The sequence below is a fragment of the Cryptomeria japonica genome, chromosome 7, assembly GCF_030272615.1.
Source record: "Cryptomeria japonica chromosome 7, Sugi_1.0, whole genome shotgun sequence".
NCBI lineage: Eukaryota > Viridiplantae > Streptophyta > Pinopsida > Cupressales > Cupressaceae > Cryptomeria > Cryptomeria japonica.
The window spans coordinates 637,193,788-637,337,966 of NC_081411.1; positions in this window are offsets into that span (position 1 = coordinate 637,193,788).

Consider the following 144,179-nt stretch of genomic DNA (forward strand, 5'->3'; position numbering starts at 1 on the left):
GTTCTCTGAGCTCGGGGGTGGCTACCAGTTAGCCTAGGCTGGGAGGTGAGCTCTCCATGGTCATAGCTTTTGATCTAATATAGGTTGTTGGAAGAAAGGAATAGGACATGTGGATATGGCTGGAGTTATTTGTTGCAGAAACCTGATTTGAAATATTTTTATTATCTTGTTTTTAAAAGTCCTCATTTTTAATAATGAGAGACCTATTTGTAAAATGATGATAGTGTCTTTTAAATGTTATTTAAAGAGATGTAATCTGTTATTTGCTATAATGCAGGGAAAAAAGGAAATGAATAAATCTGGATTTAGTTCCTTAAAAGTTCTTCTGATTTTAATAGTTGTTTAGTAAATAATATTTTTTGGAAAAGCTATAAAATTTATTTTACCCTTTTTATGCATATAAAATAATTCAAGGGAATAAAGAAATGAATTAATGTTTGCATGCATGCTATTTTGGAAAATAAATGTTTCAGTTCATATTCTATTGCAAAAAGATGATTAAATAATTGCATGCATGTTGTTTTGAATGTAATTATTTCATTTATTCCCTATGAGCATATCTCTAAAGATAAGTTGAATTGATTTTAGATAAATAAAGTTGCAGAAAATAAAATCACATATTTAATTGCAGAAAAATTCGAAATTAGAAACTAGATGGCCTATCTAAATTAAATAATCGCATTTGTATATAGTTGTTGTTAAATTCTTTTCTTTAAAAAAAATTGTTATTTACTTATGGCAGAATATAAAATCCATATTTAGTTAGCCTAATTATTTCCTTTAGCAATTAGGAGATTAATGAAAGGAATTAAATAGTTATAGAGTTACTGTTTTAAGTATATTAAATTTTGTGATTTACCTTGTTTGTACAGTAAGTAAATCAAAAGAAAACAATATAATACTTTAGTATTCTGTACAGTAAGATCCTGTGTTCGAATACATACCTGAAATCAAAATACTTTTGTCTAATTATTATATAAATTCTGTTATATAATAAATATATATATATATATATACATGTAATTTGCATGTATATATATATATAAATACCTATGAAAATATATATATATATATATATATATATATAAGTATATTTTATTTTATTTTTAAATAAAAAAAAAGAAACAAAAAAAAAAATAGCAAAAAAAAAAAGATTTGTGCATAGTAGCGGGGTCATAGAACCTCCGCGGAGCTTCGGTTGTGCAAGGGGCGCAGCCCCTATGCGGGCCACAACTCTCACAGAGGCCATAGCCTCTGTGCAGGCCGCGACCCTCACAGGAGGCCGCGACTCCCTATGCGGGTCGTGCTCCGCGCAGTGGGCCGTGCCACTGTGCGGGCCGCAACTCACACAGCGGCCAAGGCCACTGTGTGGGCCACAACCCCCACAGTGGGGCGACCCACTGGTGGAGCTTTGTGTACCACCACGCCCGGCCCTCCCAAACAACCATCGCCCATCTGCCATGGTTGTCGTCGTGGTCTCCATTCGGCCCCGCATAATTCCTTAAACAAAACAAACAAACAAAATTAAAACCCTAGTCTGGTAGGGCTAGGGTAGTAATAAGAAATGGTAAATTATAAAATAGGGGGTATTTTATAATGCAAATTCCTAGTTAGAGTTTGCATGGTTTTGCTTTTATAAAATTGGGAAAATTGTTATAATATATATATATATATATATATATATATATATATATATATATATATATATATATATAGAAAGTTGTGGATATTAAAGAAGAAAGCAAATCTTTAGATTTTAATGTTTTTTTTAGTGTTTGTAGAATTCTTATGAGTATATAAAATCAAGTGGACAAACATTGATTTTTTTAATCAACCTAAGGGTATTTCTTTTTTTTTTTTTTTTAAATGAAGTTGAGATTTAATTAACATACTTGGATATAGGTTTTTGGAATTAAACCTTATAGGACGCTTTTCGTCATGGACTTAATTGTACCTTAATTAATTTAATTTAAGCACATTTTAATAATGAATTAAAATGAATGCTAGAAGAATAATTATAACTATATGCCAGGACTATTTTAATTAGTTTCTAAAATCAATTAATGGCTATCAAAGATTAATTTTGCCTGTGCCATTTAATTATCTAAATTAGTTGATTGATTAAATTCAAGTAGACAATAAAACTATTCACTTAGAATTCCGCATTTCATTTTAATTATTTTTGAATACTTGAGCTAGTAGATAAAGTTAACTCTAAACATAGTTAAGACAAAACATGTTATAGCAATTCTTATTTGTCAATTTAAGGTTTAAGTTGTGATTTAAAAAAAAAAAATTATCCTGTTCTTGCCCTAAATTTTGGGCATGACGTTTTGGTATCAGAGCAAGGTTTCCAACACTAAGAACCTTTCTCCATTACGTTTCGCTTTAGATTATTTAATTAATTTTATTAAATTGATTTTCTAGGATATTTAAATTTAATTAATTAAATATTTTTCCAAAAGAAATTAGTTATTTAATTTATTGTATTTTATTTTTCTCTTAGGATGCCTCCAACTACGTGACAAGATTGCAAGCGTGGAAGGGGTCCTAGGCATGTACGCATAGCATGCAAGGAGGTAGATAAGGAGGAATCGGTTTCGGAAGAGAACCCCGAGGCTCCTCTCGAATAGCCAAATGATCCTAACCGAAACCTCTTAGAAGCAATCCAAAACCTAATTGGTATAGTTCAGGAAAGGATTCCAGCAGAGGACCATCATGTTAGAAATCAGAACTCTGGGAGTCATATATCAGCTGATAGGGAACAGAGCAGGAGTCCACCTCCTATTCCTGTAGAGAGTCAGGGTGGGAATGAGCCAGAGTCTATGCACCTACTAGGACCACCTCCAGTGGCAAAGCCAGTTTATTTTGAGAGAGCTTGTCGGGATCCAAGGGATCTTATCAGGGAGGTTATGCGCCTCTAGCCACCGTCTTTTAGGGGTTCTACCAATGGGGTAGAGGCTGAGGCATGGCTTTTGAGCCTTGAGAGGTGCTTTGCATTGCACTCTTACGAGAGCAATCTAAAAGCACATGTCGCATTCCATCTGTTGAGAGGAACGGCCTCCACATGGTGGAGACAAGAGGAGTACAAGTGCGGATTAGTTCCTGTAAAGCCGAAAAATCAAACCTTAGTCGTTCTCCCCTCCCCAACTCCAAGGAGAGAGAAGGGAGAGGTCACTAGGGTTGATGGTTTTCACTTAGGAAAGACTTTACATTCAAAAAAGGGGTTGAAACCCACAAGATCCAATCCCACGCAATGCAAGATTGGATTCTATATGAGTTTCAAGGGTTAAGACATCAAGAATACCCTCTTTTGTAAAGAATGTAGATAGAAAGATTGAACTAGGAATGTATGTAAAGTAGGAAAGATTCACTTATAAACAGAGATAGGCATATGGGATGAAGCTGCAGACCTGGAATTAGCAGTAAAATGCCGAGACAGTGATGTTCTGCAAATTTGAGCGAAAGTTGACAGGACGATGGCGCTCGACGTGCACACAATCCTCCGAAAAATCCGCGAAACGAAGGTGGATCTGTTCGTCTCTCCACAAGGATTCCAGATCTTCAATTACAGCCGCGTACCTGCAACCTACACAGTTCAGATATAAGTGCAGGTTTCGAGACTCAGACGATGCCGCAGGTTGCAGATCCGGAAGAAGCAGGTCGAGACAGCACCCCACACCAAATTGCAGAGCAGGATACCAGGACAGGGGCATGGGGCGCCCTGGTCCTGTCAAGATAGGGGCGCTGGGCGCCCTGGTCCCTGGGACAGAGGCGCTGGGCGCCCTAGTCCTCCTGACAGACAGCATTTTAGACAACTTTCCAGAGTGCAAAACAGTGGTTTCAGGTGCAGTTTCAAGTGCAGAATCAGGACAGTGGTGCCCGCGCCCCCGTCTCGAACATTTCCACTCAGATTTTGACTCCAGGTACACATTTGCATTCTTGTCTTATCTTTGTACTTACAGCTTTCCATTGTCTTATTCTTGTCTTCAATGGTTGAATCCTTGTCTTGAATGCAACACTTGGCCTTGAATGGAGACTTAGAATGATCAATTGCTTGAAGGAATGCTTGAATGCTTGAATGTTTGAATGCTTGAATATCGTTTCCACCTTTTTTTTTTCATCTACCAAAAATGGGAGAGGAAATGTAGTTTATATACTTGTCAATTAGGGCTGATAGACTGATTTTCCCAACCTTAGGCCGACCAGGAAATGTTATTTTCCAATTTGCAATCATAAAGACCCGAAGCCCCATAAGAGACCGGGCCCAAAATAGGGCTAGGGACCAGGGCGCTGGGCGCCATGGTCCTGGGGGACCAGGGTGCTCGACGCCCTAGTCCTAAAGGACCAGGGTGCTGGGTGCCATGGTCCCACCTCCAGGGACAGCAGGGTGCAAGGAGGATCAGGCCAGGGTGCTGAAAAATGCAGTTTTTGGTGTCATGAAGAGTTTCGGGGTCTCCATTCAGGTTCTGTGTTGCATCGCCATCGTGAAGACCCAAATGCAGTCAAAATTGCAAGTGTCACAATTTTAGGACACTACATTTAGCCCCCACTTTAGCAGGAGTATAAGCGTACGCTCATACTTCTGGTAAAGTACAAGGAAACAACATTGAAAAACTTTCACCACGTCAAGGAGGCAAGATACACCAAGCCCCCAGTGGACTAAGGATCTTACGACTTCAATTGACAAAGTAAAAGGGAAGATCACGAGGGAGAACCATGACTGTCAGTAGTAAGGTTCCCTCACTATGAGTCATGCAAGAAAGATATCAAAAATTTTCAAGGCAAAGCTAAATTTGTCAAGAAATTTTCAAGTATCTTGAAAAGATATAGACGGGATGTATGCCCCCCTACGTTAAAGCGATCGCACATGCCTCACCAGGGGTGATTGCTTTAAGGTAGTGATACATATAAGAACTGAGAAAGGAAAGGAGCACGTTATCACAAGGATTTAGCCCCCAAGTGTGAGATAAGCCCAAGGATAATAGACACAAAACACAAAGCACAAGGTGACTTCGCTTTCCTCGGGGTCAGTATGCTGTATGATAATTCATGTATATCATATGTATGTATGCATAATTGTTCTTCATTCCCCAATCAGGGAAGGTCACCTAGAAGAAGGGAACACATGTGTCTTTTGAGTCAACATGAGAGAGACCAAAAGAGATCTCAATGCTTTGCATCATCCTCAAGTAGACAACACTAAGGACAACAAATAGAAGAATGAGAATAACACATAGAAGAAGTAACGAAAGAGAGGAGGGGAGAATCTTCTATGCTAATGAAACTAGTCTAGCACGTCATCTACCCCCCGATCTTGCTGATCAATATTTCGGGAAGGTAGGAAACACGCTAGAGGAGGAACATTCAACACAACAGATGGAGCTATCACAAGATCCAAACAAGGGCTATGTTCATGTTCCGAGCCACGTTGTTCTTGTCTAGGAGCTAGGATAAGTGCTTTAGAAAATGCGTTAGATAAATGGTTATCAACATCAACATATTCATATTCACTATCAGAATGAATAGGAGTAACATTTTCGTCATGAATAACATTTTCATCTATATAATCATCAAGATTTATAAAAATAGGATCTTTAACTCGCACAGGATCAAGACCGTCATGCATCTTATGTTCAAGAGATTTCGGCTCAATCGTCAGCTGAGGAGAAAATGTAATAATATTAGTTGAAGGTGTTTTTGGGGATTGCAAAGTTTGAGAAGCAGCTGCCTGAGCTCTAAGACGACGCTTTCGTCGGCGTTCACGTGCAGAACGATTTCGTCTAGTCTTAGTAGGAAGTTGCGAAGATTGAGGAGGAGGAATGTTCTCATCCTTATCACTTGAGTGTTTAGGTTGTGGTCTCTTAGGTTGAACAATAGGAGAAGAGGAAGGTCTCTTCTCTCCATAAGAGGAAGGAGGAGGAACTGCTTTATATAAGGGAGGAATATTTGGTTTAGGAAGGAGACCAAGTCCATCATGACGAGGAGGGATAGGTCTACCTTTAGGAAGTTTATTAGATATAGGCATAGTCACATCCATAGGGATGGGTTGGGAATCTTCTTGAGGAAAGACATTAGTTTTATCTTTCAAAGGAAGAACTTCCTTCTCAAGAATGATAGGAATGTCAAGTTTGGGTGTTCTAGGTTCACTTAGAGATAGGATCATATCTTTTTTCCACTTTTGATAAGATTTGAAAAGATGATCACTTCGCGGAGGAAGAGACTGAAATTGTTTAGGCCAAAAGTAATCAATAGGAACGATAGAAGTTCTTTCAGCTGGTTTAAAGAGACTATGATTGACAGTAACAACTTCACCATTATAGGGAAATCTCAAACACTTATGAATAGGAGAAGCAATAGCTTTCATGGAAGACAGCCAAGGATAGCCTAGCTTCACATGAAATTGTTCGAATGATGAAATAATAGCGAAGTCCACATCAAGGGATTTGTTATGGACCTCGATAGGTAATGTAATAGAACCAATTGCAGGAGAAGAAAATGCATCAAATAGTTTCACAACCACATTTGTTTCATCATAAATCACTTGATTCAATTGCAAAGTAAAAAGAAATTCTTCAGTGATGATATTAACCATACAAGAAGGATCAATAAGCACTCCACGGCAAGGTGTATTCTTGACTTTTGCAACTATATATAAAGGACCATTAGGTGCCCTGATAGTTTCACTGGAATCAAATGTGATGGAAGGTTCTTTAGGGATTTTCTGCTGCTCCAAAAAGTTAATCACATTAGGAGTCATAGACACAAGATCATCAGGTGAGACAGAGGAATCAGTAGTATCAATCGCATTAGAGGTATGAGAAGGCAATGTATCGGTAAAAATCTGAAGATTTTGGTTAGGAGGAGCTACAAATGTGTTGCCTTTATCATTCACACCATAAATAGAGATAGTATTCTTATCAATCAAATCTTGAATTTTACCCTTTAAAGCAAAACATTTTTCAGTATCATGCCCACGATGACGATGAAATTGACAAAAAGATTTGTTATCAAAATAGGGTGAATTAATCTTTGCAGGATCTATTTGCCTTATAGGAGGAAGAGTAAGCACATTTTGTTCCAATAACTTATTCATAATACTATGCAATGATTCATTCAAAGGAGTAAACTTTCTTCCTTTCTTGAAAAATTTAGAAATAGGAGGCACACCTGATGCTGCATTCACATTGTTGTTGATGATGTTTTCATTGAATTTAATGGACTCTCTGTTCGGTTTAAACTTCCCAAATGGTTGTTGACTACTATCACCCTTATCACTCGGAGCCATAGGATTTGCTTGTTCCATTTGACTCACAGTCAGTTGATAATGGTGAAGAGTTGCGCACAACTGTTGGAAAGAAGTAAACTCAGAAAACAGGAGTTTTTCTCTAATATCTTTTTGTAAATTAGAAATAAAGATTCTTTGAATATCATTGTCAGGCACTAGAAAAGAAATTTGAGCATACAAATGCTTATATCTACCAATGAAATTAGTCACTTTTTCTTTAACACCTTGTTTGCAATGTGTTAAATCAATCAAAGTAACTTTAGGACTTATATTGTTTTGAAATTGTTGAATGAAAGCATTTGCCAGTTGTTCGAAAGAAGAAATAGAATAGGAAGGAAACGAGCAATACCATTGTAGGGCTTTGTCTCTTAATGTTCTAGTGAACAGTTTTGCAAGCAACCTTTGGTCATAAGCAAAATCAGTACATATTGTTTGAAAAGTCTTAACATGTGTTAGAGGATCACCCTTACCATTATAAAGTTCCAAATGCGGAATTTCAACATGTTTAGGGGGGATAGCTCGAACAATGTCAAGAGAAAGTGGGCTCGCAACATCAAATGTGGGCACACTAAACTTAGATTGATTCATAGAAGCAATTTGTTGTTGTAAAGAAGAGACAGTTTGTGCAAGATTGTTAATGGTCGCTTCAGTCGAAGAGTTCATATTAGACGTGTTAGATTGTGATGGAGGTGTTATGTTATTGAAAGAAGGTAGAGAGTAAGGTGGTGGGACACTATGATAGTTAGTCATAGGAGATGATTGGACAGGGGGAACACTACAAGGAGGAATGGAAAATGAATTGCCCCCTTGCGTCATGTTCATTTGTGGTGATATAATAGGAACACTTATTGAAGGAATGAATGAAGAAGTTGGATTGAATGAAGGAAGAGGGTTGATTGAAGAAGAGGGATTGCCCCCATGACTAGTGATCATAGGAGGAATGTCTTGTGTTGAAGTAGTCATTATGTTTGATGTAAAAGTAGGTATACTAGCAATAGGAGTCGTCAAAGGAATAGAATGATTGACTTGAGTAGGAGGTTGTGTATAACCTAAAGTTTTGGCACAACTTTTCATAGGCATCACATTCAAATCCACAATGTGTGCAATACCACGCAAAATATCAATTCCATTCTTATCACTTTGAACCATACGTTTTAGACCCTCAATTAATGAAAGAGCTTCGCTATCGGGGTATTCTTGAGACATCCATTGTCGAAAATCATCAAATTGGTTATCCAATTTCAAAAGTTGTTCCTCAGAAACCTCATGGAGAGCTTCTTCATCATTAAGAGGATTAGAGGAATTACCCATGTCCTCGTTAAAAAGGCCATTCAAATTAGGTTCCATCTCCTCGGTAATTACACCTTGGAAGGACTTAATTCTAAGGCTTCGTCTAACAGGAATAGTGTAAGTAGGGCTTATTGTTGTAAAACTCATGCACTAAAGAAAGAGAGAAGATTTTGAATTTTAGAGGTAGCAAATTTCAATAAAATCAGCCAATCTCCTAGATTTAAGCTGTTAAATGCAATCAGGACAATCTCCCGAAATTTCGGAAAAAATGTTCGGGACCGTGGCGAACGGAGTGCACACGGTCCTCGCAACTTTTTTCAAAATTTTCAGGGATGAAAGTTATGATGATTTTAAAGATAATCTGAAAAAATTGAGTGATTTTACGATCTGTAGATAGGCCAAATTAAAGTTGCAATCTCAAAATTGAACCCTACCAAGATTGTTGAAAAATGTAAAATTTGAATTTTGAAAAAGAGGGGGAAACTGAAATTTTGAATTTTATGATTTTAGAGGGAATACTAAAAGCAATGCAGGCTTTGAAATTTAAAATTTGACTTAATTTCATGCAAAATTCGAATTTGAAAGTGGAAATCAAGGTTGTTGCAATTAAACACTTAATTTCAAAAGTCACAAATTGCAAAAATTTGAATAAAACACTGAAATTTCGAATGAATGCTAACACACTTTTCAGATTTAGGACTGTAAGAAACACAATTTCGACAGGAATTTTAATTTCAATGATTTTTGAATGATTAGAAGCCTCAATCCAAGCAATCACTAGACCAACTTTGACTTTAATTTTGAAGGTGTTAAAATTGATAAAATCAGCCAAAATTCTGGATTTTAGCAGAAAAATACAGTAAGATCTAGCTCCCGAAATTTCAGAAAAAATGTCAGGGACGATGGCGCTCGGGGTGCACACGGTCCTCGCAACTTTTTTCCAAATTTTTAGGGATGAAAGATATTGTGATTTTATTGCAGAATCCAAAGTTACAGCCGATTTGGAGGTGTTTTGATTAGTGAAATTATCAGTCAAAGGTTGAATCAAGGAGGTTTTAAAAATTAGGGTTTTGACATTTAACCACTTAATTTTTAGAATTAAAGCACAAATATGAATTGACACTTTGCAATAGAAGGGTAGATCTGAAACAAGCATTAACAATTAAACATTTCACAAGTTTAATTACCTAAAAAGAAAATTTTAGGGTTTTTATGCAATCAACCTCTAAAATTTGCAAAAGATCAAACATGGAAATGTAATTAAGGAAACAAAATTTTCAGATCTAACCATGAATAATCAGAATGAGGATGTTCACGTTAGGTTCACCAAAATGTAAAGTGGAAAAATTGAACCCTAGTCATTCTCCCCTCCCCAACTCGAAGGAGAGAGAAGGGAGAGGTCACTAGGGTTGATGGTTTTCACTTAGGAGAGACTTTACATTCAAAAGAGGGGTTGAAACCCACAAGATCCAATCCCATGCAATGCAAGATTGGATTCTATATGAGTTTCAAGGGTTAAGACATCAAGAATACCCTCTTTTGTAAAGAATGTAGATAGAAAGATTGAACTAGGAATGTATGTAAAGTAGGAAAGATTCACTTATAAACAGAGATAGGCATATGGGATGAAGCTGCGGACCTAGAATTAGCAGTAAAATGCCGAGATGGTGTTGTTCTGCAAATTTGAGTGAAAGTTGACAGGACGATGGCGCCCGGCATGCACACGGTCCTCCGAAAAATCCGCGAAACGAAGGTGGATCTGTTCGTCTCTGCACAAGGATTCCAAATCTTCAATTACAGCCGCGTACCTGCAACCTACACATAGAAAAGAGAGGACGATTCGGGGGTTAGGGATGAGGGGTTTGCCTTTAGGTCAAACCCCGGTTTTGGAATTAACCAAGAAATGAGAATGTTGTAAATGTAAATGTTTGTAATGTAAACAAGTACTGATACCTTGTTGTAAGAATGTTTGTATTCTTACATGCGAAGGTGTAATGTATGTAGTATGTAATGTGTTGTAAGTGATCTCCTCTTTAATGGTTGAATCCTTGGCCTTGAATGCAACACTTGGCCTTGAATGGAGACTTAGAATGATCAATTGCTTGAAGGAATGCTTGAATGTTTGAATGCTTGAATATCGTTTCCGCCTTTTTTTTTTCATCTACCAAAAATGGGAGAGGAAATGTAGTTTATATACTTGTCAATTAGGGCTGATAGACTGATTTTCCCGACCTTAGGCTGACCAGGAAATGTTATTTTCCAATTTGCAATCATAAAGACCCGAAGCCCCATAAGAGACCGGGCCCAAAATAGGGCCAGGGACCAAGGCGCTGGGTGCCATGGTCCTGGGGGACCAGGGCACTGGGTGCCCTAGTCCTGAAGGACCAGGGCGCTAGGCGCCATGGTCCCACCTCCTGGGACAGCAGGGTGCAAGGAGGATCAGGCCAGGGTGCTGAAAAATGCAATTTTTGGTGTCATGAACAAGTTTCGAGGTCTCCATTCAGGTTCCGTGTTGCATCACCATCATGAAGACCCAAATGCAGTCGAAATTGCAAGTGTCACAATTTTAGGATGCTACAATTCCTAATACCCTCACTTGGGACATATTTATAGAGAGGTTCAGGGAGAGGTACCTATCAGAACATTTCAGGCAGTGTTGGATAAATGAGTTTCATGACCTCCAACAAAAGGGCTTATCAGTGACCCAATACGAGAGAAAATTCTTTGATCTCTTGCCTTACGTGGATTATCTAAAGGACGAGAAACTTCTCGTCAACCACTTCATCAGAGGGCTGAATGTCGGTATAGTAGGGCCAGTGAGGATGTCCGCTCTAGAGAGCCTTCGGGTTGTCATGGAGAAGGCACTAATAGCATAGGAGATTCAGGTCAGACCACAGGACACTAGGGTTGGGTTTCAGAACTAAAACCCTACACCCTAGACTTATGGATTTCAGAAACCACATTGGAAGGGAAATAACTGAAACTCATAGGGGTTCTGCAAACCCACTCCTTCGCAACAGTCACAACAGAACTAGAGGCAAAAGCCTCCATAGTATCAGCAGGGCACAAATCCCAAGCAGTGGCAGTCTCAGGGTTAGAGGCAAGATTAGAGAGCTCAGGTGCCTTACACACATCTGGTGAGGACTCAGTAGTCCTCCAGGGGTGGGTACAACAGATCTAGCAGGACAGGAGGACAGGCTTTCTCTAGGCCTCAGGGCGCCCAGTTTCAGGCATGGGGTGCTTGCTTTACATGTGGAGCCATGGGGCATATGGTGAGGGATTTCCCTCAGGGTTAGATGGCAAGGAATCAATGGATGGCTGCTTCAGAGCCGACAGTTGGTGATATGGGCAGGTCCCATAGAGTATTCACAGCGGTTGACAACTGCCAAGCTGAGCACCAAGCCACAGTCATCGAGGCTGCAGGTATGATCAAAGGTAACAATGTATCTATTTTATTTGATTCAGGAGCTACTGACTCCTTTATATCTCCATTGGTTGTGGAGCATTGCGGACTAGTGGCAACTAGATAGGGTGTCAGTTAGGAAGTGGAGTTAGCTTCAGGGGCTAGAGTGTCAGTGGAATCAGAGTTTAGGGCATGTCAGCTGCAGATTGGCAAGACCACCACTTTAGTAGACCTTAGAGTGACACCACTTGGATCTTATGGTATTGTACTTGGCATGGATTAGCTTTATGCCCATAGAGCCAAGATGGATTGCCGCCTAAAAAAGATCGAGTGTGAGGATGATCATGGTTCACCCATAGTTATCACCGGGATTCAGAGACCCGTGTCTCTGCGTATGATCTCCGCAATACAGCTTAAGCGGAGCATGCGAAAGGGATGCCAGCTTTTTTCTATCACTATCAGTGATAGAGGAGAAGAGGAAGAAAAGGAAACATCACTTGATGACCATCCTATCCTTAAGGGATATTCAGATGTGTTTCCTTCAGAGCTACCTGGAATGCCACCCCGTAGAGAGATCGACTTTCATATAGACCTTGTACCAGGAGTCGAGCCAGCTTCCAGAGCACCTTATAGGATGACCACAAATGATCTTAATGGGCTCAAAATACAACTTGAGGAACTCCTTGAGAAGGGTCATATTCATCCTAGCGTATCCCCTTGGGGTGCACGAGTCATCTTTGTTAAGAAGAAGGATGGATCTCCCCGATTATGTATGGATTATCTACAGTTAAATAAAGTAACCATCAAGAACCGATATCCTTTGCCCAGAATTTATGATTCATTCGACCAACTTCAGGGTGCCAAAGTCTTTTCCAAAATTGATCTGAAGTTAGGATACCATCAGCAAAGAATAGTGGAAAGTGATATCCACAAGACCGCATTTCGCACTAGATATGGCCACTATGAGTTCATTGTGGTTCCGTTCGGTCTTATGAATGCTCCGGCTGTTTTTATGAGCCTCATGAATGGGGTATTCTCTGTCAAGTAGTAAAGCATGTTGAACCAGTAAGTCTTTACATTTTTGTTGAAGTATTACTAAGTGTATGCATATGGGTGAAGTGGAAATAAGATGTTAGGTTGTGTGGAAAGCTAAGTTACCAATTTATGTCTTTCACTGTGTTTAACTAGTAGTAATCTGGTTTAGACCGGTGTTATTGCTTTCTAGTCAAGTGTAGTGTTCTCAGTCAAATCGGTTCAAGGAAAAGTGTTTTTCTCAATATTGATTCACCCCCCTCTCAGTACCGGTTTGGTACTAACTGTTCATAATTGATTCATCAATTGGTATCAGAGCATCCTCTAGGTCCTCTATGTTGTAAGCTTAACCACTTGAGGTAAAGATCCTACTCTAATGATGAAGAGGGAAGGTCCAAAGTTCAACAGAGACAACTTTAAAATATGGAAGGACAGAATGAAGATATGCATCAGAAGCATGGGTGCTCAACACTGGAGCTATGTTGAGAATGCTTATGTTATCCCTACCGGTACTCTCACCGATGATCAAAAGAGAGAGATTCAAGAGAATGGGCAAGTAATGGAAGTCCTAATCAGCAGTTTATCTGACATTAAGTTTATTGATGTTCAGGATAAAGAGAATCCCAAAGAAGTATGGGATGCCCTTGATAATATCTATGGTGGTGATGAGCATGTGAAACAAGCTAAGGAATAAAGCCTTAGGGGAAAGTTTGAAGACATGCGGATGGTTGAAGGAGAGACCATTCAATAATATGGAATAAGAATCAAAACTGTGGTTGGAGATATCAAGAGTGCAGGTGGAAAAATGGAAGATTCTACTATTGTTAGCAAAGTTTTGAGATCCTTATTACCGGTCTATGCAATAAGGGTTGCTGCTATTCAGGAGTTGAGGTCTGTAGACAAGACAAAGGTATCCCTGGACTCCATCATTGCAAATTTAATAGCTTATGAGCTAAATAATTATGATGACAGTATTCAAAAGACTGAATCAGCCTTTAGAGCATCTGCTGCACCATCTAGAAAAGGCAAAGAAGCTAGTACCAGTGGTGAACCAAGACAAAGTAGAGAAATCGATGATGAGGAGATCCCGATGGAATTTGAAGCTCTTCTTGCCAAGAGACTTCCCAAGGGAGCCCGTAAATATAGATGTAAGCTTCCTTTGAAATGCTTTTCTTGTAACCGGATAGGACACATTGTTGTAAACTGCCCTAATGGTGACAACAAGGACAAACCAGAGAGGCTCAAGAAGTTCAAAGGAGGAAAATGGAGAAACTATTTTATAGCAGTTGATGAAGGTCTCACTAATGAGGAATCAAAAGATGAAGAAAATGAAGATATTGTGTTTGTAGCATTCAAGGAAGATGTGTCAGACAAGAAGGCTCTTGTCTCCCACTTTGATAATTCTAATGAGTGAATTATTGACAGTGGTTGTTCTCACCATATGACTGGTGACCGGAGTAAGTTTCTATCTCTAGAAGAGTATGATGGCGGTGTGGTTCGTTTTGGTAATGATGCACCATGTATGGTAAAAGGCAGAGGGTCCATCTCTCTAAATGGAAGAAGTAGTGCTAACAATGTGTATTGGGTAGAAGGTCTCAGACACATTATTTTGAGTGTTTCTCAACTAAATGATAATGGACTCACTCTGGAATTCAAAAATGGAGTGTGCAAAATCAAAGGAAAGAATGGTGAACTGATGGCTACCAGTATGCAGACCAAAGGTAACCTATTTCAGCTAATTGCTAATGTCAGTACATGTCTAATGTCTAAGTTTGAGGATAGCTGGATATGGTATAGGAGACTATGCCATGTAAACTTTGATAGTATTGTGAAGGCCAGTAAGATCAAGTAGTTAGAGGATTGCCTATGCTGAGCAAACTGAATAATCCTTTGTACAGAGAGTGTCAACTAGGGAAAATGTCTTCCTCAACCTTCAAAGGTAAACCTTTCACTGCAGACAATTTGCTTGATCGTGTGCATACTGATTTGTGTGGTCTTATGAAAACTAGGAGTGTGCAGGGAGATAGGTATTTTATGATTCTTACTGATGATTTCTCAAGAATGATGTGGGTCACATTCTTGAAGGACAAAACTAAAGCTTTTGGAAAGTTCAAAGCTTTCAGAGCACTGGTTGAAAAAGAAAGCAGTAAGAGGATTAAGTGCTTAAGAACTGATCAAGGAGGAGAATTCACTTCCGATGAATTCAACAAATATTGTGAAAAGAATGGCATCAAGAGGCAACTGTCTACCCCCTAGACTCCACAGCAAAATGGCCTAGCAAAAAGGAACAACCAGACTGTGGTTGAAGTAGCTAGAACTATGTTGATCCAAGGGAAGGTTGCTCACACCGTTTGGAGAGAAGCAGTGAACACTGTAGTCTACACAATGAACCAGCTACTCATCAAAAAGGGTAAGGATAAAACACCTTATGAGTATTGGACCAGTAAGACACCAGTGGTAAGCTACTTCAGAGTGTTTGGTAGTAAATGTTATATCAAGAGGAGTGAAAATCAGAGCAAGTTTGATGCTAAATGTGATGAGGGAATATTCCTAGGGTATTCCACAAAGAGAAAAGCTCTCAAATGTTTCAACAATAGGACTTAGAGAATTGTTGAAAGCATCAATGTTAGAATTGATGAAACCTCTGAGAAGTCTGAGGAAACTGGCAATGAGAAAGTAGGAGATGAACTGGTAGTAACCTTCTAAGAATTAGTTACAAAGTAGCCTAGCACTAGTAACAGTGCTCCTACACCGGTAGATGTTGATGCTGATGAAGATGAGGATGAATAAGAAAAGCAAGAAGAAACAACCAAGATCATTCCTAGGTATGTAAAGTTGAATCATGATCCAAAGCAGATCATAGGAGACAAGGATGCAGGAATCCCTACAAGAAGAAAGGTCAGAGAAAACTCTTGCATGATATCTGAATTTGAGCCTAAAACATTCAAAGAGGCACATAAACATGAAGACCGGATCAAGGAAATGGAAGAGGAACTTGACTAGATAGAAAAGAATGGTACATGGTCTTTGGTACCCAGACCGGAGCATAAAAATGTCATTGGAACCAAATGGGTTTTCAGAAATAAGATGAATGAAGATGGCTTAGTGGTTAGAAACAAAGTCAGATTGGTGTGAAAAGGATATGCCAAAGAAGAAGGAGAAGACTATGGAGAAACCTTTGCTCCAATAGCTAGATTGGAAGGAGTTTGTATGCTTCTTGCATATGCAGCATTCAAGGGATTCAAAGTATATCAAATGGATGTAAAGTCTACATTCCTGAATGGAATAATAGAAGAGGAGGTGTATATAGAGCAACTAGATGGGTTTTCCTATCAGAAGACAGTGACATGGTGTGTAGGCTACATAAGGCCTTGTATGGACTAAAGTAGGCACCTAGAGCATAGTATGAATGCTTGCACTCCCATCTTGTGAATATTGGATTTGAGAGAACAAGTGAGGATAGTAATATCTACCTGAAGTCAGAAGGAGATCAAATTCTGATCAGTGAGGTATTTGTTGATGACATAATCTTTGGAGGAGATGACAAGATGAGTCATGATTTTGCAGATGAGATGAAAAAGGAGTTTGAGATGTCACTTATAGGGGAGATTAAGTTCTTCATTGGACTACAGATTCAACAAATGAAAGATTGAATCTTTATCACTTAGTCCAAATATGTCAAAGAGGTGTTGAAGACCTTTGGCATGGAAGATAGCAAACCGGTTGGTACACTGATGGTGACCTATTGTAAATTATCAAAAGAGGATGACTCAGGGTTGGTAAATGAGAAGGAATACTGATTAATGATTGTTAAATTGCACTATGTAGTACATAGCAGACCGGACATTGCACATGTAGTGGGAATTACTGCATGGTTCCAAAAAAGCCCAAGAGAATCCCACTTGGTAGCAGTCAAGTAGATTCTGAGATATCTGAAGGGAACTATTGACTATGGATTATGGTATCCATATAGTAATGATTTCAACCTAAAAGTGTTTACAGATGCTGACTAGGCTGGTAATGTGGACGATCAGAAGAGCACAATCGGTGGTGCATTCTTTCTTGGTGGTAGACTAGTCTCATGGATGAGTAAGAAACAGAGTTGTATCTCTCAGTCTACAACAGAAGAAGGGTATGTTGCAGCATTTATAAACTGCACTCAAACAATTTAGATGAAGCATGTATTAAATAGCTTCAAAGTTCCTGTATCTGAACTAGTAAGTATATTTTGTGACAACACAAGTGTGATTAACATCTCCAAGAATCCGGTTTTACATTCTAGAACCAAGCACTTTTAGCTTAAGTATCATTTCTTAAGGGAAAAGGTTCAGAACAAAGAAGTTGTACTGGAACATGTTTCCAGTAAGGAGCAGTTAGCAGACATATTCACCAAGCCTCTATCGAAGGCTACCTTTAACTATTTGAGAGGTGAATTAGGGGTGCTGCCCCTTCAAGAGGTGAACTAAAGGTATGTGCTCTACATCAGTCTAGACTTACATTGATATATCTTTTTCAGGATTGGTGTGATGAAGGATGCTACTCCTTAGGGGGAGCAACATAGTAGAACATAGATGTGTCTGCCTTCACTTTGGCATTGTTGTCAAAAGGGGAGAAGATGTGAAGCGGAAAAGGTATCTGCAGCATTGGGGGAGAAGACATAAAGTGGAGAGATATCTTTATATATTGCCATCAATGCCAAAGGGGGAGATTGTTGGCATATGTGCAGAGTACGATGACATGATGATATTGTATGTTGTCATTGAAGTCAATATGCTGAAGAGTGAACCGGTATATTGAAGTAAGCACTTGCAAGAGAACTAGTATAATGTTGTGAACCGGTATATGTGAAAAAGTGAAGTGGTATGTTTGTCCAAGTGAACCGATATGTTGGAATGTGAACTGGCATATGGAATGTTTTGTATCAAGGTTTCATATGGTATGACTACTGGTTGATAGTCTTAGCTTCAGGGTTTCTAGTTGAAGTGTTTTATGCCTATGTGATTCAACCAATGACATTGTGTGATGAGTTAGCATTGTAATGAAGAACAGATTGTGTTGCCACGTTAACTTTGTGCGCGTGAAGGATTTTGGATGAACGAGATTGATCCTATCTACCTTGGGAATGTGCGAAGTCTCTGTAAATGGTAGAGAATGTGTGATGGGTTATCAACCTCCTGGAAGCAGCAAATAACAAACGATGGAGAATGTCTTGAGATCTATTCAAGACTATTGTTATTAATGCAATATGTTCAACAATTAGGATTGAACCGACTAAATTGCTTAACCTAAATGTTTAGGGGTTAGGGTTTATGCTACTGACCTATCTGTTTCCTATAAGGTCGATGTTGTTTTTCATGTTGAAATTGTTGGAAAATGTTGTGAGTGTATCTAAGTGCAGAGATATGTGATTCTTGCTAGACCAGATAAGAGAATAGATACCTACAGAGTGTGATTGCAGAAGAAAGGAACTAAAGCGGATCTGTATTAGCATTGAAGTGTTGTTACCAGATCATTGTAATACCTGTTAACCTCTAACCACTTCAACAGTTGGAAAATCCCATAACACGGTAGCTTTAACTGGCTTGTTGTAATCCTTTAACAGGGTGACTCAAAATCATTGAGTTCTTAAAATCCTCTAACAGGGTAACCTTTAATAGGGTTTAACCCTTAACCGGGTGATCCCTAGAAGGATTGGTTCCTAACAGAACCTATTGTAAAGTCTTTAACCAAACTAGGCTCCTAACACAGTGGACTTCAAAATGGTTCAAAGAACAGCTTGTGGGTATTCATCCCCACCGTGGTTTTTCCCAGTTGGGTTTCCACGTGAAAAATATATGTGTTATGTGTGATGCTTTTCATGTGATGCCTTGTTATTCTCTGTCAAGTGGTAAAGCATGTTGAACTAGTAAGTCTTTACATTTCTATTGAAGTATTACTAAGTGTATTCATATGGGTGAAGTGGAAATAAGATGTTAGATTGTGTGGAAAGCTAAGTTACCAGTTTATGTCTTTCACTATGTTTAACCAGTAGTAATCTGGTTTCGATCGGTGTTATTGCTTGCCAGTCAAGTGCAGTGTTCTCAGTCAAACTGGTTTAAGGAAAAGTGTTTTTATCAGTACTGATTCACCCCCCCCCCTCTCAGTACCGGTTTGGTACTAACTATTCATCATTGATTCATCAGATACATCATGTGATGCTTATGATGCTTATGATACGTATATATTTATTGTTTATCAACTTACAAATGTAATGCTTATGATGCTCAATTGATGGTGTTGATTTCATGTATAGTCCATGTGTGATGTTGTCACTCTTGGTGCGAACATGTCATTGACTACAGACATCATCAACCATTTAGTTGAGGATCATGCATAGTATACATAAAGTAAAGGTAAGGAATTAAAAAATTTACAATGATTATGATGACAACATCTTTTTTTTATTTAATACACTTTTTGTCTACAAAGTTCATGTTGTTCATGTTGTGTACTATGTAATTTTTAGCTAACATAAGATAATTGAATTACATGTGCAGGAACCTGAACCCCTTTAACGAGGATTCTGCACAATCTCATGGATCGACAGGTATGACTAGTCAATACACCCTATAGAAGCAGTTTATTTTTTAAAAATTACTTGGAAAACAAACTTCCTTAGTTTTTGAAACCTCAACATTAGCAGCAAATCTAATACAATTATCAACACTTGAGGCCCCAGTTGGACTTATTCAAATTTTAATCTCAATGTCAACTTTAGGGCTGACTTCTTCATCAACATTACCCTCATTTGCAAAATGTCTCTCTCACTACCAACTAACTCTCTCATTTGATGGAGTGTAGGTACCACCAAATAGGTATTTGTCAGATGTGTCTTCCTCAAGTGAGAGAAATGCAGGAATTGAAAATGAAAGTGAGACATGTAGTAGGTCTACAATAGGGAGATCAACTAGAGATCAAAAGATTAGAAGAAAACTCAATAAACGCCTGAAATTTTTCCTTGCTCAAGGGGGGTCATGTTCTTATGATGATGAGACCAAAGGCGACATTGAGGTACCCTTGAGGTACAAACATCTACAGAAACAATGGGTACCAAAGGAACTTCCTCCAATAAACACCAATTTTTGTGTTAACGATAGGATATATCACATAGCACCTTCGTCGTTACCTGGTTTGGGCCTATTTTCCATGGACGGCATAAAGGTCTGTTACAACAAAGTTGTTGAATTGATGGAGTTTGTCAGACCTTGTTACAATTACAATAATTGGATGCAGATTGTTTGATATAAAAAAAGTATGTGTAGGTATGCACTATCAGCAAATTATATACAACAGAAAGATAATGATCAAAGTAAATGAGTGGCTATATACATTGATGGAAGGCCAAAAGCAACAAGGAATATTGCAGGTATTATAAATAGTGTACAACCTGGGTCAACTAATAAACAACCCAATTGCATATTTGAGGCACGCAAGGGAAATCATGTATTCGTATGTGTGATAAAATCAATAAGTGCAGGGGAAGAGCTTCTAATCGATTATAATTTGAATCATATAGATACAAACAAAGTTACTATCATGGGGGTGGTACGTACTATATACCATTTAAATTAACCAACCTCCAATTAATGACTCCAATATACCATTTTATTATGAAGTTTTTTTGCTAAGTCTATTGGTTTAATTTCGCTAACGTTTTTATATTTTTTCTTTGTCACAAGGCGACATGGATCCATCACATAGCGCAGACAGAGATGTAGGTTGCAACACTTCTACCAAGCAGGTAAACCTCATTGTAATTGTACAAATAAGATAGAAGCAAACTGTTACATTATTATGTTCTTTTTTTTAGTGTTTTAGACTAATTTTGTAATTGTTAATGGTATTCTTGTCACAAATGGATGTTCGGGGAAAGGGAAAGAGAGTTGCAGTACCTGAGCACCTCTCTAGGAATGTGGACTCAACAGGATTAAGCAATGATGACCCTGTAAATTCCACAAACCCTATGGAATTGATAAAAAAGTCTCTTGGAAAAATTATTAGAGAGATTGTTGCTTTGGCATCTGTGGAGCCTCAAACTGATGAGATATGAGAGAGAGTGCAAGTATTGATGCGGACAGCACAAAACTTGCAAGTAAGCAGTAATGAAATCTTTAATTATAACAAAAGTTCAATAATGATTTATATTTTATTCTCTTTTATGTCATTAACTAAAATATGTACGTGTTGTTTTTACAGCAATTTATGTGTCCTCATGAAATTGGTGGCCATGATCAGGGTGTTGCAGGTAGTTCAGGTGATGACGATTTTCTTGGCTTAGTACTTGCTTGGCTTATCACTTTGAGTACCCAAAATACATCATACTTGATACTGTCAATGTTCATAATAAAGGTTCATCCTTGTTTACAATTCTTGCACTTTTCATATATTTAATGTTTTATATATTTAACGTATTATTCTTCAAGTGTTGTCAATGTTCCTGTGCAAATGTCGTCGGTGCCTCATCAGATATTAGACCCACCTGTATTTCCGACTACAATGTTGGCAACACGTAGCATGCAGACATCCTCTATTTCACATCATATTGGCCCACCCACTGTTGGTAGATCCCTCTTTTGCTCTATCTTTAGTTATGTGGTTATTTCCCTTCAAGCGTTCTTTCTTGGGGGCATTTCATAGTGGATTCATTTTATGCAGTAGGAGATGCACATGAGGATGTGCCAGAGGCGACTACTACTGATAACATACCATCATTTCCTAGATCTTCTCGTATTGCTAGTACGGGAACGTTGCAAGCCACATTGGTGGTGAGCGACAAAGAAATAATTCCCTTAAAGATATAAAAGTTTCCAGGTACTTTAAAATTATTATTATTATATATAGTCTAATTGTAATTTACTTTATGATCACTCATTTTGGACTAATGATCCCATGAATTTTTTGCAAGAAATGATATTTTTTATAAAAATCTTAGTAACATTGCATTGCAGATATTTGGGCCCATCATACGTAAAAGGTGGTACATCATATGTGAACTAACCCTAATCCACTATTTTGATTTCATATCATTGCTAGAATAGCTTTCCTTTGATCCATTTCTTGAACTATAATAAATTTAGATTCAATTAATTTCTGAATCTAACAAGTTTGTTTTTTCTTTAAAAGGTGGAATGACCAAGAAAAAAGGTTACAAGATGCATTGACAAACCATATGGTTCAGTGGTTTGGAAATGACACCTTTGACAAAACCAAGCTCCTTGAAAAATTTGGCACATATCTAAAGTATGTGAGGGATCAATACAGGACCCATTTAGAGAAGAACCTAAAGTACGAGCACCCCCCCATGATTCCAGAGAGGGAGTGTGTAAGGTTTACCTAGCTTGCTCACACTTCACCTAGTTGGTGTTGCTCAATTCCACCAACCTCACTAGGTCTAGCTATGCTCCAAGACCTCTAAGTCCTTTCCAATCTCTGCTAGGAATTTCTCCTTACCAATCTCAAGGTGTTTGCAACAAGTGTTCGACTAAGAACCCTACCATTTCAATGTGTTTCCCATATGCTCAATCTTGCTATCTTGACAACAACTTGTCAATTTCACCCCCATACTATTGTGAGTCATTGTAGAGGTGTGGAGGTGAAATTTACCATGAAATTAATTCAATTTGGCCCATTTGTGGTTTTTATTTCACTATCTTCCTTACCAATTTCACCAATTTGCCTAGAAATAGGGCTACAAGGATGAGCCCCTATTAGGCCTCCAAAATCCAGTTTTCAAGGGTTTTGAGGGAATCGGTCCAAAATACCCTACAACAAGGTTTATTTTTCTTCAAAAACTCACCCAACCCTAAGATTTTTTTTTTTTTTTGGTCTTCCAACTCGCCATACAATGCCCTAACCCAAAAATGAGGGTTTGGTAGGGCTTCTAGGCCTTTAATCAGCAGTGACTGTTCAATTTTGTGGAAGGGGCATCTAAAGGTCTTCTCAAGGATTCTCCTTGTTGTTGAAACTTTGTATGAACCTCATGAATCTCTCCAAATTATTTTTCTAAGGTTTTGTGTTCACCTTTGCACTATACATTCAATTTTCACCTTGTCTTCACTAGCCAGGTTGTTCCTAGACTCGCCTAGAACAAGGTGGTAACAATGTTAATCTCCACTTCCACAACTCTTCCCTACATATTTACATTTTACATAGGGTTGCCTTCCATTTCCAAATAGGTCATGATGGTAGCACAAAGGTATTTTATGGGGCAACCATTTTACATGAATTTTCTATTTACAAGCCAAAACTGGCTGATTGGAAACAAAACAATGAAAGTACTAGTACACCCTATTTAAAAAGCATGAAATGAAGAAAATAGTATTTTAAAACCCCAAGGAACTACAATCCAAAACTAGACCAATGGATTCAATCCATTAGTGTCCACATTTCATACAAAAGAAGACCAAAACAATGATAACAGTCCGAAAATGAGTAGTTTCATGTTGCCAATCATACAAAATCAAACTTCCAACATTGGTAACCATGCAAGAGGAGGTTTAAATATTCATCCCAATGTGTGGAGGCATCCTATGGAATTTTTCTATCCCTAACACTACCACTAAGCTCTTTAGGACCAAAGTTGTCATGACAAATTTTAAAAGTTGTCATGAACACTTTAACAACTTTTCACATTTTGTATTTCCAACCTAAGAAACCTATTTCAAAGCATTACTCATGACTTTTTAAAAATTCCTAATACTATTCTAAACCTCTTCAATTCTCATACCAATTCATGCCTCTTTTGACCATCAAGAAGGCCATTTACCTACTCAAACTACCACCTACTCACAAAGATGCAAGCCTACAAAGAAAACTAACTTACACTTGACTCAAAACAAACTTTACTCACACACCTTGGACCCTCCTGGAGTCCTTATTAGAAATTTGGCTTGGCTAAGGTCAATACAAGCCAAAATTGTGGAAGGACTATGAGCCTAAGTCCTAGGTGCTCCTGCACCATTCTCCCAAACAAAAGAAAACTAAGTCACCTGTTTGGGAATTAGATTCTGATCAATGCCTAACTTCTTAAACTTTTTCTCAAGCACCCATGTAGCCTCAGCATCATCCATACCCTGCCACTTGATTAGGTGCTCCCAATAAATTTGATGCCTTGTCTTCTTAACGATCCTTGAACTCAATGCCTTTTTTGCCTTTGAACTTGGTTTTGCTGGTATTTGAAGGTTACTTACATCATTTGATACCTCTGAGTGACTACAATCTAAACTGTGAATTGGCCCTTTGTAAGTAACTAAGTCTGTTGTGTTGAAAACCAGTGACAATCCTATTTCACTAGGTAGGTCCACCTTGTATGCATTTTCTCCATACTTGGCTAGGATGGCACATGGACCCAACCTTCTCATCTAAAACTTATTAGGTACTCCTTGTTGTAGTCTTGCTTTGTTTAGATGCACCATGACTAGATCACCTACTTGGAATTGTAGGTTCTTCCTTCTCGCATCTACCTTTTGCTTGATCTTACTTGTGTTCTCCATCAATGCTTGCTTTACTGATTCATGTGTTGGCATTTTGGTATGGTTTTGTCATTGATGTCAACACCTACTAAAACATTAGCACTTTGGAGATCCAGAAGCATTCACTGGCAAGCAAGTAACTATTGCACAGTTACTGCTATATAGTTCACTAGTAGGATATAATGATCACTGAAACTCAGAATTATGTGGAAGACACTTGGTAATGTCGAAGACATCTTTTGGACATCTTGTCCTAGAGTTTTGTTCATCAGTATATTCATATTTGCATATTTGCTTTTATCAGCAAATAGGTCTAGGGTTACACCGGCAGGTTTATCTTTTCTAGCTCAGCATGGCACGCTAAGGAAATGATTAATTATAGTTGTAAATGCATTAAGCTGACATGTTCAATCGGTTATTGCATCGGACATTATATTGTTTGTAAAATGTTTTTATTGTAATATCTTGTAGAGACGACCTACTAAAATTGGTCTTAGGTTATGGTATAAATGTAAGATCTTAATTGTAAGATCGAATGTGGATGCGAAACAGAATTGCGTGAAGGTATATGCGAGATTAAGCAGAGCTATACACGAAGACATCATTTGAAGGTGAAGTTAGGTTTTTGTGAAAGCATATCAGCATTACACCGATACTTAATCTAGCATATGAAGATGCTATTTTGTGCAGTACATTCTTATTGGATTTAACCATCCAACTGTAGTCAGTGTGACTCCCATTTTGTGATTGAGCAGTGAGCTCTAGGTTGTTGGCCTTTCTACATGTGCAGACCCCATTTATGTACACTTACTATCTGTAGTAGTATCATCTGATTGTGGATAAGGTTTCCCACCATGGTTTTTCCCCTTACAGGGTTTCCACGTACAAATATTGGTGTCATGTGTTGTGGATGACTTTGTGTTTATGTTTCATGCATTAATCTTTACCGATATAGCTATTAACTATTAAAACTATCTACAGGCATACTTAACTAGTTTACCGGTATTAAGCATTAAGTTGGTTAAGTTGTTTTTTCTTAAAATTTATTTGACAACTGATTCACCCCCCCCCCCTCTCAGTTGTCTCTGGGACCTAACATCATGCACTTCCTTCATTGACTGAGAAAAATATTCAACATATCCACTCCTTGTAGCTGCATTTCCTAAATCCCTCAACTCCAATATACCCCATGGGTCAAGACCATAGACCACCTCAAAAGGACTCTTATCAGTGGTTCTATTTATTGTGTCATTGTAAGCATATTTATCTTGTAATAACACCTGATCCCATGTCTGACCATACTCCTTGGTAAGGCACCTTAATAAGTTTCCTAAGATCCTATTAACCACTTTGATATGCCCATCTATTTGTGGATGGTGGGATGATCCAAAAGATAGGTTGGTGCCAAGATTTTGCCAAAGTGTCTTCCAAAAATGACTCATGAACTTTGAGTCTCTATCTGAAATCATGGGTAAACCATGTATCCTTATCACTTCCTTCAAGAACAAATGAGCTATATGACATGCATCATGAGTAGCCTTGCATGGTACAAAGTGGGCCATCTTACTAAACCTGTCCACTACGACATAAATGTTTTCAAATACCTACTTTGTCCTTGGTAATCCTACTACAAAGTCCATACTAATGCACTTCCAAGGTCTATTTGGTATTGGAAGAGGTTTATCTTTTCCAGCTCAACATGGCACACTAAGGAAATGATTAATTATTTTTGTAAATGCATTAAGCTAACATGTTCAATCAGTTATTGCATCGGACATTATATTGTTTGTAAAATGTTTTTATTATAATATCTTGTAGAGTCGACCTACTAAAATTGGTCTTAGGTTATGGTATAAATGTTAGATCTTTATTGTAAGATCGAATGTGGAATGCGAAAAAGAATTGTGTGAAGGTATATGTGAGATTAAGCAGAGATATACATGAAAACATCATTTGAAGGTGAAGTTAGGTTTTTGTGAAAGCATATCAGCATTACACCGGTACTGAATCCAGCATATGAAGATGCTATTTTATGCTGTAAATTCTTATTGGATTTAACCATCCAACTGTAGTCAGTGTGACTCCCATTTTATGATTGAGCAGTGAGATATAGGTTGTTGGCTTTTCTGCATGTGCAGACCCCATTTATGTACACTTACTATCTATAGTAGTATCATCTGATTGTGGGTAAGGTTTCCCACCGTGGTTTTTCCCCTTATAGGGTTTCTATGTACAAATATTGGTGCCATGTGTTGTGGATGACTTTGTGTTTATGTTTCATGCATTAATCTTTACCAGTATAGCTATTAACTGTTAAAACTGTCTACGGCATACTTAACTGGTTTACCGGTATTAAGCATTAATTTGGTTAAGTTGTTTTTGCTTAAAATTTATTCGACAGCTAATTCACCCCCCCCCCCCTCTCAGTTGTCTTTGGGACCTAACAATTGGTATCAGAGCCTTGTCCTCTTTTGTAGAAGTTTAAACAACTTGAGGAGATCCAATGTCTACTAATAATTTCAGGAAGGACAGTCCTAAACTTGATGGAACCAACTATGGCATATGGAAGATTAGAATGGAGACACATCTAAATTGCATTGGCAAAGATGTCTGGGAAGTTACAAAGAAAGGTTACAGTGTTGTTGTAGCTGGTCAGCCCAGTCCAACTACCTTGGCTAAAGATGAGGAGAATTATTGCAAAGCAAGAGAAGCACTTTTGAGCGCATTATCAGATCAACAAATCATGGGATTATTAGATAGGTCTACTGCTAAATCTATTTGGGATCATTTGGAAACACTGAATGAAGGAGATTCCAAAGTCAAAATTGCAAAACTTGAAAGCTTTCGGGTCAGGTATGAACATCTAAAAATGGAAGAAGATGAAAGGATTTCTGCTTTTATGGAAAGAGTAAATGAAATTGTTTTGCGTATTAAATGTTGTGGAGGAACCTTAAGTGAGGACGAAATTTTTTCAAAAATCTTAAGAGGATTGCCACTGGCATATAAAATGAAGGTTACTGCTATAAATGAGTTAAGAACAATGCCTAATACATCAGTAACTAGGGATACATTGATTGGAAAACTTTCAGCCTTTGAAATTGAAGAATTTGGTCATGTTGCTACTATAAAGATAGATTTAGCCTTTAAAGCATCAACATCATCTGCTCCATCATTTGACAAATCTGATTGGAAAGCCTTTTATGCAAGAGAACTTGAAGAAAGCAGGAAAGAAAATGAAGAACTTGAAGCACTATTTGCAAGGAAAATGCCTAAAGGTCCAATTGGAAGTAAGTATGAAGGTAAGGCACCCTTTAAATGTTTTAACTACAATAAGATTGGTCATATGGCTTCAAGATGCCATGATAGACATGCTAGACTAAGGGAAGAAGCTAGAAGGACATACAAGCCTAATCCTGAATATCAGAGATATAGATTCAAGAAGAACAAAGACAAATCTTGTTACATTGCTGATGAAGGTGTGACTGATGATTCTGATGAAGATCTGACGGACAATGGATGGGTTTTTGTTGCTATAACAAAAGATCAACCAGCACCTACTATTCAACTAGTAGAACAAGCCCTAGCAGCTAAAGTTGAAATAAAGGATGAGTGGATCATTGACTCAGGATGCTCACATCATATGACAGGAGACAAAGGTAAATTCTTGAACTTTCAAGAATACAATGGAGGTTTAGTAAGATTTGGAGATGACAAAGCCTGTTCAATCAAAGGTAAGGGTACAATATCTCTTGATGGTAAGCATAACACTGACAATGTCTACTATGTTGAAGGATTAAAGCATAATCTTTTAAGTGTTGGTCAATTAGTTGAGAAAGGATTTCAGTTACAATTTAAAAATTGAAAATGCAAAATCATAAATAGAACTGGTTTGCAAATTGCAACCGGTAATTAGACTAGAGGTAATATCTTTCATTTGAATAACATTGAAAAGACATGCTTGATTGCACATATAGATGAAATTTGGTTATGGCATAAGAGACTTTGTCATGTAAACTTTGATTGCATGGTAAAGATTAGTACTTCTAAGGCAGTTAGAGATCTACCTAAAATTGTCAAACCTCAAAACACAATATGCAAGGAATGTCAATTTGGAAAACAAGTTAGAGCTAGTTTCAAAAGTATTCCAGAAAAATCCAATAATGCTCTTGATTTGATTCACACTGATTTTTGTGGTCCAGCTAGAACTAAAAGCTTACAAGGTGATAGATATTTCATGCTAATAATTGATGACTATTCTAGAATGTGTTGGGTTACTTTTCTCAGAGAAAAATCTGAAGCACTTGGAAAGTTAAAACTATTCAAAGCAATGGTTGAAAATGAAACCAGTAAGAAAATCAAATGTTTAAGATCAGATCAAGGAGGAGAATTCACATCTAAGGACTTTAATACATACTGTGAAGTGAATGGAATCAGAAGACAGCTATCATCACCTCGGATATCACAGTAGAATGGAGTTGTTGAAAGGAAAAACAAAACTATCTTGGATACAGCAAGAAGTATGTTATCAGAAGCAAATTTACCACATGTATATTGGAGAGAAGCAGTCAGCACAGTGGTCTATACATTCAACAAAGTTCACATCAAAGGTGAAACTGATAAGACCCCTCATGAACTATGGTTTGGTAATACTCCTACTCTTAATTATTTCAGAATTTTTGGAAGTAAATGTTATATTAGAAGAGATGAGTATATTGGCAAATTTGATCCTAGAAGTGATGAAGAAATATTTCTTGGTTATTCATCTAAGAGCAAGGCATATAGATGTTTTAACAAGAGATTGCAGAAAATTGTTGAGAGTACAAATGTAAAAATTGATGAACAATTCAGAGGAACTTCAAGGTATATAGACTCTGAACTGGCAATAGAAATTGTGACAAATGAACCTACACCACATCCACCGGTACAGAATGAAGATCCAGTTACCCCAGTACCATCTGAGGATTCCATAATAACTGAAGAACAACAGCAAACAAAGACACCCCCGGTATGTAAGGTTGAATCATTCTAAAGATCAAATAATTGGAAATAAATTTAAAGGAGTTATGACAAGAGGAAGATTGGGAAATGAAGAGGTATGTCTTATTTCTCAAATAGAACCATCATCTATTAATGAGGCATGTGAAGATAAATTTTGGATTAAAGCTATGGAAGAAGAATTAGAACAAATTGATAAAAATAACACTTGGACATTAGTTCCTCGGCCTAAAGATAAAATTATAATTGGAACCAAAGGGGTATTCAGAAACAAACTTAATGAAGATGGTAAGGTTGTCAGAAATAAATCAAGACTAGTGTGTAAAGGATATTCTCAGAAAGAAGGAGTTGATTACAATGAAACCATTGCACCGGTAGCTAGAATTGAGGCAATCAGATTATTCTTGGCTTTTGCAGGACACAAGAACTATAAAGTTTATCAAATGGATATTAAATGTGCATTTTTGAATGGAGATCTTGAAGAGGAAGTATACATTGAACAACCTGATGGATTTTCTTTGACAAATGACAATGACATGGTTTGCAGATTAAGGAAAACTTTGTATGGAATGAAACAAGCCCCAAGAGCTTGGTATGCAAGATTGGATAAGTATCTTTTAAAGATTGGTTTTACTAAAGGAAATGTAGACAGCAATTTATATTACAAAATAACTAATGATGATATCTTGATTATAGAAGTATTTGTTGATGATATATTCTTTGGAGGAGAAGATGGTTTATGTAAGGAATTTTCTACTAAAATGTAGCAAGAATTTGAAATGTCTATGATTGGAGAAATAAAATTCTTTTTAGGATTGTAGATTTCACAAACTGACAAAGGTATATTCTTGAGCCAATCCAAATACTTAAAAGAGTTACTAAAGAAATTTGGGAAGGATAATTCTAAACCGGTAAGCACACCTATGACTACAAATGACAAATTATCTCAAAGGGATGAATCTACACCTGTTAATCCAACTAGATACAAATCTATGATAGGAGGTTTACTGTATTTGACACAAACTAGACCTGATATTATGAATGCAGTATGTATTGTTTCAAGATTTCAAACTAATCCTAGAGAAAATCATGAATCAGCAGTAAAAAGGATTTCCAGTACTTACAAGGCACTATAAATCTTGGATTATGGTATCCTGGAGATGAAAACTTTGAATTATGTGCATACACAGATGCAAATTGGGAAGGAGATGTGGATGATAGAAAAAGCACCACCGACAGAGCATTCTTTCTTGGAAAGAGATTAGTTTCTCGGTTGAGTAAGAAACAAAGTTGTACATCTTTATCAACAGCAGAATCAGAATATGTTGTAGCAGCAACTAACTGTACACAGGTACTATGGCTTAAGCAAATGTTGAAAGACATAAAGGTAAAATGCAAGGAACCTATTACCATATATTGTGATAACACTGCATCAATTGATATATATAAGAATCCTATACTTCATTCTAAAACAAAACATGTTTCTATCAAACTGAATTTTCTAAGGGAAAAAGTTGAAGAAAAGGAGATAAAACTAGTTTATGTGAACACTAAAGAACAGCTTGCAGATATTTTCCCAAAACCTTTGCCTAAGGAGAATTTTGAATATCTCAAAGATCAGCTTGGAGTCATACCCGCACCGGTAGAGACTTAGATAGTTGATGTTTGTCATCAACCGGCTGAATTAAAAGACAAAACTTTTACTCCGATCTTTGATGAGGAAGCTACTTCTTAGAGGGAGTAGTTGGTATTTTGTATATGAACTTGGTAATATTGTAACTTTGGCATTTGATGTCAAAGGGGGGAGATATCTATGGAAAAATACATTATTCTTTGGAGAAATTGGTATGGAAACTTTGGAAAACACATGTTGCTCTCAAGGGGAGAAATTGTTGTTTAAAAGAGATTATTACTCTCTGATATCTGGTTATAATCTTTTTGGAGATTGTTGGTATTTGCCATTTCTATTTTGGCACTTTGATGGTTTTTCCATCTTGTGTTGCCATCAATGCAAAAGGGGGAGATTGTTGGTAATTTGGTATGGTTTTTTCATTGATGTCAACACCTAATAAACACTAGCACTTTGGAGATTCAGAAGCATTCACCGGCAAGCAAGTAACTATTGCACAGTTACTGGTATATAGTTCACCGGCAGGATATAATGATCACCGGCACTAGGAATTATGTGGAAGACACTTGGTAATGTCGAAGACATCTTTTGGACATCTTGTCCTGGAGTTTTGTTCATTGGTATATTCATATTTGCATATTTGCTTTTACCAACAAATAGGTACAGGGTTACATAGGGTTACACTGGCAGGTTTATCTTTTCCAGATCAACATGGCACACTAAGGAAATGATTAATTATTGTTGTAAATGCATTAAGCCGACATGTTCAATCAGTTATTGCATTGGACATTATATTATTTGTAAAAAAAATTATTGTAATATCTTGTAGAGCCAACCTACTAAAATTGGTCTTAGGTTATGGTATAAATATAAGATCTTAATTGTAAGATCGAATGTGGATGCGAAAAAGAATTGTGTGAAGGTATATGCGAGATTAAGCAGAGCTATACATGAAGACATCATTTGAAGGTGAAGTTAGGTTTTTGTGAAAGCATATCAGCATTACATCGGTGCTGAATCCAGCATATGAAGATGCTATTTTGTGCAGTACATTCTTATTGGATTTAACCATCCAACTGTAGTCAATGTGACTCCCATTTTGTGATTGAGCAGTGAGCTCTAGGTTGTTGGCCTTTCTACATGTGCAGATCCCATTTATGTACACTTACTATCTACAGTAGTATCATCTGATTGTGGGTAAGGTTTCCCACTGTGGTTTTTCCCCTTACAGGGTTTCCACGTAAAAATATTGGTGTCATGTGTTGTGGATGACTTTGTGTTTATGTTTCATGCATTAATCTTTACCGATATAGTTATTAACTGTTAAAACTGTCTACCGGCATACTTAACTGGTTTACCGGTATTAAGCATTAAGTTGGTTAAGTTGTTTTTGCTTAAAATTTATTTGACAACTGATTCACCCCCCCCCCCCCTCTTAGTTGTCTCCAGGACCTAACATCATGCACTTCCTTCATTTCTTCAGCATATCCACTCCTTGTAGCTGCATTTCCTAAATCCCTCAACTCCAATATACCCCTTGGGAGAAGACCATAGACCACCTCAAAAGGACTCTTGTCGATGGTTCTATTTATTGTGTCATTGTAAGCATATTTATCTTGTGATAACACTTGATCCCATGTCTGACCATACTCCTTGGTAAGGCACCTTAATAAGTTTCCTAAGATCCTATTAACCACTTCAATATGCCCATTTGTTTGTGGATGGTAGGATGATCCAAAAGATAGGTTGGTGCCAAGCTTTTGCCAAAGTGTCTTCCAAAAATGACTCATGAACTTTGAGTCTCTATTTGAAATCATGGGTAAACCATGTATCCTTATCACTTCCTTCAAGAACAAATGAGCTATATGACATGCATCATGAGTAGCCTTGCACGGTACAAAGTAGGCCATCTTACTAAACCTGTCCACTATGACATAAATGTTGTCAAATACCTTATTTTTCCTTGGTAATCCTACTACAAAGTCCATACTAATGCACTCCCAAGGTCTATTTGGTATGGGAAGAGGTTGGTATAAATCGGCATTTGAAGAAGTGCCCTTAGCCTTTTGACAAATAATACAAGTCTCCGCGTACTTTTTCACATCTTGATTCATCCTAGGCCAATAATAATACCTTTGAACTAACTCTTCAGTCTTTTTGACTCCAAAATGACCACTAATACTACCATTATGCTTCTCTTGTATGAGATTTTCTCTCATTGACCCTCTTGGCACACAAAGTTGTCCTCCTCTAAACAATAACCCATCTTGCAAGGTAAAATCTGAATACTCACTATGAAAATGATTTTGATACTCTTTGCATACCTTGTAGGCATTTGAGAAGTCTTGATCATCTAGGTATAGGTCTCTAAAATTGTCAAGACCTATGCTTCTCAACTGAATTTCTTGGACTATCAAGAGTCTTCTGCTCAATGCATCGGCAACTCAGTTTAATTGAACTTTTTTATGCTTGATTGTGAATGTGTAGGCTTGCATATACTCCACCCACTTCATGTGTTTGTGACTAAGTTTATCTTGTGATTTTAGAAAGCTTAAAGCTTGATTGTCTATGTAGACTACAAATTCCTTAGGAAGGAGATAGTGTCTCCACTTCCTCAAAGCCTGTAGTAAAGCATATAATTCCAAGTCATATGAGGAATATTTCCTCTTTGCATCACTTAGCTTCTCACTATGGAAAGCTATTGGTCTTTCTTCTTGGCTTAGGACAGCACCTACTGCAACATTGCTTGCATCACATTCCACTATGAAGAGTTTCTCAGAACTAGGCAACACCAACACCGATTGAGTAGCTATCTTCTCTTTCAAGGTTTCAAAACCTCTATTTGCTTGTTCATTCCATTGAAACTTTTCCTTCATTCCACCTCTAATAGTTTCCAACATTGGTGCACATATAGCACTAAATTTCCTAATCAACTTCCTGTAATACTGAGCTAGTCCATGGAAGCTTCTCACCTCTGTTGCTGACTTAGGAGTAGGCCAATTCATTATGGCTTCAACCTTGCTAGGATCCATCTTGAGGTTTCCTTGTGACAACACAAACCCAAGGTAAACCAACTCCTGCTTAACAAATTCACACTTGTCCAAGTTCATGGTTAGGTTCTCTTCATACAATCTTTGTAGAATATTTTGCAAATGATTAATATGATATGCCCTATCCTTACTAAAAATGAGAATATCATCTAAATATACCACCACAAATTTACCTATGAAGTCCTTCATCACCTCATTCATGGGTCTCATGAAGGTTCTTGGAGCATTGGATAAGCCAAATGGCATTAAAAGTCATTCATAAAGACCCTTTATTGTCTTGAATGTTGTTTTCCATTCATCACCCTCCTTAATCCTAATTTGGTGGTATCCACTTTTAAGGTCAATCTTGGTAAAGTATTTAGCTCCCCCTAAACAATCCATTAGGTCTTCTATTCTAGGAATTGGAAACCTATATCTAATGGTGATCCTATTTATAGCCCTAGAGTCAATGCACAATCTCCAAGTACCACCTTTCTTTGGGGCTAAAATGGTAGGTACAGCTCAAGGTCTAATGCTTTTCCTAATTAGGCCTTGATCTAAAAGCTCTTGGATTTGTTTAGCAATCTCAACATTTTGTTGGGGAGTCATTTTGTAAGCTACCTTTTTAGGTAAGGATGCTCCGAGAATAAAGTCTATTTGATGGCTTATGGCTCTTTTAGGAGGTAAGGTGGTTGTTTGCCCATCACTCACTATTTCTTTGAACTTTTCCAATAGGTCTTGAACCTCTATTGGAAAATCCGGTTGCTCTTTCTTATCTTCCTCTTTAGGCTTCATTACTAATGCAAACTCTATACCTTCGCCTTCCTCAAGTGTATTCAAGAACTATTTTTCACTCACTAAGAGGACATTAGGACCTACTGCTCTTTTTTCACCTTCCTCAAGGATAGATTGGATCTTGAATGTGAGTCCATCTTTCTTGAATGAGTATGCATTATTGGCTCCATCATGAATAGCTTGTCTATCAATTTGCCATGGTCTTCCTAGTAGAAGATGGCATGCATCCATGGGTAGGACATCACATAACATTTTGTCCTTATACCTCCCAATGGTGAAATCCACCCATGCTTGCTCATTAACTAGGACATGTTGGCCTTTGTTCAACCAAGTGACCCTATATCGGTTTTTGTGAGGTATCCTTTGTAACTTGATCTTACTCACTATCTCTTCTGACATAATTGTTGGCATATGTGCAAGAGTATGATGCCATGATGATATTGTATGTTTTCATTGATGTCAATATGCTGAGAAGTGAACCGGTATATTGAAGTTAAGCAACTAGCAAAGAGAACCGGTATGGTGGTGTAAACCGGTATATGTGCAATAAGTGAAGTAGTATGCTTGTCCAAGTGAACTGGTATGATGTTGTGAACCAGAATCGGTATGTCAGAATGAGAACCGGTACATGGAATGTGGTAGGATTACCGGTTGGTAGTCTTAGCTTCAGGGTTTCCAGTTGAAGTATTCCAAGCCCGATGACATTATGTGATCTTGCATGAAGGAGATTGATCCTATCTACCTCAGGAATGTGTGAAGTCTTTGCAAACAGTGGAGAACGCGTGATGGGTTATCGCCTCCATGAAGCGATTAAGAATGAATGATGGAGAATGTCTTGAGATTTGTTCAAGACCGTTGTATTCAAATGCAAAGTCTCAATGGTCAAGATTGAACTGATCAATTGCTTAACCTAAGTGTTTAGGGTTTAGGGTTTATGCTGCCAACCTATCTGTGTTCTATAAGGTCGATGTTATGTTTCATGTTGAGTTTGTTGGCAAATGATGTGTGTGTATCTAAATAGAGATATGTTATTCTTGCCAAACCAGATAAGAGGATTGATACCTGCCTAGTGTGTGTGCAGAAGGAAGGAACTAAAGTGGATCTGCATTGGCATTGAGTGCTATTACCAGATCATTGTAATACCTATTGATCTTTAACTACTTCAACAGTTGGAAAATCCCTTAACCGAGTAGCTCTAACCAACTTGTTGTAAATCCTTTAATAGGGTGACTCAAAGTCATTGAACCAGTTTGGTACTCACCGCTCATCATTGAGTTATCAATTGGTATCAGAGCATCCTCCAGGTCCTCTGTGTTGTAAGCTTAACCACTTGAGGGAAAGATCCTATTGTAATGATGAAGAGGGAAGGTCCAAAGTTCAATAGAGATAACTTTAAAATATGGAAGGACAGAATAAAGATATACATCAAAAGCATGGGTGCTCAACATTTGAGCTATGTTGAAAACGTTTATGTTATCCCTACCGGTACTCTTACCGATGACCAAAAGAGAGAGATTCAGGAGAATGGGCAAGTCATGGAAGCCCTAATCAGTAGCTTATCTGACATTGAGTTTATTGATGTCCAGGATGAAGAAAATCCCAAAGAAGTATGGGATACTCTTGAGAATATCTATGGCAGTGATGAGCATGTAAAACAACCTAAGGAAGAAAGCATTAGAGGGAAGTTTGAAGACATGCAGATGGTTGAAGGTGAGACCATTCAACAATATGGAATACAAATCAAAACCATTGTTGGAGATATCAAGAGTGTAGGTGGTAAAATGGAAGATGCCACTATTGTCAGCAAAGTTTTGAGATCCTTATTACCAGTCTATGCAATAAGGGTTGTTGTTATTTAGGAGTTGAGATCAATAGACAAGACTAAGGTATCCTTAGACTCCATCATTGCAAAGTTGACAGCCTATGAGCTAAATAATTTTGATGAAAGTGTTCAAAAGACCTAATCAACTTTTAGAGCATCTGCAGCACCATCCAGAAAAGAAAAAGAAGCAAGCACCAACAGTAAACCAAGACAAGCAGAGAAATGGATGATGAGTAGATTCTAATGGAATTTAAAGCTTTTCTTGCCTAGAGACTTCCTAAGGGAACCGGAAAATACAGAGGTAAGCTTCCTTTGAAATGCTTCTCTTGTAACCGGACACATTGCTATAAACTGTCCTAAAGATGATAGCAAGGACAAACTAGAAAGGTTCAAGAAATTCAAAGGACGAAACCGGAGAAACTGTTTTGTAGCAGTTGATGAAGGTTCCACAGATGAGGAATCAGAAGATGAAGAAAAAGAAGATATTGTGTTTGTTGTAGTCAAGGAGGATGTGTCAGACAAGAAGGCTCTTGCCTCTCACTTTGATAATTCCAATGAATGGATTATTGACAATGGTTGCTCTCACCATATGACTAGTGACCAGAGCAAGTTTATATCCCTCAAAGAGTATGATGGTGGTGTGGTTCATTTTGGTAATGATGCACCATGTATGGTCAAAGGTAGAGGGCCCATCTCTCTAAATGAAAAGAGCAGTGCTGACAATGTGTATTGGGTGGAAGGTCTCAGACACAATCTTTTGAGTGTTGCCTAGCTGAACGGTGGACTCACTCTAGAATTCAAAAATGGAGTCTACAAAATCAAAGGAAAGAATGGTGAACTGATGGCCACTGGTATGCAGACCAAAGGTAACTTATTTAAGCTAAATGAAAATATAAGTACATGTCTTATGGCTAAGTTTGATTATAGCTAGATATGGCATAGGAGACTCTGCCATGTAAACTTTGATAACATAGTAAAGGCCAATAAGATCAAGGCAGTTAGAGGACTGTCGATGTTGAGCAAACCAGAAAATCCTTTGTGAAGAGAGTGTCAACTGGCGAAAATGTCTTCCTCAACCTTCAAAGGTAAATCTTTCATTGCTGACAAATTACTTGATCTTATGCATACTGATTTGTGTGGTCCTATGAAGACTAGGAGTGTGCAGCGAGATAGGTATTTTATGATTCTTACATATGATTGCTCAAGAATGATGTGGGTCACATTCTCGAAGGACAAGTCTGAAGCCTTTGGAAAGTTCAAAGCCTTCAGAGGACTGGTAGAAAAGGAAAGTGGTAGAAGAATCAAATGCCTTAGAACTGATCAAGGAGGGGAATTCACTTTCGGTGAATTCAATAAATATTGTGAAGAGAATGGCATCAAGAGACAATTGTCAGCCCCCCAGACTCTACAACAAAATGGCTTAGCAGAGAGGAACAACCGAATTGTGGTTGAAGTGGCTAGAACTATGCTGATCCAAGGAAAAGTTACTCACACCTTTTGGAGAGAAGCGGTGAGCACTGCAGTCTACACAATGAACCAGGTACTCATCAAGAAAGGAAAGGATAAGACTCCTTATGAGTACTGGACCAGTAAGACACTAATGGTAAGCTACTTTAGAGTGTTTGGTAGTAAATATTACATCAAGAGGAGTGAACATCAGAGCAAGTTTGATGCCAAATGTGATGAGGGAATATTCCTAGGGTATTCCACTAAGAGCAAAGCTCTCAAATGATTCAACAATAGGACTCAGAGAATTGTTGAAAGCATCAATGTTAGGGTTAATGAAAACTCTGAGAAATCTGAGGAAACCAGCAGAGAGCATGTAGGAGATGAACCGGTAGTAACCTTTTGGGAACCGGTTGCAAATTTGCCCAGTACCAGCAACTGTGCTCCTACACCGGTAGATGCTGATGAAGATGAGGATGATGAAGAAAAGCAAGAGGAAGCTATTAAGAATATACCTAAGTATGTCAAACTCAATCATGATCCAAAGCAATTCATAGGAGACAAGGATGCAGGAATCCTTATAAGAAGAAAGGTCAGAAAAAACTCATGTATGATCTCTAAATTTGAGCCTAAATCATTCAAAGAGGCACATAAAGATGAAGATTGGATAGAAAAGAATGGTACATGGTCCTTGGTACCCAGACTGGAGCATAAAAATGTCATTGGTACCAAATGGGTTTTCAAAAATAAGCTGAATGAATATGGAACAGTGATAAGAAACAAAGCCAGACTGGTGTGTAAGGGGTATGCTGAAGAAGAAGGAGAAGACTATGGAGAAACCTTTGCTCTAGTAGCCAGATTGGAAGGAGTTCATATGCTTCTTGCATATGCAGCTTTTAAAGGATTCAAGGTATACCAAATGTGGATGTAAAATTTGCATTCCTAAATGGAATACTTGAAGAGGAAGTGTATATAGAGCAACTAGATGGGTTTGCCCTATCTGAAGACAGTGACATGGTGTATAGGCTACATAAAGCCTTATATGGACTAAAGCAGGCACCTAGAGCATGGTATGAATGCTTGCACTCCCATCTTGTGAAGATTGGATTTGAAAGAACAAGTGAAGATAGCAATATCTACTTGAAATTAGAAGGATGAAGTATTTGTTGATGACATCATCTTTGGAGGAGATGACAAGATGAGTCATGATTTTGCTGATGAGATAAAGAAGGAATTTGAGATGTCACTCATAGGGGAGATTAAGTTCTTCATTGGACTGTAGATTCAACAAATGAAAGATGGAATCTTTATTACTCAGTCCAAGTATGTCAAAGAGGTGTTGAAGACCTTTGGCATGGAAGACAGTAAACCGGTTAGTACACCAATGGTGACTGGTTGTAAACTATCAAAAGAAGATGACTCTGCACTGGTAAATGAGAAGGAATACTGATCAATGATTGGTAAGTTGCATTATGTAGTGCATAGCAGACCGGACATTGCACATGCAGTGGGTATTACCGCTCGGTTTCAACAAAGCCCAAGAGAATCCCACTTGGTAGCAGTCAAGTGGATTCTTAGATATATGAAGGGAACTATTGACTATGGGTTATGGTATCCATACAATAATGAGTTCAACCTGAAAGTGTTCACAGATGTTGATTGGGCTAGTAATGTAGATGACCGGAAGAGCACAACCGGTGGTGCATTATTTCTTGGTGGTAGACTGGTCTCATGGATGAGTAAAAAGAAGAGTTGTATCTCTTAGTCTATAGTAGAAGTGGAGTATGTTGTAGCTTTTATGAACTGTACCCAAACTATTTGGATGAAGCATCTATTGAATGGCTTCAAAGTTCTTGTATCTGAATTGGTAAGTATATTCTATGACAATACAAGTGCAATTCACATTTCCAAGAGTTCGGTTTTACATGGTAGAACCAAGCACTTTGAACTCAAGTATCATTTCTTAAGGGAAAAGGTTCAAAACAAAGAGGTTGTATTGGAACATGTTTCCAGTAAGGAGCAGTTAGCATATATATTCACCAAACCTCTTCCAAAGGCTTCATTTATCTATTTGAGAGGTGAATTAGGGGTGTTGCCCCTTCAAGAGGTGAACTAAAAGTATGTGTTGCACATTAGTCAGATATTGCAGTGTCCAATCTTTTTTAGGATTGATGTGTTGAAGGATGCTACTCCTGAGGGGGAGCAACATAGTGGAACAAGGAAGCTTGTGCCTCCACTTTGGCATTGTTGTCAAAAGGGGAGAAGATGTGAAGCGAGGAAGATATATGCAGCAATAGGGAGAAGATGTGATGCTAAGTGATATCTTTGTATATTGCCATCAATGCCAAAGGGGGAGATTGTTGGCATATGTGCAAGAGTATGATGACATGATGATATTGTATGTTGTCATTGATGTCAATATGATGAGAAGTGAACTGGTATATTGAAGTTAAGCAACTGGCAAAGAGAACTGGTATGGTGGTGTAAACCAGTATATGTGCAATAAGTGAAGCGATATGCTTGTCCAAGTGAACCGGTATGATGTTGTGAACCGGAACTGGTATGTCGGAATGAAAATGGGTACATGGAATGTGGTAAGACTACCGGTTAGTAGTCTTAGCTTTAGGGTTTCCGGTTGAAGTATTCCAAGACTGATGACATTGTGTGATGAGTTAGCATTGTAATGGAGATCAGATTGTGTTGACATGTCAGTCTCATGCATGTGAAGGATCTTGCATGAAGGAGATTTATCCTATCTACCTCAGGAATGTGTGAAGGCTTTGCAAACGTTGGAGAATGCGTGATGGGTTATCACCTCCATGAAGTGGTAAAGAACGAACGATGGAGAATGTCTTGAGATCTGTTCAAGACCATTGTATTCAAATGCAAAGTGCTCAATGGTCAGGATTGAACCGATCAATTGCTTAACCTAAGTGTTTAGGGTTTAGGGTTTATGTTGCCAACCTATCTGTGTTCTATAAGGTCGATATTATGTTTCATGTTGCGTTTGTTGGCAAATGATGTGTGTGTATCTAAATAGAGATACGTGATTCTTGCCAGACCAGATAAGAGGATTGATACCTGCCTAGTGTGTGTGCAGAAGGAAGGAACTAAAGCAAATCTGCATTGGCATTGAGTGCTATTACCAAATCATTGTAATACATGTTGATCTTTAACTACTTCAATAGTTGGAAAATACCTTAACTGGGTAGCTCTAACCAGCTTGTTGTAAATCCTTTAACAGGGTGACTCAAAGCCATTGAGTTCATAAAATCCTCTGACAAGGTAACCTCTAATAGGGTTTAACCCTTAACCGGGTATTCTATCCATCCCTTAACCGGGTGATCCCTAACAGGATCAGTTCCTAATAGAACCTATTGTAACAGTCTTTAACCGGACTAGGGTCCTAGAAGAGCAGACTTCTAAAGAGTTCAAAAGCAGCTTGTGGGTATTCATCCCCACCATGGTTTTTCCCAGTTGGGTTTCCACATGAAAAATGTGTGTGTCATGTGTGATGCCTCTTTCATGTGATGCTTTGTTATTTTTTGTCAAGCGGTGAATCATGTTATGCTAGTAAATTATTGTATCTCTGATGATAGATTACCTGTTTATGCATAAGGATAAAGTGGAAATTGATAAGTTGATGCTTTGAAATGTTTTTTATCATGACTCTTAGGTTTTTGGCATCTTTTGGGTTGCATTGTGATAGTAAAGTATTGTGAATTGACTATATGTAATACATGTTTTAAATCTGAACTTATGAAATCATGTTTGAACTTTGTTGGTTAATTCCTGCAGCCATGCCAATTTAATCCTGCAGCCAAATGATTTGTCCCTATGATATGCGGATTATTTAGGATAATGTCATATGTGAGTTAATGAATGTATTAATTGACTAAGATACATATGCATGTCCTTGTATGTTGTTTTTGTTTTAGTGCAAATAATAAGTGATGTTCTGATGGATGATTTTCTTTCGCACCTAAGGACTGGAGAATCACGTTCAGATAACTGGAGATCAAACTGAAGGGGATCTGAGCAAGAGCAATGTATGGCATAATCGGAGAAGTTATACTTCACCATGGGAGTTTAACTCTAGTGCATATTGAATTCGCAAAATATCACTTTGGTGTGCAAAGACTGTGGTTTGGTTTCAGATCCACGGTTCCCACAGCCAACCTCTCAATTATCTCCTTCATCTGACAATTATTCGCCTCTTCTTCTGGGCATGATTTGAGTTGTCCATTGTAGTTGATATTTTCTTTATAATAAGTTCTTCTTCTTTCTTAGAGTTAGACAAGATGGAAAGGAATTGAGCAGAGTTTTGAAAAGCATTTTGAATTTTCTCTTTTAGAATATGTAATCATTTTCAGGAAGAAATAAATAAAGAATATGTTGTTCTGATCTGTTAAAAGTATTTTGCTAGAAGTTTGATATCACTCATCCAAGGGGGCCCACTTGGTGAGTGATCCTGTGTTTATGATAATTGAAGTTAGTTTTTACTTAGTTGCAGTAGAAGTTCATCTTATCCAGTTGATCCACTGGATAAGATAACCAAACAAGATAACCTTGTGGATCAACAAGGATGATCCTTGACCAATCTATAACAACGAGAAACCCAAGTTTTGGTCCAAGAACAAAAACATAGTTAATGATGGTATTGTAGACACAAGGACTATCAAGATCGCCCAACCTATAATCAAAATAGCCAAGCAACCTGATAATTGTAACAACAACAATCCCAACAACAATACCAACCAAGGTAATCCCCCAAACAATCAGAGAAATCAAGCTCCCAACACATAGAAAGAGGAACCTATGACTAGGTACTCTACCCACAAACCAAATCAAACATACACACCCTTGGGAGAAGCTCTTGAAACGGTATTATGACAACTCATATCTTCCAATCTTATCACATTGCCTAAAACATCAAATTATGAGCCTTAGGTTAAACCTCCATGGTGGAGGGATAATGAGTATTATGAATTTCACAAAGGAAGAGGTCACAAGAAAAACAATTACCATCAACTAAATGACATCATTGAAGACCTCATTGATCGGGGTGAGATAGAAGTGGATGTCCACAATGTAAATATTTCCAATACGGATCACACCATGTTCAAGAATCCACTCCCGTCATATGAGAAGGGGGTTCCCACCAATCAAGGTAAGAACGAAGATAGCATAGAAAAATATGCATGCACATTGTATGACTATGTTATTAATAACCTTTATGATGTAAATGAGCAAGTTGCAACCATTACAATCAAAGGAAAAGATCATGAATGTAACATTGTTACCTACTGTAGCAAGATTACCTTACCAGGAGCACCATCAAGAGTGGCATACATGCCCAAACAAGATAACCTTATGGATCAACTGGATAAGATGCCAACACTCATTTCCATACTAGAGATTTTGCACCTATCACCCTCACATAAAACTATCTTGGACCAAGCTCTCCAAGAAGTGTCAGTTCCATCCAACCTAAACACAGATCAGTTTCAAGCCATGGTTGGAATTCTCAAATCAACACCATGTCTCACTTTTGCTGAAAGTGATGATGCATCCATTGACCAAATGCATAATGCCCCTCTCGACATTAAGGGATTGATACATAAACACAAAATCAAGCAATTTTGATTGACAATAGAGCCAGCCTTAAAATTTGCAGCTTACATTTAATAATAGCATTAGGATATGCAGAAGGAGCAGTTGATGCTAGAAAGAAGATCGCCATAAAGGCATATGACAGTGTAGAATTCTCATCTAAAGGGTGTATTAAGGATGTGATTTGTCAATTCCTACATCTCCCTCTTCCATACAATCTCCTACTAGGCAGACCATGGATTCATGCCAAGGAAGAAGTACCATACACCCACCATCAGTACATCAAATTTCCACATAACAGAGTAGAGATTACTATCCTTAGCGATGCCAATTCATTTGCCTTTTGCAACAACATTAGTCACCATCTGGATATCATAGTGCCCAGCAATAGAGAAGTCACTGCCTCATCATCACACATCCACCCAACTTCTCTCACCAGTACACCAATCCCTACATCCAAATAGGACAAGCTAAATATGAAAGTAAAATATTAAGGCCTAGGAGAATATAACATTAGCCAACTTTTCTGTGTTGGCCAACTACCTTTCTTACCTAGGACTCATGGGAAACCACAATTTTCACTCCATCTTCCTATTGCAGCAAATACCCATACTGACTCAGCTCACCCCCAAAAGGAACCAAGAAGAGGAAAATGTGGAAGAAGATTTGGCTAAATGGATCTACAAGAACCCTATAGACAAAGGTAAAGAAAAGATAAAGATTCCCACTAAGAAGTATGGCAAAGGCTTAACCATAATACAAAAGATATGCTATGATGGTCATAGTGCTTTGAGATCCAACAAATAGGGACTACACAAGCAATTACAACCCTTATTAAAACCAAGAGATAAAATAGGACTCGGATTTAATCCTAGTCTAGGGGGCTCATCTAAGCTCAAGCTTACAAGCAAAAAAAATTATCCAACTTATAAACTCATCACTCCAAGGTTAAAGGTCTTGTCCATTTTAGACACCCAAGCAACATCAACAATCCTATCAGATACAAAACCTATAGTTTATGTCGACCAACCTTTCACACCTGAAGACATCTCTATAATATATAGTGATAGAATTCTACAAAGTGATTATGAGATAGATTCATTTAAATATGAATGGAGTTCTTTAGCTTCACATGAATCTAAACAGGATTATTTTGATACTTTTGAAGATAAAAGAGTTGAAGGAGATGCATGGATCAAAACCTTTTGGGATCCGGATATTGAAGATACTTCTAGGAGAGATATGTCATCTCTGGAGCCCGATTATGACAAGGAGAGTATTGATGATGACCTCAATACCTCCATCCCAACAATAACTAAAGCATTATATAAACTCAACCTAATCGATGAAGAAATGGCTATCATCCACCCCGCACTCATTGACTAGGACTAGAAAGATCCCCAATGCCTTGACACCTTCCAAAATTATGAGGCCATAATAGACTTTCTCAAATTATGGGATAACATACCAAGTGAGGATCATAAGGTTGGGTTTTCTATTGAACTCAATAGTACAACTTACTTCGGAGCGGATGCCAAACCTTTTAGTTACAAAAATATAACAATAAAGAATGGATCTTCTAATGAAAACCGCATTGTGACACTTATAGATCCTTAAAAAATAGCAACAAAGGATGCATCCATAGGTGAAAACCTCTCTGAGGCGTTTAAGGTTGAAAGGTTTGACATTCTCCCCTTCAGCACAAATCAAGAACGATCATCTATCCTTGTGGAGGAAACAAAAGAAATAAATCTAGGAATACCCAAAAATCCCTATATGATACACTTAGCTTCTTCATTGACTCTAGAAAAGATCTAAATTTTGTAGAATTCTTTCAATAGAGGTATGATAGACTTATAAAGTAGTGAGAGGGGGGTCCTACAAAGTGCTCTGCTAGGAGTGAATCCTGTTAAAGATCCCAAAGCCCTATTAGGATCTATACCTGGTTAAAGGTAGTACCCTGTTAGGATTAACCTCAAAAGAGGATCTCAAACCCAAACTAATGGATCATCTGGTTAGATGATTTGTATAATAAAGGTTGTTAGAGCTTACCCAGTTAAGGGATTTTACTGTTGTAGTGATTAGAAAACAACAGGTGGTGTGATCTAGAAATAACACATCTTGCTTGTATAGATCCTCTTCAACTCACTCAATACTGCATCACTGACATGCTCTACAACTCCTTCAACAAATCGCATCAACTTATCACTTGTATCTTGCACCATAAAAATAGTTCATCACAATGTCATTTCATAGACATTAGATTTCATGTCAGCCTAGGAATCTCAGCATAATTTCCTAGGTACAGTGTATCTATACAATCTTTCATAACACATCACATATTATCGCCAAATCTATCGGTTAGGAATAACTCATCAAACCGGTGATAACTCATCACACAATCAATGAAACTAGTTGGAATACCGGTACCAGTTAAGAGTTAACCTCTTCCAACTCATTGACCGATTGCCCTCCATTTGCCTCTTTGTGGATCTCCGCGGTATCTCCAAGCTGGTGTCATGTCATTCCTACATATATCGGTTGTCTACATATACCGGTTAGACACCTTCAAACCGGTTGGACTTCTCTATACAAATAATACCGATTTACAATACAAAGACTTAGGAGTAGTACCGGTTTGTCTTAACTAAGATGACTATGACAATGTGAACATATGTGTGTGTGTGTATATGTGCCATCAATGACAACACATAAAGTCATTCATTACAAAAATCATCATCAAGCCAACAATCTCCCCCTTTGGCATTGATGACAACACTTAGAAAATTTTACAACTTTACAACTAAGTGTGCTTACAAAAATTGTACATACATATTTCTAGTCCCCCTTAAAAATACATACAAAATTTTCACAAGACATACATATTTCTACTCCCCCTTTGACAACAATGCCAAATTGAAAAGTAATATATATATATATATATATATATCAAATTTTGCATCAAAAACTACATATAAATATAAGTTTTTCAAGGAGTGTTCACTGCAATTTTCAAGAAAATGTCACTGAAAGTAATCTTTATCTGAGTAAAATCATTATCCCATGTTTCCAATAATGTTTCAGTGATCTCAATAGTTGTCATAACTTGTGCAGTGAATTCTTCCATTGCATCCACTGTGCTCATCTCTGGAGTTGCCAAAACCGCTTCTGCATCCTTGTATGCAGTTTGTAAGATGTCCACTTTTGGTCTCAACTGGTTCTTTAGTGCTTTCAAGGATCCAAGTCTCTTAGCCTATTCAAAATCATAAACATCTAACCGATGTTGCAAATCATCAACTGATTTGCCAAAAGCTAAGGCTGAATCTTGTAAAGGTATGTAAGCAATACATATCTTCTCCAGTTCCTGTTATGTCTCTTCTCGCCTCTTCTTCAAATCAAAATAGAAAAATGAAACATTAGATATATAGGCCAAAATCCTTCCTCCAGTTTCAACAATAGTTTTCAAAAGATCTTTATTTACAGATAAAGTAATCTTCCCTTTATCAATATCTGTCAATAATTGCTCCCCTCTTCTTCCTATAGTTCTTTTCAGCTAGGGTATGTGCAACTTCTTCAAGGGATTTCAGTTGGTTAGTAGCATCAACAACCAACTGGCCAAGCTTGCTGATAGGGGTAGTCAAATTTCCAGTGTTAGGCTCTGGTAGGAGACTTGACAAAATATCAACAATAGTTTGTATAGTTTCTGCTTCTTTTCTCTTCTCTTTTAGCCTTTTCTTTTGAGCCTGGGATTTCATCACTGAAGCAATCTCCATTAGTTCAGATGTACTCATATTATCTACATTTATAGGTCCTTTAATGCTTATTGATTCATCCTCATCATCAGTTTGCTGCTTCACCTTTGCTTTTTCCTTTTCATCTGTTTATTTCTCTACTATCTTCTCCTCTGTTTTCTCTTTCTCTTCATCCTTTTTCTTTTTAGTTTCCTTCTCTTCAACCTCTTTCTCGGGTTTCTCTTTCTCTGCCTTTGTTTGTTTCTCCCGTGTAGCTATAGTAACCGGTTGTAGTTGATTTTCAACTTTGTGTTCTTTTTCTGGTGGCGGTTGAATATCCACACTAGGTTCATTGACCGATGCTTTAGCTGCTTCCTATGTATCAGTAATGTCTGGTTGTTGTACAAATTCCTTAACTGGTTCAATGATATTACCAATTATATCAATAGTATCCTAGATTTCTTCATTATCATCTACAAAGAAAATAATCAGTGGAGAAGTTGTGTCATCCTTATTCTTAATAGGATAGACAACATCCGGTGTAATAATCTCTTCAGCATCTAGCTTTGGTGGAGCTCCAGTCTCTGTTTGGTCAGGTTTATTTTTATGAGACTTTAATTGCTCATGCATCCTTTAAATGTCTTTAGCTATCCAATGAGTATCATCTTCAACAGATTTAACCTTTTCAACCAATAACTTTGATCTTCTTGACTTAGAATTAAACTGTCCTTTGAAATTATCAAACAATGCTAATAATTCATCTCTAGGTAACTCAGGAAAATATTGAATGTGTGATGCTTAAAATGTGGTAAATAGAAAGGCATACACATATAATAAGACAATAAAACATAATGGAAAGCTTAATTGAAAACTAAATTAAATATGCAAACCATAAGCCTTCCTTGAAATATCCCATTTTCCTCTATTCTTGAGGACCTTGAAGGTGTTGGATTGGTTGGCTCTCAGCGGAGCAATGACCTCCAAAGTGGCAACTCAAGAGTTGAGTAGCTACTTGATCATGATTGATTATGCAAATGATATGAAATGCAATGCTATGATTAATCCAAAATGCTAATTACTAGATGATTGAAATGAAAATGCCTATAGTAATGATGCTAAAACTATGGATGCAAGGGATCCGTATTGCTCCAAAATGGGGGATTTTTATAGGAATTCCAAGGTCAAAGCTGAGGTGGTAGGAATCAATGGTCCAGATCTGATATGAAGATATCAAGGGTCAAGATTGAGAAAGTTGGAGAAGAGGTTTGCGGAAGGGACACTTGTCATCTCTATGGTGAAAATGTCAAGGAGCCTTGCTCATGAGAGGGCAAGTGTCCACGGGAGGATACATGTGGCAAAAGTGCCATGTGTCTCAAGGGATGATTATCCACACCATAGAAGGTTAGGATAAGGAGGTTAGGATGTGCAAGATAGGATAAGGTTAGTTAAACCCAAGGTTAGGTGGAATGGGTTAGGTTAGAGGGTGGTTAGGGTAGGTGGTTTAAAGTTAGGAGCCATGTGCTCATTTGAATTTAGAAATTCAAATAATTTGGAAAATGATAATTAATCTCAACAAACTTGAGTTTGTTAATTTTAATTAGGGATTAGAAGAATTGATTTATATGGGGGGAATTAATTAATCAAAGTGGGATATGAAATGAACTATGTAAATAAATCATGTAGATTTATTTACTAGTAGATGCGTAGAGAAATTAATCAAATTTCTTATGAATTCAATTAATTGGGAAGGGGGATTAATCAAATAACTGCATATTTAATTAACTATCTTCAAATCATTTTTAGGTGTATACATTTTGCCCCTCTTTGAAGCGATGTGTGATGACGTGTTGGTTCAAAGAAAACTCGATTTATGATGTTGCTAATATTGATTTCAATAGGATGCAAATTTGATCTTGATTTTGATGTGGAATCGATTTCGATATGATACTGATTTGATTTTAAGATGATAAATCTCGATATGATGCGGGTCGATGTTTGAGATCATAAATATTGATATGATGTCCCAGACGCTGATTGATAGATATTGATGTGAGGATGCCCCCTCGGGAGATGAATCAGATATTTTTTGCAATGTTTTTGAATTTTTCACAATTTTTTAATTTTTTTGATATTTTTGAAATTTTTACAATTTTTAGATTTTTAATGATTGTCTGATATTTAGAGAATTTTCAGAGTCGATGCGATTCATTTCCTGATAAAAAAATTGAAAACGCTCCTCTGCCAAGTTGATTAGTGGATTAGATGATTAAAAATTAGTGAAATAAAAATCCCACTTAAATGCCCCATTGTGAGTTTAAAATGGTGAATTCCTTTTACCACTCTTCACTTGTGTATTTTTGTTGTTTGAAAAATTTGCTCTGGATGAAGGAATGGTGATCCCGTACCACCAGCATAGGTTCGAGCGAGTTCGGCGACATGAACATCCTCTGGCCTATGGTCCACTCATACGTACTTCGAGAAAACCTAGCTTTATCAAATTTTAGTTGATTTTTGAAAAATTTAGCTATTTGTAGAAAAAATCATTTTTTTAGCATTTTCGCCATGTGGGTTTTTTTTTAAATTACATTTTTGACATGGGTTTCTCGAATTATAAAATGGGTTTTTAGGATTTTTTTATTTTTGAAAACTCGCACCCCCAAAAAAAATTTATGCATTTATTATGTTTGGTTTTTGAAATTTTTTGAAATTTAATTTTGTTTTGCATTGGGGGGCGGTGGTGCCACCACGAGGGCGGCAGACGCCACCGCCGCCATCGCAGATGTCGCGAGCGATGTCGTCTGTGATGCTAAAAATGTGGTAAATAGAAAGGCATACACATATAATGAGACAATAAAACATAATGGAAAGCTTAATTCAAAACTAAATTAAAGATGCAAACCATAAGCCTTCCTTGAAATGTCCCATTTTCCTCTATTCTTGAGGACCTTGAAGGTGTTAAATCGGTTGGCTCTCAGCGGAGTAATGACCTCCAAAGTGGCAACTCAAGAGATGAGTAGCTACTTGATCATGATTGATTATGCAAATGATATGAAATGCAATGCTATGAATAATCTGAAATGCTAATTACTAGATGATTGAAATGAAAATGCCTATAGTAATGATGCTAAAACTATGGATGCAAGGGATCCTTATTGCTCCAAAATGAGGGATATTTATAGGAATTCCAAGGCCAAAGCTGAGGTGGTAGGAATCAACGGTCCAGATCTGATCTGAAGATATCAAGGGCCAAGATTGAGAAAGTTGGAGAAGAGGTTTGAGGAAGGGACACTTGTCATCTCTATGGTGACAAGTGTCAAGGAGCCTTGCTCATGAGAGGGAAAGTGTCCAAAGGAGGAAACATGTGGCAAAAGTGCCATGTGTCTCAAGGGGAGATTATCCACACCATAGGAGGTTAGGATAAGGAGGTTAGGATGTGCAAGATAGGATTAGGTTAGGTGGTTACAAGTTAGGAGCCATGTGCTCATTTGAATTTAGAAATTCAAATAATTTGGAAAATGATAATTAATCTCAACAAACTTCAGTTTGTTAATTTTAATTAGGGATTAGAAGAATTGATTTATATGGGGGAAATTAATTAATTTAGAATTAATTAATCAAAGGGGGATATGAAATGAACTATCATGTAGATTTATTTACTAGTAGATGCATAGAGAAATTAATCAAATTGCTTATGAATTCAATTAATTGGGAAGGGGGATTAATCAAATAACTCCATATTTAATTAACTATCTTTAGACCATTTTTAGGTGTATACAGAATGAAAACTCTATCAATAATTTATTGATCCTGTTCTACAGCCATTTTCCATTTATTTGCAAGAATAGAATACAAAGAATCAGAAATATCCTTTTCAATATCCTGAGGTAACCAATTGTATTAACACAAGTGGTTCATTACCTCTTGAACAATTTGTTTTTCTTGTTCTTCATCAAATGAATCAAAATATTCTTTCACATTATCAAACCATTTCCTCCCTAATGTTTTTAATGTCCTCTCAAAATCAGTCATAGGTTTGTATGGTGTAACATTAATAGGAGTACTTTGCTTTGAAATGTCTCCTACTGGTTTGGCTTTCTTACCAGTCAATTTCATCTTCTTGGGTTCCTTTTCAATGTCAGTATCCTTAGATTCTGCTTGAAGAATGAGTTGTCTACCTCTCTTCTTTGTTGCAGTTTGCTTCTTTACATATACTTTGGGTGTCGGTTCCTTTTTGACTAGAATACTTCTTGTCACCCTTATACCGGTGGTCACTGAAGGTGCTTGCTCAACTTTCTTCTTCTTCTCTTTGGCACTACTGAGTTGAGTAGGTGCAATTTGTTCCTGGTAAGTTCCCAATCTTTTCTTCTTCTTATCCTTGGGAGATGCCAAAAGGTTGTTGGCATAACCAATTAATAAGTCATAGTTGACTTCGTAACTCATTTCTCCTATCTCATCTTCCTTGGGTTCAACAACCTCCATAAGGAAAAAGTCAGTGGTAACTATGAAACATATGTCTTTTTGAAAGTGTTTCACCACATCATCAGGTATCCTTAACCTCATGCTCATCTTCTTTTGGAACTCATTAAAATATCTGTTCATGGCAATAGGAAATGTGTTCTTCACAGCCTTAATGTTGTTCTTTATTTGAGCTGTAACCAATATGTCCTTCAACCATTAAATGTCACTAATTCTTGGTAGGAAATTCTGAAAAATAGAAGAATAGACCAATCAACAGTTCACCATACTTGAACTTTTGACTATTGTCTTTCTTAATTGATTTTAGGTTCAGCATCAATTGGCTCCTCATTGCCTCGCATAAGTCATAATCTACATTCTCTACAATCATTGTGTAGGCTGCATGCACAACAATAGATGGCACATTGTTCATCCTACTGGAATGGAATATCCTATAACCAATAAACATAGTTGTAAATCTGACTGCTTGATCTGCAATGTTGTTGACCAAAAATGCATGATCGTTAGTGGTGGTCTTAGTTAGTGCAATCACAATATCTTTTGAAATCGTCCTCAACTTTGGTACTTCATCAGTTTGCCAAAAACCAATCAGTGCATGAATTACTTCCTTCATGATTATGTGCAACCTGTCAAGGTACATATTCTCTCCATGAAGATGACTAAGGATAATCCTAACATGCTCTTCCTCAAAATATTCAAGAAAATATGTCGCATTGTGAAAACCCTTTTCATTAACCCTAATGTATTCAGGTTTGAGATTTGAGTTGTGAATAGATTGGTAGTGATCCTAGATCCTCAATTTTATAGTCTATATAACTGGATAAATCACCATTGATCATAACACCATCAGGAACTTGAGACAATTCATTATATGATTCTATTTTATCTAATTCCATAGACTCCATAGCTTCAACAGTAATCATAAGTCTCTCTGCTTGTGTAGATGACGATGCCATTCTGGATAATCTTGATTTGAGAGAGATTAACAAAAGAATACCTTATTCCCTTTGTGCTGGCAAGGTTTCCGGTTGATCTCTCGAATGCACACCCATTTCACCTTCTCTAATCTTTGAATCCAATTCAACTTTTGATCCGCAACACAAATCTATTCACAATCAGCTAACAATTCTCTTTTTTGCTCTACAAGTGCTTAAAAACTCTTCTTCGAATGTAATTAGGGTAAAAGTAACTTAGTAAAACTTGCTTTTATAAAGTTACCCACTGCATTAATTGCACAACCGATCTAGGGTAACAAACCCTAATATATCGCTTAACAAAACTCACCTATGCCGATAGGTATATGACCGATTGGTAATCCTTTAGAAAATCGATAGACAAAAATATCAAGAGTTCTCATAATACAACTCGAAATGCAAAACTCTCTTACCATACACTCTTCAGGGGGTCTGAAAGTAGATTTAGCGCTATGATCCCCTTAGGCTTGTTGAAAAGCTCAGTTCACCAATGCAGGATTCTCCACACTAGGTGAAGGGTTAGATTCTTCTGCCGGCTTGTCCTCACTCTTCTTCTTCTAGATTATGTTTATCTTTGCTTTGGTTTCCTCAACATCAACCTTCTGCTTACCTTTCTGATCTTCAGAGTGGTTAACCGGTTTGTTCTTCCTAGTTCTATAGAACTTAGCCATGTGACCCGATTTGTGACAATTATAGCAGACCATCCCAGATGATCTCCAAGGTCTTGCATTACCTCTTCCAGTTCTCCTTTTGTAGTTCATAGACACATGTCCATAGTTATTACAAATTGTGCAAATCACATTTGTTACCTTTTCCATATCATATGGACTAAACCGGTTTGCATAGGGTTTCTGCCAGTTCATGTTTCCCTAGTTGTCATAGGTCCTTCTCTAGTCACCGATAGGTCTTGGATTCATGTGAGGTGCCAGATTGTTTTCTCCATATATGTATTCAACTGATCTATGTCCATACATGTTGCATGTGAAACAATGACCTTCAAATCTTCTAGACACATATCTAGCATTAGTATTATACCATGTGTTCTCATTAGGTCTTCTTCTACACACATTAGTAGTATGTCCAGGTTTGAAAGCTTTCTTACCAGTAGGCTTGTTAGCCTTAGGAGAAGTTTTACCTTTGTGCATGTTGCTCTTGGTACCAGGATATTCTCCTTTCTAAGATGTATTGAAACCTAGTCTAGATGTGTCACCTTTCATCCTTTGAGATTGGATCTGCTCATCCAGCGTAGAAGAACTCTTATTGAACTTTTCAAGCTTCCCATTAACCTCAGTAAGCTCTTTGGTAATATCTTCATTATGCTTTGTCAGAGTCTCTCTTAGAGATATTTCTATTTCAAGATCTAGTTGCAAAGCTTCCTTCTCTTCCTTCTCCTCATGCCAATGTTCATGCAAGGCTGCATTCTCCTGCTTGATCTTGGAGATATCATGATCTCTCTTTGATTAGGTCTTTAGCTGCCCTTCTTGCTTCAAGTTCTTGGCTCATACAGATTATTAGGGCTGCAAGTTCTCTCCTCAAATTTAGCTTTTCACCATTCAATTTTTTCACTTCTTCATCCAGTGCATCAATGTTGGCCTCATCTAAAGAACTATTGTCAGAAATCTCCAATAGTTTCTTATTGATCTCTCTTCTTCTAACTTGTGAAGCTTTAAATCTGACCCTCAGGGTTTCAATCTCTTCCTTGATTGCATCAAGCACTCTAGCCATCTCTAAATAACTCATATCCCCCATAGTGGCTTTAGGGTTTCCTTCCAAAGGATTAAGCCTTAAGGGAGTTAGGCTCTGATACCAATTGATAGACTAGAGGGGGGGGGTGAATCAGTGACAACAAAAACAATACCACTTTAAACACAGACCAATAAAAACAATTAACTAGTTTACTTAAAACTATGCATGCAATCCAAAGTGATATTAAAGAATCCACAACAAGTAAAACATCCACCATAACACAAGTGTTTATACATGGAAAATCCAACTAGGAAAAACCATGGTGAGATGGGACTCACAAGTTAACTATTTGTAGTAATAGGTAACTGACCGGTTAAGGTCTACAAAGTGCTCTGCTAGGAGCGAATCCTGTTAAACATCCCAAAGCCTTATTAAGAGATATACCTAGTTAAAGGTAGTACCCTATTAGGAGTAACCTCGATAGAGGATGTTAAACCCAAACTAATGGATCACCTGGTTAGAGGATTTGTACAATGAAGCTTGTTAGAGCTTACCCAGTTAGGGTACTTGACTGTTGTAGTGATGGTTATCTTATCCAGTTGATCCACAAGGTTATCTTGTTTGGGCACTTATGCCACTCTTGATGGTGCTCCTGGTAAGGTAATCTTGCTATGGTAGGTAACAATGTTGCATTCATGATCTTTTCCTTTGATTGTAATGGTTGCAACTTGCTCATTTACATTATAAAGGTTATTAATAACATAGTCATACAATGTGCATGTATATTTTTCTATGCTATCTTCATTCTTACCTTGATTGGTGGGAACCCCCTTCTCATATGACGGGAGTGGATTCTTGAACATGGTGTGATCCGTATTGGAAATATTTACACTATGGCCATCCATTTCTATCTCACCCCAATCAATGAGGTCTTCAATGATGTCCTTTAGTCGATGGCAATTGTTTGTCTTGTGGCCTCTTCCTTTGTGAAATTCATAATACTCATTATCCCTCCACCATGGAGGTTTAACCTAAGGCTCATAATTTGATGTTTTAGGCAATGTGATAAGATTGGAAGATATGAGTTGTCATAATACCATTTCAAGAGCTTCTCCCAAGGGTGTATATGTTTGATTTGGTTTGTGGGTAGAGTACCTAGTCATAGGTTCCTCTTTCTGTGTGTTGGGAGCTTGATTTCTTTGATTGTTTGGGGGATTACCTTGGTTGGTATTGTTGTTGGGATTGTTGTTGTTACGATTATCAGGTTGCTTGGCTATTTTGATTATAGGTTGGGCAATCTTGACAGTCCTTGTGTCTACAATACCATCATTAACTATGTTTTTGTTCTTAGACCAAAACTTGGGTTTGTCGTTGTTATAGATTGGTCGAGGATCATCCTTGTTTTCCTTATAGATTTTGACAAGTCCCTTCTTGATAAGGATCTTCTTGATTTTGAGTCCTAGGGCTATCACCTCCATAAAAGAGTGTGAACATTTGACTTCCAAGTTGAATTCCATCTCTTCATTTAAGTTTGAAATGAAGATTTCAACTAATTGTTTCTCGGGAATGCGGAAGGAACGTCTGCTAGAAAGGTGTCTCCATCTTTGCAAAAATATTGAGAATAATTTTCCAATCTTTTGTTTAGTGTTGCATAAATTCTCTAAAGGGTTTTTCCCTAAGTTTTGATACATTGAAGTCTAAAGGGAAATGGGTGTCAACGTTCCCCTTGAGAATTTCATCAAAGAGTTTGTTAAATCTGGGGTCATGTGTTGCTCGTTCAATTTCCTCTTGTGTAGGAGTATTTGGGTCTTCTCCCCCTGAAAATTCTATATGTTAAAAGGGGTTGATTTCTTCTTCCTCTTTTGATTCATGATGTTATTCATTTTGCTTGTGACTACGAGACCTTGTCTCAGCCATGTTTGAATCTTATGTTTGCGAAATGAGATAAAAAGTGGGTGGTTGATCCCCTCTTATAGTTCTAAGATTTGATGATGGTGATGATGAGTTGAAATTTTTGTGGATGTGTGATCTCTTATATGAAAGGTTAGATTTTTATAGATTCCTCTTTAGGATTGCTTGCTTGGTGTTCAACAATCGTGAGATGAGGTGTAGCAAGGTTTGTTTTGTTATAATCACAAGCTACCTAGCTATGAGGGGGTGCACTCAAAAGCTAGTTTTAACCTATCTATGATGCTCAGTAATTACCTTTATGATGATTGATCCTAGATGTAAAGACACACAAGAGAGTATTTATGTTGGTGTGATGAGCAATATCTGAAATAACTAAGGACAAGACCTCTTTGTGTTGAGAGTTGAATGGAATTTTGATATTTTCATTGCAAACTTTGAAATAAGGATAAACCTTGGAATCTCTAATAGTTGATTGCATATTGTGGGATGTATGATGGAGGAATGCATTGACTGTGATTGTGATGATATGATAAAACCCTCCTTTGAAAGAAATCTTGTGATGTGAGGGGTTCTAGTTCAAAATAGTAGGTGAAATCGTGATCAAAATCATGATAGCGATGGAGGAAGGTGCAATGTTTTAACATAAGCTTGTGGTTCTTGTACAAGAAGATTCTTCTCTTTTGGGTCTTCTCTTCACTTGGATTCTTCTTCTTAAGATGAGATAGATGGATTTCTTATTGTACTTGAGAGATTTCCAGACCCCAAGCATTTGATGTTTGAGCTAGTTTGTTCTTAGTTGAGATTTTGTTTTTGTTTTTTTTCTTAGTTGATGGGGTGTACTTGTTTTGAATGTTTGATTCTTTTGACAAGAAGACACATCAAGCACTCAAGCACATATTTTCTTAGTAGGGTAGCTGTGAAATGAATTTGATGAAATTTTTATGTTGTAGGATCTTTTCAAACCCCAATGATTTCCACAGGTTTTGATAAATTGAACACAAATTAGTCAAACTCTTCTATTATCAAAAAAGTCATTAATAATATCATAGCCCACATCTTGATACTTCGTCAGCTTAAACAACCTTGTCATACCCTAGGGTGGGCCAGTTTTTTCAACTTTTTCTAGAAGTTGAACCAAAGAGAATTGTTTCTCAATTGGATCATTTTCTTGGGAGATATATGGTGAGTGTTGTGAGGGTGGATTCTTCCCCACCCTTGCACCATGATATTACAATGTTTGGTTACTGACTTGGTTTGGCTTCTACACTTAAATTTCATAGTAAGGGTTTCATTCGGTGCATCAATGATAAAATCCCTCAAGAGGCTTCCCAACCTTTAGAACAAAGGCTTTATGTATCTTGAAGATATTGTGGGAAGGCTATCAATGAACACTACCATTGGATGTGATTTTCATCACAATCCACATTTGATTATAGTGGTTTGAAATACTTGGTATTAGTTATTCCCCACTTAGGCCATTCCCCTCTCATCGGTCTTATGGGATTCTCAAGAGGGCGGGCCTACTAAAAGGATTTAGCCTAAATGCAATAAATGAAAGTGAGTCTGATGTTTTGATCACCCAATTAAGGGGATATCATAAGCCTATCACAAGACAAAGAAAGTGTGTTGTTCATTAACCCTTTGCAATAAAAAAATCTAACTTGTTCTTTTCATTTCATTATTGCAATATGATCTAACTGCTACTTGGAGATCTTGCTCCAACAACCATGTTGTTCTTTTTAGCCATGATAAAAAAATGAAGTGTTCTTTTTAGCCAAAAATTGCAATAATGATCTTGAGAGCTTTGAAAAAGCTTTGCAAGAAGATAAAACCCTATAGAAAATGGAAATGAGGCTTGTTCCTTTTACCTTGCAAAATGAAGTGTGGCTTGTCCTTTTTATATAACAAGAAAATAAAATTTACTTGTTCTTTTTAGCTTGGACCAAATGAAATGGGAGATTCTTGCAAAAAGGAAATGTTCTTTTGTTGTTCTTTTTATCCTTTGTAATAAAAGAAAGTGAAGTTATTTTTATAGCACCAAATAAAAAAATGAGATCCTTTTTATTTTGCACCAAATGAAATGTGTGATTCTTTTTAACTTTGCAAGAAGAGAAAGTTAAGTTCTTTTTATGGCACCAAATGATAAAATAAGATCCTTTTTATTTTGCACCAAATAAAATGTGAAGTTATTTTTAACTTGCAAGAAGTAAAGATGTAAAGTTCTTTTTAAACCTTTGTGACAAGAACTGAAAACTTGAAACACAAAGTAAATTAAAAACTAATCTAACTCCTTGGAAACCTGCAAACTATTTTAGAGCCTACAAAACTCATGAAAGATTAGTCCACTATTGCAGGCTCACAAGCCTAAAATATTCCTTTTTGTTACAAAATTTAGCTCTCTGTTTGCGACAAATGCGCTACTCTAGTGAAACAAATGCGCTACTTTGGTGAAACAAATGCGCTACCCTGTTGAAACAAATGTGCTACCCTATTGAAACAAATGCGCTAAAACAGAGAAAAAGCACTAAAACACTAGAATTGTGCTAAAATAAGTGACAGAAATGCTAAAACACCACAATCGCGCTAAAAGAAGTGACGTAAGCGCTAAAACCTACAGATGTGCCAAAATACAAATTTACAGAAGCATCAAAGCTCAAAACAAAAGCGCTACACCATGTAACGAATGTGCTAAAATGAGACCTGTGTGTGGAAAATCTCCATTTCAAAAAAAATTATAAAAAAATTAACTTGTTAGTGTGGAATATGGGACATAGGCCCCACAGTGGGCGCTAAAATGATGCACATGAAAGGGGACACACAAAACAAAGCTCAAATGTCAATAATTTAGTCTCAACCAAAACTAAATGAAATTTTAACCTTCAAATGCATATCAAAAGAAAATTAAAATCATACAAATGGAAGCAAAAAAAAATGAAAAGAAGAGAGAAGAGACTCCCTAAGATGCTCCCATTATGCTCTTAATGGCTCTTCCTTGTTCTTCTCCTCTCCAAGATCCAAATGTTTGCTTGATTATAGCTCTCAATTTTAGCATGAAGTCATGGATGTCAAATGGAGGATTGAATGTGGTTTAAAATAAACTTCTAATGCTATGCAATTGCACAAAATAGAATTTCTATGAGAAAGCTAAGTAGAAATTCCTATGAAACTATAATAACAATTCTCAAAATGCTTCTTTCTTTGCTCGAGGATGAGGGTTCTTTTTATAGGCAAAATGGGAAATTGAAGGATCAAGATTGATTTGGCTTAGCAAGGGCTAGGATTTCATGAGGAGGGCTTGATCCTCAATCCATTTTTGCAACTTCCACCAATGCCATGGTGACAAGTGACATCATGAGAGGGCTTGATAGGAGAGGGAAGGAGCATTAAATTCTTGAGAGGATATTAGGGTAACCTCATGTGGTTGAGTTATTGTATAAAGGCTTTATCCAATGTTAAAGATATTATCCAATGGGTAAATTATCATGCAAGGTTTACCCATGGTTAGGCCTTGGTCAAAGGGACAAGATCTATGTGGGTTAATTTGGGATTAGGATTGTGCAAATGATTAGAAGTGAATTTAGGCTAAAATAGAAGGGTTTAGAAGAAATTAGTGAGCAAGTGGGCATTGTAGGAAAATGCAAGTGGATGAGTATTTTAAATAAATATTCATTATCCAAATAGGGATTTTGAATAAATGTTTAATTTATTTAAATGAGAGGAAAGGGGGTGATTAGATAAATTTATCAATTTATTTAATAGTTGGACAATAGTTAGTTATTTTAATTTAAATAAATTTATGAAACTTATTTAATTAAAATAATGGAATGGGTTGAAATGAATTAATCAAATGTAAATCTAATTAATAGAAGAACATTCGTGAATTAAATAAATATTAAATATTTATTTTATTTAGAGGACAGATTTATGTGTCTACAATATCTATTTATTGATTTAAGTGTTTATTGCATATATATTAATTATTATTTAATTATTTAATTAATTGAGTCTTTTGGAATTATTATCCATTTATATAGGTGAGGCTTCAATATTAATTTGGAGTATTTATTTATATTACCCTTGGTTATTTTATTATTAGGCTTTTATATTTAATTGTGCCCATGGTTTAATTTATTATTGGTTGTTTATATTATTATTTCCTTTTTATCTATTAGGTTAATTAAATATTATATTCCTTACCTACCCTATTTTACTATTGGATTTGGATTTTACTGCTTGGAGCTTGTATTTTTCTTGGATGGTTCGTGATTTGGATTGCTCTTCTTCAAATATTTTTTTGCCAATCTTCATTATTCTAGGGTTGAGATTTTGCCCATCTTCACATTTATATTCTGGAAAGATTGTCTATGAAAGATTGTTTACTGGAGTGGGGAGATTTGATGTTGTAGTTAACTTATTATATAGTTTTATGATCGTTTTGATAATGGGGGAAACTATTGTTTTTCTATGTACTAAATTTACTAGATATTGCCATGAATGGTCTTGTATTGTTCTTTGTGTTTGTCATAAATGTTCATGGATCCCTTGGTTGAGCAGATTGGGAGTGTTGTGGTTTGAATTTTATATTATTTGGAAGCATTCCCTTATCATACCAATGTCTGTGAATTTTTATTATTAGTCTATGTGAATGGTTTTTCATTAAATTCTATTGGGAGACCTTCCTGTAACTTTATAGAGGAATGATCTCATGTTTTGGATCTACTTAATATTATTTTGATAAGCCTCTTGGGTTGTTATTGCCTTTGCATCTTTATTTCATTGATTTTAGAGTCATTTGGTAGCCTTAGTAAGTTCCAGGGCTTAATTGAAATCCTTTATTTCCATCTTTTCCTGAGTTTTAAGACTTCATCTTGAATGCGCCATAGTCTGTGTTATATGCACCATTAGTTATGTTAATTGTGCTAGTTATTAGGTTAAATGTGCCCCTGTGTCCATTGAATGTGTTGTTTACCTATCATATGCACTGGAAGATTTATCAAATGCACCATTTCAGATATTAAAGGCGCTAGAGAACTCATTGAATGCACTACAAAATCTATCAAATGCACCATTTTGTTGTGTTTTCATGTCTGTGGTTGTTTTAACATTTTGAGTCAATTTTTTGGATTTTGAGTCTATCCAAAGGTTTTTTTCTATTGTCATTTGAATCTTGAAGTTGTTCTAGGACCGATTTGGTGACTGTATTATGGATTTATATTGATCTTTTGTATTTTAAGATTAACAAAGTGACTTACGTCTTTTGACATGTTAAGAAAGATGTGTTATACCTTGTTGTGATATTGGTGTTCATTGGATTACACTTGGTATTATGACTATTAGTTATTTTATGGATGAATAATGTGGCAATGGTATTGATTCATATTCTTTATTGACCTTGGTTATTCAGGCGATGTTGCATTGAGAGCCCTTGTCCTTGTTCTTGTTGTGTATGTCTACCCTAAGGTCTAGGTGCATGTTGGGGAGAGTGGGCTTCTATGAGTCTACCGGGGTCATGAGGAATGGATTGCTAGGATTCCTTGTGTTATGGAGCCAAGATCTAGACCGTTGGGATAGCTCATTAGAGGTTTATTGTAATAATCAAGTGATACCATAATAAATTAATCATAGGTAGGTTGGGTAGTAGTAACTTGTCTTAATAAGATAAGAAATATATATGTGGTACACCATCTCATGGCTTGGAGTGCTAGTGTAGACTGAAGTGAGGTATGGGTAGATATGATAATTGGATAAACAAAACTCCCTTGTTTTCCTCAAAAGTTGAGAAAATTTTGCATGTGTATTGACACTGAGTTCTAAGATATCCTTTGATAGTGATAGCATGTGATGACACTTCTCCCTACATGTGGATCCTAGTTCCTTATTCCTTGTTGTTGTGGTGCCTTTGGATATGTCTTGTGCCTTTGAGTTAGCCTTGTGATGTGATTGAGAGTATAGTTCATTAGTTTGTTTTTCATTATGGAGTTTTGGTTGTTAGGTGTCAGATTAGGTCTAGAGTATGTGTGGGACTTTGTGTCATCTCCTAGCATGAGGGGTGGTTCCTTTTCTTCCACATGGTTGGGTGGTTTGATGCCTTCTTCTATTGGGACTTTCTTCATTGGATGCTTTTGCACATGGATGTGGATTCTTTTATCGTAGCTCATGGATGAATGGATTCTTGTAGCATATTGATGTAATATGATTGATTTGGCGTTTATATCAGTAGGACTTATGAGATGGTTCATTTATAGAAAGAGAATCCATGAATCTTGATGTAGTGAGATCTTGTATTCTTATGTAATGTAATAGAATATGATGTTGTAATCACATTTGTAATTGGATCTTAATTATGTGTATCTAGAGATTGAAATATATGGTTGTATATGAGATGATATTAGATAGTTCTATGTAGAATGTGAGGTTATTCTTAGGAATGGAACGAGTTAGACTTGCAATAATGATGTTTAATATTGATTTTAGTGATGATGTGTAGCATGGTGAAGAAATGTATTGGGAATGTAGTAGTTAATGTTGCAATGGAAATAATGAGATAATGATGCTAGTTAGATTAGTAAAGAATACTATGTATGCATGAAAAGAGAAATGGTAGTTGATTTATAATGGTTTGGATTATGATGGTACTTATGATATTATTCTTGCATGGATATGTTTTTTGATGTTGTTGTAAGCAATGATATTAAGATACCCTAGGGAGGATTAATTGTAGAGTTGTGTTTATTTATCCTTGCGTAATGAGTTCATATGGTTATGTTTTATGATTATATCCATGATGATTATATAAGTAACATGCTAATGGATGATAAATGTATGAGTAGTTGGTTATGTTGGCATTATGTGAACCGGCATGAGCCTTATTTAAACTGGCATGAAGACATAATGATATTGTATGTTGTCATTGATGTCAATATGAGACATGGTAAGAACCGGCCCATGTGATAGGTGAAGAGAGAGGAACCAGCATATGTATGAACCAATTTATATGCCAAGTGAAGTGGCACATTTGTTCAAGGTGAACCGGCATGTAGTTATGTGAACCGGCACATGGAAGAACTGTATGGTTACCAGGTTGTAGGTAGCTTCCACTTCAGGGTTTCCGGTTGGAGCAACTCAAGTGACTCAATCAGTAATCTTCGTGTGATGAGTTAGCAATATGATGGAGGATAGATCATGTTGCCACGTAAGCTCTATGCGCGTGAAGGATCTTCCATGGAGAAGACTATTCCTATCCACCTCGAGAAAGTGCGAAGTCTGTCAAACGGTGATAATGCGTGATGGGTTATCAGCCGCCATGAAAACAGTGGATAATGGACGATGAAGAATGTCTTGAGATCGATTCAAGATTGCTGCATTTAATGCAGTATGATTCAACGGTCAGGATCGAACCATTTGAATTGCTTAACCTAACAGAGGGTTTAGGGTTTTTGCTACCAACCTATATGTTTCCTATAAAGTTGATGTTGGGTTTCTATCTGAGGTTGTTGGCAAAAGTTGTGAGTGTGTATCCAAGGAAAGTGATACGAGATTCTTGCCAGACCATAGGAGAGAAGAGATACCTGCAAAGTGAATGTGTAGAAGGAAAAGAGGAGCCTAAACGGATCTGCATTAGCATTAAGTGTTGTTAATAGATCATTGTAATACCTGTTGATTTCTAACCACTTCAACAGCTGTAAAATCTCCTAACAGGGAGCCTTAACTGGCTTGATTCAAAATCCCTTAAATCGGGTGGTCTTAACCAGCTTGTTCCAAATCCCTTAACCAGGTAACTCGAGGCTAATGAGTTCTAAGAAGCTTGAGAAGCTTAGGAGATCCTTTCAGCTATTGAGTTCTTGAAATCCTCTAACAAGGTGACCCTACCAGGTTTAACCCTTAACCGAGTGATCCCTAACAGGATCGGTTCCTACCAGAACCTATTGTAATGTCCTTAACTGGACAAGGCTCCTAATAGAGCGGACTTCTAAAGAGTTCAAAAAGCATCTTGTGGGTATCCATCCCCACCATGGTTTTTCCTAGTTGGGTTTCCACGTGAAAAATATGTGTGCCATGTGAAATGCTTTTGTCTTGTGATGCTTTGCCTTACCTGTTAAGCATATGAAGGTTCTATGTTTTATGCCTGTCTATAAAACACATTGAACTCACAGTTGTGAAGATCTGATGGTTAAGTTTACTTATTTATGCATGAGAATATAATGATACTATGGTATTGAGCCAAGAGGAAAGCCTATTGAGTGACAGGTTCATGACTGGTTGAGCTATACTGGATGTTGCCAGTTGCACTCTGTTTTACCGGTATCCCTGTTTGTTAGTCTTTTGGAGAATTTGTTGTCAAACTGGTTTCGGATGATATTGGTGTTTGTACTAATTCACCCCCCCCCCTCTCAGTACTGATTTGGTACTAGTGGTTCATCATTGAGTTATCAATTGGTATCAGAGCACTCTAGGTCCTTTGTGTTGCAAGCTTAACCGCTTGAGGAAAAGATCCTAGCCAAATGATGAAGAGGGAAGGTCCAAAGTTCAACAGGGAAAACTTTGGTATATGGAAGGACAGGATGAAGATATTCATCAAAAGCATGGGTGTTCAACACTGGAGTTATGTTGAAAATATATATGTTGTTCCTACCGGTACTCTCACCGATGACCAAAAGAGAGAGATACAAGAAAATGGGCAAGTCTTGGAAGCCCTCATCAATAGTCTTTCTGACATTGAGTTCATTGATGTTCAGGACAAGGCAAATCCCAAAGAGGTATGGGATGCTCTTGAAAATATCTATGGTGGTGATGAGCATGTAAAACAGGCTAAGGAAGAGAGCCTGAGAGGAAAGTTTGAAGACATGAGAATGGTTGAAGGAGAGACCATTCGGCAGTATGGAATAAGAATCAAAATAGTTGTTGGAGAAATAAAGAGTGCAGGTGGCAAAATAGAAGATTCCACTGTGGTAAGTAAAGTCCTGAGATCCTTGTTGCCGGTCTATGCAATAAGGGTTGCTGCTATTCAAGAGCTGAGATCAATAGACAAGTCTAAGGCATCCTTGGACTCCATCATAGCCAAGTTGATAGCCTATGAGCTGAATAGCTTTGATGGTAGTGTTCAAAAGTCAGAATCAGCTTTTAAAGCTTCTGCTATACCATCTAGAAAAGGAAAAGAGACTAGCACTAGTGGGGAATCCAATCAGAACAGAGAAATGAAGGATGAAGAGTTTATGATGGAATTTGAAGCTCTTCTTGCCAGGAGATTTCCAAAAGGGACTGGTAAATACAAAGGTAAGCTTCCTTTGAAATGTTTCTCTTGTAACCAGATAGGACATATTGCTATGAACTATCCTATTAGTGACAACAAGGACAAACCGGAAAGGTTCAAGAAATTCAAAGGAGGAAACCAGAGAAATTGTTTTGTGGCAGTTGATGAAGGTGTCACAGATGAGGAATCAGAAGATGAAGAGAATGAAGACATTGTGTTCGTTGTTGTAAAGGAAGATGTGGTAGACAAGAAGGCTCTTGTCTCCTGGTTTGATGATTCCAATGAGTGGATCATTGATAGTGGCTGCTCTCACCATATGACTGGTGACCGGAGCAAGTTTCTATCATTAGAAGAGTATGATGGTGGTGCGGTTCGCTTTGGCAATGATGCACCATGCATGGTCAAAGGAAAAGGGTCCATCTCCTTGAATGGAAAGAGTAGTGCTGACAATGTGTATTGGGTTGATGGTTTCAGACACAACCTTCTAAGTGTTGCCCGGTTAAATGACAATGGACTCACTCTGCAATTCAAGAATGGAGTTTGCAGAATCAAAGGTAAAGATGGTAAATTGGTAGCCACCAGCATGTAGACTAAAGGTAACCTATTTCATCTAAATGCTAATATAAGTACATGTCTTATGGCTAAGCTTGATGATAGCTGGATATGGCATAGGAGATTTTGTCATGTGAACTTTGACAACATTGTGAAGGCTAGTAAGATCAAGGCAGTTAGAGGGCTGCCAGTGCTGAGCAAACTGGATAATACCTTGTGTAGAGAATGTCAATTGGGGAAAATGTCTTCCTCAACTTTTAAAGGTAAATCTTTCACTGCTGACAACTTGCTTGATCTTGTGCATACTGATTTATGTGGTCCTATGAAAACTAGAAGTGTGCAGGGTGATAGGTACTTCATGATTCTCACTGATGACTGCTCAAGAATGATGTGGGTCACATTATTGAAAGACAAGTCTGAAGCTTTTGGGAAATTCAAAGCTTTTAGAGCATTAGTGGAGAAGGAAAGTGGTAAAAAGATCAAGTGTCTCAGAACTGATCAAGGAGGGGAATTCACTTCCAGTGAATTCAACAAGTACTGTAAAGAATTTGGCATCAAGAGACAATTGTCTACCCCCCAGACTCCATAGCAGAATGGCCTAGCAAAGAGGAATAACCGGACTGTGGTTGAAGTAGCTAGAACTATGTTGATCCAAGGAAAGATTGCTCACACCTTTTGGAGAGAAGCGGTGAGCACTACAGTCTACACTATGAACCGGGTACTCATCAAAAAGGGTAAGGACAAAACTCCTTATGAGTATTGGACCGCTAAGACACCTGTGGTTAACTACTTTAAGGTATTTGGTAGCAAATGTTACATCAAGAGAAGTGAACATCAGGGCAAATTTGAAGCTAAATGTGATGAAGGAATATTTCTAGGATATTCTACCAAGAGTAAAGCTTTCAAGTGCTACAACAATAGGACTCAGAGAATTATGGAAAGCATCAATGTAAGAGTTGATGAATCCTTTGAGAAGACTGAGGAAACCGACAGTGAGCAAGTTGTAAATGAACTGGTTGCAAAATTCTGGGGACCGGTTGTCAGTCAAACTAGTACCAGTAACAGTGTTCCTGAACTGGTGAATGCTGATACTGATGAAGATGAGGGTGAAGAAGAAAAGCAAGAAGAACTAGTTAAGATCATTCCTCAATATGTCAAGTTGAATCATGATCCTAAGTAGATCATAGGTGATAAGGATGCAGGAATCCTTACCAAAAGAAAGATCAGAGAAAAGTCATGTATGATCTCTGAATTTGAGCCCAAGTCATTCAAAGAGGCTCATAAAGATGAAGACTGGAATGGAAGAAGAACTTGACCAGATAGAGAAAAATGGTACACGGTCCTTGGTACCCAGACCAGAGCATAAAAATGTCATTGGCACCAAATGGGTGTTCAGAAATAAGTTGAATGAGGATGGCACAGTGAGTAGGAATAAAGCCAGACTGGTATGCAAAGGATATGCTCAAGAAGAAGGTGAAGACTATGGGGAAACCTTTGCTCCTGTAGCCAGATTGGAACGAGTTCATATGCTTCTTGCATATGTAGCTTTTAAGAGATTCAAGGTATATCAAATAGATGTAAAATCCACATTCCTAAATGGTGTACTTGAAGAGGAGGTGTATATTGAGCAACCAAATGGGTTTACCCTATCTGAAGACAGTGACATGGTATGTAGGCTACACAAAGCATTATATGGTCTAAAGCAACCACCTAGGGCATGGTATGAGCGCCTACATTCCCATCTTGTGAAGATTGGATTTGAGAGAATAAGTGAAGATAGCAATATCTACTTGAAGTCTGAAGAAGATCAGATCCTGATCTGTGAAGTTTTTGTTGATGACATTATCTTTGGAGGAGATGACAAGATGAGTCATGAGTTTGCTGATGAATTGAAGAAAGAGTTTGAGATGTCACTCATAGGGGAGATTAAGTTCTTCATTGGACTGTAGATCCAATAGATGAATGATGGAATCTTCATCACTCAGTCCAAATATGTCAAAGAGGTGTTGAAGACTTTTGGTATGGAAGATAGCAAACCGGTTGGTACACCAATGGTGGCCAGTTGCAAATTGAGAAAGGAGGATGATTCTGCACCGGTTGATGAGAAGAAATACCGGTCAATGATTGGTAAGTTGCATTATGTAGTGCATAGCAAACCAGATATTGCACATGTAGTTGGCATCACTGCAAGGTTCTAAAAGAGTCCAAGAGAATCTCACTTGAGTGTAGTCAAGCGGATTCTTAAGTATCTAAAGGGAACAATTGACTATGGATTGTGGTACCCATACAGCAATAATTTCAATCTGAAAGCATTCACAGATGTTGATTGGGCCGGTAATGTGGATGACCGGAAGAGCACAACCGGTGGTACATTCTTTCTTGGTGGTAGACAGGTCTCATGGATGAGTAAAAAGCAGAGTTGCATCTCTCAGTCTACAGCGGAAGCGGAGTATGTTGTTGCTTTCATGAACTGCACTCAGATAATCTGGATGAAGCATGTACTGGAAGGCTTCAAGATCCTTGTATCTGAACCGGTAATTATATTCTGTGATAACACAAGTGCTATCAATATATCAAAGAATATGGTTTTACATTCTAGAACCAAGCATTTTGAGCTTAAGTATCATTTCTTAAGGGAAAAGGTTTGGAACAAAGAGATTGCATTGGAGCATGTGTCCAGTAAGGAGCAGTTAGCAGACATATTCACCAAGCCTCTCCCAAAGACAACATTTGTGCATTTGAGAGGTGAATTAGGGGTATTTCCCCTTCAGGAGGTGAACTAAAAGTGATTGTTCCACATCAGTCAAGTACTGAAAAGACAAATTTTCTGTTGATTGGTGTGTTTATGGATGCTACTCCTCAGCGGGAGCAGCATGATGAAACAGAGATGATTTTACCTCCACTTTGGCATTGTTGTCAAAGGGGGAGAAGGAGTGAGAGTGAAGCGAAAAGATATCTGCAGCAAATGGGGAGAAGATGTGAAGCAGAGAAGATATCTTTTGTATATTGCCATCAATGCTAAAGGGGGAGATTGTTGGCATTATGTCAACCGGCATGAGCCTTATGTAAACTGGCATGAAGACATAATGATATTATATGTTGTCATTGATGTCAATATGAGACATGGTAAGAACAGGCCCATGTGATAGGTGAAGAGAGAGGAACCGGCATATGTATGAACAGGTTTATATGCCAAGTGAAGCGGCACATTTGTTCAAGGTGAACCGGCATGTAGTTATGTGAACCGGCACATGGAAGCACTGTATGGTTACCGGGTTGTAGGTAGCTTCCACTTCAAGGTTTCTGGTTGGAGCAACTCAAGTGACTCAATTGGTAGTCTTCATGTGATGAGTTAGCAATATGATAGAGGATAGAGCATGTTGCCATGTAAGCTCTATGCGCGTGAAGGATCTTGCATGGAGAAGACTATTCCTATCCACCTTGGGAAAGTGTGAATTCTGTCAAATGGTGATAATGCATCATGGGTTATCAGCCGCCATGAAAACGGTGGATAATGGATGATGAAGAATTTCTTGAGATCGATTCAAGATTGCTGCATTTAATGCAATATGATTCAGCAATCAGGATCGAACCATTTGAATTGCTTAACCTAACAGGTTTAGGGTTTAGGGTTTTTGCTACCAACTTGTATGTTTCCTATAAAGTCGATGTTGGGTTTCTATCTGAGGTTGTTGGCAAAAGTTGTGAGTGTGTATCCAAGGAAAGTGATACGAGATTCTTGCCAGACCATAGGAGAGAAGAGATACCTACAAAGTGAATGTGTAGAAGGAAAAGAGGAGCCTAAACGGATATGCATTAGCATTAAGTGTTGTTAATAGATCATTGTAATACCTGTTGATTTCTAACCACTTCAACAGCTATAAAATCCCCTAACAGGGTAGCCTTAACTGGCTTGATTCAAAATCCCTTAAATCGGGTGGTCTTAACCGGCTTGTTTCAAATCCCTTAACTAGGTAACTCGAGGCTAATGAGTTCTGAGAAGCTTGAGAAGCTTAGGAGATTCTTTCAGCTATTGAGTTCTTGAAATCCTCTAACAAGGTGACCCTACCAGGTTTAACCCTTAACCGGGTGATCCCTAACAGGATTGGTTCCTACCAGAACCTATTGTAATGTCCTTAACCAGACAAGGCTCCTAATAGAGCGGACTTCTAAAGAGTTCAAAAAGTATCTTGTGGGTATTCATCCCCACCATGGTTTTTCCCAGTTGGGTTTCCACGTGAAAAATATGTGTGCCATGTGAAATGTTTTTGTCTTGTGATGCTTTGTCTTACCTGTCAAGCATATGAAGGTTCTATGTTTTATGCCTGTCTATAAAACACATTGAACTCACAGTTGTGAAGATCTGATGGTTAATTTTACTTATTTATGCATGAGAATATAATGATACTGTGGTATTGAGCCAAGAGGAAAGCTTATTGAGTGACCGGTTCATGACTAGTTGAGCTATACTGGATGTTGTCGGTTGCACTCTGTTTTACTGGTATCCCTGTTTGTTAGTCTTTTGGAGAATTTGTTGTCAAACCGGTTTCAAATGATATTGGTGTTTGTACTGATTCACCCCCCCCCCTCTCAGTACCAGTTTGGTACTAGTGGTTCATCATTGAGTTATCAGGTTATATATGTTGCATTAAGTGATGTCTTAAAAAAAATTATCCCATATTTTATGTTAGTTAGCTTTATTTTTCTAGGGTATATTGGCGGGAATTATAGTCATGCTCCCAAACTGTTCCTTGGCATTCTTAAAAATCTCATCTTTCACCCTTAAATTTTCTCCTTCATCAAGACCATCAAGTTGTATAGCCCTCCTTTTCTATATATCTTCTCTAATATTTCTCAGCATAAATTATTTAAACTACTTGGTGCGAATAAAATTGTCATCACTCATAAACTCATCACAAGCAACAAGTCTCACATCACCAATGATATATCTCCCCAATCTTAAAGCATCAGGGGCTCTTTTAAGGGAGGGGTCCTCTATTCTCACACCAAATCTTATGTGAAATCTATGAGGAGGCATAGGTGATTCAACTTGAATCTTGAATCCATCATAAGATTCAAACTAAATGTCTCTTCTAGGAGACAAAGTATGTAGGAGTGTCACTACCATAGGGATCTTAGGGACAAGGAAAGATTGTCCACTTGAAGAGGAGGAAGCAACCATAGGTGCAATAAAATATCTAGGGGTAGGAGAGGTACTATCGAGGGTAATGGTGATGCTTCAGAGGTAGAAGGAATAGTGGTTGAGGTCTCATAACTAGGTGGAGGTAATGATAGGATAGGGATATGAGGTGGGGAGGCTAGTCCAATGCGTGAATCGACAGATTGGAGTGAATTAGGCTAACCTTTATCTTGAGGTACCTCAGGTCCCACTACTTCTAACCTTTGATGTGGCCATGACATTTGATCAACATCTCTATAGGTGTTAAAATTCGCCTTCATCTTCACTTAAGATATCAAAATTTCTTCCTAAGAAGGGGCATAAAAGCTATCAACTCTCCTCTTTAAGTTCTAAAAATATTCTATCGTATACCATCTTTCCTTTTTCTTAATAAATTCATTATAATCTGAAGCATTCTTGATTAAATCTTCTTCTTCACTCCATTCATGTTTAGGATTATTTTCATTTATTAGGCCTTGTATAAACCATTCATAATCATAAAATCTATATGTAGCATGAGCTATTCAAAAGGTCATGTATGCCCTCCTATTAGTATAATGGTACATACCTACTCTAACCTAAGAAGGGAAGAATGATCCCCTCCTATGAACACCCCCAATGAGGGACTTGTATACTTCTGAAAGATGATACATTATCTCTAAGAAGGCAATCTTGTTAGGTACAGTGATTGGGAGGAGCCTCAAAGTGACTGGGATACCAAAAATCCTAATAACAGTGTGGTCCTTAAAATAAAACCAAGACCCCCAATTATGGTCAATTGCCTCTTCAGGCTCAAGGTCCTTGGGTCTTAGAAATTTATTTACCCTTTCACTCAAACCTCATGGCACATTTCTTTGAAGGATGGTCATTAACTTTCTAACAAAGTGTTTTTAAAACAGAATATAATTTGATTCCCTAGAGTGCATATCCCACAAATATGTTCATTCTTGGAGAGGGATAGTTTCACTCTTAACCATCGACCCAAATCTTAGGTCTGGATGCCAAACTTTGAGGCCTTAAAATAACAAGACGTGAATGAGAATAAAATAGTACCTAAAATGCATGGAAGGACCTGCCTTGAAATCATTGAGTGCCTTATGCAACTTTTCTGCCAACAGACCTGCATATTCAAAGGGTCTATTATGATCCCTATTTTTTATATCCATACATAAGAACAACATCCAATTGGGGATGAATGGTTTAGCATCCACAGCAAAGACTTGACACATGGTATAATATGTATGCTTGAAATAACCAACAAATAGATAAATATTGTATAGCACTAGGTCCCTTAGAGTAAGTTCCTTCTCATTCCTTGTTAGGTGCCCTGGCCTAAAGGCTAGAATCCTACTCCTATAGATCCCATCATGAGATTTGTATTCTTTGGTCAATTCATCCTAACTCAATGGCCAATATAATCAATCATCTAGAATAAAGACCTCTTCAATTATTTGTTTGTTTATAGCAACCAATCTCCCTCCATATTTGGCCATAACTTCCCTCATACCTTCTCTATAAATTTTATCCATAGACCTTATATATTCAATATTTTAATGCAGGAGCATCCACAATTCACAACAATCTTGTGTCAACCAAAAACATTTTCCTTTCTATTTTGCTTTTTTGTTTGCAGTTTTTAATTTTCCTTTCTGTGTCCCAGTTTTGCATCACTGGATCGCGTGGAGTTGAATTATACTTGAAGACTTAAACATCTTCCTTTCTTTCATACCACATCACATTTGGATCACTTTCCAGTAAGATATTACTACTCGTTTTCATGACAGTTTCTTGTTACCGATTGCATGAGACCTATTATGGTGTTCTACCAGAACCCATTCTGAAGCTTGTGAAGCCTTGGGCATTGATCTTGATGTTCCTTGGTGTGTGGTAAACCTTATATGTTTCATCCTTTGGATTTTTTGGAGGAATCTCTTGGTAGAGGCTGACTTTTCTATTTTGCATGTACGTCTTGCTCTTCAGGTTTTGATCCCTTTTGAGCCGATTGGATCCTTTGGATTGATATATATATTTGTAATTATGCTTTAGAATGCAATCAATCAGAGAACCGGATAGATAGACTATACATAGAAGATATATCTTTCAATTCAAGGTCCTGGTGAGACCTATTCTACCAGGCTTGTGTCCCCATATGTTGTAACCTAGTTGTTACCGGTTGGATGTAATCAAATTTCATGCAATAAAATTATCTGTTCTGCATTGCCTCCATCATATTTGTGTGTTTCCATTGTGTTTACTCTTGTTGACCAGTCCGGATAGATATCTTTGAGGTCCCTCATCACCGGTGACTACTTCAAGTGGTATCAAAGCTAAGTTTTGTTCTGAAGGTTGTGTATCCTAAATTTCTTGTTGTAGGCTTGTGGATTGCGGATCTAACTTGCAATTGCATAGGACTAGCATGAATCGATGGCGTGAAGAGGAACTAGGTTTGGTGGAGCACATGGGAATTTAGACCCTGCTATGATGGAGATGTTGCAAGGAATAGCAGCCTGGTTAGAAGCCATGGAAACAGCCCAGAGAAGAGGCTGACACATTGAAGATGTAAGTGAAGATTAAGGAGAAGAAGCCCTAGCAGAACAAGTAAACCTACCGGCAGTTGATCCAGATGAAGAAATTTTTTTGAGGGTTTTGAGTAGGGCCAACACTAAACCTCATTTTACCCCACTGAAATATGAGGGGAATTTAAATTGAGATGAATTTATGGATTGGATCTTAGAGATGGAGAAGATTTTTTATTTTGAAAACACTGCAGAAGAGAGGAAGGTGAAATATGCAAGTACCCAGTTGAAAGGTCATGCATCTCTTTGGTGGGAGCATTTGCAGGTTGATAGATAGAGAAGACATAAAGAAAAGATTAAGACATGGGATAGGATGATTACTAAGTTGAAATCAAAGTTTGTGCCAGTGAATTATCAAGTCAATTTGTTCTAGAAGTTGCAAAATCTGAGATAGAAGGAATCTAGTGTGAAGGAGTACACCAAAGTATTTTACAAGTTGAACATTAGATCCAGACATCTTTATGATGAAGTTGAATAAATTGCAAGATATTTGAAAGGATTGCAAATGTCTATACAAGATGAACTCAATATGATCAAATTAGAGAGTGTTGAAGAGGCTTACCAGTATGCCCAGAAGGCTGAAGAGAAATTGAACAAAAGACATGAGCAGAGATAAAGAGGTAGAGGTGGTTGGTTTATAGGAGGAAGAGGATATACCAGAGGAAGAGGAACTAGTACAGATAAGAATAAGGACAAGGAAGTGAGCAAAGAAGGTAATTCATATCGAAAGGATGATATAAATTTCTACCGGAGGAGAGAACCAGATGGTTAATGGAATGAGAACTTTGGAAGAAAAGACAAGAGGATGTTTAGAGGAACTTTCTTTAAGTGTGGAGGAGAAGGACACCATGCATTCGAATGTAAGAAGACAAAAGCTACCAGAAGAGAAGTAGTGGTGGAAGAAAACCCCATCAGATCAGACAATAAATCGTAAGATGGAGAGCTATTGATGATGAGGAGATCTTTGTGTCATACCGGAGGAGATGAAGAGCCCTTGTAGAGGAAGAATCTATTCAAGACTAGATGTAAGGTATCCAGTAAGTGTTGTAAAGTTGTTATTGATAGTGGTAGTTCAGATAAAAAAAAATCAGAATAGATGGTGAATAAGTTCAAATTGGAGAGGTTGAAACACCCTAAGCCTTACCAGATAGCATGGATTCAGGATGAACATAAGTTGTTAGTAAGTGAACAATGTTTGGTGAAATTGAAAATTATGATTATCATGATGAAGGTTTGTGTGATATTATGCCTATGGATATTTGTCATCTTTTGTTGGGTAGACCTTGGCAGTTTGATAGACATGAAATACATGATGGAAGGAAGAATACATACATTATTATGGCCAATGGGATGAAGCAAACCTTGTTACCTTTGGAGGAACCTTTGAAGAATGAAGTTTGTACGAATGCCAAAATCTATTTAGTGGACAAAAGGAAATTCATGGATGGAGTGAGACATGAGAATGTGTGTTTTACCTTAATTCCTAAGAAGACTGAGAGACCGGGACCGGAAGAAGAACACCCAGCAGAGATAAGAGATTTGCTAACAAAATATGAGGATGTCATTTTAGATAATGTACCTAATGGATTTCCACCTGTTAGAAGTATTATTCATTGCATGGACTTGGTTCCAAGAGCTAGTTTGCCTAAACAATCTACACACCGGTTGACACTGGCAAAGAATGAAGAACTGAATAGACAAGTGCATGAGTTGTTGAAGAAAGGTTTGATTAGGGATAGTTTGAGCCCTTGTGTAGTACCAACAGTATTAGCACCTAAGAAGAATGGAGAATGTGTACTGATTCAAGAGCAATAAACAAGATCACGATGAAATACCGCTTTCCTTTGCCTAGGATGGATGACATAATGGACTGTTTGAGTGGACCAAAATACTTTACAAAGATAAATTTGAAGAGTGGATATCATCAAATCAGGATCAGAGAAGATGATGAGTGGAAGATAGCATTTAAGACAAATGAAGGACTATATAAATGGTTGGTGATGCCTTTTGGATTGACTAATGCATCGAGTAATTTCATGGGCCTAATGAATGACGTATTAAAGAAATTATTGGGTAAGTTTGTTATTATGTATTTGGATGACATTCTAATTTTTCAGTAAGACAAAAGAGGAACATTTGTTGAAGTTAAGACAAGTTTTAAAGAGGTTGAGAGAAGAGAAGTTGTTGATCAATATCAAGAAGTGTACTTTCATGAAGGATGACTTAGTCTATTTGGGCTTTGTGATATCTAAGGATGGTTTGAAGTTGGACCCTAAGAAAGTGAAAGCCATTGTTGAGTGGCCTACACCGAAAAGCATTGGAGAGGTGAGATCATTTCATGGATAGGTAAGTTTTTACTGAAAGTTTATTAGGAATTTTAGTTTAGTTTGTAACCTTATGATTGAGACCATGAGAGGAGATCAGAAGGAATTCAAGTGGACCACCAAAGCAAACAAAATTTTTGAGTTGTTGAAGAAGAAAGTGATTGAACAGCTTGTGTTAGCTTTACCGGATTTCAATAAAGTATTTCAAGTGGATTGTCATGCAAGTGAAACAACAATAGGAGAAGTCTTGAGTCAAGAAGGGAGAGTAGTAGCATATTTCTGTGAGAAATTGAATGATGCCTAGAAGAGATATTCAGTGTATGATCAGTAATTTTATGCCATAGTTTAAGCCTTGAATAAATGGAGACATTACTTGTTGCCTAAGGAGTTTGTGTTGTATACAGATCATCAAGCTTTGTAATATTTCAACAGTCAAAGTAAGTTGAATTAAAAACATATGAGATGGGTAGAAATCTTGCAAAGTTACACCTTTGTGTTGAAGCACAGAAGTGGAAAATCTAACAAAGTTGTTGATGCATTGAGTAGGAGAAGGAATTTGCTGACAGAGATGAGAGTGATAGTATTAGGTTTTAAAGATTTGAAGACCTTGTATGATGAAGACCCAGATTTTACAGAACCTTGGAAAGCATGTAGAGAACCGATTATGGTAGATAGAATCAAATGGTTGGATTATTTCATTCAGGATGGGATGTTATTCAGAGGAGTTCAGTTGTTCATGCCTAAGAGTTCCATGAGGGAGAACTTGATAAAAGAGAAACATAGTGGAGGTTTAGCTGAACATTTTGGCATTGACAAAACAGTTGCATTGGTGAGTGAGCAATACTTTTGGCCCTAAATTCATAAGGATATTAAGAGATATGTGCAAAGTTATAGAGTTTGTCAAGTTGCAAAAGGTAGTAGTCAGAATGTGGGATTGTATAAACCCTTGACAATACCGGTAAGACCTTGGGAGGATATAAGCATGGATTTTGTACTTGGCTTGCCTAAGATACCGAGAGGGATTGATTCTATATTTGTGGTAGTGGATAGATTTTTGAAGATGGCTCATTTCATACCTTGTAAGAAGAAATCAGATGCATTTCATGTAGTAGACCTATTTTTCAAGGAAATGGTGAGATTGCATGAATTACCTAAGAGCATAGTTTCAGACAGAGACACTAAGTTTGTTGGCTATTTTTTTAGAACACTTTGGGAGAATATGAGGATAGATTTGAAGTTCAGTTCTACTTTTCATCCATAGCGTGATATATAGACAAAAGTTGTTAACCAAAGTTTAGGGAACTTGTTGAGGTTTTTAGTGGGAGATAAAATTGGAAGTTGGGATTTGATCCTTACATAAGCAGAGTTTGCCTACAACAATTCAATGAATAGAAGTACCGGTAAAAACACATTTTGAGATTGTTACAGAAGTGCACCCTAGAGGTATAGTAGAATTGAGAGACATTAGCAGTGAAGACCAGAAGAGTTCAGAAGCAGAAGATTTTCCAGATCACATGGCAGCATTGCATATTCAGGTTAATTAATATTTGAAAGACATGAGCAGAAAATATATGGATAAGGCAGATGAGAAGAGGAGACATAAGGAATTTGAAGTTGGTGCTGAAGTGATGGTATATATGAGAAAAGAGAGATTCCCAGTTGGAACTTATAATAATTTACAAGTGAAGAAGTTTGGACCCTTTATGATTTTGAGGAAGTTAAGTTCTAGAAATGGATATGAAGTGGAGCTATCAGATAGTCTAAGTATTTCAGCTATATTCAATATTACAGATCTTCGTGAGTACCATGAACCAAAATTCAATAAGATCAATGTTGCAGACTTGGAGAAATAGTTGCCCCAGAAGGAACCAGCTCATATGAAGAGATTTTGGACAATAGGATTGGACGCAGTACCTGGAGCAGTGACTATAAGGAATATCTTGTGAAGTGGAAGGACAAACTAGTTGAGGATTCATCTTGGATTTCTCAAGTAGAGGTAGACCACTAGAAAAGTGAGAGGCTCACTTTTCATTAGCCTCGTATGTCTAATGCAGGAGAATCCTCAGTTCACATCAATCTTGCATCACCCAAAAACATTTTCCTTTCTGTTTTGATTTTTGTTTGCAGTTTTCAGTTTTCCTTTCTGTGTGTCCCGGTTTTGGCTCAACGGATCTTGTGGATTTGGATTCTACTTGAAGACTTGATCATCTTCCTTTCTTTCAAACCACATCATATTTGGATCACTTTTCGGTAAGATATCGCTACCGATTTCCATGACAGTTTCTTGTTTCCGGTTGTTCTTTTGTTACCGGTTGCTTGAGACCTATTATGGTGTTCTACTGGAACCCATTTCGAATCTTGCAAAGCCTTGGGTGTTGATCTTGATGTTCCTTGGCATGTAGCTGACCTTCTACACTTCATCCTTTGGATTTTCTAGAGGAATCTCTTGGCGGAGGTCAACTTTGCTATTTTGCACGTTAGGTCTTGTTATTCGGGTTTTGATCCCTTTTGGGTTGGTTGGATCCTTTGGATCAATATATATTAATTTGTAATTATGCTTTAGAATGCAATAAATTAGAATCAATCAAAGAATCAGATAGAGAGACTATACATAGAAGATAGATCTTTCAATTTAAGGTCCCAATGAGACCTATTCTACCAGGCATGTGTGTCAGTATGTTGTAACCTAGTTGTTACTGGTTGGATGTAATCAAATTTCATGCAATAAAACTATATGTTCTGCATTGCCTCTATCATATCTGTGTGTTTTAGTTGTGTTTACTCTTGTTGATCTGTCTAGATAGATCTCTTTGAGGTCCCTCCTCACCGGTGACTACTTCACATTCACAAAAACATTGGGAACAAATAGCCTTTCCAAGTTCAAATTCCAAATATTACATACTGGTACTAGCTCCTTTTTCTTATTATAACACCTTTTCCATAGGCTAAAACCCTAAGGCTACATATAAGGTCTTTGCATGTAGCTATAAAATCAATTAGAAATTCCTCTGGCCTAGCACTGGCTTTAGATCTCTTTTGAGTACCTGTTGACCCTAGAAGTCGATAAATAATATCATCAAGCGATTTCCTTTTGATTTGGCTAGATGATTCAATCATTTTTAGTTCTTTAGGGTTTCTAGCTAGACAGATGTCAATTAACACACCTAAGGTGTCAAATTAAGCTTATGAGTGACACTCAAAGAATGCTTATCCACAATCAATTTTATTAAAAGAAGGTAAAACTAAAAGCTAAGTATAATGGACAAACACAAGAATATTGGCGATTAGTATAACTCTTAGCCAACAAAACCTAAGATAAAACCCCAACATACAAGAATTCGCATCGCAAAAATGATAGAGAATGCAAGAATTATCAGAATATGCTTTGTAAAGTAGAATGATTTGGACAAGAATTTGGCCTATAATGATAGAATTAGATCATTAATTGCAAGCACGTAACTATTTGGTTGGTACAAACTAGCTGTTGTGATTCTCATTTGAATGTTGTGATTGCAAAAACTATTTACTTATTTTAGGTGGCAACTAATGGGAAAAGAACACATCAGTTCATAAATCCTTATTGTGTAGCTACAAACTTTTTGAGATTGATCACCTTTCCTTAGTTGCACAATGGTGCAAAGTAAAATTCGTCAATCATTTTGCATCATGTAGTTGACCACAACTGTGTATAGTTACTAGTTACAAGAAAATTTCATTATTCATGCAACAACGTGAGCATTCCCATCTGTCGATAAAGATTGATATGAATGTCCCTCACTTAGATGATTAGTGTGGGCCTTATGGGATCGACTCACCCATCAAAGAGAAGGCTTGAACATTTGGCAAACTTTGATTGGTCTAGGTGTAATGCTCTATTTGCAATCTGGTCCACCATGCCACATCTACAAGGAGAAGTTGCAAAACTAAGATGAACATGCATCTTTGGATAACAGTGCAATCAAATGAAGATCTAGACTATTTATTGAAAATAAAGAAGCACAAGCTAGAAGACCAAAGACTTTTACTGTGAGATTGCGAGCTTAGCCTTAGTGAGCAAGTCCTCCTTATCGTGTAACATTATACAAATCTAGATTATTGATGCAAGCACACCTATATGATTAGCAATATAGAGATAAAAGCCAAAGTTGATTGGAAAATCTAACACGGGGGGTTGGTTGTTGAGATGTTATAAGAGGCATAAGTTCTGACTTGAATGATTGGAAACTCCCTATAGGAGGCCAACATGAAATTAGAACAGAGCATAAGTGTAATGGTGATAATTAGGGTTTCACCAATAAGGTAACAAAACCACTAATCTTGCTTAATTAACTATTACATTGAAAGAGGGAGGGACCTAATAGATATAGGATTAATCCCTCTAAGGAGAAAGCTCTATATTTTTAATTAGGTTCTACTCGAGTTAGGGTTTTATTCCCTCTTTCTAAGTTGAATTGTGATAATGTTGAAATTAGGGTAAAATAGGTGATTATTAAAGAGATCGAGCATAAACGGTGAGCAACAGGTGTCATGCAGAGCCACCAACCTAAATTTGAGTAGAGGAGGATAATTCATTTTTTTCCCAAAACTTTGCCCTAATTTTTCAAGATGGTGCTACTGCTCGCCCTAGTCCTTTGAATTTATCACCATCAAAAGGTGAGCTTATTCATCTCTATGAATCTTTTTGATCCTCCCAAATGTAGCTCCATACTTATTTCCTACACATAAAAAGAAGGGGGAAATTATTGGAAATAGGACTACACTTTTTGGACACTTTTTGAAATTTCTCATGAGTGTTGCCACCAATGCCAAAGGGGGAGATTGTTGGCATATGGACACTCCAATGAGACATTGTGTATGATTGAAGGTTTTGTCATTGATGGAAACCTTGCAATCCTATGGCACTTGCAAGACATCATACCGGCAAAGCATTACACAAGTAAGATAGTGCACCGACATCAACAAGATCACTCTACAACGGCACCAGCACCGGCACAGAAGAAAAGATGTATACCAGCATAGAGGCCGACATGATTTTTGATATGTAATATTTTTTTTATTATTGTAAGCCGACTTGGCAAATTGTAAAATGACTCTTGTATATAAAGGAGATCATTGTAGACATTTAAGAGAGCAAGGAAGCGAGCATAAAGAAAATTATTAGGCAAGCCTAATGTGTGAATTATAGGTCAAGGGTATATGTAAAGAACAGAGTTAGAAATGGTACTGAATCTGGCATTGGAGATGCTATTGTAAAGCAGTACAGATCATTGGATTAGTATAATCCTCATTGTAAGTCAGTGTGACTTCTCATTAAGCAGTGAGCTCTAGGCAGTTGGCCTTCCTGCATGTGCAGGCCCCTATTGTAAGTAATATTCTCTTATTGGCCAGTGAGTGAATATTGTGGGTCACAAATCCCATCGAGGTTTTTCCCACACCGAGTTTCCTCGTTAAACATCTTGTGTTATGGTGTTCTTTTCATGTGGATGTTTCTGATTCTATTTATTGCATTAATTCTTGCATACCGGTATACTGCTATTTTACATTTTGCATGTTTTAACTTAAGAAATTCTTATCACTGGTTAGATACTAATTCACCCCCCCCCCCTCTCAGTATCTGTGGGAATCCTAACAATTGGTATCAGAGATTGGTCCTCTATTTTCAGAAGCCTAACAACTTGAGGAAGATCTTGACACCGGTAAAGATGGAAAATCTGATGAAGCAACTTGAAGGAGCTCTTACTGACTATGAAGAATGAAGAAGAATTGACCAGAAGACTAAGCGATGCAGCAAATGAGAACACAAGACTTAGCTATGAAAATGACATGTTGAAGACAGATCTAATGCATACTCAGAATGACTCAAATGAACTAATGAGACAAAAAGAAATCTTGGAAAGGGAATTGGAAACTGCAAATCAACATAAAGAAAAAATCAAGAAAAGCTCAAAAAAACATGGTACCTTATTAAAGAATCAAAAACCCAAAGGTAACACTTCTGGAATTGGCTTTGAAATTGGTGAAAGCTCTGGTACTGCAAATACTCAGGATCACAGCAAACCGGTAAGACCACCTAATGCTTATAAATTCAATGGTAAATGCTTCAACTGTAATAAGTATGGTCATAGGGCAAATGAATGTAGATCTAGGAATTATCAAAATATCAATACACCCACCGGTCAATGTTCCAAATGCAACAAAGTTGGTCATAACTCTGAAAAATGCAGAATGAATGTGAGATGTTATGTTTGTGGAAGATTTGGACATCTATCTAATTAATGCATAACACAAACTGGCATAGGTTATGGGAAAGCTATTCAGAAAAATAATGTAACTTGTTATGCATGTAACAAGATTGGGCATATTGCTAAATTTTGTAGAAGTAAAGGCACACCGGTAGACAACAAAAGTGCTAGCTTGAAAGGTAAAGAAAAAGTTGAAGAGGTTAAGCAAGAATTCTCAAAGTAATGGATTAGAAAAGCGTATCTAAATATTGGGAATACTCCTCCACCGGTAGAACCAACTAATGCTTCACCGGTAGGACAGAGTGATGCTTCACTGGCAAGACAGAGTAGTCCTCCACCAGCGGGAAGTTCTTCATCTAATTGAAAAAAAATTCCTTGAGGGTTTGGCAATCTAATGATACATGTGCTATTATTCCCTCGGTTAGAGATAAGAAGTTGAAAATCACTTCTTACTGGCAAACAATGTTAAGTGAATACTTAACCGGCATGCAATTAATATGGTAGATAGCGAAAAAGACTTTATAAAATAAGGTTTTGGCTCCATTTCGTTTCACCCTGATTTCAAACTTTCAAAGAGCGCGAAGATTCTGAGCTAGGGCATTTCGAGCAAGAAGCAAGCACACTCCAAGCAATCATCCATCTAAGATAGAAAAAGGTATTTAATCATGGCATCCACCTCTGCAATTGAATACATAGCGAACCCTACTGTTGTGGAAGTAATTAAAAGACCTAGGCCCGTATTTCAATTAGTTCCCGAAATAGCAAAGAAGGATGATACCTTAGGTGCATTTTCTCAAATCCCTAAAGGTGTTGTATATGCTGAAGACCCTAGAATGTACATTCATTGCAATATTGAAGAGTTAGGAGATGAGGAAATCAAAACCATGTATAAAACCGAGATATGTGATGATACCAACAATGTTAAAGCTGAACACAAAATCATTGAAACCCTAGGATTCACAGAAATCCTTAGCATTCCTGAATTTCCTAAGGATGTGATTAGTATAGTGTTAAGCAGAGTTAATGGAGAATTTTTTTGGTTAGATGCAATTCATAAGATCACCAAGCAAGTGGTAAAGGCTGTCACAGGGTTACCAGCCACCGATAAAAGACCAGACAAAAACAAGAAAGTTTCAAATGATTTAGTCATAGACCTAACAGGTGCAACATTTGATAAAAGATCTCTAAGGGTTAACGATGTAAAGGATACAAATGTGAGATTCTTAAGTATGATATTAGGTTACAAAGCCACTCATGCCAATAGACTTAACTCCATTTCAAGTTTATGCATTAAGAGTGCTTATGATATGATAACAAACAATGCAAAAATTGACATCTGTGAATGGTTAAAGGATGAACTGATAGACAACCTTGGAAAGATAAAGAAGGATAAGAAAGGAACTTTCAGATTTGGAAATTTGTTAGCATGCCTAATGCTTCATATAAAAAAATAGGCTCCTGGTATAGGATATAAAGAGCTAGGATATGACATACTGGTAGGAAAGCAATTGACAGAACTATTCAATACCATGGGTGAGAACAAGGAAAACAACATTCATGACTTTTTCCAAGCAATAAAGACAAAAATGAAGGAAAGGACAAGGTTATCTCAGAAAATTGTAGATAAATACAAAGATGATATATGCTTTGTTATTAAAAAGGATGAAATATGGATGGAAGCAGTCATCCCAAGGACAATCTGGGTAACAGAAATGGGCTATGAGACAGATGACCACATAGTTGAAACTTATACCAAAGCACTTCTGGAAGCCCCCAATGAACCCAAGGAGGAAGTATTTGGTAGTGCTGAAACCATAGAAAAACAAATACAGCCCAAGAAAAGAGTGAAGAAGGTAGAGGCATTTGTGAGAAAAGGATCCAGACAAGCAAAAGCCATGAAGGAAGATGTATTAAAGAAAACTGGCATAACTGAAGATGAGTTGGCAGCCCCACAACCTGAAGCTCATCTATCACCGGTAGGTACTTCTTCAAAAGGAGACATGTCAGCAACCTTTAAAAGAGTTGTTAGGAAAAGATATCCCTCACCGGCAACCACTCCTTCACCTAGAAGGACAAGGCAGAAGCAACAAGCTATGAGATCTTCGGTCAGAAAGGTCACACCTAAAAAGAAGCTAACTCCTAAGAAAAAGAAAAAGACAAAAACTGACTTGGCACCTCTAGACATTTTGCTAAATGAGATCACAGAGGAAGGAAAACTGAAAAACATAGGGAAAATTTATGACACCCTATCTGCTGATGAGAAAGGGCAAGTTGAGGAGAGTGTAATACTGCATATGGACATGTTCAAAAAGTTTTTGATGGAAGTTATAAATGAAATTCCTGATGATTTATACAAAAGACTTGAGGCCAGAAGGCAAGGAGTAATTGAATTAGACAAGAAAATAAAAATAGAAAAACTACTTGTTGTATATCCGGTAAACTCCCCAAAGGAAATTGATGATCTAATTGCTCAGGCAAACCGAACAGTTTTCTCCACTGCACACTGGCATATTTCACTAATGGCAGGAAGAGTTACAGAAGTTTCAGAGGAAATAGAAGATGGGTGGGACATATTCTTAGTTGAAAAAGAAAAACAAGAAGAATACAGGAATCCCAAGCCTATTAAGGTATATCAGAAGGATAAGGACAAAGGGAAAGGGAAAATTGGTGGACCTCCAAGCATAAAGGTTAAGGACAATCTACCTCCACCTGTAAAAATTTCAACCCCTGAAAACCAACCTGCAGCAGAAAGCATGGATGTAGAGGATAGCAATCCAAATCCTGAAGTCCTATACACTGTAAATGTTGATACCCAAAAGATCAACATAACAGTTGACAAAGATACAACTAAAAAATTAGATATGGCTAAAGAGCCTCCGGTAACAGGAGATATAGAGCAACTGGCAGAGGATACAGGGAAAAAGATGGAATCTGAGGCACAAACAGAGAAACCGACAGAGCTAAAGGCTCTGGAACAGGCTCACAAGGAAACAATGCCACCGGTAAGCAATGAAGTAGGAAAACCAGTGCTAAGGAAATGCAGACACAAACTGACCTACCAGAGGTCAATACAAGCATGGTCACTTCCACCGGTACTTAGTTTGTTGGGTCATCATCAACATTTAAGTCAACAAATGTGACTAAGGTATTGCTTGAATCCATTAAGAAAATAACTAACTGCAGTTCACAGGTTTACAAAGCAATAGATGATTCAATACCAATTTTGAAGATAATTGCTCCTGATTGTAATATAGATAATAAAGATTCTTTAGGATAGTTGGATACATTATGTAAATACATTTCTGGAAATATTGAGAAAATAAAGGAAGAATCTGTAAAGGACATGGTAGAAAAGGAGAAACAAAAACTCTTTGAAGAAGAAATAAAGAAGTGTAACAGAGACTTCGACACACTTCTACCGGAACTGTGTAGTTTGTTGAAAGAGTATAAAAACCTGTATAAAGACACATGCAAAACAAAATTCTTGACTGTAGCTATTGACAAGAAAATAAGCGAGACACAGGAAGAGATAAACAAGCTTGTAGACAATTTTGTCAACTCACCGGATTCACTATCTATTTTTGAAGATAAGTTAGCAAATTTTGAGGAAGAATTGCTTAAATAGGAAAGAGAGAAAGAGACAATAATAAACAAGGCAAAACACTTGAGATCTAAACTAAGTCCAAGATTGGACTATCTAGCATCTCTACGGAAGGAAATCTCAGAGGCATTAGCACAGGGAAGTAAAACACCAGTAGAACAATTGCAGCATCTCACCGCTACTGTGAAGAGGATTGAAATAGCAATAAAAGATAGCAAAAAGTTTATGGATAGTATAAACTTAATTTTGGGCGATCTTTTTCAGATAATAACTAGCCAACTACAAGGTTGAGGATATGGATAGATATAACTACAAACTCTACTAACATCTTGACAACCTTTGTCATTGATGCCAAAGGGGGAGTAGTAGGATGAGAAAGTTCAAAGACATGAATCATATGCTCAGGGGGAGCCCTTCATTCTTTTTGGTAAAAATTTTTTGGACTACACTTTTTGGACACTTTTTTAAATTTCTCATGAGTGTTGCCATCAATGCCAAAGGGAGAGATTGTTGGCATATGGACACTCCAATGAGGCATTGTGTATGATTGAAGGTTTTATCATTGATGGCAACCTTGCAATCCTATGGCACCGTCAAGACATCATACCGGCAAAGCATTACACAAGTAAGACAGTGCACCGGCATCAACAAGATCACTCTACACCGGCACTGACACCGTCACAGAAGAAAAGATGTATACCGGCATAGAGGCTAACAGGATTTTTGATATGTAATATTTTGTTTATTATTGTAAGCCGACTTGGAAAATTGTAAAATGACTCTTGTATATAAAGGAGATCATTGTAGACATTTAAGAGAGCAAGGAAGTGAGCATAAAGAAAATTATTAGGCAGACCTAATGTGCAAATTATAGGTCAAGGTTATATGTAAAGAATAGAGTTAGAACCGGTACTAAATCTAGCATTGGAGATGCTATTGTAAAGAAGTACAGATCATTGGATTAGTATAATCCTCATTGTAAGTTAGTGTGACTTCTCATTGAGCAGTGAGCTCTAGGCAGTTGGCCTTCCTACATGTGCAGGCCCCTATTGTAAGTAATATTCTCTTATTGGCCAATGAGTGAATATTGTGGGTCACAAATCCCACTGAGGTTTTTCCCACACCGGGTTTCCTCATTAAACATCTTGTGTTATGGTGTTCTTTTCATGTGGATGTTTCTGATTTTGTTTATTGCATTAATTCTTGCATACCGGTATACTACTATTTTATGTTCTGCATGTTTTAACTTAAGAAATTCTTATCACCGGTTAGATACTAATTCATGCCCCCCCCCCTCTTAGTATCTATGGGAATCCTAACAGACAAAAACCCCTAATCTATCTCTCAGGTACTCAAATGATTCTTTAGGCAAAGGTTTAGTGAAAATATCTACAATCTTCTCTTTAGTGTTCACATAAACCAATCTAACCTCATTTTCTTCCACCTTCTCCTTCAAAAAGTTATACTTGATAGATATGTGCTTTGTCTTAAAGTGAAATACTCGATTCTTTGAAATGTCAATAGCAGCAGAGTTATCACAATGAATAATTGCCTGTCCAATGCAATGCACTTTAGTATCCTTCAACATTTGCTTCATCCATAGAACCTTTGTATAGTTAGTAGTAGCAACAACATACTCAGGTTTAGTAGTAGATAAAGAAGTACATGTTGTTTCTTGCTGATCCATGAAACCAACTTATTTCCAAGAAAGAAAGCTCCATCGGAAGTACTTTTCTAGTCATCAACATCTCCCGCCCAATCAGCATCTTTATATGCACATAAAGTAAATTCATCATCCTTAGGGTACCACAAACCATACTTTGATGTACCATGCAAGTATCTAAAAATTATTTTCACCGCACTCTCATGATTTTCTCTAGGATCACTCTGATATCTTGATGCAATACAAACAACATTCATTATGTTAGGCCTAGTCTGAGCCAAATATAGCAGACCTCCAATCATAGATTTGTATCTTGTAGGATTTACCAGTGTGGAAACATTTTTCCTTGTCAATTTGTCACTTGTAACCATGGGAGTACTTACCGGTTTAGGATCTTACCATATTTCTTCAACAATTCCCTAGCATACTTAGTTTGATAGATGAAAATACCTTTATCAATCAGAGTAATCTGCACACCTAATAAAAATTCCATTTCCCCATTCATAGACATTTCAAATTCCTTCTCCATATTTTAAAAAAATTCCATGCACAACTTATCTTCAGCTCCAAAAATAATGTCATCGACAAATACCTCAATAATCAATATATCATCATCAGTGACCTTATAATTTAGATTACTTTCAGCATTACCCTTAGTAAAACCAAGCTTCAAAAGATATTTATCCAACCTTGCATACCAAGCTCTAGGTGCCTGTTTCAATCCATATAAATCTTTCCTTAAATTGCAAACTATGTTTCTATCATCTGAAAGTGAAAAACCATCAGGTTGCTCAATATAAACTTCCTCATCAAGATCCCCATTCAAAAATGCACACTTAACATCCATCTGATAAACCTTGTAGTTTTTATGTGCATCATAGGCAAGAAATAATCTTACAGCTTCAATCCTAGCTATAAGTGCAAAAGTCTCTCCATAATCAATTCCTTCCTTCTAAGAATGTCCTTTACAAACCAATCTAGCCTTATTCCTTACAACTTGACCATCTTCATTCAATTTATTCCTAAAAACCCATTTAGTTCCAATAACATTCTTAGTTTTAGGTCGGGGAACTAAAGTCCATGTGTTATTCTTCTCTATCTGATCTAATTCTTCTTCCATAGATTTACACCAACATTTATCTTTACATGCTTCAATTAATGATACCGGTTCAACTTGAGAAATTAAACATACCTCATTAGTTGTCAGTCTTCTTCTTGTCATCACTCCATTGTTCTTATCCCCAATGATCTAATCTTCTGAATGATTCAATCTCACATACCTAGGAGTCTTTTGACTCTCTGTTCCTCTTCCCGGTTCTTCAGTTACTGTTGAATTTTTTGATACTCTCAGAGTAACTGGTTCAACATTTTGTTTTGGTAAAGGTATTACTGGTTCAGTTATGATCATTTCCACTACCGATTCTTTCTCATAAACTCTAATTTGACCTTGATTCATCTCATCCACCTTGCCATTAGCACTCTCCACAATTCTTTGCAATCTCTTGTTATAACATCTATATGTTTTTCTTTCATTAGAATAACCAAGAAATATGCCTTCATCACATCTAGGATCAAATTTACCAATAATATCATCTCTCCTGACATAACATTTACTACCAACGATTCTGAAATAATTAACTATAGGTGTATTTCCAAGCCATAATTAATAAGGTGTCTTACCAGTTTCTCCTTTGATATGTACTTTTTTGAATGTATAAACTGTTGTGCTCACTGCTTCTCCCCAATAGATATGAGGTAGACTAGCTTCCATCATCATTGCTCTAGCAGCATCCAAGATAGCTCCTTTCTTCCTTTCTACAACTTCATTATGCTGAGGTGTTCGAGGAGAAGAAAATTGTCTCCTAATAACATGTCTCTCACAAAAGTTATTAAACTCACCAGATGTGAATTCTCCACCATGAACTGACCTTAAACATTTAATCTTCAATCCTCTCTCATTTTCCACTTTAGCTTTAAAGATTTTAAACTTTTCAAAAGCCTTAGAATTATCCCTTAGAAAAGTAAGCCATATCATTTTAGAATAATCATCAATGATTAGTATAAAATATCTATCACCTTGAAAACTTTTAACTCTAGCAGGGCCACACAAATCAGTATGAATAAAATCAAGAACATCATTAGATTTGTCTTGTATACTCCTAAAAGAGGTTATTACTTGCTTTCCCATTTGACATTCTTTACATACCGGATTATAGGGCTTCACAATATTAGGTATATATCTAACTACCTTAGTTGAACTGATATTTACAATGCAATCAAAAATCACATGGTATAGCCTTTTATGCAATAGCCAACTCTCATCAATTTGTGCAACCAAACATGTCTTCTCACCAGAATTCAAATGAAATATATTACCTTTTGTTTGTGTACCGGTTGCAATCTCCAAACCAGATCTATTAATAATTTTGCATTTTCCATCCTTGAATTATAATTGAAATCCTTATCCACCAATTGTCCTACACTCAAAAGATTATGCCTCAAACCTTCAACATAATAAACATTTTCAGTATTATGCTTACCATCCAATGATATAGTTCCTTTTCCCTTGACCAGACATGCATTTTCATCTCCAAATCTAACCAAGCCACCATCAAATTCTTGTAATGATAGAAACTTTCTTTTATCTCCAGTCATATGATGTGAACATCCAGTATCCATTACCCATTCATCCTTATCTTCAATTTTAGCAAGAAGTGCCTTCTCTTCAAGTACATTCTCTTCCAATGCCGAAACATCTTCCTTGATAGCCAGGGACACCCATTCCTTTCCATTGCTGGAACCACTAGCAGAGTCAAGTGTCGGTTCATCATCGGAATCAGTCACACCTTCCTCGTCCACTATGTAGCATGATTTGTCTTTGATTTCCTATACTTATACTTGTGCTGATATCCAGGGTTAGGCTTAGAAAATATTCTAGCTCTCTCTTCAAATCTTGAATTCCTTTCAGGACATCTACATGCAAAATGACCTATCTTATTACATGCAAAACATTTAAAACGTGCTTCTCCTTCACACTTACTTCCTACCGGTCCTTTAGGTACTCTTCTATCAAATAGGGCTTCAAGTTGCTCAAATTCTTCATCTTCTCTATTCATATCATCCAATCCCTTTGCATATAAAGCTTTCCAATCTTGCTTGCCAGTTGATGATGTAGATGCATGAAAACCAAGTTCAGACTTCATAGCTCTAGAAGGTCCAAATTATTCAAGCTCAAAAGTAGATAATTTCCCAACCAAGGTAACTCTATTGATAGAAGTATTAGCCATTGTTCTCAATTCATTAATAGAAGTAGCCTTCATCTTGTAAGCCAGTGGTAAAGCTCTCAAAACTTTACAAACTATTTCATCCACTCAGAGTTCCATCACAACATTGAATTCCCATAAAAATCTCATTTACCCTTTCCATGAATGCAGTAATCCTTTCATCTTCTTCCATCTTCAAGTTTTCATATCACACCTAGTAACCATCAAGTTTAGTAATCTTCACAGTAGGGTCACCTTCATTAAAAATCTTCAACTTATCCCATATAGCCTTTGCAGATGATTTGTCAATTAATCCCACTATTTCTTGATTAGAAAGTGCACACAAGAGGGCTTCTCTTTCTCTACAATCATTCTCAAGCTCCTTTTCCAAGTTTGCCAAAGGAGGATTGTTAGATGCCAGATTATGATGTGTAACACTATTCTCTGTGATCTCACAAATCTCCTTGCCAAGACATCTCAGATGAGTCTCCATCTGAATCTTCCATACTCTATAATGTGTTCCATCAAGTCTAGGAATATCTCTCTGAAAGATAGCTCCAAATGAACTTGAACTGTTAGTCACCATAGGATCTTCCTCAAGCGGTTAAGCTTTCTGTAGAGAGGACCAGAGCTCTAATACCAATTGTTAGATAGTTCAAATAACCAGATGACAACTGAGAGGGGGGTGAATTAGTTTTCACAGATTACCAGAACCTTAAGCAATTAAAACTTTAATATAATAACCCAAAATACTAATACTGGAATGCTTAAACCAATTACCAAAATAGAAGATAAACCAATTAAGCATAAACAATAATCAGAAAATAAATACCATCCACATGACACCAAGATTTGTACGTGGAAAACCCTATAAAGGGAAAAACCATGGTGGGAAGCCTACCCATAGCTAGATAATGATTTTGCAGTAAGTATCTGAATTATAATTCAGGGGTTTGCACTTGCAAGAAGGCCAACATCCTAGAGTGCAATGCTCATCACAAAAGGAGTCTCACTGACTATATAGAAATCAAGACTACGATCCAAAAGAAGGAATGAATTACAAAGATAGCATCTCCTATGCCTGAGTATAGTTTTGGTTAATGTTAGACAATTCAAATAACCGGAAGACATATGAGAGGGTGGGGTGAATTAGTTGTCTCAAATTACCAGAACATTTAGCAATTAAAATTTTAATATCAGAACCCAAAACATTAATACCAGAATAACAGATAAACCAATTAAGCATAAACAATAATCAAAGAATAAATACCATCCACACGACACCAATCTTTATACATGGAAAACCCGGTAAAGGGAAAAACCACGGTAGGAATCCTACCCATGGTCAAATAATACTTCTGCAGTAAGTATGTGAATTACAATAGAGGGGCCTGCACTTGCAGGAAGGCCAACAGCCTAGAGTGCACTACTCATCACAAAAAGAGTCTCACTGACTACATAGAAATCCAGACTACAATCTGGAAGAATGAATGAACTGCAAAGATAGCATCTCCTATTCTTGAATATAGTTTTGGTTAAGCTCAATACCAGAGGACTAAATCCTCTAACATAAGCCCAACTCGATCTCCAATAATCGACCAAATCATTTGCCTGAATGATATTACATTATTCGCACATTACATTCCATGCCATGATATATTCTACAATGAGATCTTACATCATATATATACAAACCCTTGACCATAAACAATCAGGTCAGTCACCAAACAATAAACCAATTACATAATTACAAAACATGTCGGCCTTAGACCAAACAAACAATATCCAACCCATAAGACATCCTGGAAACACATCAAGAGGTCCAATCCACATGTTACATTAAGTCTTTCCATAACCTAGATCAACCAAGACCAAATATAGGTCCACACGCTAAAGCAATGACCCCAATCCACCAAGTCTCGAACATGATCACCATCAGTATCCTGAATCTTCACCAGAAGCTGTACCAACACCAATTATGCATATCATCAAAGCTCTGTCGGTGAAACCATCGTCGGAACCACAAACCAAGCTTCCAAGAAAACAAGATAGCATCTGATCACTAGACCAAAACCAACTAACTAAATATGAACATGAGTAAGTCAATTCCATAACCAAATCATAGTGGACCATATTGGATCATGTCGGATCCAATCCAACCAGAAACCATACAACCTACCAAAACCAGAAGGGTGTTGTTAAAGCATCCAAAATAGCTAGTGTTGACATCAATGACAAAACATCAATGCAACACATAATCAATTCCTCCAAATGGCCAACAATATCCCCCTTTGGCATTTATGGCAACACTAGATTTGAAAAACATCTAAGTACCAAGAAATGCCAAACAAGTCTCCCCCAATGGAAGACAATCAACAATCTCCCACACAAAGATATAGTAATGAAGTCCTGAAATGAAGACCAAACTCCCCTTGTGAATGATATCTTTGTAAAGCTCTGCATTGCACATATATCTCTCCCCCTAATGTATACAACTCCTTACGTTTTTCACATCAATATCTCTCCCCCTTTGACATCAATGCCAGAAATCTGATATTGAATCACAAGGCTAACTACTCCCCCTGAGCAGTAGCATCCCCACATCAATGCCGAAATGAAGAATATCTCTGATAAGGCATACTAGAATGATTCCAAAAAGCATCAATTAGTTCTTTGTCGGAGGGGCAGAAACCCCTAACTTGTCTCTCAAGTACTCAAATGATTCTTTAAGCAAATGTTTAGCAAAAATATCTACAATCTGCTCTTTAGTGTTTACATAAACCAATCTAACTTTATTTTCTTCCACCTTCTCCTTCAAAAAGTTATACTTGATAGATATATGCTTTGTCTTAGAGTGAAATATTAGTTTCTTTGATATGTCAATAGCAGTAGAGTTATCATAGTGAATAACTATTGGTCCAGTGCAATGTACTTTGATATCCTTCAACATTTGCTTCATCCATAGAACTTGTGTACAGTTACTAGTAGCAGCAACATACTCAACTTTAGTAGTACATAAAGAAGTACATGATTGTTTCTTACTGATCCATGAAAACAATTTCTTTCCAAGAAAGAAAACTCCACCGGAAGTACTTTTCTGGTCATCAATATTTGCAACCCAATTAGCATCTGTATATGCACATAAAGTAAAGTCATCATCCTTAGGGTACCACAAACCATATTCAGATGTACCTTGCAAGTATCTAAAAATCCTTTTCATCACACTCTCATTATTTTCTCTAGGATCACTCTAATATCTAGATACAATATAAACAACATTTACTATGTCAAGCCTAGTTTGAGTCAAATAAAGCAAACCTCCTATCATAGATTTGTATCTTGTAGGATTAATCGATGCAGAAACATCTTTCCTTGTCAATTCTCACTAGTAACCATAGGATTACTTACCAGTTTAGAATCTCCCATACCAAATTTATACAAAAATTCCCTAGCATACTTAGTTTGACAGATGAAAATACATTTATCAGTCTGAGTAATCTGCAAACCTAAGAAAAATTTCATTTCCCCAATCATAGGCATTCCAAATTCTTTCTCCAACTTCTTATAAAATTTCATACATAACTAATCTTCACCTCCAAAAATTATGTCATCAACATATACTTCAGCGATCAATATATCATCATCAGTGACCTTATAATATAAATTATTGTTAGCATTACCCTTAGTAAAACTAAGCTTCAAAAGATTTTTATCCAACCTTGCATACCAAGCTCTAGGTGCCTGTTTCAATCCATATAAAGATTTCCTTAACCTGCAAACCATGTTTTTATCATCTGAAAGTGAAAAACCGTCAGTTTGCTCAATATAAACTTTCTCATCAAGATCCCCATTCAAAAATGCACACTTAACATCCATCTGATAAACCTTGTAGTTTTTATGGGCAGTATATGCAAGAAATAATCTTACAGTTTCAATCCTAGCTACAAGTGCAAAAGTCTCACCATAATTAATTTCTTCCTTCTAAGAATATCCTTTACAAACCAATCTATCCTTATTCCTTACAAATTGACCATCCTCATTTAATTTATTCCTAAAAACCCATTTAGTTCCAATAACATTCTTATTTTTAGGCCTGGGAACTAAAGTCCATGTGTTATTCTTCTCAATATGATCTAATTCTTCTTCCATCGCTTTCAACCAGCATTCATCTTTACATGCTTCAATTACTGATACCGGTTCAACTTGAGAAATTAAACATGCCTCATTAGTTGCCAGTCTTCTTCTTGTCATCACTCCATTGTTCTTATCCCCAATGATCTGATCTTCTGAATGATTCAACCTCACATACCTAGGAGTCTTTTGACTCTCTGTTCTTATTCTCGGTTCTTCAGTTACTGTTGAATTTTCTGATACTGCCGGAGTAACTGGTTCAACACTCTGCTGTGATAAAGGTGCTATCGGTTTAGATATAATCATTTCCACTGTCGGTTCTTGCTCATAAACTCAGATTTTACTTCTAATCAGTTCATCCACCTTGACATTAACACTCTCCACAATTCTCTGCAATCTCTTGTTATAACATCTATATGCTTTTATTTCATTAGAATAACCAAGAAATATGCCTTCATCACTTCTAGGATCAAATTTTCCAATGATATCATCTCTCCTGATATAACTTATACTACCAAAGATTCTGAAATACTTAATTGTAGGTGTATTTCTAAACCATAATTCATAAGGTGTCTTACCGGTTTCTCCTTTTTTATGTACTTTGTTGAAGTTATAAATAATTGTGCTCGTTGCTTCTCTCCAGTAGATATAAGGTAGACTAGATTCCATCATCATGTTCTAGTAGCATCCAAGATAGTTTTGTTCTTCCTTTCCCCAACTCCATTCTGCTCAGGTGTCTAGGTAGCAAAAAATTGTCTCCTAATACCATGCTTCTCACAAAAGTTATTAAACTCGCCGGATGTGAATTCTCCACCATGATCTGACCTTAAACATTTAATCTTCAATCCTATCTCAGTTTCCACTTTAGCCTTAAAGATTTTAAACTTTTCAAAAGCCTCAAATTTGTCCCTTAGAAAATTAACCCACATCATTCTAGAATAATCATCAATGATTAGCATAAAATATCTATCACCTTGAAAACTTTTAACTCTAGTAGGGCCACACAAATCAGTATGAATAAGATCAATAACATCATTAGATTTATCATGTATACTCTTAAAAGAGGTTCTGACCTGTTTACGCATTTGACATTTTTTATATACCGGATTATAGGGCTTCACAATCTTAGGTATATCTATAACTACCTTAGTTGAACTGATCTTTACAATGCAATCAAAATTCACATGACAAAGACTTTTATGCCATAGCCAAATGTCATCACTTTGTGCAATTAAACATGTCTTCTCACCAGAATTCAAATGAAATATATTACCTTTTGTCTGTGTACCGATTGCAATCTCCAAACCAGATATGTTAATGATTTTAAATTTTTCATCTTTGAACTATAATTGAAATCCCTTATCCACCAATTGTCCTACAGTAAAAAGATTATGCTTCAAAACTTCAACAAAATAAACATTATCAGTATTGTGATTACCATCCAATTATATAGTTTCTTCTCCTTTGATCATAAATGCTTTGTCATCTCCAAATCTAACGAGACCGCCATCAAATTCTTGCAAAGATAGAAACTTCCCTTTATCTCTAGTCATATGATGTGAACATCCACTGTCAATTACCCATTCATCCATGTCTTCAATTTTGCAGCAAGTGTCTTCTCTTCAGGTACATTCTCTTCCAGTGTTGGAACATCTTCCTTGATAGCCAAGAACACCCATTCCTTTCCATTGTCGGAACCACTAGCAGAGTCTTCTCTCAGTTCATCATTAGAGTTAGTCAAACCTTCCTCATCCGCTATGTAGCATGATTTGTCTCTTTTTTTCCTGTACTTATACTTGTTCTAATATCCAAGGTTAGGCTTAAAATATATTCTAACTCTTTCTTAAAATCTTGAATTCCTTTCAAGACATCTAGATGCAAAATGACCAATCTTATTACATGCAAAACATTTAAAACTTGCTTTTCTTGCATACTTACTTCCTACCGGTCCATTAGGTACTCTTATAGCAAATAGGGCTTCAAATTTCTCAAACTCATCATCTTCTCTCTTCATATCTTCCAATTCCTTTGCATATAAAGCTTTCCAATCTTGCTTACCGGTTGATGTAGATGCATGAAAAGCAGGTTCAGTTTTCACAGCTCCAGAAGGTCCAAATTCTTCAAGATCAAAAGAAGATAATTTCCCAACCAAGGTATCTCTATTGAAAGAAGTATTATCCATTATTCTCAATTTATTAATTGCAATAGCCTTCATCTTGTAAGACAGTGGTAGGGCTCTCAATACTTTAGAAACAATTTCATCTTCACTCAGAGTTCCACCACAACATTGAATTCCCATAACAACCTCATTTACCCTTTCCATAAATGCAGTAAACCTTTCATCTTCTTCCATCTTCAAGTTTTCATATCTCACCTAGTAACCATCAAGTTTAGAAATCTTCATAGTAGGGTCACATTCATTAAGAGTCTCTAACTTATCCCATATAGCCTTTGCAGATGAATTGTCAATTAATCCCATTATTTGTTGATCAGAAAGTGCACACAAGAGGCTTCTCTTGCTCTACAATAATTCTTAAGCTCCTTATCCAAGTTTGTTGGAGGAGGATTGCTAGATGCTGGATTATAAGGTGTAACACCATTCTGTGTGATCTCCCAAATCTCCTTACCAAGACATCTCAGATGAGTCTCCATCTGAATCTTCCATAATGTGTAATTTATTCCATCAAGCCTAGGAATATCTCTCCAAAAGATAGCTCCAAATGAACTAGATGAACTTGAACTTTTAGTCACCATAGGATCTTCTTCAAGCAATTAAGCTTTATGCAGAGAGGACTAAAGCTCTGATACCAATTGTTAGATAGTTCAAATAACCAGAAGACAACTGAGAGGGGGGGTGAATCAGTTGTCTTAGATTACCAAAACATTTAGCAATTAAAATTTTAATACCAAAACCCAAAACATTAATACTGGAATTCTTAAACAAAATACAGGAATAATAAATAAACCAATTAAGCATAAACAATAATCAGAGAATAAATATCATCCACATGACACCAAGATTTATACATGGAAAACCCAGTAAAGGGAAAAACCATGGTGGGAAGCCTACCCACAGTCAAATAATACTTATGTAGTAAGTATGTGAATTACAATATAGGGGCCTGTACTTGTAGGATGGCCAAGAGCCTAGAGCACAGTGCTCATCACAAAAGGAGTCTCATTGAATACATAGAAATCAGAACTACAATCCTGAAGAATGAATGAACTACAAAGATAGCATCTCCTATGCTTGAATACACTTCCGGTTAAGCTCGATACTAGAGGACTAAATCCTCTTACACAAAACCAACATGATCTTCAATGATCGACCAAATCCTATGCCTGAATGATATTACATTATTCGCACATTACATTCCATGTCATGATATATTCTACAATGAGATTTTACATCATATATATACAAACCCTCGACCATAAACAATCAGGTCGGCCACCAGACAATAAACCAATTACATAATTACAAAACATCTCAGCCTTAGACCAAACAAATAATATCCAACCCATAAGACATCTTGGAAACACATCGAGAGGTCTAATCCACACATTACATTAAGTCGGTCCATAACCTAGATCAACCAAAACCCAATATAGGTCCACAGACTAAAGCAATGATCCCAATCCACCAAGTCTCGAACATGATCACTATCAACATCCTGAATCTCCACCAGAAGCTACACCAACACCACTTATGCATATCATCAAATATCTTCATCAAAGCTCAGTCGATGAAACCCTTGTCGAAACCACAAACCAAGCTTCCAAGCAAACAGGATAGCATCCGATCACTAGACCAAAACCAACCAAATGAATATGAACATGAGTAAGCCAATTCCATAACCAAATCATATTGGAGCATATTGGATCATGTCGGATCCAATCCAACCAGAAACCATACAATGTATCGGGACCAAAAGGGTGCCGGTAAAGAATCCAAAACAGCTATTGTTGACATCAATGAAAAAACATCAATGCAACACATAATTAATTCCTCCCAATGGCCAACAGTTAAGCTCAATACCAAAGGACTAAATCCTCTTGCATAAACCCAACTCGATCTCCAATGATCGACCAAATCCTCTACCTGAATGATTATTACATTATTTGCTTATTACATATCCATGTCCCATACCATATGATCTACAATGAGATCTTACATCATATATATACAAACCCTCGACCATAAACAATAAGGTCGGCCACCAGATAATAAACCAATTACATAATTACAAAACATGTCAGTATAAGACCAAAAAAATAATATCCAACCCATAAGACATCCCAAAAATACATCAAGAGGTCCAATCCACACGTTACATTAAGTCGGTCCATAATCTAGGTAAATCGGGACCCAATGTAAGTCCACACACGCTAAAGCAATGATCCCAATCCGCCAAGTCTCAAAAAAGATCACCATTAGCCTCTTGAATCTCCACTAGAAGCCGCACCAACACCACTTATGCATATCATCAACGATCTTCAACAAAGCTCTACCGATGAAACTCTCGTCGGAACCACAAATCAAGCTTACTAGCAAAACGGGATAGTATATGATCACTAGACCAAAACCAACTGACTGAACATGAACTTGAGTAGCATGAATAAGCCAATACCATAACCAAAACATACTAGAGCATTATTGGATCATGCTAGATCCAATCCAACCAGAAATCACACAACCTATCAGGACCAGAAGGGTGTTGGTAAAGCATCCAAAACAACTAGTGTTGACATCAATGACAAAACATCAATGCAACACGTAATCAATTCCTCCAAATGGCCAATAGAAACTTGGTTGATAAAATGTCTTTATATAGGGGGTTCTAGGTAATTTACCAATTAGGCTGAGCTCCAATGATCATGTGAAGCCACGAGGATCAAATCTTACTGGCAAGATATAGCACATACCCCATTTTAAATTGGGGCTAGATTAGGAGGGACCATGGTTTTTTGGGGTGCCATGGTCTAGACTAGGACACTCCATGCCTTGGTCCCTCTTCAACCAAGGCCCAAAAAAAGGTAAAATAAGGTGGATATCCCATGGTAGGACCCACAAAAGGTTGTTCATGGCCTCAAAGCTGGAGAATAGGCATCAAACAGACCTAGAAAAGTGATTAGGATAGGAAATGCTAAAGTAGGGGCACTAACATGACATGTGAATTGGCTCGACAACAATTTATGATGCTATATTTATCCCCCACTTTAACAGGAGTATGAGCTTATCCAAATAATCACAATAAAGTAGATGAAAGATGAAAGAGAGGAGAAATTAGGAGCACAATCACAAGGAGATAAGGCATCACTAATTTTGAGGAACCAAACCCCCAACCTTAGGATATTAACTCACTTAATCACATGCAAGGGCACATAAAACAAGACAAAAACAAACAAAGACAAAAGACACATAACACAAAGGCTAAAAACCAAAAATAAGACTTCAAGTCGACTAGCAGAAGAGACCTTGATATCAAAATGTCTCAACCACTAATATCACTCTTGAAAATGCCATCTCAAGAACACATGTGATCACATAAAAAAGAGCAAGAGCACACACTATCCATGAACTACAAATAGTAAAGCTATGAGCTCATGAGGAGAAGAAAGAGGGAAACATGGATACATATTCTAGATGTGTTTTTCTACCTATGATCAATGAGAAGAAGAGTAAGAGAAGACATGGATACACATTTTGGTTGTGTTTTTCTAGGTGATCCATGTTGGAAGGAGAGTAGGAATAGTCTAGTTGTATTTTTCTAGTTCCACTCATCCTTTTGTGTGTGCAACTAGTGTCTAGTTTCAGGTGTTAAGCATCTCATGTCAGAGTTTTTTTTCTCTAGTTTTAATCATGCAACAACCTATGTAAGACGTGAAATGAAAATGTAAATGTGTGCCTAATATCATGAACATCTCATGTAAGAGTTTTTTGGCTCTAGTTTTGAGAAGGTGTAACCTTGTGTAAGACAAATATGTGCCTAATTTCAAGGACATCTCCTGTAAGAGTTTGTTTTCTCTGGTTTCGAGAATGTGCACCCCATATAAGACATATATCAATGTTGCATCTAGCTTTGAGCTTGAAACATCATGTAAGAGTTTATTTCCTTAAGTTTTGAGAATGAACACACCATTTAAGACATTGAAAAAATATAGTACAAAATGGTATAAAGAGGGCATATGCTTTTCACCTCCTTAATAAATCAACATAGCCCTATGTTGATGTCTTAAGGAAGATAGAAACAAGGATATACATCTTCAACACCAAGGAGATATCCCTTTATGCAACAATATTCATAAATCCAAGCTAAAGAGGCAACACTCTTACAAGCAAGGATAAGATAGTTGAAAAAGAGATATCTTACAACAAGTGTAAAGGGAAATACAAATAGAATCACTATCAAAAAAAATTCAAGACAAACAAGTTATTGCAAGTGATTTGATTCATCATCAACTCCGGCCTCTCGAGAAAATGCTTGAGGATAAAATACCACAAAAGATTGTATTTGATCAACTAGAGACGTTTGAAGCTCAATCTATCAAGAAGTCCCAAATTTTTGAAGATATGCTCATGGAATTTCATGAAGATGTGTGATTTATGCATAGAGGTGAGCAAGATGTCATGATAAAAGTAAACAAAGTTGAACTATTCAAAGGGGCGCTAAGCTTATTTCAATAAGGGCTTGCAAGTGACGGTCAACATGTTGTGAATGCCCATGAAATAATACATCATCAATGGAAACCTCCTGAACTGGTTGATGATCTCTCTTCTTATGATGCGAAGGTAGAGAACATGCAAAAGTTTACATCCGAGCCCGAAACATACCAGGTTGTCTCTTTCCCTGCTCTCAATTTTGAATGCTATGAATTTGATAATGGGGGATTAGGAAAAAAAAACTTTTATCTAGATAGACCACGGGCCCAATTAATTGCCTCAATTTCTTATCTTGCATGATTAATTGCCTAAATATGAGAGATGCATGGTGAGAGCTTGTTTTTATGTATTTAAGGATGAATTTGCTCGACTGTGAACTATCACTTTTTCTACACTCATGTTGCATACCTTGAGGAATCATGTAAATTCATATACATATTTCATTTATTTAATTCATGTCAAGTCAAGGAGTCTCGTACATAGCTTTAGAGTAAGTTTACCTTTCATGTGTTTTAGTTAGAGGTCTTTTTGAGCCAGGTTCTTAATTTACCTTGGGTCATTTGACTCATGATTCTTGGGTGGCTCAAGTAGTTAGTTGCTTTCTTTCTTTAGTTCATTTGCTTTTGGTTTTCCCTAGTGTGGTTTGCCTTTGTGTACTTTAGTTTTGGTTTTCTTTAGAGTCAGTCGGTTTTCTTAGTTTATGTGTCCTGAGTGGGAACCTTCATTTGTGAGAAAGGCATTCGCAATGTTTACTCACACACTACTAAAATTTTGGATCTGATGTTTGGTTCATTTCTTAGATATTTTCTTATGAAGTGTTATGAATCTGAGGTTGTTCATTTTTTACTTTATCATTTGGTTAGGACTTATACTTGACTTGCAAGAGAATCACTTTCTATGTCTAGATACCGACATCTTTTGATTACTATATCTTTATGCACTAATAAACTCTGAGTCATTATGGTTTTTAGGTGAATCCATGGTTAGTGAAAAATCCAAAGTCTAGCTTTAGCACCACTGCAATCATCAAACCCAAGTGAGCTTCATTGCTTACGAGCCAAAGGAGTTGACAGAATAAAAGAAAAGAAAAGAAACCAATATCAAAAGAGAGAAAATAAGAAGATGAAAAGGAGAAAAAAATCAAGAGAAAAGGAAAAATGAATGAAATGCAATATCAAAATTGGCTATGGGAACATGCGAGTAACGCCATCGGGGCTATGGACACCTAGCTCACAATAGAGCAATATTTTTGAGATTACAACAATAACCTCGTTGCAGCTATAGATGTCCGACTAGCAGGGAGGCTCTATCCAGGATGCTTATGAAGTTTAGACAAACTGCGTAGCTAATCATAATGGAACTTGGAAGTCATAATGTTCTTGTTGAGGGGAATGAATACACTTGAACACACATGGGTAATCAAAGATGAGGTGCCTTAATCCGGTTCAAGGTCCTTCTTCCACTTTTGAGTACACTTTCTAGTCTCTTGATAACTTGGGTTGAATTTTTTGGAGGTTCTAAGTATGAATTGAGTCTTTATCTTTGAAATTTTTAAGAACATTTATTTGAGGTGGTGCTATATGTTGTGAGTTATTTACACATCACCCCATCGCAAATGGGGATGCCCACTTTTTTTATTGCTTTCTAGGTAGTGTTTGAGTCTTTAGCTATTAGCCTTTGCATTAGAGAGGTATAGGTGCTCAAATGGCTAGGATTTTGGTGTATAGTATTGCATGAGTGTGAAGTAAGTAAGTTTTCAAAGTCTAGGTATCATGAGGATTTCTAACTCATGGGTCACTTCAAGTGCTCCTCTTAAAGGAACTAACTTCACTTTATGAACACTCCTTGTGTATTGAACTTCATGACTTGAAGATTTTGAGCGAACTTCATGACTTGAAGATTTGGAGAGAAATTCATGAGTTGGATATTTGGAGAAAACTTCATGAGTTGGAGATTTGGAGCGAACTTAATGAGTTGAATATTTGGAGTGAACTTCATGAGTTGGAGATATGGAGAAAACTTCATGAGTTGAAGATTTGGAGTGAACTTCATGAGTTGGAGATTTGGAGCAAACTTCATGAGTTGGAAATTTGGAGCAAACTTCATGAGTTGGAAATTTGGAGCGAACTTCATGAGTTGAAGAATTGGCATGAACTTCATGAGTTGAATATTTGGAGCGAACTTCATGAGTTGGAGATTTGGAGAAAACTTCATGAGTTGGAGATTTTGGAGTGAACTTCATGAGTTGAAGATTTGGAGCGAACTTCATGAGTTGGATATTTTGAGCGAACTTAATAAGTTGAAGATTTAGAGCGAACTTCATGAGTTGGAGATTTTGAGCAAACTTCATGAGTTGGAGATTTGAAGAAAACTTCATGAGTTGAAGATTTGGAGCGAACTTCATGAGTTGGAAATTTGGAGCGAACTTCATGAGTTGGAAATTTGGAGCGAACTTCACCTTCAAGCCAACATGAGAGAAATTGGAAGTGGATGAATGAAGAAAATTTGAGAGAACATACTTCATGTTCAAACACTCAAGAGTAAACTTCATGATTTGGAGATTTGGAGAAAACTTCATGAGTTGAAGACTTGGAGCGAACTTCATGAGTTAAAGATTTGGAGCGAACTTCATGAGTTGGAGATTTGGAGTGAACTTCACCTTCAAGCCAATATGAGTGTAATTGGAAGTGGAGGAATGAAGAAAATTTGAGAGCACTTACTTCATGTTCAAACACTCAAGAGAAAACTTCATGACTTGGAAATTTGGAATGAACTTCATGAGTTGAAGATTTTGAGAAAACTTCATGACTTGAAGATTTGGAGCGAACTTCATGAGTTGAATAATTGTAGAAAACTTCATGAGTTGAAGATTTGGAGAGAACTTCATGAGTTGTGAGAGACAAGCAAATTTAATAAGAAAGGTGATTGAAACAAACTTCATGTGCACACCATTTAGACCGACCTTCATCGTCAAGCATACACGAGTGAATTCCATGTTAAACTTCATGAAATCCACTAAATGAGAGAACTTCATGAGTTGCGGGAGAAGAGTAAAGTTGTCTTATTTATCCACAATAAGATACAAAAGTACCAATAGATCATTTCCTAGATATTATTTGATTCCTTAACATGCCTAAGAGAGAATAATTTTGAATGAAAAGCATGTAATAGGTTAACTTCATATTGAGAGCAAGATGAGAAAACTTCACAATTTGAAGGATATGAGAGAATTTCACAAATTGAGCTTCAAGAACAAATTTCAAGTGAGTGAACTCTACTCCATGTATTATTAATAGAAGGCGAAGTCGCAAGATTGATTTGATGTTTGGAAGAGTCAATTTGAGTTAAGAAGATGAAGGTAAAAGTTCAAAGATCACCTTATGTGAAGCAAGTTCAAGGTGAACTTCATGAACATCGGGGGGTGGAGAGAACTTCAAGAGTCCCTCTCTAAGAGAAAAAAAAACAACTTCAAGTGTTCCTTCATGAAGGTGAATTATCTCTAAATCATCTTATTAAACTTGCAAAACACATAAAATCAAGGGATATATCAAGTTAGAAGAACTATCAATGTTATTGTAGCGTCCTAAAATTGCGACACTTGCAATTTCCACTGCATTTCGGTCTTCACGATGGCGACGCAACACGCAACCTGAATGGAGACCCCGAAACCTGATTATGACACCAAAAACTGCATTTTCTTGCACCCTGGCCTGAACCTCCTTTGCACCCTGCTGTCCCGGGAGGTGGGACCAGAGCGCCCAGTGCCCTGGTCCTTTAGGACCAGGGCACCCAGCGCCCTGGTCCCTGGGTCCTATTTTGGGCCCGGTCTCTTTTGGACTTCGGGTCTTTATGTTTGCAAATTGGAAAATTATCTTTCCTGGTCGGCCTAAGGTCGAGAAAATCAGTCTATCAGCCCTAATTGACAAGTATATAAACTACATTTTCCTCTCTCATTTAGAGAGATATAGATGATGGAAAAGGTGTGGAAACTATAATCAAGCATTCAAGCATTCAAACATTCCTTCAAGCAATTGATCATTTCAAGTCTCCATTCAAGGCTAAGTGTTGCATTCAAGTCAAGGATTCAACCATTGAAGAGGAGATCATACACTACATGTTACATACAACATCTAAACCTTCGCACATAAGGATACCAACATCCTTAGAACAAGGTATTAGTACTTGTTTTACAGTCATTTACATTTACAGCTCTTGCTCATTTCTTGGTTAATTCCAAAACCGGGGTTTGACCTAAAGGCAAACCCCTAATCCCTAACCCCCCAATCGTCTTCGCTTTTCTGTGTGTAGGTTGCAGGTACGCGGTTGAAATTGAAGATCTGGAATCCTTGTGCAGAGACGAACAAATCTCCCTTCGTTTCGCGGATTTTTCGGAGGACCGTGGCGTCGGGCGCCATCGTCCCGACAACTTTTGCTCAAATTTGCAGGACAGCGCCGTATCGACATTTTACTGCTAATTCCAAGTTCACAGCTTCATACTATATTCCTATCTCAGTTTATAAGCGAATCTTTATCACTTTCTATGCATGCTTAGCTTAATTCTCCTATCAACATTCTTTACAAAAGAGGGTAGCCTTGCTGTCTTAACCCTTGAAACACATTTAGCATCCAATCTTGCATTGCGTGGGATTGGATCTTGTGGGTTTCAACCCCTCTTTTGAATGTAAAGTCTCTCCCCTAAGTGAAAACCATCGAATCCTAGCGAACCTCCCTTCTCTCTCCTCGGAGTTGGAAGAGGGGAGAACAACTAGGGTTCGATCGTGATTTTCCGCTTTACATTTTGGTGAACCTGACATGAACATCCTTTCTGATTATTCATGGTTAGATTTGAAAATTGGATTCCTTGATTACATTTCCATGTTTGATCTTTTGTAAAATTTTAGAGGTGATTGCATAAAAACCCTAAATTTTCTTTTTAGTAATTGAACTTGCGAAATGTCTAAATGTTAATGCTTGTTTCAGATCTGCCCTTCTATTACAAATTTTCAATTCATATCTATGCTTTAATTTTGAAAATTAAGTGGTTAAGTGTCAAAACCCTAATTTTTGAAACCCTCTTGATTCAACCTTTGTCCGACAATTTCACTGATCAAAACATCTCCAAATCAGCTGTAACTTTGGATTCCGCAATAAAATCACAATATCTTTCATCCCTGAAAATTTGGAAAAAAGTTGCGAGGACCGTGGCCCCGAGCGCCATCGTCCCCGACATTTTTTTCGAAATTTCGGGAGCGAGATCTTACTGTGTTTTTCTGCTAAAATTCAGAATTTTGGCTGATTTTATCAATTTTAACACCTTCAAAATTACAGTCAAAGTTGGTCTTGTGATTGCTTGGATTAAGGCTTCTAAACATTTAAAAATCACTGAAATTGAAATTTTGTGTCAAAATTGTGTTCTTACTGTCTTAAATCTTAAAAGTGTGTTATCATTCATTAAAAATTTCAGTGCTTTATTCAAATTCTTGCATTTTGTGACTTTTGAAATTAAGTGCTTAATTACAACAACTTCGATTTCCGCTTTCAAAATTGAATTTTGCGTGAAATTGAGTCAATTTTCAAATTTCAAAATTTGCATTGCTCTTGACATTCCCTCTAAAATCATAAAATTCAAAATTTCAGTTTCCCTCTCTTTTTCAAAATTCAAATTTTGCATTTTTCGACAATCTTGGTAGGGTTCAATTTCGAGATCGCAACTTTAATTTGGCCTATCTACAGATCGTAAAATCACTCAATTTTTTCATATTAGCTCTAAAATCATCATACCTTTCATCCCTGCAAATTTTGAAAAAAGTTGCAAGGACCGTGTTGCACTCCGAGCGCCCCGGTCCCGGACATTTTTTCTGAAATTTCGGGAGACTTGTGATTGCATTTAACAGCTTAAATCCAGAAGATTGGCTGATTTTACTGAAAATTGCTACCTCTAAATTCAAAATCTTCTCTCTCTTTCTAGTGCATGAGTTTTACAACAATAAGCCCTACTCACACTATTCCCGTTAGACGAAGCCGTAGAATTAAGTCTTTCCAAGGTTTAATTACTGAGGAAATGGAACCTAATTTGAATAGCCTTTTTAACGAGGACATGGGTAATTCCTCTAATCCTCCTAATGATGAAGAAACTCTCCATGAGGTTTCCGTAGAACAACTTTCGAAATTGGATAACCAATTTGATGATTTTCGACAATGGATGTCTCAAGAATACCCTGATAGTCAAGCTCTTCCTTTAATTGAGGGTCTAAAACGTATGCTTCAAAGTGATAAGAATGGAATTGATATTTTGCGTGGTATTGCACACATTGTGGATTCAAATGTGATGCCTATGAAAATTTGTGCTCAAACCTTAGGTTATACACAACCTCCTACTCAAGACAATCATTCTATTCCTTTGACGACTCCAATTGCTAGTATACCTACTTTTACATCAAACATAATGACTACTTCAATACAAGACATTCCTCCTATGATCACTAATCATGGGGGCAATCCTTCTTCTTCAATCAACCCTCTTCCTTCATTCAATCCAACTTCTTCATTCATTCCTTCAGTGAGTGTTCCTCTTATATCTCCACAAATGAACATGACGCAAGGGGGCAATTCGTTTAACCATTCCATCCCTCCTTGTAGTGTTCCTCCTGTCCAATCATCTCCTATGACTAATTATCATAGAGTCCCACCACCTTACTCTTTACCTTCTTTCAATAACATAACACCTCCATCTCAATCTAACACATCCAATATGAATTCTTCGACTGAAGCGACCATTAACAATCTAGCGCAAACTGTCTCTTCTTTACAGCAACAAATTGCTTCTATGAATCAATCTAAGTTTAGTTTGCCCACATTTGACGTTGCGAGCCCACTTTCTCTTGACATTGTTCGAGCTATCCCTCCTAAACATGTTGAAATCCCGCATTTGGAACTTTATAATGGTAAAGGAGATCCTCTAACACATGTTAAGACTTTTCAAACAATTTGTATTGATTTTGCTTATGACCAAAGGTTGCTTGCAAAACTGTTTACTAGAACATTAAGAGACAAATCCCTACAATGGTATTGCTCGTTGCCTTCCTATTCTATTACTTCTTTCGAACAACTTGCAAATGCTTTCATTCAACAATTTCAAAACAATATAAGTCCTAAGGTTACTTTGATTGATTTAATGCATTGTAAACAAGGTGTTAAAGAAAAAGTGACTGATTTCATTGGTAGATATAAGCATTTGTATGCTCAAATTTCTTTTCCAGTGCCTGACAATGATATTCAAAGAATCTTTATTTCTAATTTACGAAAAGATATTCGAGACAAACTTCTGTTTTCTGAGTTTACTTCTTTCTAACAGTTGTGTGCAACTCTTCAGAATTATCAACTGACTGTGAGTCAAATGGAACAATCACATCCTATGGATCCGAGAGATAAGGGTTATAGCAGTCAACAACCATTTGGGAAGTTTAAACCGAACAGAGATTCCATCAAATTCAATGAAAACATCATCAACAACAATGTGAATGCAGCATTAGGTGTGCCTCCTATTTCTAAATTTTTCAAGAAAGAAAGAAAGTATACTCCTTTGAATGAATCATTGCATAGTATTATGAATAAGTTATTGGAACAAAATGTGCTTACTCTTCCTCCTATAAGACAAATTGATCCTGCAAAGATTACTTCACCTTATTTTGATAACAAATCTTTTTGTCACTTTCACCGTCAACCTGGGCATGATACTGAAAAATGTTTTTCTTTAAAGGGTAAAATTCAAGATTTGATTGATAACAATACTATCTCTGTTTCTGGAGTGAATGATAAAGGCAACACATCTGTAGCTCCTCCTAACCAAAATCTTCAAATTTTCACTGATCCATTGCCTTCTCATACCTCTAATGCAATTGAGGCTAATGATTCCTCTCTTTCATCTGATGGTCTTGTGTCTATGACCCCGAATGTGATTAACTTTGTAGAGCAACAAGAAATCCCTAAAGAACCTTCCATCACATTTGATTCTAGTGAAACCATTAGGGCACCTGATGGTCCTTTATACATAGTTGCAAAAGTCAAGAATACACCTTGTCGTGGAGTGCTTATTGATCCTTCGTGCATGATTGATGTTATTACTGAAGAATTTCTTTCTACTTTGCAATTGAATCAAGTGATCTATGACAAAACAAATGTGATTGTGAAACTATTTGATGCATTTTCTTCTCCCGCAATTGGTTCTATTACATTGCCTATTGAGGTCCATAACAAATCTCTTGATGTGAACTTTGCTATTATTCCATCTTCTGAACAATTTCATGTGAAGCTTGGCTATCCTTGGCTATCTTCCATGAAAGCTATTGCTTCTCCTATTCACAAGTGTTTGAAATTTCCCCATAATGGTGAAGTTGTTACTGTCAATCATAGTCTCTTTAAACCAGCTGAAAGAACTTCTAGCGTTCCTATTGATTACTTTTGGCCTAAACAATTCCAATCTCTTCCTCCGCGAAGTGATCATCTTTTCAAATCTTATCAAAAGTGGAAAACAGATATGATCCTATCTCTAAGTGAACCTAGAACACCTAAACTTGACATTCCTATCATTCTTGAGAAGGAAGTTCTTCCTTTGAAAGATAAAACTAATGTCTTTCCTCAAGAAGATTCCCAACCCATCCCTATGGATGTGACTATGTCTATGCCTAATAACTTCCTAAGAGTAGACCTATACCTCCTCGTCATGATGGACTTGGTCTTCTCCCTAAACCAAATATTCTTCCCTTATATGGAGCAGTTCCTCCTCCTTCTTTTTATAGAGAGAAGAGACCTTCTCCTTCTCCTATTATCCAGCCTAAGAGACCACAACCTAAACACCCAAGTGCTAAGGACGAGAACATTCCTCCTCCTCAATCTTCTCCACTTCCTACTAAGACTAGACGAAATCGTTCTACACGTGAACGCCGGCGAAAGCGTCGTCTTAGAGCTCAAACTTTGCAATCTCCAAAAACACCTTCAACAAGCATTATTCCATTTTCTCCTCAGCCGAACATTGAGCCTAAATCTCCTAAACATAAGATGCATGATGGTCTTGATCCTATGCAAGTTAAAGATCCTATTTTTATAAATCTTGATGACGATATAGATGAAAATGTTACTCCTCTTGCCTCTGATAGTGAATATGAACTTGTTGATATTGATAACCATTTATCTAATGAATTTTCTAAAGCACTTATCCTAGCTCCTAGACAAGAACAATGTGGCTCGGAACATGAACATAGCCCTTGTTTGGATCTTGTGATAGCTCCATCTGCTGTGTTGGATGTTCCTCCTCTAGCGTGTTCCCTGCCTTCCCGAAACATTGATCAGCAAGATCGGGGGGTAGATGACATGCTAGACTAGTTTCATTAGCATAGCAGATTCTCTCCCCCTCTCTTTTGTTACTTCCTCTATGTGTTATTCTCATTCTTCTATTTTGTTGTCCTTAGTGTTGTTTACTTGAGGACGATGCAAAGCATTGAGATCTCTCGATCTCTCTCATGTTGACTCAAAAGACACATGTGTTCCCTTCTTCTAGATGACCTTCCTTGATTGGGGAATGAAGAACAATTATGCATACATACATATGATATACATGAATTATCGTACAGCATACTGACCCCGAGGAAAGCGAAGTCACCTTGTGCTTTGTGTTTTGTGTCTATTATCCTTGGGCTTACCTTACACTTGGGGGCTAAATCCTTGTGATAACGTGCTCCTTTCTCATTTCTTATATGTATCACTACCTTAAAGCAATCACCCCCGGTGAGGCGTGTGCGATCACTTTAACGTAGGGGGGCATACATCCCGTTCATACCTTTTCAAGATACTTGAGAATTTCTTGGCAAATTTAGCCTTGCCTTGAAAATTTTTGATATCTTTCTTGCATGACTCATAGTGAGGGAACCTTACTACTGACAGTCATGGTTCTCCCTCGTGATCTTCCCTTTTACTTTGTCAATCGAAGTCGTAAGATCCTTAGTCCACTGGGGGCTTGGTGTATCTTGCCTCCTTGACGTGGTGAAAGTCTTTCAATGTTGTTTCCTTGTACTTTACCGGAAGTATGAGCGTACACTTATACTCCCGCTAAAGTGGGGGCTAAATGTAGCGTCCTAAAATTGTGACACTTGCAATTTCGACTGCATTTCGGTCTTCATGATGGCGACGCAACACGCAACCTGAATGGAGACCCCGAAACTTGATTATGACACCAAAAACTGCATTTTCTTGCACCCTGGCCTGAACCTCCTTTGCACCCTGTTGTCCCAGGAGGTGGGACCAGAGCGCCCAGCGCCCTGGTCCTTCAGGACCAGGGCGCCCAGTGCCCTGGTCCCTGGGTCCTATTTTGGGCCCGGTCTCTTTTGGACTTCGGGTCTTTATGTTTGCAAATTGGAAAATTATCTTTCCTGGTCGGCCTAAGGTCGGGAAAATCAGTCTATCAGCCCTAATTGACAAGTATATAAACTACATTTTCCTCTCTCATTTAGAGAGATATAGATGATGGAAAAGGCATGGAAACTATACTCAAGCATTCAAGCATTCAAACATTCCTTCAAGCAATTGATCATTTCAAGTCTCCATTCAAGGCTAAGTGTTGCATTCAAGTCAAGGATTCAACCATTGAAGAGGAGATCATACACTACATGTTACATACAACATGCAACATACAACATCTAAACCTTCGCACATAAGGATACCAACATCCTTAGAACAAGGTATTAGTACTTGTTTTACAGTCATTTACATTTACAGCTCTTGCTCATTTCTTGGTTAATTCCAAAACCGGGGTTTGACCTAAAGGCAAACCCCTAATCCCTAACCCCCCAATCGTCTTCGCTTTTCTATGTGTAGGTTGCAGGTACACGGCTGAAATTGAAGATCTGGGATCCTTGTGCAGAGACGAACAGATCTCCCTTCGTTTCGCGGATTTTTCGGAGGACCGTGGCGCCGAGCGCCATCGTCCTGACAACTTTTGCTCAAATTTGCAGGACAGCGCCGTATCGACATTTTACTGCTAATTCCAGGTTCGCAGCTTCATACTGTATTCCTATCTCAGTTTATAAGTGAATCTTTATCACTTTCTATGCATGCTTAGCTTAATTCTTCTATGCACATTCTTTACAAAAGAGGGTAGCCTTGCTGTCTTAACCCTTGAAACACATTTAGCATCCAATCTTGCATTGCGTGGGATTGGATCTTGTGGGTTTCAACCCCTCTTTTGAATGTAAAGTCTCTCCCCTAAGTGAAAACCATCGAATACTAGCGAACCTCCCTTCTCTCTCCTTGGAGTTGGAAGAGGGGAGAACAACTAGGGTTCGATCACGATTTTCCGCTTTACAGTTATATATTATGTATTTGATATCATGTTTATTTTGTTTTGCAAATGGGAGAGGATTGTGGTTGCAAAGTGAAAGGAGAAAGATTGTAAGATCTACAACACCATGCAAAGAAGAAAACTTTATTTACAAGCACACAATGCCAAATAAAAATCTCAACTCTCACAGCACCGAGGAATCACAAAGAGGGAATTCCAAAGAAGAGAAATGATAGCGACATATAAATGTTCATTTCAAGGCACCATAAATACTTCAAAACCAAGATGTAAACTTTACACTTCCGTGGTGGAAGCCTTCAAGAGGATACTTTCAGAAGAGTTAATCAAAGTTATAAAATCATCATCATCATCATCATCATCACCGAAGTTGGATAATGCTGAGTATCAAGAAATATTCCTTCATGATGATCTATCAAACCTACAAAGTGCAAGTTAAAGGTGGTATCCTAGTCATCATCCCACCAATCAAAGAAGGTCCACCTCAAAATGTCTTGATTCAGTGTACCTAACTCACTCATGATGATGCAAACATTGAGGCACCTACCCTTGTTATCTATTGGTCATGTCAAAGTGTTGTAATCATTTCATTGGCCAAAATTGACTTTGTTATAATAAACCCTAATTAGGGTTTTCACTATAAAATCTTGACCATTGATCTCAAATTGATCTGAGTCATTGAATTGTATTGAGAGCATTATAAAAATCTCAAGCTCTTCATTTGTAAAATCTAATAGAGAATAGAATAGCAAATAGTTATTAGTAGGAGGAGAATAGAATAGAAAACAAAATAGAAGTTAGAATAGAATAGGAGAAGAAATTTTTGTTGAAGACTTGTAAATGAGATACTCTTTTCATTGATGTTCTACTTCTCATTTTGTTTTCATGTTAATTAGATTGAATAGAGGAATTTTTTGAATGCATTTATGTGGAATTTGTTTAGTCCATAACACTGGCCTCTTGTTGATTATAAGTGTGCCTTGTGTGGTCAACTAGAATACTATGCGCTTAACTTCAAATCACTATACATCCATTGTTTGTGCATTAACTTGAATGGTGAGCAGTGTCCAATAGTAATGATTTAAACATCTTTGAAATGTCCTTAGAAGATTGCACTGAGCTTGTGTCAGATTGTTCAATTAGATGGTGAGACCTTGCCCAGTGGGATTCCAACTAATCATTAAACTATCTTCTTACATTATAGGTCTTAGAATAGACTCTTTCAACCCTTTCCTTTTGCCCTTTTTTTCAATTCAAGTTAGTTTAAGACAAAAAGAATCACAAGATTGAAATATCAAATTATCAAGTTCCAATGATTCAAGATTTTGAAAATTCAACGTAAGTCCCCTTGTGATACCAGCAATCACATCATCTAATTGTTCTTATCCACACGTTGTGACCCAACATACCAGAACCTTGGAGTTGTCTAAAGTGATCCTTAAGCCAATCTTCAACATTTGGGAAAATTTATTCAAGAGAGGATAAGATACTTTTGGGTATTTTATTTTGTGTTTGCATGTGCATAAAAAACACATCAATAGGCAGACTTTAGGAGATTCTTTCATCATGGCCAATGGACTTCACCAAAACATTTCCTCATTATTTCTGAGCTTGGGCAGACTTTATCCCTCTCTTTCATTAAACAAATGTCTTCCTTGGGCGGACTTCACATACTCCCTTCCTCATTCTTCATGGCAGACTTGAAGAACTTATTTCCTTGTTGATTGAATTTTCCAAGGCAGGGCAGACTTTGTAGATTGTATTCCATATGATGGCGAACTTGGTGAGCAACACTCCTCTTTCTTAAGTGGACTTCATCAAACCTCTTGAGAGACTTTGTACCATAGGAAAGTCAGAGTTCATGGAAATCTTTCCATATATGGATGGACTTGACAAAAGTTATTCATCTCTTTGCAAGTTAATCCTTCATTCTTGGGCAGACTTCATGGAATGTATTCCACTCAAGGGCAGACTTTATATGTTTCTTTCCCCATTTCTAGTGATGTTGGGCAGACTTTACTTGTTGTCTTCCCTATAGGAGGCAAACTTGGTTGGATTCATTCCTTCATTTCATACATCAAGGCAGACTTAGTCGTGTCTTTGTTGGAATGATTTCATTCTGGTAGTAAACTGAGAGGGGGAGTGAATCAGTTTACTCACAAGTACAATAATTAATTCAATTATAAACCTTATACCAGAGCACAACACAATGAAATATATAACATAAAAGAACAACACACATAACACCAATATTTTGACGTGGAAAACTTGGAAAGGGAAAAACCACGGTGGGAAACCCTACCCACAATCAGATGAATACTCTACAATAGTATTGTGAATAATTACAATGGGGTCTGCACTTGCAGAAAGGCCAATAGCCTAGAGCATACTGCCTATCACAAAGGGAAGTCTCGTTGACTTACATAAACATCGAACTACAATCCGGAAAGATATGAACTATGAAAGTAGCATCTACTAATGCTTGATATTGTTCATGTTAATGCACTAATGTCTGCTCTGCAATACAAAACATTTCCAACCTTCACTAGAATAATATGACTCTATTTGCACATAATCCTTCCTCTGATAATGCAGACATAACCATCCCAAAACCATCCTTGTTACAATCACATGAATAATTCACCTATAAATACAAATCATCAACTTTATTGACAAGGTCGACTAAACCCTAAACCCATAACTACAAAAATTACATCACATGATACCATCGGACCAATATTATGATTTACATTACATAGCATGGACCTAAATCAAGTATCCAAACAATTATATTCACTGAAAATTCCACCAAGACCAAAATCCAACACGATTCACCAACTGGTAGAACCCTCAATGAAATAACATATAGATTAACCCGATCCAAATAGGACCATCATAAAAACATTCCACACAATGCAAAGTCATCAAATTCTTGGGACATGATCAAGAAACACCTTCAGCATGGAAGAAACCAATTCCATAAGTTGGACCCAAAATCCACTGACCAAGTCACCAAATAATGCATACCGGTAAAGATAACTAATCTATCTTTCCCCGGTACCGGTAAATACCAAAAGAGATAACATCCAAAGCACCAAATAATTAACCAAAAGAATATAGCAAGCATATAACCTCCAAAATAATCATCCAAAACCAATTCTAGAGATCTAATCTTACCAGATCAAAATCAGAGCTGAAACCAAGAAGATCACCAAGACTAACTGATAGATCGAACTGGGATAATCTCCAACCAGGATACAGTATTGACATCAATGACAACACTTAACCAAATCCATCACATTGCCAACAATCTCCCCCTTTGGCATTGATGGCAACACTAAATGTGAAAAACATCCAAGTGCGAAGGAATACCAACAATCTCCTAAAAGAGAAAAGATTGATCTGAAATAACTCCTCCCAAAAGATCTGACTATTTTTCACATGAATACCTTCTCCCACTTTGACATCAATTACAAAAAATGGATACCAAACCAAGAATACTGAACCAAACAACACACTACTCCCCCTAAGTAGTAGCACCATCTTCATCAACCCGGATCAAAAAAGTACGTCTGATAAGCTTACCGAATTAATGCATCCCTGCATCTCTAAGTCTCTTCCAGAGGGTTGGTAACCCCCAACTGATCTCTGAGATATTTAAAAATGTCTTTAGGCAATAGTTTTGTTAGAATATTTGCAATCTATTCCTTAGTATGCGCATAAACCAATCTGACTTCCTTTGCTTCAACCTTTTCCTTCAAGAAATTATACCTTATAAAAATGTGTTTTGGTTTAGAATGAAATATCGGATTCTTTGACATATCAATAGCAACAGTATTATCATAGTGAATAACAATAGGCTCATCATAAATTACCCTTAAATCCTTTCATATTTGTTTCATCCATAAGATCTGAGTACAGTTGGTAGCAGTTGCAACATATTCTGCTTCAACAATAGACAATGAAGTGCATGATTGTTTCTTACTAAGCCATGAAACTAACTTCTTCCCAAGAAAGAATGCACCACCAATAGTTCTCTTTTTGTCATCCACATCTCCTACCCAATTGGAATTTGTATATGCACATAATGTGAAGTCATTATTGTTTGGATACCATAACCCCAAGTCTGGTGTACCTGCCAAATATCTAAATATCCTCTTGACAACAATATCATGAGTTTCTCTAGGATCTGCTTGAAATCTAGAAGCAATACAAATAGCATTCATTATATTAGGTCTAGTCTGAGTTAGGTACAACAAACCACCAATCATTGATTTGTATATGCTTGGATTCACTTTAGGGGATTCATCATCCTTTGACAATTTGCAACCGGTTATCATAGGAGTACCGATAGGTTTAGAATTCTCAAGTCCAAAATTCTTAAGTAACTCCTTCACATAATTAGTTTGACAAATGAAAATTCCTTTATCAGTCTGAGTAATTTGCAATCCTATGAAAAATTTCATCTCATCAATCATAGACATATCAAATTCATTCTTCATATCATTAGCAAATTTCATGCATAGACCTTCTTCCCCTCCAAAAATGATGTCATCCACAAAGACTTCGATAATCAGTATGTCATCATGTTCAATTTTGTAATATAAATTACTATCAGCATTACCTTTACTAAAACCAAGATTTGAAAGATACTTATCTAATCTAACATACCATGCTCTAGGGCCCTGTTTTAGTCCATATAAAGCTTTCTTCAATCTACAAACCATGTCCTTATCTTCTAATAAATAAAATCCATTAGGTTGCTTAATGTAAGTTTCCTCTTCAAGGTCTCCATTCAGAAATGCACATTTAACATCCATCTAATATAGTTTGTAGTTCTTGTGTGTGGCATAAGCAAGAAAGAGTCTTATCGCTTCAATTCTAGCAATCGAGGCATAAGTCTCTCCATAATAAATTCCTTCTTCCTGTGAATAACCTTTGCAAACCAATCTAGCATTGTTCCTTACAACTTGACCTTCCTCATTCAATTTATTCCTGAAAACCCATTTATTTCCAATAATGTTCTTGTCTTTAGGTCTAGGTACTAGTTCCCATGTCTTGTTCTTTTCAATCTGATCTAATTCCTCTTCCATTGCTTTTATCCAATTTTTATCCTTACTTGCTTCAATAAATGATTCCAGTTCAATTTGAGAAATTAAACATACCTCTTTAGCAGCTAACCTTCTCCTACTCATCACACCTTTCCTTTTATCTCCAATAATTTGATCTTCGGATGCTGACTCATTTTGTTGTCCATCTGTCACTGTTGAATTTTCTGATGCTACCTGTGTCACTGGTTCACTATTTTGAACTTATTCTTGCATTACCAGTTCTAGTCTGATAAATTCATCTTCCGGTCCATAATCAAATGATCTGATCTGATTACTATCATGCTCATCCATCTTGTCATTTATCCTCTCCATTATCCTATTCAATCTTTTTTATAACATCTATATTCTTTGCTCTTAGTAAAATAGCACAAAAATATTCCTTGATCACTTCTAGGATCAAACTATCCTAATGCATCATCTCTTCTAATGTAACATTTACTTCCATAAATTCTAAAATATCTGACAGCAGGAGTATGACCAAGCCATAATTCATAAGGAGTCTTACTGGTATCACCTTTAATGTGTATTATGTTGAAAGTGTATACTATTGTATTGATAGCTTCCCTCCAATAGATATCAGGTAATCTAGCTTCTATCATCATTGTCCTTGATGCATCCAATATTGTTATATTCTTCCTTTCCACTAATTTGTTATGTTGTGGAGTCCTAGGTGCAAAAAGTTGTCTCCTAATACCATTCCTTTCACAAAAGTTGTTGAACTCACCGGATGTAAACTCACCGCCATGATCTGATCTTAAGCATTTTATCTTCAATCATATCTCAGTCTCACCCATAGCTTTAAAGATTTTGAATTTCTCAAGAGCTTCAGATTTTTCCTTCAAAAATGCTACCCACATCATTCTAGAATAGTCATCAATTAGTAACATAAAATATCTATCACCTTGAAATCTTTTAGTCCTTGTCGGTCCACACAAATAAGTATGAATAAGATCAAGAATTTCATTAGATTTATCATGTATACTTCTGAAAGAAGTTCTAACTTGCTTACCCATTTGACATTCTCTACATACCGGATTATGAGGTTTAACAATCTTGGGGAAATCTTTGATAGCTAGTATAGAATTGATCTTCACTATGCAATCAAAATATACATGATACGTCCTCTTATGCCATTACCAATTTTTGTTAGTCTCACCAATCAAGCAAGCCTTCTCACCAGAGTTCAAATGAAAGATATTACCTTTGGTTTGAGTTCTAGAAGCAATTTTTAATCCAGATCTATTGATGATCTTACATTTTCCATCCTTGAATTGCAAATGAAATCCTCTATCCAACATCTGACCTAAACTTAAAAGATTATGCTTTAAGTCTTCAACATAATTAACATTATCAATATTAGTCTTACCATCCAATAATATTTTTCCTTTTCCTTTGATCCTACACACCTTGTTGTCTCTAAATCTGACCAATCCAGCATCAAATTCTTGCAATGTGATGCCAGAGCATCCCCGGTTTACAACAATCTTGCATCAACCAAAAACATTTTCCCTTTTTATTTTGTTTTCTGTTTACAATTTCAGTTTTCCTTTCTGCGTGTCCTAGTTTTGGCTAAATGAATCATGTGTAATATGATTCTACTTGAAGAATTGATCATCTTTCTTTCTTTCAGACCACATCACATTTGGATCATTTTTTGGCAAGATATCGCTACCAGTTTCCATGACAGTTTCTTGTTACCGGTTGTTCCTTTGTTACCAGTTGCTTGAGACCTATTATGGTGATCTACCAAAACCCATTCTAAAGCTTGTGGAGCCTTGGATGTTGATTTTGATGTTCCTTGGTGTGTGGTTGACCTTCTACATTTCATCCTTTGGATTTTTCAGAGGAATCTCTTGGCAGAGGCCGACCTTGCTTATTTTCATGTTGGGTCTTGTTCTTCGGGTTTTTATCACTTTTTGGCCGATTGGATCAGATAGATAGATTGTACATAAAAGATAGATATTTCAATTCAAGGTCCCGATGAGACCTATTCTACTAGGCCTGTGTGTCGGTATGTTGTAACTCGGCTGTTACTAGTTGGATGTAATCAAATTTTGTGCAATAAAATAATCTGTTTTATATTCCCTCCATCATATGTATGTGTTTCTGTTGTGTTTACTCTTGTTGGCCGGTCCGGATTGATCTCTTTGAGGTCCCTCCTTACTGGTGATTGCTTCAAGTGGTTTTAGAGAAAAGTTTCATTCTAGAGGTTGTGTGTCCTGAATTTCTTGTTGTAGGGTGGCGAATTGTGGATCCAACCTGCAATTGTAGAGGAATAGCATGAATCAATGGTGCGAAGAGGAACTAGTAATGGTGGAGTGCGTGGGAATGCAGACCTTGTTGTAATGGAGATGTTGCAAGGAATAGCAGCCCGGTTAGAAGCCATGGAGACAGCTAGAAAAGGTCGACACATTGAAGATGTGAGTGAATATGAAAGAGAAGAAGCCCCAGCAGAACAAGTAAACCTATCGATAGTTGATCCGGATGAAGAAAGGTTTTTGAGGGTTTTGAGTAGGCCAAACACTAAACCTCATTTTACCCCACCAGAATATGATGGGAAGTTGGATTTGGATGAATTTATGGATTGGATCTCAAAGATGGAGAAGTATTTTGATTTTGAAAACACTGCAGAAGAGAGGAAGGTGAAATATGCAAGTACCCAGTTGAAAGGTCATGCATCTCTTTGGTGGGAGCATTTGCAGGTTGATAGACAGAGAAGACATAAAGAAAAGATTAAGACATGGGATAGGATGATTACTAAGTTGAAATCAAAGTTTGTGCCAGTGAATTATCAAGTCAATTTGTTCTGGAAGTTGCAAAATCTGAGATAGAAGGAATCTAGTGTGAAGGAGTACATCGAAGCATTTTACAAGTTAAACATAAGATCCAAACATGTTAATGATGAAGTTAAACAAATTGCAAGATATTTGAATGGATTGTGGATGTCTATACAAGATGAACTTGGTATGATCAAATTGGAGAGTGTTGAAGAGGCTTACCAATATGCCCTTAAGGCTGAAGAGAAATTGAACAAAAGACATGAGCAAAGACAGAGAGGTAGAGGTGGAAGGTTTACCGAAGGAATATTTAAAGGAGGAAGAGGAACCAATACGGATTAGAACAAGGACAAGGAAGTGAGAAAAGAGGGTAATTCATACTAGAAGGAAGATAGAAATTTCTATTGCAGGAGAGAACCAGATGGTTACCAGAATGAGAACTTTGGAGGACAAGACAAGAGGATGTTTAGAGGAACTTGCTTTAAGTGTGGAGGAGAAAGACATTGTACATTTGAGTGTAAGAAGACAGAGACTACTAGAAGAGTAGCAGTGGTGGAAGAAAACCCCATCGGATCAGACAATAATTCGGAAGATGGAGAACTGTTGATGATTAGGAGATATTTGTGACATACCAGAGGAGATGAAGAGCCCTTGCAAAGGAAGAATTTGTTCAAGACCAGATGTAAGGTATCTGGTAAGTGTTGTAAAGTTGTTATTGATAGTGGTAGTTCAGATAATCTTGTTTTAGAAGAGATGGTGAATAAGTTGAAATTGGAGAGGTTGAAATGCACTAAGCCTTACCAGATAGCATGGATTCGGGATGAACATAAGTTGTTAGTAAGTGAACAATGTTTGGTGAAATTAAAAATTGGGAATTATAATGATGAAGTTTTGTGTGATATTATGCCTATGGATATTTGTCACCTTTTGTTGGGTAGACCTTGGCAGTTTGATAAACAGGCAATACATGATGGAAGGAAGAATACACACACTATTGTGGCCAATGGGATGAAGCAAATATTGTTACCTTTGGAGGAACCTTTGAAGAATGAAGTATGTACAAATGCCAGAATCTATTTAGTCGATGGAAGGAAATTCATGGATGGACTGTGACATGGGAATGTGTGTTTTTCCTTAATTCCTAAGAAGATTGAGTGACTGGAACTGAAAGGAGAACACCCAACAAAGATAAGAGATTTGCTGACAGAATATGAGGATATCATTTTAGATAATATACTTGATGAATTGCCACCTATTAGAAGTATTAATCATTGCATGGACTTGGTTCCCCAAGCTAGTTAGCCTAACAAAGTTGCACATTGGTTGACACTAGCAAAGAATGAAGAACTGAATAGACAAATGCAGGAGTTGTTGAAGAAAGGTTTGATCAGGGAGAGTCTAAGCCCTTGTGCAGTACCAACAGTATTAGCACCTAAGAATAATGGAGAATGGAGAATGTGTACCGATTCAAGAGCAATAAACAATATCACAATAAAATACCAATTTCCTTTGCCTAGGATGGATGACATAATGAACTATTTGAGTGGAGAAAAATACTTTACAAAGATAGATTTGAAGAGTGGATATCATCATATCAGGATCAGAGAAGGTGATGAGTGGAAGACAACATTTAAGACAAATGAAGGACTATATGAATGGTTGGTGATTCCTTTTGAATTGACTAATGCACCAAGTACTTTCATGAGACTGATGAATGAGGTATTGAATAAATTATTGGGTAAGTTTGTTATTGTGTATTTGGATGACATTCTAAATTTCAATAAGACAAAAGAGGAACATTTGTTGTAGTTAAGATAAGTTTTGCAGAGGTTGAGAGAAGAGAACTTGTTGATCAACATCAAGAAGTGTACTTTCAAAAAGGATGAGTTACTCTATTTGGGCTTTGTGATATTTGAGGATGGTTTGAAGATGGACCCTGAGTGGCCTACACTAGAAAGAATTGGAGAGGTAAGATCATTTCATGTATTAGCTAGTTTTTACTGGAAGTTTATAAGGAATTTCAGTTCAGTTTGTAACCCTATGACTGAAACCATGAGAGGAGATCGGAAAGAATTCAAGTGGACCATCGGAGCAAAAAAAAGTTTTGAGTTGTTGAAGAAGAAAGTGACTGAGCGGCCTGTGTTAGCTTTACCAGATTTCAATAAAGTATTTCAAGTGGATCGTGATGCAAATGGAACAAAAATAGGAGCAGTCTTGAGTCAAGAAGGGAGAGTAGTATCCTATTTCAGTGAAAAATTGAATGATGTCCAGAAGAGATATTCAGTGTATAATAAGGAATTTTATGTCATAGTTCAAGCTTTGAAGAAATGGAGACATTACTTGTTGCCTAAGGAGTTTGTGTTGTATACAGATCATCAAGCTTTGCAGTATTTGAACAGTCAGAGTAAGTTAAATCAAAGACATATGAGATGGGTAGAATTCTTGCAGAGTTACACCTTTGTGTTGAAGCATATAAGCGGGAAATCTAACAAAGTTGTTGATGCATTGAGTAGGAGAAGAAAATTTTTGACAGAGATGAGAGTGATAGTATTAGGTTTTGAAGACCTTGTATGATGAAGACCCAAATTTTGTAGAACCTTGGAAAGCATTTAGAGAACTGGCTATGGTAGCTAGAAGCAAATGGTTGGATTACTTCATTCAAGATGGGATGTTATTCAGAGGAGTTCAGTTGTTCATACCTAAGAGTTCCATGAGGGAGAAGCTGATAAAAGAGAAACACAGTGGAGGTTTAGTCGGATATTTTGGCTTTGACAAAATAGTTGCATTAGTGAGTGAACATTACTTTTGGCCTTAGATTCATAAGGATGTTAAGAGATGTGTGCAGAGTTGTAAAGTTTGTCAAGTTGCAAAAGGTAGTAGTTAGAATTTGGGATTGTATAAACCTTTGACAGTACCGGTAAGACCTTGGGAGGATATAAGCATGGATTTTGTACTTGGATTTCCTAAGACATCAAGAGGGAATGATTCTATATTTGTGGTAGTGGATATATTTTTGAAGATGGCTCATTTCATACCTTGTAAGAAGACATCAGATGCATTGCATGTAGCAGACCTATTTTTCAAGGAAGTGGTGAGATTTCATGGATTACCTAAGAGTATAGTTTCAGACAGAGATACTAAGTTTGTTGGCTATTTTTGGAGAAAGCTTTGGAAGAAGATGAAGATAGATTTGAAGTTCAGTTCTACTTTTCATCCACAGACTGATGGACAGACAAAATTTGTTAACCAAAGTTTGGGAAGCTTGTTGAGATGTTTAGTGGGAGATAAAATTGGAAGTTGGGATTTGATCCTTGCACAAGCAGAGTTTTCCTACAACAATTCAATGAATAGAAGTATCGGAAAAACACCTTTTGAGATTGTTACCAGAGTGCACCCTAGAGGTATAGCAAAATTGAGAGATATTAGCAGTGAAGACCGGAAGAGTTTAGAAGAAGAAAATTTTGCAGATCACATGGCAACATTGCATATTCAGGTTAAACAACATTTGAAAGACATGAACACAAAATATAAGGAGAAGGCAGATGAGAAAAGGAGACATAAGGAATTTGAAGTTGGCGATGAAGTGATGGTATATCTGAGAAAAGAGAGATTCTTGGTTGGAACTTATAATAAGTTGTAGATGAAGAAGTTTGGACCTTGTAAGATTTTGAGGAAGTTCAGTTATGGAAATGCATATGAAGTGGAGCTACCATATAGCCTAAGTATTTCACCCATATTCCACATTATAGACCTTCATGAGTACCATGAACTAGAATTTAGTAAGGGCAGTGTTGCAAACTTGGAGAAACAGTTGCGCCGGAAGGAACCGGATCAGATTGAAGAGATTTTGGACAATAGGATTGGTTGTAGTACCCAGAGTAGTGAGTATAAGGAATATCTTATGAAGTGGAAGGATAGACCAGTTGAAGATTCATCTTGTATTTCTCAGGCAGAGGCAAACCACCTTGGTTTTCCTCTGGCCCTAGCAAAGTGAGAGGCTCACTTTTTCAATAACCCCAGATGTCTGATGCAGGAGCATCCTCGATTCACAACAAACTTGCATCAACCAAAAACATTTTCCCTTTGTGTTTTGTTTTCTGTTTGCAATTTTAGTTTTCCTTTTTGTGTGTCCCATTTTTGGCTCACTGGATCTGGTGGAGTTCGATTCTACTTGAGTACTTGATCATCTTTCTTTCTTTTAGACTGCATCACATTTGGGTCACTTTTCGACAAGATATAGCTATCGGTTTCCATGAGAGTTTCTTGTTACTGGTTGCCTAAGACCTATTCTGGTCATCTACTGGAACCCATTCTAAATACTTGTGGAGCCTTGGACATTTATTTTGATGTTCCTTGGCATGTGGATGACCTTCTATGTTTCATCCTTTAGATTTTCTGGAGGAATCTCTTGGCGGAGGCCGACCTTGGTTATTTTCATGTTAGGTCTTGATCTTTGAGTTTTGATCCCTTTTTGGTTGACTGGATCCTTTGGATAGATATATATATTTGTAATTATGCTTTAGAATGCAGTCAATTAGAATCAATTGGAGGATCAAATATATAGACTGTACTTAAAAGATAGATCTTTCAATTCAAGGTCCCGGTGAGACCTATTCTACCAGGCTTGTGTGCCGATATGTTCTAACCCGTTGTTACCGGTTGGATGTAATCAAATTTCATGCAATAAAATAATATGTTCTACATTGCCTCCATCATATATGTGTGTTTCCATTGTGTTTACTCTTGTTGGTCGGTCTAGATTTCTCTTTGAGGTCCCTCCTTACCGGTGACTGCTTCACAATGTTAAAAACTTTCTCTTATCACCAATCATGTTATGCGAGCATCCACTGTCTATGACCCATTCATCCTGCTCTTCAAGTTTTGTAGCTAAAGCCTTTTCTTTAGTATGAGTTATCTCAATGATAGATTCTGGAGAATCATTCTTAATAAAAATAAATACCCAATCTTTGTCGAATGAGGATCCATTACCGGATCCACTCACAGGTTCATCATCATCATTAGTAATACCAAAAGCATCATCACCAACATAATAACATGATTTATCTTTAATCCTTCTGAATCTAGGTCTACTCTGATATTCAAGATGAGGATTATAATTCCTCACAAATCTTTCATGATTCCTAGTAGCTCTCTCAGGGCATCTATAAGAAAAATGATCAATCTTATTGCATGAAAAACATTTAAAGGGGACTTTTCCTTCATACTTACTTATAGTTGTTCCTTTAGGAATTCTTCTAGCAATCAAGGCTTCCAGCTCTTCAAGATATCTTTCTTCTCTCTCAATTTCATCCATATCCTTAGCATACATATCTTTTCACTCCATCTTCTACTTATCGGAGGAAGATGCTTAAAATGCAGTCTCATTTTTAGCAGCACTCTGATCTCCAAGTTCTTCAAGTTCAAAAGAAGTCACTTTCCCAAGTAATATCTCTGGTCACAAAGGTACTTGACATTGTCTGGAGTTCATTGATAGTAGTAGCCTTCATCTTGTAAGCTAGAGGTATAACTCTCAAAACTTTCGACACTATATCATCCTCAATGACTGATCTGCCATAACATTTGATACCCATGACTATCTCATTGACTCTATCCATGAAAGAAATTATCTTCTCATCTTCTTCCATCTTCAAAGTTTGGTACTTTACCTGGAAACCTTCAAGTTTAGCAATTTTTACTGCCTGGTCACCTTCATAAAGAGTTTCAAGCTTCAACCAAATCTGCTTGCATTCTCCAATTCTATGACATTCAATAACTTTTCATCAGATCGGGTGCTCAGAAATTCTTATTTTTATCTCACGTCATTTTCAGCTCTCTTTTGTTCATCAGCAGGTGTCGATGTTCAAGAATTAGGATCATAAGGTATATATCATTTCTCTACTATCTCACAAACCTCAGCTCTAAGAAAATTGATATGAATCTTCATTATCTCCTTCCATATTTTGTAATTAGTATCATCAAATCTGAGACTCTCCTTCTGGTAGGGATTGAATGTAGAACTTGATGCTAATGTCATCGGATCTCCTCAAGCAGTTAAGCTTTTGCACATAGGACCTCGCTCAGATACCAATTATTGGAATTATCTGATACCAACAGTAAACTGAGAGGGGGGTGAATCAGTTTACTCACAAGTACAAAAATTAATTCAATTATAAACCTTATACCGGAGCACAACACAATGAAAGAAAAACACACATAACACCAATATTTTGATGTGGAAAACTCGAAAAGAGAAAAACCACGGTAGGAAACCCTACCCATAATTAGATGAATACTCTACAATACTATTGTGAAAAATTACAATGGGGTATGAACTTGCAGAAAGGCCAACAACCTAGAGCATACTTCTTATCACAAAGGGAAGTCTCAATAACTTACATAAACATCAGACTACAATCTGAAAAGAAATGAACTATGAAAGTAGCATCTACTAATGCTTGATACAGTTCCGGTTAATGCACTGATGTTTGTTCTGCAATACAAAACCTTTCCAACATTCACTAGAATGATATGACTCTACTCACACATAATCCTACCTCTAATAATACAGACATAACCATCCCAAAACCATCCTTGTTACAATCACATGAATAAATCACCTATAAATACAGATCATCAACCTTATTGACAAGGTCGGCTAAACCCTAAACTCATAATTAGAAAAATTACATCACACGATACCACCAAACCAATATTATGATTTGCATTACATAGCATGGACCTAAATCAAGTATCCAAACAATTATATCCACCAAGACCAAAATCCAACACGCTTCACCAACCGGTAGAAACCCTCAGTAGAATAATAGAAAGTTTAACCGGATCCAAATAGGACCATCATAACAACACGCCATCCAATGCAAAGCCACTAAATGCTTGGGACATGATTAAGAAACACCTTCAGCATGATAGAAACCGATTACATAAGTCGGACCCAAAATTCACTAACCAAGTCACCAAATAATGCATACTGGTAAAGCTAACTAGTGTGGCTTTCCCCGATACCGGTAAATACTAAAAGCATTAACAACCAAAGACCAAATCATGAACCAAGAGAATGTAGAAAGCATATAACTATCTAGAATAAGCATCAAAACTGATTCCAGAGATTTAATCATGCCAATGAGAATCAAAGTTGAAACCAAGAAGATCACCAAGACTAACCAGGATAGATCCAACTAGAATAGTCTCCAACTGGGATACAATGTTGATATCAATAACAACACTTAACCAAGTCCAGCATATTGCCAATAATCTCCCCCTTTGTCATTGATGGAAACACTGAATGTGAAAAACATCCAAGTGCCAAGGAATGCCAACAATCTCCTCAATTCTTCAGTACAATATTAAGATTAATCATGTATGCATCACGTGTTATTGTAGGATGTTGATTTTTCCATGTACTATGATATTTTTCATCATATTTGTTCTATTTTTCACACTAACGATGTTTTGCAAGAATGCAATATAAAAGCAACTCCTAAGTCGGTAAGAGAATTTATTTCAAGTGTGCTACGTAATAGACATGATGGTTGCATTTATTATAAGATGCCTTGTTTGGAAGGTTCTTGTGCTATATGTGGTGGTTTGTAGTATTTACCAAGATGTGTACATTTGGAAAGCACACATGAAATTGGTAGGAAACTAGTTTCTTTTGGAAAATACAAGACTGTCACATATGGAGTTAAAGATGCAAAAGATTTGAAGAGATGTGAGTTAGTGAAAAATGATATACGTGTAGCTGAATTTATGAAAATATTTCAAGAGAAACTAGTTTATGAGTACATATAGCATACACATAGAGCTCAATGGTTAGATGAGCAATTCAAGTTATGTAAGGACACATTTCCTCTTGGCACCATTGTCTCTATCGATGATTTTGCTGAAAATTATACACTACAACCTCAAAATGAAGTGCAATCTATGTATTATCATTCTACACAAGTTTCTATTTTTGTACACATAACATTCATGCATGCAGATGATAGCACAGAGGAGGATAGAAAGGTTGTAAGAGAGTAACACTTCTACATAAGTGATGATCGTACTCATTCATAGGAGTTTGTACAAGGATGCTTTAAAGTTTTATATGATAATTTAAAGGAAATAAATATACAATACAACCAACATTTAATATGGCTAGATAATTGCACCGCACCATTCAAGAATGCAAGGATGTTTTATTGGTTGACAAGGATGCATATGACAAGCGATGTACAATATTTTTGGAATTTCACTGAGGCTGGACATGGTAAGGGAGAGCACGATGGTGCAGGAGCATGTGTAAAAATAACCCTAGCTAGAGAAGAATTGAAGTACGAAGGTGGTGCTGAGTTGATAGATGCAGAAACAATTGTGTGATGGTGTAACTCTATGATGGGTCCAGGTAATCTAGGTACATCAATGGTTCGTAGATATTTTTGGTTGATCATTGAATCTAACATTGAAAACTATCTAGATTGTTGTATAGTTGCAAGATCGAGTGACATGCACTCATTTATGAGTTCAAATGCAAGCTCACTAGTAATTTATACGAGACAAATGGTATGGTTTTTCTCTTCATGCATGTATTTTTTGTGGGAAGAATGTGAATCACAAGAGTGGGTTGACAAATGGTCTTGTAGACCGTTGGTTCCCATTGATACATATCAAATTCCCAAAGCACTACAATTGAGCCAAATGGAGACATCAGTGGATTTTGATCATGTATCGGACCTAGTGGATTCAAGTGATTTTTTGAGTTAATTTTTTTGCAAGTAATCTTTTTGGTTCAATTTGTTGTACATAACACTTTATTTTTGGTATTAATTATCACTTTATAAAATGCAAGTAATGTGTATGCAGTTGTTGCAAAAGAGAACAATGAAGAAGGAATGGATAACTATTTGTGTCATTGTGTTGAGCCTAAAAGAAAATTGACAACCACAATCATTGGTGGAGAGGGTATTGAGTACCCAATAGGGTCTATTGTCGTGATAGGAACATGGCTTAGGAGATACACTATCAAGAATTATGATGTTTGGTTGTTCGAGGACTTTGAAACACGCAGACATATTCTTCATTTCTCTAACCTTGTTGTTGCAACAAATTTTTATTTGATGAAGTATCGTGGTAGACCTCATAACAAGATTTTATGGAAAGTTCGTGAATCTGAACACGAGGCAATACTTGACACAATACGGGTTAGAGACAATCCTGAAGGCTCACTTGATTGATTCTACAGTTTAGAGTAGAATGATTTTGAGAATTTTGTATATATCGTTGACGAATTGTTCTATATTCATTTTTTGTATATATAAATGCCCATGAGTTGATTTCTACATATTTAGGGGCATAATTTTGTATATTTAAATGGCAATGAGCTGATTTGTACATATTTAGATGTTAAATTTTGTATATTAAAATGGCAATGAGCTTAATCGCACTAATTGTAATGCCAAATTTTGTATAAAATCCCATGAGATGATTTGTAAGACATTTTTTTGTATATTCAAATAGCCAAGAGTTGATTTGACCATATTTAGAGGCAAATTTTTGAATAATACTATGACTATTTTTTGTGTCTATGATTTTTATTATGAGAAAAACATGTTTTGAAGGACCCCAAAACCCTTTACATAAGAACCTTAAAAGATAAGAGCATTAAGAAACAAGACAGGGCAGACTGCAAAAAAACCAGTAAAGAACTGGGAAAAAGCCAACACAAAAGCCCAACACAACCAACAACAACCAGCAAAAAATAGAAAAAAGACAAATTACATAATGCTTTTAAGGGCATTAGCCAATTTCTCGCTAATCCCTTGTGTTTCTTTGATATTATCCCTGAGAATTGGGATTTCCTTGGAAAAGGCCAAGGCAACTTTTTTCATACTTGCCCTGGTCCTTTTGGCTGCACCTCCAAGAGCACTATCCACATTCCCAGCCTCAATAGTAGCATAATCAACATCAAGGTCCACATTTTGTGTCTATGTTTTGTGACTATGTTTTGAGTTTATGTGATGTGATAAGGTCAATCATGAGCATTCTTGATTCTTGTATAATCATGGAGAATTATTTGAGTCATTATCGGGTCATAGGAGTCATACATTGAGTCTAGATACAATTTAAGCAAAAATTGTCATTATTATCAAACCTACCCATCCGGACGCGTTCATGACGTCGGTTTGTGCATAGGATGAACGGAATCAATTCTAGCCTGTCTTGCAACTTTGCATTGCACGCAACTGGCGGTTTTTGTAGCAGGCAAAAAAATGCTACCAATTGTTAATGGCTTTGAGTCGTCAGAAATAGAGATAGACCATTGTAGAGGAGCCTCACGTGACCCCACAGGTTCAAACAGATTGATCATATGTGTCCTGGATTGGAAGAAACGGTCTGTCAAAGTGTTTGACAATTTTTTGGACTCAGGGCACTTGAGAGATCATATTGGTAGGGTGTGACTCTTGACATTCCGGCACTTTGGGATGCACGAGAGGAGAATTCCTAGCATAAATCTACCCACCTGGATGTGCTTATGATGTCAGTTTGTGCACACGATGAACATAATCAATTCTATCCTATCTTGCAACTTTGCATTGCATGCAACTGATGGTTTTTGCAGCAAGCAAAAAAATGCTACCCATTGAAAATGGCTCCGAGTTGTCAGAAACTGAGATAGGCCATTATAGAGGAGCCTCACACGACCCCACAGGTTCAAACAGATCAATCATACGTTTCCTTGATTGGAAAAAATAGTCCGTCAAAGTTTGACAATATTTTGGACTCAAGGCACTTGAGAGTTTGCGTCGGTAGGGTATGACTCTCGACATTCCGATGCTTTGGGATGTATGAGAGGAGCATGCCTAATGTAAACCTTCCCACCCGAACGCTCTCATGGTCGGTTTGTCCACATGACGAATGGAATCAATTCTAGCCTATATTGCAACTTTGCATTGCATGCAACTGACAATTTTTACAGCAAGCGAAAAAATGTTACCAATTGAAAATGGCTCTGAATCGTTAGAAACTAAGATAGGCCATTGTAGAGGAGCCTCACGCAACCCTATAGGTTCAAATGTTATGTGTCTTGGATTGGAAGAAACAGTCTGTCAAAGTTTGACAATATTTTGGACTTAGGGAACTTGAGAGATCACATTGGTTGGGTATGACTCTCGACGTTCTTGCGCTTTGGGATGCACGAGAGGAGAATACCTAGCGTAAAATTTCCCACCTAGATGCGCTCGTGACATCGGTTTGTGTACACAACGAACAAAATCAATTCTAGCCTATCTTGCAACTTTGCATTGCATGCAACTGACGGTTTTTGTAACAAGTGAAAAAATGCTACCAATTGAAAATGAGTCATCATAAACCAAGATAGGCCATTGTAGAAGAGCCTCACGCAACCCCACAGGTTCAAATGGATCAATCATATGTGTCCTGGATTGGAAGAAACAACCCATCAAAGTTTGACATTTTTTTGGACTCAGGGCACTTGAGAGATCACTCCAGTAGGGTATGACTCTCAACATTCTGGCACTTTGGGATGCACAAGAGGAGCATGCCTAGTGTAAAACTGCCCACCCAGACGCGCTCGTGATGTCAGTTTGTGCACACGATGAATGGAATCAATTCTAGCCTATCTTGCAACTTTGACAACTTTGACAACAACTAAGCAACTTTGACAACAACTGAGCAACTTTGGCAACAACTGAGCAACTTTTACATCTTTTATCTAAATGAAGCCAAACTTTGACAACTTTGACGATAATTGAGCAACTTTGACAACAATTGAGAAACTTTTACATCTTTGATCCAAATGACCCCAAACACGAGAACCAGAATTTGACCATTGCGAGCATGAGGGTGCTCTCACACCACACACATATTGTTGTTTATATTCATATTGTTGATTACATAGGAAAATATTCATTTAAATTTATAAAAGGGCAGCCACCAAATACAATGAATACACAATAATGAACTAAATACAAGGAGTTTTGTAGGGTTAATTCAATATTTTAGAAATTTTATCAAATCATATTCCACGATTGCAATGTTTTATATCATAGATTTTTGTTGTTTATATTCATATTGTTGATTACATAGGCAAATGTTCAATTAACTTTATAAATGGGCAACCACAAAATACAATGAATACACAATAAAGAACTTAGTACACATTTATTGGATCAAATATCAACATTTATATATATATCAAAAAAAGGCATGTCTGACAAGTCAATACAAGTATTACAAAAATGTGGCATGTGCCATGTCCAAATTGATATACAATTAAAATGTAGAATATATCTACATGTATTGGTCATTATATGACCACAACTAACACTATATGATCCTAAACTTGTGGTGGATCATCAAAATCGAGCCTCTTCGATGCAGTACACGGCTCTGTAGATGGCTGCAAAACCACAATTCAAAAGCCAAGTTAGAATTTTTTTGTAGAAAATAGTTCACAATTAACAACATAACTATGCATTTAACTATAATTTCTTTGCAATTGAAATGTAGATTACCTCATCCACTGATCTCGGATCTAATGTATTCGCTCTCCTCTCCTTGTCAGTCTTAGGAGTTTTCTTGAAGACAAACTTAAAAGGATCCACGTTATGGCCGAACCGCGACATGAGCTATTGTAGATTAAATGTACAATTAATACAATGTACTAACATAAATACATCAAAAACACTTAAAATATATAATATAGAGAACAATAACGTACCGGTGCCTAAGATGCTTCTCCAATGGACTGAGGATGGCTCACCATCGATGGAGAAATTGTCGCTATTACCTAAACAAAAAATCATCAAAGATTAAATACAATTAATATAATGACAATTATTGTAGGTTAAAAACAATTAACGTAATATATCAAACAAAAGTGTACTGGATCCTGAGATGCTTCTCCATTGCACAGAGGAGGGTTCGCCATTGATGAAGCAGTTATGGATATTTCCTGTATGAAAAAATTATAATATTATAATTTATCACAAGTTCACATGTACACATGCATATAATCATGAAATCAAGAAACTAAAGTAGAGATACATACATCCGCACTCTCTCGATACTCGGGCGAATCAGGTGCATTCAACAAATCCACATAGCTCAATGGTCGTTGTACATGTAAAATAGACAAAAAAACTAATCAATCTACAACTCTCACTTAAGACAATTTCAACATTTTCAAACAATTGTACAAATAAAAATGTGTTCAATTACCTTCTTCCCACATTTTGGTGTCTTCAAGGAACTCTTTTTCTTAGGACGAGGCCTAGACGAAGAGAGAGTACCCTAAAAAAACAAAATTAACATGAGATATTAGTACAGATAATATATTAAACATAATTTTAAAAATCTAAAATGAAATGACTTGCATATTCCATCAAAACAATACATAAAAAAGGGTGTACAAAATATGATACCGTAGAGCCTTGTAGGCCAAAATCGATCACTGAGAGCATGATGTCATGAATCTGGGACATTTGGTCCCCTGTCAACACCTACAAACCAAAAATTGGACCAAGCATTAAAGATAGTTAGTATATCTTGTAATTTTTTTCAATTCAAAGTGTACTATTCTATTTTAACATGTTACAAAATTTATACCTCAGGCGTCGAAGTTGCAACTGTAGTAACTGTGGGAGGAGTATGGGATACCACTGTTGCATCCTGAAATGCATATTATTTGTATTAATTTAAATCAATGTATAAATGAAAATTCATTTATGTAATTATAAATTTAAAGTGATTGATAAATAAAATGCTATGAATTTAAATCAACACACCTGTGTCTGTGGCTGATGGCCAAACAACATGTCCATCAACTCGTTTGTCAGTGCCACATCCTCAGACGTGTGGGTCTAACATCTACTCTCGTAAATCATGGATGAATGAGATGTGGATCCATTTGTAGCAATCTCATCATCTGTCCCTGTGCATATCTCTGAGCAACTAACACACACACACACACATGTTGAATGGGCTCTCTATCGCCACCTGGAGCAACTAATGGCTCATCATCTAGTACAAGAGGGTGTGCTAACTGTGTCCCATGCTGGATGATGGCACCAGTCAATGTTGTGGCCGCCTAAAGACTCTGTCGCTCCATCGACTCTTTCAACTCTACTAGGACAGCCTGATGCACCTTGGGTTTAAGTGCTAGGGGGCGGCGACTCTCTAGGGCTAATCGGCCACGGGCTCCAGTTCTATCTTGGGCAAAGTCGCCACCTCTACCATGGAACTCTCTCATGTCAAAATAGTTTGGTTTTACATTGAGGACAAACTCACAGTATACTTTTCTCAAAAAATACAAGGTGGATCACCAAAGACCATCCACCACCTCTACCAAAAAAGATTCTTCATCTGCACATTGGTACACCGATGTATGGGAAACCTCTCTGCATTAAGAGGTAATGACTAACCAGTTTTAGGATCAACAAAAAGGGCACATATTTGTTGTTTACTAATATTTTTATTTTTCACTCCCCCATATGATAACCCATTAGCATAGTATTGATGACACATATCCCTATAGTTTCCCCATTTTGTGATTTGTGTGGAAACAATTGTGGCACCACTAGCTAATGTTTCTAGGCTAGTGGCAAGGCATTTATGGTGCTCAAGCTCAAATGTTTTCAATTTATTAATCAATATATTTATTTTAGATGTCTTTTTCCCTAACTGATTAATCAATTGCTCTTGTGTATCAATTGTATGGTCAAAAGGAGGAGCTGGAGGTGTATCTTGTGGGTTGTGTTCGGGGTTTTCAGGAGGTGCATCTTGTTGTTGTTGTTGTGGATTATCAGAATCTGGTTTTTGAAACAAAAAATTAAAAAACCTAATCAAATAAACGAAATTAAATTCAAAACGTAAAAAAATTGAATAAACGAGAAAGAAAACCAAAAATTAAGCAAAACTAACCTTGATCCATAGCGTTTGGTGGAGAAATGTGGGAGCCCGTTCGCGGTTTCATGGGGAAAATGAAGAAAAAAAGGTTGTTGTCGTAGGGAAAATAAGACCCATTCATTTTTAAAAAAACTTTTTTTGACAGGTACCACGTATGCAGTCACTTTCCTAAAAACACCATGTACGCAATATCTTTGCTTTAGGCTCGGGGACAATGGACCTAAACGCGTACGCAGTGATTTTAAATTTTAATACTGCATATGCGCTGCTTGTTTTTTCATGTTTTTTAAGGTGGTGTCCACTTTTCTGACCACCATCTTTGTGCACATACCCATAGCTCCTCTGTCAAACTGCCAAGGTCTTCCCAACAAGACATGACAAGCACTCATAGATACAACATCACATAAAACCTCATCCCTAAAAGGCCCAATATTAAAACTCACCAAACATTGCTCCTTTACTTCTAACTTTTGATCATCTTGTAACCAACTTACCTTGTAAGGAAAAGGGTGCTCAAGCCTCTTCAATCCAAGCTTCACTACCATATCCTTAGATACCAAATTATCAGTACTTCCACTATCCACAATAACATTGCAACACTTACCACCTGATTTGCACACAGTTCGAAAAAGACTCTTTCTCTGAGTAGGTTCGGTATCTTCACTGCTCTGCTCCATCATGACTCTTCTGAACATAAGGGATTCTCTTTGCTCTAGTGCAAAGTTAGTTTGGGTAGCTTCTCCTTCCGGTTCCTCATTTGCCACACAACTTCTTGCCATTCCCTGCTTACATTCATAAAATCTATGTCCAGTTTCTCCACACTTGTAACATTTGCTGGGAAATTCTCTACTAGTACTACCACTGTCTTTTCTCTATGTTTTGTGATCTGGTTCTTTACTCCACTTAGGGTTTGATTCATCTTCCACATTCTGATCCTCTGTACTCATCTGTCTCATGAACCTCTCCTTCCCTCTAGGGTTATTCGGTTGTCTTCTCCTTGCCTTCTGTTGGTGTAAATAATTATTCATCATGGATATTATTACACTTACTTAAGTTTACTTAGGATAATGCATTACATAGTAGTTTGGATATGAGACACTTGGGTGTTTGTGCCTCATTGGGATAGTGTGTGTAGGAGAAATTCCACCTCTTATGGTGTTGATCTTGTTATTACACTATCATATCCACTTATTGTGGAGTGATAATTCCACCTTCGGTGGGTGATCCACCTCATGTGGAATATTATATTATTTCTCCTACCTACCCACACCTATTTCCTACCTACCCTTGTTTCTCATTGAGCCACTTGTCATATTTGTGTGCTCATACATCCATATGGCCTTGCCTATATAAGCAGGCCTCTATTCATTGTATTGGTTAATCCAGTTGATCATTTTTATATTGATGAGAATACAGTTTGTTTTTGTCATTCTATTGTCTCTTTTATGCTTTTCATTGTGCCCTTGATCTTGGCAAAATCCAACATGGTATCAGAGCTATTGGGGCTTCGTTGATCAGTTTTTGGAGACATCGTGGAAGGCTTCTATTTTCGGATTTGGGGATCTTCATTTTTTGGAGGCATCTTACAGCGATTTGGACATCACCGTTGAATCCGGGAGGCCATTTCCATAAATTTTGACTATAAAGTCGACCTATTTTGGTGAGGAAAAATTTTTTCCCCAATTTTGCTTATCGTACGGATTTTTCGAATATTCCCATATATTTTTCAAAAAAAAAAAAATTTTTCCATTTTTCTGAAATATTCTTTGAAAAATCGAAAATCAAAAAAAAAATTCAAAAAAAATCGAAAAATTGGAAAGCAAAAAAAAAAAAAAAAAAAAAAAAACTTTGGTTTTTGGGGGGTCCGCAGACCCCCCCCGTACGCACGTGACCTGCAGGTTGCAGATCCGCAGTGTACCCTCCGCCACCGAAGACCCTACCTGTGCGCCGCGTGTACCCTGTCTGCCGCAGATTGTACCTCGACCCCGGCTTCCGCTCCCGGCTGTACCGTCACCGCGCAGCCGCCACGCTTGCCTCTCCGCCAGCGCTCCCGGCACTGTGTCTGCAGCAGCTTCCGGCGTCACCAGCGGCGACCACCGCCCGCCTCCCGGGTCTCCCTCCTGCGCCGCTGCCCGAAGGTTCTCCTCCCGGCCGGCGCCGCTCCGAGCTCGCATCCCTCCGGCAGCATTCCGCTCTTCCTAGGCCCACCTGCAGGGGCCCACAGCCAGCCACGCAGACAAAGACCGGAGGAACCCGTGTCCGCCACGTGGCAGGCGGCCACTGGCCCGCGTGGAAAACCATACATCCAGTCAGATTTTCCGTACTGCCACGCATCATCGTACGGACTGCCACATCAGCATGCCACATCAGCATGCCACATCAGCATGCCACATCAGCATTTCCGTACAGTACGGACTGCATAGCCAACGGGCCGAGTCATCCGTCCGTACAGTACGGACGCCCAGTCAGCCAGGAAGTGAAGTTTTCGTGACGGTCATACGGCCGTCAAATTTAACACAGTGTTTTGCTGACGTCAGCGCCACATCAGCATTTTTTGAAAATTTTTAAACCCCTCTCCATTGGGCTTTTCAGTTTTGCAGTCCAACTTTGGAAGGCCATATCTTGCTCATTTTTGCTCCTTTTTTGGTGCAATTTTTTTTGAAATGGGCTAAAATTTCGTGATCTTCGCAGTGGTGTGGTTATTTTCTGATTTTGATGCACAGGTTTTTCGGAATTTGCAGATTCTCTCAGCTGTACCTGTCCAATCCTCAATTCTGCAACTTCAAAGGCCTCGTTTGAGCTCATACGACCTCCTTTTCAGGTGCCGTTTTTTTTGAAAGTGCTTATTTTTTTGTCTACTTTCAGAATCTATGATCAGATTTCAGAGATTTTGAGTGAAAATTGTACTTTCAGATATTGGTCTTATTTGGCCTATTTGGTACTTGTAAATTGCTTGGATCTTAGTTAGATCTCTTGCATCATCAGTTGAGTCTCTTTTGGCCTTCATGAGGCAGTTGTAAAATTGTAAATCAGAAGTCCACTTTGCCATTTTTTACAAGTGGCCCATTGTATACGCACTACTTATAAAGTGCCAAAATCATCACATTTGGGGGGGTTCTTTGATTGAGTGAATTTGGGGGGGTGTCTTGTGTGATTGTGCCTCTTTTGTGCTCTTTCCATTCTTGTTGCAATGAGTCCTAATAAGTTTCCATCATTAACTCCACATAATTATGCATCATGGAAAATTAAAGTATGGAGTAAACTAATGGAAAAGGGTCTCACACACTACATAGATGGAACAATAACAGCACCACCTGATCCTAAGGCTGATCCAAATGCTCACTTAGAATGGCTCACTAAGAATTGCATGGCTCTTGGAACCTTACGCAAGTATGTATCAGATGACCTCATTTTCCACATTGAGAAGTGTAAAACAATTAAAGAGGCTTGGGATATGTTTCAGAAATTGTATGGACAAGTTGATGAAATCAGAGGCTATCAAATTGATAATGAGCTCACCAACTTAGATCCCAAGAATTTTGATACAATCCAAGATTATGTAACCAAAGCAAATGAGCTAAGAGCAAAGCTAAAGGATTGTGGAATAGACAAAAAGGATGCTCAATTGATATTCAACTTGTTGGACAAGCTTGCACCAGAGTATGCAGCATTTGTATCAAGCTTCCAAACTCATCGTTTGACAGTGGGGAGTTCTTATGTTATGCCTTCTTTTGAAGCTTTTACAGAAATGTTGATATTGGAACAATCCAAGTTGTTGAACATGGGGCTTCTCAAGTCTTCAAAGTCCAAGGCTTTGGTAGCAAATCAAGGAAATCAAGGAAGTCAAGGCAAAAATTCCAACAAGAAGAAGAAGCAATCTAAGTCTCAACCACAACAAGAAAAGGGACAATCATCCTCTCCATCACAAGGCAATCAACAATCCTCTTCCAAGAAGGGGACAACACCTAAGAAGGATAAACCAACTTGTGCATATTGCAAAAAGTATGGTCATGATGAGCATCGATGCCACGCAAAGCAAGTTGATGAGTTAACCAATCTTCTCAAGAAAAACAGCATCAACTTGCCATCCGCCTACACGAAGAAGGATTCCTCTTCTTCTTCTTCCTCACAGTCAAAAGGAAAAGGGCAAGCATTAGTGGCTAAAACAGGTTCTTCACAGCAATGGATACTTGACTCGGGTGCCTCATATCACATGGGTTCTAGAAAGGAGCAGTTTTCTACATTAGAACCATCTAAGGTACCTCACATTTACATAGGTGATGATACACAAGTAGAGGTTGAAGGGAAAGGTTCAGTTGACATGGATGATGGAACATTTGAGAATGTTCTCTATGTTCCTAACTTGTCTACCAATCTTCTCTCCATCTACCAAATCACTCACTATGGGAATGGGAAAAAGGTTGAGTTTACACCAGATTCAGTTGTGGTAAAGGAACTTGATGATGATGCCTTGGTAGCAGTGGGACAAGTCAATGACAACTCAAGGCTTTATTCATTTTCTCACTTTGTGCCAAGTTCGCCTTCTAGGGCCTTGCTTACTCATTCAAATTCAGAAAGTAAGCTATGGCATGAGCGGTTTGGTCACCTCAACTACCGCTATCTACAGCAGCTCAGCACTAAAGACATGGTCACAGGTCTTCCTCGAATCAGCTTTTCAGAGGGTGTATGTTCAGGTTGTTCCATGGGCAAGCATCCCGAAGAGAAATTTGATAAAGAGAAAACTTGGAGAGCTTTGGAAGTTCTTCAACTTGTTCACAGTGATGTAGCAGGTCCATTTCCAGCACCTTCATTTAGTAAGGCCCGTTATGTTCTTACCTTCATTGATGACTACTCCCGCTTCACTTGGGTCTACTTTCTCATTCATAAGAGTGAAGTATTTGACAGATTTCAGGACTTCAAGGCTCGTGTGGAAAAGCAATCAGGGAAAGTGATCAAGATCCTTCGTACAGATAATGGCAGGGAATATGTGAACAAGAGACTTGAGGACTTTTGTACATTTGAGGGGATTGATCTTCAGCATTCTGTTGCATACACTCCACAACAGAATGGGGTTGCAGAACGCAAGAATCGAACTCTCAAAGAAATGGCTAGCTGTATGATCCATGCACGTTCTCTTGATCTTGCCTTTTGGGCAGAGGCTATCAGTTGTGCCACACACATCCAGAATCGGGTTCCTCACAAAGCTTTACAAGGTATTACTCCTTTTGAAGCTTGGGTTGGTCGGAAACCGATTGTGAGACATTTCAGAGTCTTTGGGTGTCCCGCATGGGCTCGCATTCCTCCACAGAAACGCAAGGCATTGGAACCACAAAGTCGGCCTTGCATATTTGTTGGATATCCTGAGGGTGTTAAGGCATACAGATTGATGGATCCAGAGACACATGAGGTATTCATTGAGAGGAGTGTTCACTTTGAGGAAAGCTCTCCTAGCTTAGCCTCTCTACCTCCTCCACCTTTCTCCATTGTGGATAGTGATGTTAGTGATTCAGATGATGAGACTCCCTCAACTCCGACTCGCAGGGTTACACCTCCGCAGGGTCCATTTGTAGTTGAGGTGCCTCATTCTCCACCTCCACCTAGACCTCGTTGGGCTCGACAGACACTTGAGTCCGCGGGTTCTCTTGTTGGGGATCCTTTGGATACACGGAGAACACGATCACAACATCAGGATCATCCACATGCATTTATTGCTACCGCTTCCGATCCACAAACATTCAGGGAAGCATCAGGGGTTCCTGAGTGGGACCAAGCTATGGAGGAAGAGTATAGTTCCTTGATGAGGAACAACACATGGGATCTAGTACATCTCCCTAAGGGGAGAAAGATGGTTCGATGTAAGTGGATCTATCAGACCAAGTTTGCAGCGGATGGTAGTGTGGATAAGTATAAGGCTCGGCTTGTTGCCAAAGGTTTCTCGCAGGTTGCAGGTGTTGACTATACTGAGACCTTTGCACCCGTAGCTAAGATGAACTCCATTCGTTTGACACTTGCTATAGCTGCAGCTCATGGTTGGGCTGTACATCAGATGGATGTGAAGAGTGCCTTTCTTCATGGTGATCTAGATGAGGAGATTTATATGGAGCAGCCACAAGGTTTCATCCAGGATACTTCTTTGGTTTGCAGATTAAGGAAATCTATCTATGGCCTTAAACAGGCCCCCAGGGCTTGGTATGCCAAGATGGACTCCTTTCTACTCTCTGCAGGTTTCACCAGGTGTCATTCCGATCCGAATGTCTACATTTTGCGACAGGATGACTCTCACTTGATACTAGTGCTCTATGTTGATGACTTGATCATTACAGGGAGTACTGCATCCATCATTAGCAGGGTCAAATCTGCTTTGCATGACAGATTTTCTATGACTGACTTGGGTCTTTTGCACTACTTTCTCGGGATTGAGATTTCACAGTCATCTTCCGGGATTACTCTATCGCAGCCCAAGTATGCTCTTGATCTACTTGCACGCTTTCATATGGCTAATTGTAAGCCTGCCCCGACTCCCTTTCTTTCAGGAGTCAAGCTTGAGGCTCAGTGTTCTTCTCCACTAGTTGATGCCACTTTGTATCGTCAGCTTGTGGGTAGTCTCATCTACTTGACTCATACACGCCCTGATATTTCATTTGCAGTTGGCATGGTTTCCCGCTTCATGCAGGAACCACATGAGCTTCATTGGAAAGCCGCCAAACGCATTCTACATTACATCCAGGGTACACATCACTATGGGATTCACTATGCAGCAGGCACAGGACTTCGCTTGGTTGGTTACACAGACTCCGATTGGGCTGGCGATCTAGTTGATCGTAAGTCTACTTCTGGTTACAGTTTTCACCTTGGTTCGGGCCCCATTTGTTGGCAGAGCAAGAAGCAACATGCTATTGCTCTCTCTTCGACTAAGGCTGAGTATCGAGGCGCTGTTAACGCGGCGACTGAGACCATTTGGCTCCAGCAGATTCTCACAGAGTTTGGATTCACTACTCCACAACCGACAGTCCTATATTGCGACAATCAGAGTGCCATTGCCATCTCGAAGAACCCGGTCCAGCACCAGCGGACCAAACACATCGAGATTCATATGCACTATATCCGAGAGCTCATCCAGGAGCAGGTCATTGATTTGCAGTATTGTTCTACAGCAGAGCAGGTTGCTGACATATTCACCAAACCTTTCACCGAGAGTAAGTTCCAGCAGTTGCGAGCTCTCTTGGGGGTGCAGGATGTGTCATTAGGGGGGGTCAGCTGACTTCTCCTTCCTATCTTATGGGGGGGACTTTTTCCTCTTTGAGGTTTTGTCCTTCTTCCTTGAGATTCTTTTTCATCTCTCTTTTGGGGGGGAGTTTTTTTTCCACTGGGTTTTCTCCCTTTCTCCGTTTGTGAGAGATTGCATTGTTTTGCTTGCATTTGCATGTTGTACATGGGTACCTATCATGGCCTTGTAGCCGGGACCCATCTTGCTTAGTTGCATTGTAGACTTAAGTGCATTCCCCTAAGTTGCACTTAAGGGGGGGTGTTGGTGTAAATAATTATTCATCATGGATATTATTACACTTACTTAAGTTTACTTAGGATAATGCATTACATAGTAGTTTGGATATGAGACACTTGGGTGTTTGTGCCTCATTGGGATAGTGTGTGTAGGAGAAATTCCACCTCTTATGGTGTTGATCTTGTTATTACACTATCATATCCACTTATTGTGGAGTGATAATTCCACCTTCGGTGGGTGATCCACCTCATGTGGAATATTATATTATTTCTCCTACCTACCCACACCTATTTCCTACCTACCCTTGTTTCTCATTGAGCCACTTGTCATATTTGTGTGCTCATACATCCATATGGCCTTGCCTATATAAGCAGGCCTCTATTCATTGTATTGGTTAATCCAGTTGATCATTTTTATATTGATGAGAATACAGTTT